This window comes from Physcomitrium patens, chromosome 2 (genome assembly GCF_059467195.1).
Source record: "Physcomitrium patens ecotype Gransden chromosome 2, ASM5946719v1, whole genome shotgun sequence".
NCBI classification, from domain to species: domain Eukaryota; kingdom Viridiplantae; phylum Streptophyta; class Bryopsida; order Funariales; family Funariaceae; genus Physcomitrium; species Physcomitrium patens.
The window spans coordinates 25989315-26132339 of record NC_143411.1 but is presented as its reverse complement, the minus strand read 5'-3'; the positions used below and the strand labels follow the sequence as shown (position 1 = coordinate 26132339).

The following is a 143025-nucleotide window of genomic DNA, read 5'->3' as shown; positions in this document are numbered from 1 at the left end:
CCAAGTGATTTTTTGGTAGCAAACATTATGAATTTACTTTTAAAATTTTATCCTTCACTCAGGGCACTTAAATCGCACAATCGTTCAATTGATAGCCTAACAACAAAAGATTAAACATAACGTTGTGATTCGGTTTAAAGACTTGCCTAACCAGTCAAAGGCGACTACGTGATAGTCAGAAGAAAGATCTGACATCACATTCCGGTACGAGTATGCCTGCACACATTAACAGGGCATTTTTGAATCGCAGTGACAGTCAGAGATTACCTACATAAAATCCGACCGAAGTTTTTGGGGTGTCTCCTTCACGGCAACATTCACGTATGATATCCGGGTAAGGAAGAGTCTCGATGGAACCTTTAGATCGTCATACCTGCGAAGGAAACCCATGAACAAGGAGAACGGTAGGATTCTTCCGGTCACCTTCCTCCACGTAAAACCATCTAGCAATTCATGCATTAAGACAACGTCATTAGGCCGAACATGCAAATGACTCGAGAGGTCACGACTCAGACATGCCAAAGCTTTCAGTTAACAATGCTCTATTTTCGAGAGGGGTAGGCTTGGACTCTAATCATTTGGCAATTTGTTAATCCTAATTCGAGTAAATCTTATTTTCGACGTACACAAACTAGTGCCATTCACTCACGCAAGACAGGGGTCCAGTCTAGCTCAATCAAGTTATGTAAAAACCGCTCTTGATCACCTCAAGCGCAGTCTCGCGTCACCTGTAAATACTTGTAAATGTGTTCATTCTATAGTTGAATACACACTCTTGCTAAAAGATAGATTTCAAACATGCGAGTATTTAACATTGTTCATCAGGAGAACCTGAAAGAATCATCTGATGTCTGAGAGGCTTCGCCCATAGCAAGTCCAAAAAGAGGGTCCTTGGCTTTCTCCAATCCCCCTTCCACTGGATATGCCTTCACCTGCCACCCCATCAACATTATTATAACCAAGTTGGCAACCCCCTGTGCTCACAATAAATATGCACAACTCCGTGCAGATCACAACAAATTGCTAATCTCTATGGAAGGGTATCATTTGAGGATATTGATACTAGTAACGAAATGACTCACCATTTTACCACGAGCAAACCATTCATCTGCGCGCCCAAGCTCATCGGAGTACTTTCCTGCCAGAATTGAAAATTGAATGACGTCTCGATTTAAACAATAATTGCGAGAGTTCCATCCCGGGTGCGAAATACACCTAATAGGCCTTGGATAAATGCATTGTCACATGCTGGCCATACCGTTAATTGTATTCCATTTTTCAAGCTGGAAACTTCAGCAAAAAAGCACAGCACATCAACACAGTCCTGGGCCAAGAACATGCAGAGAGAGATGCTCTTGTCGCGAGAAAACCTCACCACCAGCAAAAGAAAAGCCATCTCCTGCCGAAACAGGCGCATCTATCAGGTAATCCTGTCAACACAAGCTGCATTACAGAATGTCCTAGAGTGGTACTTGAATTTTCTTATGCATGTGCCCTACAAATAATCAGAAATACCACGCTGATAAAAAAATCAGTTTTCACAAGGAAGCATCCTGGACTGCTTCAACAATCAGTATGTCAAGTTTAGAAATGCTGAATTGATGAGAACGAGGCTAATTGGTCGATAGAATCATTGGAGCATGAGTTCGACGAAGGAAAACAATGAGGAAGAGATGCGACTCCACCAAGAAGTGGAATGGTTTTCCAAAGTTTTACAAGCTCACTCCGGCGGAAGATACGAAGAAGTGTCATGTAACTAATTAGCAAAGCAAGGTACAAGATAATTGCCTCGTCCTCATCGGCGTACATTGCTCGGGTCCTCTGGGAGCGCTTTATTGTCGTCAAATTTGGGTGAATCCGGCGAAAAGTCGTGGCGCGAAAATGTTTTTGAGACTCGATTATACAGAATCTTCGAGTGCCACGATGAGAGCGAGACGCCTGGTCTATAAAGTCGCGGACCTGAAGAATTGATGCAACTATTGTGCACCGAGCAGTCGCCATTGAAACCAAAAAGAAGGTGTCGGACCAAATTGAACAGACGAGCCAAGAGACCAAGAAGTTCGCTGAACTTTGATAGCAAGAATGTGCATCTGATTAACACATCCAGACGTTCAGAACAGACCGATAGCAATTTCAACCTAAAACAATACAAATTCCAGTCACGACTTCGAACAACATTTCAATTCTCTCTCTCTCTCGCTCTCTCTCGGAAGCACGTACCAGCGAACTCCAACCAACTTACAAGCCACCATTCGTGTGGTCGAAACCTGCCGCTACGACCAGTCCAACAAAGCTTTTCTCATCAACTTCACGAGAAGAATCATTTCAGCATCAAGTTAGAACTCCGCCATGGATTCTCCACGCCCTTTCCCTCCTGCCCACCACACACATGTCTGCAATCTCTAGGAGCAAAATCCAGAGACTTTTTGCCCTGTCGGTGTAAATTTCCGCCAAATAAAAGGCCAACTTCTGAGGAATGAAGAAGACAGGTTGCGAACATTGCAGCTACTATTCTGGAGCACACAACCACACCAGCAGGATCTGCTCAATCCACATTTCCCCTTAACGTCATTGTTTTACCATCCACCTCCGCTTCACTTAAAAATCCTTCGCAATTGCTGTTCCACTTGTTCCAGAACCCGCCGTGCAACACTTTCGAGCTCAGATGCGCTGACAATCCTCGATCCTTGTTCGAATGCGACGGTCCGAGGGCCTATTCAGTGGTGAATGCGCGGCTTCGATTGCAATATAAAAATGCTTGAACCCCCTGCCCCTTAAACGTGGTTCGGAAAAGTGAAATTGCGGGCCCCAACATAAATATTTACTCTCCTCGAGGATACAAAGGACCTCAAGAAAAGCTTCTAAAGACGACGACGACGAATGCCGAGGACATCGCAAGCTCTTCGTCCTTCACTCTGAGAGTCGCAGGAACTCAAGCAATTTCGTTTGTGATTAAATTAGGTTTTGCATCCCTTGGAAGAAATTATATCGGTTGTAACTGTAGTTTTTCATGCACTAGTTCATGATATGATTGTGAATACCAGATATAACAACTCTTTCAATACATTGTTATCTGATAAAGTGAACGCTAAGAATAATTCCAGCATTTACAAATATGACAGGCTTGTCTTTGTTAACTGTTATATTTTTCATAGGAAAACTTTTGACATTGAATTTATTAACCCCCCAAGTTTTCATTCCTATTCCAAAGCTTTCATCCAACCATACTATTATTTAAAAATGTGATATCTTGCAAGAACAATTACAAACACTTGAAGCTTAAAATTTCATTGAAAGGATTTCTGAATAATACACGAAGGTTCAAAGTGTGGATTATTGGCGGTTATAGGACCATGACAGGAGCATTACTGCCACGTCGGGGGGGGCAGGTGGTTCTAAAGCCGTGAACGGGCCTCCTCTTCGTGAGGGAGGGAGGGCTCTCGGGAAGGGGGGTCGAGGACAGAGCACCCTGCTGCTGCTGCTGCATCGGATAAGGCGTTCTGTCAATCGGACAAATTCGTCAAGCAGGCCCTGATGATGCTATGGTGAAATTTGCATAGATTCTGTGTTTCGGCCCTCGGGACGGTGTTATTTTGTCCCTGGGAGCATTCAGCAGTACGGCGCAGAGAGTCCAGCAATGGCTGCAAACGCTGCGACGACGTCTATGGCGTCGCTGTCTCTGCGCGGCTCCTCTTTCCGCGAATTTAATGGCTTGCATTCTGCACCCACTGTCCGCCCCGCTTTGTCATCCCCTGCCCAAGGTTGGTCGCTACTGGGCTGGTATATGCCAGTCGTTTCCCATAATTTTTGTTTGTTCTGGGCCACAGTCGATTTCTCCGCGAGGTTTATGAGTTTCCGGAGGATTTTAGATCGCGAAGCAGAAGGAATGGAGTTGATTGTATAGTTTTTCTGATTCTTGTTACATAGTCTTGTTCATGATGCTGTCGGGCGTTTCGCCACAGCTCTTGGACATGATAAGGACGAATCAGCTGTAATTTATTATTATTTATTTATTTATTATCTTTTCTAATTTATTTCCTCAGTTTAAGGCTTCTTAGTCATAATCTCAGTGAGAATGATGGTTTTAGGATTTCTTCGTAGTGTTTCTGTTTTAAAATACGTAGATGATTCACCCAACTGGGCAAATTTTTGTCTTATGGGTGATGTTAAATACGTTTGAATTTTTTTTGGGTGACCGTAATTTCGTGTAGTTGTGTCGTATGTCTCAGATTTTAGATGTGGCCATTGCAGATGCAATGAGGAGGTCATTGAGGATTGAAGCCGCCGAAGAATTGGCAGGAAAGGGAGGAGTGCGGATTAGATTGGTTCGCATTGGTCGTAAGAAACTTCCATACTACCGTATTATCATCGCCAACAGCCGCTCTCGCCGTGATGGAAAGTTTCTAGAGATGGTTGGCCACTATAACCCTATGCCGGGTACGATTCTCCTAAATGCCGTAGAAATTGAATTTTTGAGAATGTTATGATTCTCATAAACTCGATGAATTATTAATGTCCTTTATGATCTGATGTTCTCTGGTTTCATTGGCTTTATGCACCGTATGAGGGCGATCGACTGAATCATGGAATTCTTTCGAATCTTTCCAATGTCTCACTGTTGTGCTTGTGTTGCAGATAAGAATGGTACAAAGGACATTCAGGTGAATTTCGAAAGAATCAAGTAAGGCAATCTTTCGTTTATCTGCCATCCTTACTCTAAATCAATCATGAATGCCAACTATGGTCAACCACGACACCCACTTGATCTAAATAAGTTTTCATTTGTTTACAGTTGTAGAGATTTGTTCTCATGCATTTTCTAACGTGTGCAGGTACTGGCTGTCAGTCGGAGCTCAACCATCAGACACTGTTAGAAACATTCTTTACAAGCAAGGAGTTATGAGTCCCTTTTCTCCAGAGACTACTCCTGAAGCCTGAGCCCTCCATTTACTGACGGAAATTTTTAGTTAGAGACATTAGAACTGCGTCGTTTCAAGCGCTGTTATCGGCTGCCATTTGTCCCCAATGATGAGTAGTCCATTGATTTTGCCATCTGTGTACGTGTCAATTACAATTTCTGTTCTTTGACTTCCTAAGTTTCTTTTAAAATGAAATCCTCCAAGCATGGGAGGCATTCCTTTTTCTTGTTTCTTTTAACATATTGATGCACACGAACTTAACCACGATAATTTCGAATTCCCGCAATATAGACCAGTGTATGCCATCGTATTGTCTTCTATATTGCTGCGAATCTAAGAATTAATTTCGTTCCCAATACAAGCACTAACACTCGCGAACAGTCAGTTACATGTCAGTTCGTACTCACTAGACACACACATGAGAAGGGGAATGATCTACATATTCTTTGACGTAAAGTCGCTCTTCATTGGAATCCTCTATAAGTGTACATCTCGGTGTCTCTAGCAGACATACTTGAGCAGCCTAATGCAGCTCATGCTAACTGATTAAGAGATTGTGTGCAGTGTAATGATGTGTCATAATGATAAATGAAGTCCCTACCTTAATCGTAAAATTGGGACCCTTGAGCTGCCACTTCACAAATACAACACAGCCCGCCTAAATCTTGCGACCTTACGATCACGTCCAGCCTGCTTGTTCACTTCACAGCCATATTGAATTACTGTGAAAAATTGTCAACTGAAACGATGTCAATCATTTCGGTGCTCCTCAGAAAGCCCTCTGAAACGACGGTGGATGCTAACAGTGAGCTCCACCAGAAATTCTCCTTTTCCATCGCACAAAGAGCTTCACACTAACAAATGCCCATTGCCCAGTGAGTAGACTATGAGCCGCAGAATCCCGCTTCTATCGGTCAAAAGTCATCTGATACTTCAACTCGGCCACCGACAATATCATGTGGAGCGTCAAACATTTCCCAAGTTCTTGTAGCCAAACTGCAAAGACACATATGCTTAGGCTGGTCAAATTCGCAGCTTCGATGAAGCCAAGCAATCATAAGAACATACTCCCCACAGAAGCTCGACCATATCTTATCGTCCTCGCATGAAAACCATCTGTTGTACAAGTTAGATGGCATGCGGAGATACTCCCTCCATTCCAGGGACGATGTTTGAAGCTCACATACTGAGATAGAATCAAAGCTTACACCATCGTGATGCTCTGTCACAGTAAACAACCGACCTTGCCATGTCCCTAATGAACCACCATAGGTACGGGCATCTGGAAGCTGCTCTGGAGGATTCAATCGACTCCAAACGGCCTTCTGTAGGTCGTAGACCGTGATAATGTCAGGAGCAACGGATCTGATGTACAAACTGTTGTTAAAGTCAACACATGTGGTAAGATGAGGAGGCCTTCGGCAAGAAGGTTTCGCAAGGTTTGATGACCATGAGTCTGTTGTGGAATCATAAATCTGAGTGCCGAAATCAACGTCCCCTCGTATGATCTTGAAGGTGTGGGGTGTGACTGTCGTGTCCACCACCATGCCGTCCCAGGAAACCTCTTGCTCCAATGCCGGAAGCGTTGGGAGTAGATATTCCTTGGAAACATGCGTGTCCATAACATACAGCTGAAGCTCCCGGGCTGGAAATCGGTAGCGGTCTGAGCTGTAGAGCATGCCGTGGAGGGAAAAGGCAAGGACGGGAGGTTTTAATGGTGTTTTCCGCTCCACTATTCGCTTCCATATCCATTCTCCACGGGAGATGTTATAAGCCAGAAGTTTTGGTTTGGACCAACTGAATGGCATCAAGACGAAGTAAGGCCTAGGGATGAGATCCTTGAAGCCGCGACGCTCACAGGCTATAGAGTTCCAGCTTTTACAAACCTCTCGAAGCAAGAAGAATGACTGGAGTGGCAACTTCTCGTAGACCATCTCTAAAGGAATGTACTTCTGCAAATCGCCCCATAGATCTACATCCATCGCACAGTCGTTCTGCCTCTCCTTGCCCTTAAACTTGTTCAGTGACTTGTTCAAAGCCATAGTGTCAATAGCTGCGGCATGCGGAGGGTTCTGGAGGCCCTGAAGCAACATACCGATCGCGATTCTACAATCAGATTACAATTAGAACAAGTATACAAATGGAACAAAAATCAAAAATATTTATCCCTGGAACTCTGATTAGTAGTCTGAGTAGGTTACGAAAAATAGAAGTAGCAAGTCTTTGACACATAAATTGCAGATAGCGATAAAAGCCCAAGAAAACACTACACTAGGATCACAACCTAATTTAGCTCATGCCGGGTTCTGCAACAAGTTGAATGTCTTCAAGAAACATGAGGTCATTTTGAAAAAAAGACTAAGGAAAAAAACGGGGGATTCATAAAACCAGATTATTACGAGCACTACAAGGATTGGTAATTTCTACTCGACGTGAGCTTGTGTTGTATATTCTTCTCAAACTTTAGGTTTTAGCTATAAACCCAGCCCTGGAAGAAGGATCCAAGTATAATCTCCACTCCAAAACCATAGAGGTACTTCTACTACGTTAAGAATCTCGACACTGACGTCGAAAACGTTGCTAGAGTCTCCGCATCACATTATAGCTATCTGCTTCCGGCTGAAGGCCGAGAATCACTCTCCAAGTACTTGAGACTAATTGCAATTCCAATAATAACTACACGATACCTATGAAATGTCGCACTGGTCTCTCAATTCTCTAAATTCGACGCGCCATGTGCAAAATAACAACCTATAAACTCAAGTCGGTGGTGTAATCAACGGTGAAGACTACTCTACTGTATGCAAACCACCACCACCACCACCACCATTCGCGAGAAGAGAAGCGCGAGTGAAAACGAATTAAGTCTGACATGATCGAATTTCTGAAACTGTGACCGACGATCTACAACTGAAAACCCTGATTTTTGTTCACTTCTTATCAACATACCCAATTGTATTGAAAAATTCAAAAAAATCAAAAAATATGTATATATATATATATATATATATATATTCTCAGCCCTCCCAACAATTCACAAGTTCAGGATCTTCAACAGCCAAATGGTACGTGCCTTAGACATGATAAAATCAATGAGGAATTCAACAAACGGGCTATATCACCACAAACGGGGCTCTGCACTTCAACCTTCCTTCAGCGTAAACCATAAAAATTGACCACCCGTGTCCTCCTCGGATTCTAATACCCGGGCTCTACCCCAACATTGAAAGAGGCGCGGAACTAATTCGTGAAACTGACTAGAACCCAATTCGCCCTCCACCTCCACGCCCAACCGAGAATGAAATGCTCGCGAAATCCAACTCCCACTCGCTCATAAAAACTCTTCCGGAAGTGCAATACAAAACTCTCAATACAAAACCAACGCTCTCGTTTGTACCATTCTCTCCGACATTCGCAACATACCCGAATTAACCAAAAGTCTGCGATTCTGGGTTGTGTTGCGCGGACTGCGCTTGCAGCACTGAAATGGACGCGACAATCGATGCTGCAGACAATCGACTTGTTCTTTAAACCAAAACGCGGTAGAATTCGCAGCGGCAAAGAATCAGGAAGTCTGTAAACAATTTCGTCATGGTCGGCTCGACTCTTCTCTCCCAAACTATCATCCGTCAGGTCGATGAACGTAGGGGTTCTGTTCATTCGCTGTAGGAGGCCATTCAACGTGGCCTCGAGATTGAAAGTTGGGTTATGCTAAACTTAATTTTTGAATCTATAAAAGAATTGAATGCATTCAGATGATCTTTGCAGGATTACACCTTCCTTCTTACTCCAAGGGTTTTGGAGCTGGATCCGTAATTAGTAATTTGAATGTGTTTGTTGAAACATTATGTGTTTATTAGATTGGGAATATTATAATCTAAAATGGGTCTTGATACTTGGTGTACAACAGCATTCAAGGACGTGTGTATATCTAATTTGAAGTGATTGAATCTCATTACATGAGAATATCAAATTTTACTTTAATTATTTATGTTGTCAATCGTATCAATGAACACATGAGGGTTGAGGGTTGTGTGATTTAAATGAGAGATTTATTGACTTTCCACATGAACATAAGTCCCATAGAAGAATAGATACATAAAAATATATACAATGCCCACTCAAAAACGTTTTTGACCATGCTTTCTTTTGAGACAAAGTTATGGCCAAATCCTACGTACAAGTTTTCCCACTTGCACAAGACTACAACCTTCTTGCTATATTTTTCACTTTGTATAACTATGGCTATATGTAACATCATTAATTTCTATGCAAGACTCAAAAGTGCACTTACATAATAAATTAAAATAAATAAGAAAATAATTTTCTGTTCATTTAATTTTTTTCTACATATCATCTTGTCAAAATTTGTCTTTGTACTAGCTTATCTTGTAAATTATCTTGTATAAAAATCCTAATGAAAATTTGCATAAGATTTTAGATAGGTTTTATTTATTATTTTTTATATCAAATAAATCTTTTTAAAATTCTATCCCTGGTATAATAATATAATTTTTTATTATTATTATATATAATCAAATTTTTCAAAAAAATTCAAGACTTTATTTTATTAGTGGCTCTATTTAGAAACCTCATACTAACTAGATGTAAAACAAATTAGCAACATTCTTCAAAACAATATATATATATATATATATATATATATATCTATTGTCATACTATGTATTTTTTTAAATTAGCTTTTAAGATGCATTCTACCTTATTACTTTTTCTTGATAAAACAATCTACATTTGTGTGTATTGCTCCAATTCAATGTTAAATTTTAAAGTCAAATTCTTGCATTGATAATATCCATCAAGTTTTTATTTTTTATAGCATTTGATATACCAGTAAGATATATCAACACTTGATAATTTGTAATAGATTTGTCTGATTTATTAATAAGGAATGCAATTCTTTTTAATACACATATCATTGCCAAATCTTATCTTTTTATCACAAGACACCCACTAAAGCATTGATAGTCTTTATTATCTATTTTATTATTACACACAACATCTTTGCAATGGAAATAATTTTTTATGGGCTTATATTAATGCAAACCTTTCAAATTATATGTCCTATCATTTTTCTTTCTGTAAAGTCTATCTTTGGCATTTTAGCATTTAATGTGATTCTTGCCTTCTTAAGATTTTAAAAGTGTTAGACAAGTTTTATCCAACTTCTTAGAAAATTGGATCAATTTTATATTTTTAAATTTATCCATATATATTCTCACAAATAAATCAAATAAGGTTTCTAAAATCTTGATTATTGATCTTTAAAATGTCCTATATGTATTGCATAATCCTAAAGACATTATTGAGTAACAAAATCTATCCTATGATGTAACAGAGGTCTTGATTTGGTTCTTTGAAGCAATATTTAGTTCATAGTATCTGCCATATTCATTACTAGTTGTATATATTTCATAACCATATAATTCTTCTAATATTTAATCACAAAAAGAAATTCAATACCTTTCTTTTTATTTCATTTATATATATATAATATTTTTATACCTTCAATATTAAGTTCTATTTTTGTATGTTTTGGTTTTTTTTGGCACTTATGTAATAAAAAAAAAAAATTAAAAATCCTTCAAAGTACTTAATTGGTTTTTATAAAACTATACTTTGACAACTTGTTGAGGTCTCTTTTTATAATGTCTACATGCTTTGGATTCAATAAATACAGTTTTTGCCTTATTTGCCTTATTTGCCTTATTAGCAACTCAATCTTTTGCACATCCAAAGCCAATTCTTTTAAATATTTGCAACTAAAAGCCCAAATATAGATTTGCTTATACAACAACCTATTGTATTCTTCACATTGATTTATTATTAAACTATTTTCTAATTCAGTCTTGTCCATTTTATCTTTGATTTTATCCTCAGTTAATAGAACTTATTTACACAAAGAAATCATTTATTATTTCTTTTGCATCTTGAATATTAAGAATATCTATACTTTTGAGAACTAATTACACCATTTTTTTTATAAATTTAAATTTTTTACTATCACTTAAAATTTTTGTATAATTGTTTTTAGATTCTATGTCATTTTGGTTGTAGAAATCCAAACTACAGTCAAAATAATTATTATTTGATCCTTTACCAACATACAGGATTTTAAGTTTTGATAATTTGATTTTTTTTGTTTTGAAATATTTAAAAATAAATAAAACTTTACTTATATTTTAGCAAAATAAAACCTTCTATAATTAATTAAATAAGCGCTATTTTCTTTATTTACTACAAAAAAATGTATTAATGTTGTCATTTTTAAGACACACATTGTCACATCCTTGCAATTTCTATTGACTTCATGGTAATCTACTAATTACTTGGAACCACGGAATCTATGAGATTAATCTAAAAATCTACGATGAGGAAGGCGAAATCGGAAGAAGCGGCGAGGGGGCAGGAAGAGGCCTCGCATGGAGTTGAAGCGCAGGGGTTCCAGGGGTTTAGGTTATCGCAGGAAGGAAGCACGGAGTAGGGCCGTGGCGAAAGTGGTGGATGTGGAGCAGGCTCGCCAATCTTCGCGAGAGAGAGCAGAGAGTGAGGGTGAGTGAGGGTGAGTGAGGGAGAGAGAGAAAAGAGAATCCAGGTGAGGGAGGGTGTTGTGGCAGGTCTGTAGCGATGGGGATGGTACGCATCAGGCTCGCGCGCTTCGGCCGCAAGAACCTGCCATTCTATCGCATCTTCGTGGCTGATAGTCGCTCTCCTCGTGACGGAAAGCACCTTGAAGTTGTCGGGCATTACAATCCCTTGCCCGGTGAGAAATCTTCTTTGCGGTTGAATTCGCCTATTTCATTGCTGGGCGTTTTTTTTTTTTTTTTTTTTTTTTTTTTTTTTTTTTTTCCCACACTCTGTGTGACTATGTCTTTTGATTCTGATGGTTTGCATTGACTACGAGAAAACGAGAGCTCTGCTGTGCAATTCACTTTGTCTTTCGCGAGCCGAATTTAGAATATATGCTCACGTACGATGGATGAGATTTCCTGCTTCATAAGTTGGAGCCAAGGTGGTCATGGTTTAGGGTTTGAAGTTCGGCATAGTATGCTGAGGCTTACGGGGTCTATTCTCGTTCAGGGAAGGATGGTATGAAGCGTATTGGTGTAAATAGCGATAGAATCAAGTAAGTATCCCTTCTTTGCATCCCTTTTCGTCTTGGCATAATCATCTATATACATCGCAATGCTTATACGCTCCATGTAAGTTGTCAACAAATTGAAATACATGGTTGTTGACTTGGTGTTTTCCCTGCTGTTGGCAGATATTGGTTGTCAGTTGGGGCTCAACCATCAGATACAGTACGAAGACTCCTTAACAAAGCAGGGATTTTACCAGCTCCTCCTGTTCCGCACATGCCGAAGAAGGGTCCAAACCCTTGACTCAGAAAAAATGGTTAGTTATTGTTGGATTAGGATTTGGCAATAATAATCAAGTAGGGCCCCACTTCTTGGATCAAAAGATGAGTGACATACTTGGAAGACCTATACGGTATCGGCACAAGCCCCATTTGAAGATCTGTTTCGGTGATTAGAAATTTCTAATGTTATATGCATCTGATTCAATCATGAATGCAAGAGCTTTCGATCTTTGGAAAGGCGATTGATGGTGTCCAATGTACGAGCTCATGGAGTTCTCTGTCTGTTCTTTTTCCTTCGTCCACACGTGTAAAATTTGTCTTCTTTCACGTGGTTTGTTTTCTACTACCTCCTTATTCCTAAATATTATCTTGATTTTTTTTAAGATCCCGGTGGATTGTTCTTGCATTAAATTCTACTTACAGCTGATCCTAATATAGCTTAGACTGGAAGAGTCCATTACACAAGTTTGAGAATTTGAATCTTGTTAAAGTGATTTTTGCTGTTCGTCAGACTTTCTCAGCATCCAGGTGAGGCGCTTTATCGTGCAATGTGACAAGCTGCAAACTGGTATTGGATTTCATTGCAGTTCTGTTGAAATGGATTGTATTCGGGATCAATGTGTTGCTGTGCTAAATATGGCGTTCTGCAGTTGATTGGACATGCAAAAGTGGAGTTCAGGTGGACTAAATAGAGTGATCTGGAGTGGCATTAATCATAGAAGAATGAAGTAGAGTTGGAATAAACATAGTAAAGTGGAGTGGAGTTGAGACGAACTATGTAAGAAGTGGAGTGGCATTAACCATAGAACAATGAAGTTGAGTGGGAATAAACATTGTAAAGTGGAGTGGAGTTGATAGAACAATGAAGTAGAGTTGGAATAAACATAATAAAGTGGAGTGGAGTTGAGACGAACTATATAAGTGGAGTGGCATTAATCTTAGAACAATGAAGTAGAGTTGGAATAAACATTGTAAAGTGGAGTGCAGTTGAAACGAATTATATAAGGAGTATAAGGAGACAAGGGCTTCACTTTTCTCCGTCGTCGCTTGTCGCTTACCGTCGTTTGTAGCTCTTGGCGTAGGTGTGTGGGTGTTTACGCAATAGCAGCATGGCGGCGCCTAGGACATGTGTATTGTTGGCCTTCATTTTGCTCCTCTGTATGACTCTCCCAGGGGAGGGGTTGAGTGGCGAAAGGGAGAATGCCAAGGGAACAAGAAAGCATTTCGGGCCTTGGATTCCTCTGCCGCGTCCTCTGCCAGGGGCACTACCTCCCTTGGCAGACCTTCCTCCGCTGCCAGCATTTATACCACCGTTTCCTGATTCTACGAGTTCATCGACTTCCACTACGAGTGAACCGTAGACAAGAGATTTGACCTTTTTCAAATGCTGATTTTGAGGTTTTAGTCGTGCACTCATTTTTGAGTATGCGTAGTATGCATTTGAAAGGAAAGGAGAAAGTATATGCTAATCTTTTGGATTGGTGCATAGAAAATCTAATCAATCGTAGAGACGAACTGTACCTGCGAAAAGCTTTGCACTGTCGCTGCGAATAAAATTTAGTGAATACGTTTTCACTCATTCACACGGTTCCATTGTATTATCCAATTCGATCATTTGATGTGACTGCAATGGTCTTCCTTATTTGTGCTTCGTTCCAATGAGGTTGAGTACAGTAATTGATGTGTGAAGAATTGTATTGGGCGTCAGTTCTCACTGAGATAGCTTCCCCTGGTGTCGTTGAATGATTTGGCTGATTCAATCGGAACAATTACAGCACGTGTGACCAACTGGGACCAGGAACATCATCACCAACGATGATAAGGGTAGCAACTTCTGAACACCTCCGCATGTAATCAATCCCACTGCAGCAGTGTCAAGAAGTTCTGAGAAATATTCCGTCTACAAATTAGATGACCCACTGGAGCGAAAACGGGTGAATGAGATTTGATCTCTTTCATTTCTGGTTTGGCATACAAGCTCAGCTATCGATCGCATCAACATCAATCTATCACTATCCGTTTTGTGCAGAATGGAAAGAATTTGCTTGCATGTGTGGGTTGTAGACAGAAGAAATTGTTCAATTACTGGCAGGGATTGCGGACCCAATTTCTAGAATCACCTGGATTATGGAATGAGTTTGAGGTCTAACTTGTGCATCTGATTCGTCAGCAAGTCGTGTGTGTTGAATCATGGTGGCCTCGCATTGGCTCACTCTGTGGTGTTCTGTAATAAAATTGCATTGCAGGCTTTTGAGGACGAAGGTTTGTGAGCCCAGCTGAATAGCTCCAACTCCACCCAAGAGCTGCTGCATAGGAAGCAGCTGGGCACGAAACTGTGAATCATATTTTGGTTGTTACTTATTTTCATGTTCATTTATTTTTGCAATATTTTCTGATAAAAAAGGAATGGGGGTTAGCATAGTGTTTGATTATAAGATATAAGGTTATTCCTCATTTTCTTTTGAAGTCCACCAAATCCATGAATTTAAGCATCTTGATACATGAATACATGTTTGCAAATTATTTCAACTCTTTGACCAATTCAAAATTAAAAATGCAGTAAAGCTCTTATATATCTTACTATGTTTCCATTTCAATGTGTTTATTTTTGTGCTCCAACAAATGTTTTTGTTATTGTGGACAAGATCTTTATCAAATCACATGTAAAATTATTAAAATATGTTTTTATTTTTTACTTTTCTAGTGCTTGATTTCTTTTGATCTATGTCTTTTAATTATATAAATAAGAAAATTAAAATTTTGTCTTAGTATCAAATGTTGCTACTTGGACATACTTAAAATTTAATTCTTACAGGTACTACCAGACGTGAAGCAGCACCTAGTGAACCATCCTCACAATACAATTCAGTCCAGCACCAATGCAAAATATACAGTTCAATAACATTATATTGTAATGTAAATCCAGTCGGAAGCCTAGCTGAAATGAAGTATGGGTGAGACGAAATGTATGCGACTTTTGTAGCCCAATCATCAGTAAGACGACACAATGATTGCCAGCAAACAGAGGCTCAGGGGCACGTCATAAGAACTTCCATCATCTAAATTTACAAAACCCCAAAACCACACTGGTCACGTAGTGAAACAGACTCATTGTACGTGTTCTGATTAATCTGAAATTCCAGTGCCTTTCAAACAATTTGCATAGTATACGTTCATATCGAATGGCTAAAGTAGGAAGTCTACTGACAAAAATTCAAAAAGGCTCAAACTTGATTGCTGTGAGCTTCAAACGAAAGTGATATCATAAAAAAGTCAAGACTATAGAAGATGGTGACACCCTAAGGGTTAGAATTTGGTGCCTCAACCTTCATGCATGACAAAAACCGAGTTCAATGGTATGAGGAGCAATCCAAAACGCAGAACACTCAAAAACAAACTCGTCACAAAATACAAAATAAAAAGAAAGAAAGAAAGAAAGAAAGAAAGAAAGAAAGAAAGAAAGAAATAAAAAAGAAGAACGAAGCATCAACATACACAAAGACCAAGTCATCGAGTCAAGTAAAGTATAATCTGCAGCCACAATTTCCTCAGAAATTTGAGGCAGCAGCAAATATATTCCCTTGGCCTGAAAACTCCACTAGGAATGGTTTAGTTTGAGGTCTCTACAAAGCAATCTCATATGTACGCACTGTCTACGTAGTTGGATCTTCCTGTGGGATCAAAAGAGATCGCGATTGGTGAGAGCCAATCAAAGAATCAAACTCAGAATTGTGCATATTTTGTACACCACCGTTGGGACCTGGTCTGGTTTTTCTTTACATACCACTATCCGACAACCTTGTTCTCTACGGTTGCTGCAACTCGCCCTACAAACAAACATCCCAGCTTCCTAGAAGCAGAATCTCAAGCTCCATTGCTCAACAAATCAGTCAGTAAGCAATCCATCTCCTCCGAGCATCAAAAGCGTCACAACGAGATGCAGCCGAGATCCTACAGCATGATAGAATCCATGTTCAAAGCTTGTAAACTCTCCAAAGAAAGATGATCCAAACCCCTCGCTGGAGAGCTAGATTGAGAACAGGGTAGGGAGAGTACCTAATCCTCGGGTCAATGTAATTCTTAGGTGGTTAGGTTGAGCGTGGGGAAGCGAAGGGATCGATTCAAAGCCTTCACATGATTCACAACGCGTGAGATGGATTGGTTGGTGGAGATCATGGAGTACTGGCGGGGGACATGGCGAGGTCTGGCTCAGGAAAACTAAAAGTGGCGTCCATAGCCAACGCGGCCGAAGGTGTGAAGCAACTACTGGAGCCGTAAACGTTCCCAAGTCCAAAACCAAATCCATTGGGACTTGGGAAGCCGGTGGGGCTAGGGAGGCCGAAGGTATTGGAGAATCTGAGATTGGAGAACGTGGGCGACATGGGAGGAAGAGATGAAGTCGCAGTTGCGCTCGTATCTGGCTTTGAAGACGGACCATTACCTTCCACGATTTTTTCAGCAAGTTGTCGGATCACTGCGCTGCTAGGCGACTCCAGCCCGTTAAGAGCATTCACCCATCCTTGATCACTCGGTGACAGCTTGGGTAATGGAGAGAAGGATAATGGAGGCGGAATTGAAAATGGCGAGGCGCCATGGTTTGACAGAGGGGAGAAGTTAGCGAAAGGAAACGAGGGTTGATGAGTCGTAGCGGGGTTTGTTTGCGGCTGATAAGAAGCTTGAGCTTGACTTTGAGCGGGGGGGTGGATAAGAGCAGGATAAGTGCCGGTTGGCCGCAATGGTGGCGGGGCGATCCGTTGCAACCTGGAGATAGGAGGCTTCGGTCCAGAAGGAGGAGGATTCGCAGGTTGGGAGGTCCCTGTCAACTGCTGTACCAGAGAGCGGAAGTCGCTCGGTTCTGTCTTGTACACCTGCGGAGCTAGTCTGGGTTGTGCCAACGTCGGTCGCAAACCTTTCCTTATCTTGCTGGAAGATTTACTCACTGCCAACGACCCTCCGCTCTTGCTACCTTTCCCTATCTCTCCTGCTTCCCCTAAGTCCATGGATATGGGGGCTGCCATGAAACTCAACCTGCTTGCGAGGTTCTCTAAAGAACTCCTCGTGCTCCTACTCTTTCACAACGAACTTTTCATACTAGGGTTGCGCTGACGAATTGCGACGATTGCCATGTGTGCAGCACCCGACGAAGAGCTTTCGCGATGGCATGGACACGCAGCGAAAGCTACATACTTACCCACACATCACTATCCTCGAGCGCAACTAAGCAACACCTGAAACGCCACAACAGCACTGTTTCTTAAGTTGAGAGTCCTGAGACACTCCCACAATTCCTTGCTCCTCTCGGACCCAAACACTCCGTTCACTTCACATCTTGTACATAGACCCACTGACAATCCAGAGCGGCCACCACTTAAAATTACCACCAATTGGACAATTGGCTTCACAATACTGAATACCTCCAAGAGAAAGAGGATATTTCCAAGCTTGAATTTCCCACTCTCACTGGGGAATCGGGGTCTTAATACAGGCCCCTGCAAACCAGGACCCAAGATAGCTAATCTTGACCAACTTCTAAAGTAATCATGTATAAACCACAGCGCCAAACCTGGGGAAAGGAGGCAGCGAACAAACGACTACGCCTTGACCGAAGACTCGAATGACACAAACACTCCAACAATCAATCACCGGCAGCAACAGAAGCACTTATACCTTCCACACGCAGAACTCACTTACAAGAACAAACCCACCTTCCCCCACATGAACAATCAGAAATCACAACCCATCACCAGTAGCTCCAGGACTAGTACAAGCAAAAATCCTCCACCAGATTCAAAAAAACAAAACCAGGAAGAGTAAAAGAAAAGCCTCACACGACCAAATTAGAAAAATATCCAGCGGTAAATGAAAAAAAAAAACACAAACACAAACACAAACAAACAAAAACACCACCACCACCACCCCAGAAATAGGCACTGATGAACGACACCCAACCCACCAACCGATGCTCCTCCTCCTCCAGCCAGCCACACATACAGTGTGCTTTCTTGCATCCACTGCGTCCGCTCTAGAGGTTGGACCAACGACCAGATGATGATGCAGTAAAGAGAGCAAACCCCACCTGGAAACGCAAATTCTCTGGATCACGGCCCCCCTTCCTTCCTCCCTTGGTCGCATCTCCTCTGTCGTCTCCTCTACTACCACCATCCCCCTCCCTCCGTCGTCCTCCTCACCTGTGCTGTGCTCTCTCTCTCTGTCTGTCTGTTTCTGCAACACGGCAGAGATGGTCCCGATGCTTTCTGGATTGCGATCGGTCAAAGAACAGACGCAAAAGACGCGGACGACCTAGCTACGACAAAAGGACCCCCCGCGACCAGGCCCCAGGCCCCAGTCTCCCCCCCCCCCCGATGCGGATCGACTGATACCTGTCTCTGTACCATGGTATTATCTTCCGGGTGTCCACATACGGGTATGATGCAGGTATTAGAAAGCGGGCGCTCATCCAGCTGCGGAACCGGCGGGGCTAGGATGGTCCTTCCCGGCTCATCCCGCGTGGCGGGATGGTTGGTAGTGTGTGGATGAGGATGCCACGTCACGAGGGAGCTCAGAATCCAGGTAGCCTTCTTCTTTTTTTCTTTTAGCCCGCATTGTTCAAGCCGTCCTTCCTTGCTTGATTGCTCTCTCTCTCTCTCTCTCTCTCTCTCTCTCTCACGCTCTGCTCGCTTGCTCGCTGCTTCTTGTTGTTGTTGTTGTTGTTCTTCTTCTTTTTGGGTGGCCTGGGATCGTTGTCCTCTGCCACGTCGGATGCGTGACGTGCTATGGTCACCGTTGGCGATATGACAGCTGGCAGTCGGGGGGAGCATCGAAGGATTCGTCTGCAGAGGATTGTGCAGCTTTTGTTGTAACATGATCATCTTGTGATATCCTCAGAATTTTTATAACTTAAAACTGAGCAGGGCCTTTTTCTTTACTTTTTTCTTTTAAAAAAAAATCATTATTTTAATAGGAAAGAAAATTGAAGATCAAATATCCAAGAAATATAAATTCTTTGAAGACACTATATTATTTTTTAAATTATAAATAATCAACATTTCAATGGATATTTTTAGTATCTAGAATAGCATCATAAAAGTACTACAAAAACTTTAAAAGATCCTAAAACTTCATAAGGTAATCATGATACTAAAAAAAAATTATCACTTTTAATATGTCTTTAATGCTTTTCAACAAGTGGACTTCTTATAATGGGCACATAATATTTTTTATTTTTATTTATTTTTATTTTTTTCATAAATTATTACAACAAAGCTAAAATAGTTACCAAGTAGTGTGAGCACTGTTAAAGCATCACAAATGTTGACTTTTAAATGTTTACAACTTAATAGAATAATTGAGTTTATATAGAAGGGTTTTGAGCTTAAATTATTGATAGTGAGTAATATTAATAGCATTATGTGTTGATGTTATTATTACCATTCTAATTATGGAGATTGAATGTCTTGAAGAAGTCATACAAATATCATCAAAAGAAGATGATAGAACAATGTCATGTCATTATTTAGCTAGTTTTTAAATTAAACTAATATTATTATAAGATATTAAATATTCAAATAAATATATCTACAAAACTAACAGGAATAAAAAATACTATTTAAAATTCTATTATTAAGAAAAAGACAACAATAAAGCTTTTTTTAGTCACTCATTTTATATGATTAATATATTTATATAACCAACATGATACAAAAATCATTAAAACTTTGTACTACTATCAATAATTTGTATAAAAAATAATATTTAATACATATATTGGTTTAAAATTAAAAAAATAAATTATAATCAGATCATTATAACATATTTTTAAAATTAAAAATTAAAAATATTTATTATTATTATTATTAGTATTATTTTCTTAAATTTTAGTTTACAAATTATTTTGGTATGAAGCATACTATTTATGCAACATATAACTAAAAAAATCTATTTGGATTTAATTGAGAGTCAAAAGATTTTTTTCAAAAAAATTAATCATGTAAATAATTGATTAATATATTGTATATATAATCAAACCTTAAACCTTTGTTTCAATCTCTTGTTTCCAATCCCATGTCCTAGTTATCATCTCTTGTTCCCTATCATGTGTCTCAAATCCTCTCCCTCTTCCCTTCTTCGTTCTGCATTTGTTGTCTCTCATCCTTGTTCTTGTCCCTCATTCCCTATCCCTGTCAAGGACAAGAACTCGATGAAAGCTAAAGAGTAAGTGAGACTTTTCTCAAAAAGAAATAGGACAAAATAGAAATATGTATATTAAGAAAGAAACTGGAATGGCTATTGCCAAAATACAAGAAAACTAGAGACCCTTGAAACTAGACTAGAAGCAAGAAAGGAGTTGACAAGAGTGAAGAGGGCTTCACTCTTGCCTCTATATATACTATCTAACTAGAAGCCACATGGCGATGTTCTATAAGACCTCCAATATATGTTGACTTTCTAGGCCACATGCCTTTGCTTGCAAGGCAAGTTTTCTATGGATGGACCACATAGTTAGCTTGTTCTTTAAGCTTCCAACATGTGTGGCACATGGCTAACTTGTTGACCAAGTTTCTAACCTAAAAGTCAACTATAGACTCCTATAAAGTCAAAGCAGCGTCTATGAAGCTTCTAAGAAGCTTCTCTAGAAGATATTACACAATTAACCTACTTTTATCTACTTTTACATACTTTTATCTATTCATATAGGTAATTATATGTATGTCCGTGACATTACCCCCCCTTCTAGGGACGAGTTCCACGAGGAGCGGTGATTATATATTGAGAAAATCTAATATGCGACGAATTGTATTTGCTACATACTCTGATCTTTGTTCTCTTCGAAGATAGTTGATGGGTCCTCTTAGCCATCGATAGTGTCCCATTCCAGGGCGAGAAGACCACCCTGTTATTTGATCACTGTTGAGGCCTTCATAACTTCCTTCAAATAATACATTTGAAACACCATTAGGAGTCGTTCCTATCTCCAATAATATCACCAAACATCGAGAATCTCTTCCAAGGTCGTGATACCAAACGCGTTGTATCTCACCATCTATTCGAGGAAGAACATGTCGTTCTTGAGGGTCTTCATCTCGGTTGCGTCGTCTTGAAGGTTGTGACAATCGCAATGTCTCATCCGGTAAGTCAGCAAACGAAGGTTCTTGAGTTGAATCCGCTGGTTGTTGGCTCTCCATCTAATTAGCGTCACAAAATGCAAAGAAGTTACAAACAAGGATAGGAAATTGAATGTTATCTTGCCTCAATCTTGTCTCTTTTATAAGAGAGGTTTTCATCTTGGTTTTGATGGATGTCGTTGATGAAAAACTTTGACTTTAGCTGATGCATTTGTTAGATTCCTGGATGGCTCCCATGTGCGCTCACTAATATCATATCCGCACCAATGAACAAGATATTCCAGCTTATTTCGGCGCCGCCTTGAGTCTAATATCTCTTCCACCTCAAATTCTTCATTATTATCTACTTCTATAGGAGGCGGTGGCATTTGTCTTCTTCCTTGTATATCCACTGTCTTATATGGTTCAAGAAGAGACACGTGGAATACAGGATGGATCTTCATTGACTCCGGTAGATGTAACCGATATGCAACTGGGTTGATCTGTTCAGAAACAGAAAAGGGGCCAAGCCTACGATAGTCCAATTTGTCACAAGGTCGAGTGGTCTTGATATTGCGACGAAGTAGCCATACCTTATCACCCACGTTGAGTTGTGGTTGCTCTTTACGATATACATCTGCATTTATCTTTTGTCGTTCTTGAGCTTTCTTCAACTGCGCCTTCATTATTGCATGTAACTCTGACAACCGATTTGCCATATCTTCTGCTGTAGGATTATCAACTTTTGAAAAATCAAAAGTATCAAGTCATGGATGATAGCCATAATTGGCAAAGAAAGGTGTTTGTTGCGTGGAGGAATGTACCGTATTATTATAAGCAAACTCTGCCAATGGCAGAAGGTTTGTCCAATCATCTTGTTGGTAGTTGATGGTACACCTTAAATACTGTTCCAAGACTTGGTTTACGCGCTCTGTTTGTCCATCAGTTTGAGGATGGAAAGCTGAAGATAGCTTTATGTCCACTTTTAAAATCTTGAAAAGAGTCCTCCAGAATCTCGACACAAATTGAGTTCCCCTATCCGATATGATATCTTTAGGTAATCCATGATAGCGATAGATATTATCAATGAAAAGCTTAGCTGTTTCTTCACCTGTGATAGATTTTGTACATGGCATAAAATGTGCCATCTTGGTGAAACGATCTACTATCACAAATATAGAATCATAAGATCTTGAGTTTGGATGATCTGTGATGAAATCCATAGAAACAGAAGACCATGGTTGTTTTGGTATAGGTAATGGCTGAAGAAGTCCGTAAGGTCGATGTCGAGGAATTTTTGATCTTGAACAAATATCACATGATTGTACAAAGTCTTTGACTGACTTCCACATTTGTGGCCACCAAAAATCTCTTGATATGAGTTCCAGAGTCTTATTATATCCAAAGTGCCCTGCTGCTGGAAAGTCATGACGTGCTTGAAGAACACGTAAACGTGCTTCTCCTTTTGGAACATATAGGTGTCCTTCAAAATATAATAGATTATTCTTGAACTCGAACTTAGAAGAATCATGAGACTTGGAAGAATTATTCTCGATATCATGAACAAGAGGGTCTGAGGACATACTGGACTGGATTTGCTTGAGAAAAGTTGAAACAACAATCAATGTTGATTTCACTGCTCGGAGATGAAATTGCTCCGGTTTCAAGAGGACCGTTCTTTGTTGCTCAAAAGCTGCATCTCCTTCTTTTGGTGCAAAATAAGAACGTCTAGACAGGGCATCGGACAAACCTTGTTGTTTTCCTGGCCGATAAGTGATAATGAAGTCGAATCTTGACAAAGACATACTCCAACGAGCTTGACGACGATTCAACACGCGTGCTGACATGAAATACTCGAGGTTCTTGTGATCTGTATACACAGTGACTGGACTAGAAGCACCTTCTAAATAATGATGCCATTCTTGAAAGGAATCCACGATTGCAAGAAGTTCTTTATCGTGGATCTCATAATTGATCTCGGCTGCTGAGAATTTTCTTGAATGAAAAGCTATCGGATGAAGTTTGTCATCTGTTCCCATTTGTGATAAAACTGCACCCAAGGCAAAATCCGATGCGTCTGTTTCCATAAAAAATACCTTGGAAAAGTCAACACGATATAAGACTGGTGCAGAGACAAACGATGTCTTCAAGGCTTCAAATGCTGCTTCCGCTTCTTGATTCCATTGGAATTTATCTTTACTAGTCAAGCGTGTAAGTGGAGCTGCAACTCGTGAGAAATCTTTGATGAAGATCCGATAGTAATTGGCAAATCCCAAGAAACATTGGACATCTCTTACAGTCTTTGGAATCTTCCAATCCATGATTGTTTGGACTTTCTTAGAATCCATCATAAGACCATCATTTGAAATGATGTATCCTAAAAAGTCAACTTGAGTAGTGTGAAATACACACTTTTCCATCTTGGCGTACAATCCTGCATCTCTGAGTTTTTGTAATACTTGACGAACATGTATTTCATGTTCTTCAACATTCTTAGAATAAATCAGGATATCGTCTAGGTAGCAGACGACAAAATTGTCTAAGAATTCACGAAATACATCATTCATGAGATGTTAAAAAGCAGCTGGTGCATTCGTGAGTCCAAAAGGCATGACATTATATTCAAAATGCCCGTACCTGGTTCGAAACGCAGTCTTCCATTCATCTCCTTCTTTGATCCGTACTAGATTATATGCTCCTCTTAGATCTATTTTTGTATAGATCTTAGCTTGATTCAACTGGTCAAGGAGTCCTGATATCAAAGGTAATGGATACCTGTTCTTGATTGTGATCTTGTTGAGTCCTCGATAGTCAACACACATTCGTAAAGATCCATCTTTTTTCTTTACGAATAAAATTGGAGCTCCTGCTGGAGATTTTGAATGGCGTATGAAATTCTTTGCTAAATTCTCGTCAATATATGTCTTGAGTTCAGCCAACTCATCTTGCGATAAACTGTAAATTGGTCCAAATGGTGGCAGAGTTCCTTCCTTGAGATCGATTGAACAATCGTATGGGCGATGCTCAGGAAGAATATCTGCATTCTTTTTCTCAAAAACGTCTTGATAATCCTGATATTGACTTGGAATGCCACTTGAAGTCTTTACGCTTTCAGAAATAGGTGCAGCATAAATAGCAAAAGTTGATCCTTCTTTTGCTGCGTGTATAAATGCTTTTGCACCTATAAGTGCGGGTTTTACTATACTAGACTCATGGTTTTTTACTTGATTAATAGAACTGTTACTAATGCTCTGAGGAAAATCAAGTTTACGAGAAATCCAATCTATTCGAGGATTATACTTTTCTAACCATGATAAGCCTAAAATAACTGGATTAGAGGGAGATCTAATTATATTAAAAATTACGCAACTACTATGACCATTTATTACTACATCTACAGGAAGTGTTTCGTGAGTTACATCTCCAGAAGACAACGGACGACCATCTATGACTTCTACGTGTACAGGTTTAGTTTTTTGTATTAATGATATTCTATGACATCTAGCAAATTCTTCATCTAAAAAACAAGATGAGGCTCCTGAATCTACAAAGGCAGAGGCTTTGTAATTATTAGGTCCTAAACGCACATCTATTATAAAACAAGGAGATGGTTCTGAGGAGAGGATAGGACCTTCATTAGAAGTTGTACAAGATTCCAGCCGCACGGTCCCTATTGTAGCTGGACGTACTCGTTTTCCGACATATTGTCTTCTTTGACAGCCGTACTCCTCATTTTGTAGTTGCGTCGCTTCTTTGGACAATGTTGAGCAGTGTGCTTAGGTTCTCCACAATATAAGCACAATCCTTCTTGTCGACGATGAGACTTTTCTTGCTCAGTAAGAGGTTTGAAACGTACCGCATCAATTTGCATATCCTCTACTTCTGAAGGTATGTGTTGAGGAGACGTCGGTGTTGCCATTGAATTGTAGTAACGTTGAGGCCCACTTGTGCGACTCTCGGATCGAAATTCAAAAAGTCGATTGTCGCACTTCACAGCAAAGTCAATTGCTTGACTCAATGTTTGAGGATCAGGTAAATTAAGCATCAATTTCTTTACCTCATATTGTAATCCGTAGAGAAATTGACTCACAAGTGCGGCATCATCCCACTTGATATCAGTTGCAAGTTGTCGAAATTGCGAAGCATATAATATTACTGATCGATTGCCTTGTCGCAAAATACGGATCTTGTTGGTTGCAACACGAATTGCATCATGTTCTCCAAACATGGATCGAAACTCCACCAAAAAAGCCTCCAGATTATCCAATATTGGATCTCGTCGTTCAAGAAAAGATGAAAACCATGACAATGCTGAACCTGAAAGAAGTGTACCAATGAATCTAACTTGTGACCCTGGAGTTGGATAGCTCTGGGGTTGAAGTTCAATCACTAGTTGGACCTGATTGATGAATCCTCGAAACTTGGATCTGGTACCATCAAACTTCTCGGGCAAGGCAACTCTCGGTTCTCTAACACTCGAAGGGTGTTCCATTCTGGGAGAAGGGACATGGTTTGGTGCAGATGTTGAAGCAGCCCCAATCATCTCTATATCTTCACTTCCTACCATTCTTGTTGCTCCTTGTGGTGGTAAATTGAGTTGATGCATCGCAAGCATTAACTCCCTCAATTGTTCTTGCATCTGTGCCATTGCAATCTTCATTTCAACAAGCTCTGCCATAGTAGCACTTAGAAAAGAGAAGATGTCTAATAACGCTCAAAATAGAAGAGAGGAATTGATAACAAAGAAAATACTAAGAACAATATCAGTTTAAAAGAGGGTAATCCGCAACTTCTAATGCGCTTATGTCTTATCTAGAAAAAGGGGTAATCCACTCTTAATCAAGAAAAGACAAAGCTCTGATATTGTAAGTGTACTCTTGTCAATCTGTCAAGGACAAGAACTCGATGAAAGCTAAAGAGTAAGTGAGACTTTTCTCAAAAAGAAATAGGACAAAATAGAAATATGTATATTAAGAAAGAAACTGGAATGGCTATTGCCAAAATACAAGAAAACTAGAGACCCTTGAAACTAGACTAGAAGCAAGAAAGGAGTTGACAAGAGTGAAGAGGGCTTCACTCTTGCCTCTATATATACTATCTAACTAGAAGCCACGTGGCGATGTTCTATAAGACCTCCAATATATGTTGACTTTCTAGGCCACATGCCTTTGCTTGCAAGGCAAGTTTTCTATGGATGGACCACGTAGTTAGCTTGTTCTTTAAGCTTCCAACATGTGTGGCACATGGCTAACTTGTTGACCAAGTTTCTAACCTAAAAGTCAACTATAGACTCCTATAAAGTCAAAGCAGCGTCTATGAAGCTTCTAAGAAGCTTCTCTAGAAGATATTATACAATTAACTTACTTTTATCTACTTTTACATACTTTTATCTATTCATATAGGTAATTATATGTATGTCCGTGACAATCCCCCCCCTCCCTCCTTATTTCACAAAATTGTTTATTTCTTTTTATTTTTTAATAACCATAATGCTATGTAATTATTGAGTGCCTTTATTTTTTCTTTCTTTTCTAGGCATCTTCTTTGCAATCTCATGAAACATTTATTAAATTGGTATTATATAATTCCAAAAATATGGTATAATCTCAATTTTTTTTTGTTGGTTCATATTTATCTTCTTCATTGTAAGGTATTTTGTGTAGATAATAATAAAACATTACAAATTTTGAAGATTATTAGTAGTAAATAAGATTTATCAATTCACACCTGTGAAGTGATATGAATGATCAATAGAATTCAGCAACAAGCAAGTTGTCTCTAGGATTGGAGAGCACCAAACACAAAGAGCCTATCTTAAACTAGGGATGTGGCTTCCATGTTTCATGGCCTTGGCTTTTACGCAATCCTCCTCACTATCCAATCACCAAATTCAAACCACTTGTTCTAATAATAATATTGATAAAATTATAACTTATCATTGTATTAAAAGAAAAAGAAAGAAAGAAAAAAAAAAAATCCTTGCAATATCTCTACTTCCACCACCTCTCTATAAAAGAAACTCTACAAAAAAGCGCATTCCTAAGGTTGAGAGGTATAACCTCTATGTAGGCCTATGCCATGTAGGCTTGAGCACCAATTTAATGGGTGTCACAGGTTGGAAATGAGGGACAATGACATAGCACAAGGGAGGAGAACAAGGAATGAGGGACAAGGAATGAAGGGGAGGGGGGGGGGAGTTCCGATAGGGGACATGGAAAGAGGGAGGGGAATGGAGATATGAGATTGGGAATGGGAGCTGGGGATGGACAGAATCAATCATGAGATGGCAAAGGTGGTTGTGGCTTTAACAACATTGAGGTGTGACTTTAATATACATACAAATTTGGTGACTATAGGTGGAAGAGTTGGCTTGTTTTGTGAAGCAATGAGTAAAAATGAAGTGGACAAGTTAGAAAACACTTGGGCACTTCTTTTCTACTAAGTTTGAAGTGTGGCAAAAATGAGCCTTTCAAAAAAAGAAGGCACCCAACTCATACCTAACTTTATCCTCACCCAAATTCATCCGTCCACAGTACCAATTTGAGTTTTGCTTGGCCCACTGGCCGCTCGCTGCTCCTAAGCAGTGAACACACAGTAGGCTGGGCAAAACACAGATTGGTCTAAATATTAGAAAATTATAAATTGAGTCATTGGTTGGGATTTATAGTTGCATTGGAGGAAGTCTCGGTTTAGAATCCGGTGATCCGCATGGTAGGCACTTAGTTATGATACAAAAGATTTGGCTATCCCTGCTTCACCTTGGCTCTCTCCTTTGTTTTACGGAGGCATCTCTGAAGCTCTCTTCTCACTTAGAACTCACCCTCTCCTCTCCTCCATTGCCGAGGCCCAGAGACCATCCCAGATTTGTTTATACATATATGCTCTCTCGCACACTCCACAGCATCATCCCCAGAGAGTATTCATCGCATCGCACACTGCTCACTCGACTAATATAAATCTCATGTTCACCAAGTGGCATGTAGCAACGTGGTGGTGGTGGTGCTATTCAATGCCTTTCCCCCAACATACCATTTTCTCGATGGAATCATGCAAGGCACGGATTGTACGATCACAGCACACGTATCTACGCGGTGGAGAAAATAAAACTATCGACCCTCAAAGGATGTTCACGAAGTATCCAGTATACTTCTGCGGTGCAATATATAAATACATTTATATATGTATATTCGAACAGACATATGCACAGACTTATACTAAACTATGTGGAGTTGAGATTGAGCTTGCCAATAATTCGTGGATCCCATGTGGGCAGACCCGATTTCCGGCGCTGGAGGTGCTCGTCGTAGAGTAGTCGAAGGTTATCATCCTCGGCAACGATAGCTTGTACTTCCGGAACAGTAGTCTTGTTTCTGAAGAGCATCAGTAAGCCGCGTTTTGGGGGGGGGGGGGGAGCGCTGGCCACTGAAAACTTCAACAACCCGACACCTTTGAGGATTAATCCTCAAAAGGAGATGTGTAGAACCCACGTGCAGGATATGGTTTGCAGAACTCACGTGCAGGATAGTGCAGTCTCACAACGGAATCGGGTATATCACTGGGGCCATTTGAATGAGCGCACAACATCGTTCGGAATCATTTGCGTGTGGGCTAACTGTTGGGCTAATTAGTGCAGCTTGCTCAGTCAATAGGGAAATGCATGCACACACGAAAGCAAATATAGTACATGCATTATAATATATATCTTTACGTACAGTTGTTCTTCTTTATATCTACTATATCCAGAACTGAGATGGGTTGAACGCACACACCCGCAGATTTTTATGTGAAAATGTGACATCATCTGCCTATTCCTGCGCTCACCCTGGCGATATCAGCCCAAAGTCTGTTTCTAAGAAATACTTTTCATGGCTGAGTGTCATTCCACCGCCTCTTTACCTCCGTCTCGAAATTCCGTCCCAAGTTTTAAACACCCTGCAATCGAAACCCCACGCAATACTTCAGGCTCTGGTTGCTCCGAGTGAGACTTTGCAGGAGTGATGTAACCGTCTACTAATCTCCACAATATGTAGACAAAAACACACTACTAAGTTCTCAGATTGTTCAAGATTAAGGATTTCAAACTCTGCATACTTCCAACAAGCGGTGATTTGGGTAGTAGACTATTAACTCCGAGCTATTCGATAAGATATAAGATCATGCGAGAGACATCCTGCAGCTCATTTGTTTTTGAAGGCACATTTAATACCCTTGACAATAACACAGTTAGACGCAACGGAATATGGAATCATCTGAAATTGCACCAGGGAGTTGTGGTGAAGCAGGTAACTAATGAAGAAATAGTGAGGGATTGAGAATGATTCAATGAAGTCGCTACAAAATAGGTTGACAAATATTCAGAATGTCCAAGAAGCGTCAAGAACCGGCGTCCAATGCACCGATCTGACGTGTGATCTCAGACAAAAAGGACTATTGAAGAATTCGAAAACTACATGTCATGTTGTAATCGAAAAGTAAAATAAAAATTCAATGCTGAACCAGAAATTCTGATCAGCACCGTTTTTGAGATTGCGTGTCGTCACTTTCCCGAATATATATATATATATACATATATCCAACCACTCCGGATCTTTTCCACCAAAAACTCTGCATAGTACAACGTGAGAAGTTTGATAGATCAGGAAGAGTGAAAGGAGGTCTCACACATCTCATCTCTATCCACAGAGCAGTGAAAAAATGTGCGGCAAGGCAATAGGAGCCAAAAGCATATGGAAACAAAGCCGGACAGGAAGTTTCAAATGTGTCTTCAAAACTTCATGGAAGAGGAGGCACAGCCAACGAGTGACCGCCTACAATATCACGATTCTAGTCACCATTGGCAGCCACGAAAAATATCCTCGCAATCAATAGCAGAACAAGTCTCTCTATCCATGTATTGGCTTCCCAGCACTTCTAATCAGCGTCTCACCAACTGCATCGATTCCCAGCACTGAAGTGATGATGAAACAATAATTCTCTAAACCCTAAACCCTAAAACCTAATCAGCTAAATGAGAAATTCGTGTGGAACGTGATTGGCACATCAGTGGTTGTTTTCAACTTTCTTCGCTTTAAGGAAAGAGAGTTCACTGAGAATGTAACACTTGAAAAAGTAAAACTTTAACAAGAAAAGCTGGAGATAGACCCTCACAAAGCGTCGTGAGAGGGACAGAGAGTGGGTGGAAAAGAATGAGCTCGGATCTTCTTGCTTGAAATTTCTACTATTATGATTCAATGCTGTGGCTTCGCGATTCATAGGAATGATGCAGTCACACAAAAACACGAATTTTTTTATAGGATTTAGAAGTTGGCTGACACAAGCTGTATTGTATAACCTGGTAAACAGAGCAGCGAGGGTGCTAACAAAAGATTTCGTAAGATGTAATAAACGAGGGATTGAAGAGAAGCATTGAAAACTGAGAGAGATGAGATGCTTGTTGCAGTTTGATCGATCACGGATTTGCTTGTGATAACTACACATGTACAAAAATCAAGTACAATAAAACGAAATGTTGATGCACGGGCCAGTGCAGGAAGACTAGAGCTGCCGATGCTCAGAATTCCCACTTCTTATTGTACAGAGCTGAACGAATCAACAGTGTGGGTGGCTGTAACATTTGGAAGGCGGTGTAATAGAAGCATCGCAGCGGTGTAGCTTACAAGCTTGAGACGCGACGTCTGAAACAAAGCGGAAAAACTCCGACAACTTGCGAACATTGCTACAAACCACAGGTAAAGAGGTGGTTTGTTACTTCAGGTTTTCGGGCAAGTTATTGGTTTAGTCTAGCTTTTCACAATAGCCTTCATTGGAAACACACTTGCGATTAAGGAACCATTTGCCTAGCGCTGCAGTAGATCGGGTGTAATTTGATTTTGCAAAAGGGGTTATACTTGAACGTTTAAGTATACATGGCAACTGCCAAGCTGCATCCTGGATGAGATTCTAAAGAGATATGTGCTGCTTCACCGTCTCACCGCAGATCACGTTTACGTACTACATGAGCACTTGGATCTGGTCGACTCCCCGAGAACTTCGCGGTAATACCATGGCCTGTCTGTTGAGTGATAGTTAACCAACTCTACATGTATCATTCTCTAATCAAGGTTTTGGAGACAAGCTTCGAGCGCATTGAAGTAGTCTGGTTGGTGGGGTTAGCGGCCATCAGTGTTCAACAATTTTTACTGTCAAGAACTGCCAATAAGTTACTGACAGCCAACTACTACGTTGAGCTATGTTCTCACTCGTCTTCACTTAGACAGTCCTGGCTTCAAATGACTTGATAGCGTTATCACCGGTTTTAATACGCTTACAGAATAAAAGTCGATGGTACAAGAATGAAGTTACTCATCATTGCTCAATGGATCACGTCGCAGAGTACTTCGCATTATCCTCAGTTGCGAAGATTTACGACAGAACACCATTCTAAATATATCGTGACTTCACAGTGCAGGGATTTGGAACAATTCAGTGGGGAGAAAACTTACTCTTAAACTACGGTTAATTGCAGGAGGAAATGACAAATTGCGTGCCAATTGGAAAACAGTCAGCAAGGGCTTACATGTAGGTGGCTGCAACGTTGTCGTTACTCTCATATTTAGATAATCCAGAATCTTCACCCACTGATCTGAATGGCACATAAGCAGATCCTTTTGACGGCATTGAACAGTGCCTACAGGCAGACGTTGCCAACGGAAGCATGTTAATGAATGTATTTACGCATTACTACAGCATGCGAATGGGCTTATCCTGCCCTGAAAAAACATTTGAGGTCTTAGATCCAGAGCGTGGAGAATTCGAGTACCGGTATCCTGTCTTGCAGGAAAGGCCTGCGTACTCATTGCACAATGTGGATGCCCACAATGTCAACAACACAAACTATAATCATAGAGATAACATTCTCTACAACGCTGCACAATCACATACATGAACCGGGATGATGTTATGGTGTGTATCACGGGAGCACTGACACCAAATCACGTATTCAACAAACCGTGTGAAAGCCAGTGCATATCAAAAGACGGCGAATAGAAGCCCTCTTCATCGATAATCGATAATGACTTACAAATACGAGTATTTAATTTGAGACATTAGGCTGAAGCAACAGTCTCTGAGTGAGATTATGCTGAAGCCTTCTTCGATATGACTGCATTACAGATTGTGACGAACTCAGGACCCTTCAACGAAGCTCCTCCGACTAGGAAACCGTCGATGTCCTCCTTCTTGGCTAGCTCGGCACAGTTAGCTCCGTTCACGGAACCACCATAAATGATGCGAGTGGCTGAGGCAAGGTCAGGTGAAATCTTATCACCCAACCACGAGCGAATGGCAGCATGCACCTCCTGCGCCTGCTCTGGAGAGGCAACCTTGCCGGTACCAATAGCCCACACTGGTTCGTAAGCAATGACAACATTGGACCAGTCGGAAATCGCATCCGCGTATGCTTGCAGCTGCTCGAAGACAACGTCGGTGGTGCGGTTGGATTCGCGCTCCTCGAGCTTCTCCCCGACGCACGCAATTACGCCCAGACCCTTCGACAATGCGTAGGCGCTTTTCTTTCCAATGGTCTCATTGGATTCGCCGATGACGTGCCTACGCTCAGAGTGACCTTGGATAACCCACTTCACGCCAGCGTCGACCAACTGGTCAGCACTGATTTCACCAGTGAAAGCTCCTCCCTTACCGACCCAAGAGTTCTGAGCCGAGACCGCAATGCGGTCTGTCAAGGACCCGATAACCTGACCAATGTACAGGAAAGGAGGGGCCACCACAACTTCCACACTTTCCTCAAATTTCCCGTCATTCAACTCACCCACGAGCTTCTTGATCGACTCAGTGGTGCCATTGCACTTCCAGTTCCCGCCGACAAAGAACTTCCCTGTTCCAGTCATAATTATAACGCCCCTGTGACCGACCCTTCCCTCCTCCCTGCGGCATCACGATCACGTCATGTCACATCACCCTCCTCCCCAATCGCAAAAACAAAACCCACAATGCTCCCCAACAACATCTACACTCATAACCCAGTCACAACCCCAACAATCCCAAATCGAGTTCTCACAATAAAAATCCGCAATCGAAAACACCCCAAAATGCCAAGCACCCACGGGCTCGATCCATTCAATACTGACAAACCCAACGACCCCTAGAGGCAGGAATCACAAACACTGCATCACCCACAAATCTCAAGCTCCAAACCCCGACGAAACTGACAAGACGCCGGGTTAGTGAGGCAGAATGGAGACCCACCTTGAAGCCAAGCCGAAGATGTCAAAGAGAGAGGCGAGGGGGGCAATCGGTGGAGTGGAGGCGAACGATTGGCAGGCGAGAGGAGGCGCTCGAGGCGAGCAGACAAGGAAGAGGCAATGGAACAAGCGGGCGAATTGAGCAAGGGGAGGCAGTGCGAACCATAATAGCCAACACACACGCCCCAGGCCTCGTGCAGGGGGCGCTGCGGAATGCGGGTGAGCCCACGACAGGCCAGGTGGGGCGCAATACGAAGCCCGGCCACAGCTTGAAAGAAGGGGCACCCGTGCTGCCCTTGGCAAAGCCCCCGAAAAAAGCAAAAGCCGTGGGGGGGGGGGACACTTAAATATCTGGGCACGGCCCGGCCCGGCCCGTTGGGCCTTCATTCTGGATCCGGGTGGAGCCCGGCGCGGTGGCGCCTTTCCCGGTCTTATCTCCTTTGACTGCCCGTTGTAAGGCGTCGATTCTTTCTGGCCCTGCCCTGACACTTGGATTTATTTTTAGTCTGCCCGGAGCAGGAAAGGAAACTTTTTCTTTCTCGCTTTCATTCTTTCTTTTTTCATATATAAAAATTAACATCGAAATACTTCTTCTTATTCCGACTTCAGAGCAAGAGCAAGTTTCGGATACTAATTTGCTAAATTCATGGGTCCCACATTTTTCTCCTCTTATAGTGTTAATATAATTTATTGCAATTACACATGTTTCAGTAAAAAAAAGTCTTGAATCTATGTATTTGGCACAAAGTCAGATTTTAGTTGTAGGAATTTTTAACATTTTTTTGTATGATTTACATATTCTTTGCACACATAAAATATTTATTACATACATGTGTATATATATTGGTTGACAAAGGCTATATTTAACTAATTGGTAATGAATATACAAATATTGTTTTTACCAATTTGAAAGCTTAAGTGTATAATTTTTCGTTCTAAATTAGCCATTCAATTTAATCCTACGATTTGACAATTATATATTAACGTTACTTTTTAAATGACCACTTAAAAATTTATATGTAGATTTTTAAAGTAGTTTAAAGATTTTCAAAGAAGTAGATAATTGTGTTTTTGTAAGTAATAAACTTAACTATATCCCATATCTTAATATTGTTTAAGTATGAGTATATGACACAAGAAAATAAAGAACTACAAAAATTTACAAACTGGCCTCTAAATATATTAAGATCACCTTTAAATATTCTCAGGATAATAATGTAGGAAATATATATATATATATATATATATATATATTTAAAAAAAACATGAAAGGGCCACATTATATATTGACTTATCCATTAAAATATGATAACTAAACAAAAAGATAACAATTTTTTAAACACAATAATGTCAACATTTCAAAACATTTATTGAAGGATTTTTTTTTTTTTTTTTTTTTTTTTTTTTAAATACAAACTTCATATGAAATTGAGCTAAAAGATAAAAAAATTAAATTTACACTTTTTATAATGTAATACATGAAGAGGATTACAATTAACATGGTATAAATTTTGGTTCATTCTAAAGATTTATTCTAAAGATTTGAATATAAATCTTTATTAGTATGTTATCATTTTTCTTTTGACAAAAAATAATTTAAGATTACTCTTCTTCTTTTTTTTTTCTTTTTATTTATTTTATGCTAAAATTTTAACTTTTCATACAATGTTATGTATTTATTTATACATTAATTTATTTTTGAAATAACATTATATTACAGTACATAAAAAAATCAAATTTAGATTTGTTACTTGTAATAGAATAATGCTTTTAAATATTTAAAATATATAGGTAGGTTTATGAGGCCATGCTTCTTATCATACTCTAATTTATTCTTTAAGAAAGACAAATTTCTAAAAACTCACGTTTCTAAAAAGTATAAAATATATAATTCAATATTATAATATGGATGACATTATAATAAAGTATCATATCTAAATTATCTAGTCTATTGGAAATAGATTTAATTCAATTAACATTTTTTATACTCATAGCATTATCTTTTATTTATTTTTATTTTTATTTTTATTTTTTATATTTGATTTTTAAAATGATAATTAGGGGTAAAAAAACCAGAAGTTTTTATATTAATTTATTTAATTCAGAATACAATGATGTTAAGGTAATGTATGAGAATAACTATTTACTTTTTTAAAAAACCTATAATCAATATATAATTAAAAACGGATTTAAAAAATATTTGGCACAAAATTATTGATTTTTTTATAACTAATAAATGTTATTACTTTAAATTTTTGATTCTTTTATAAAAAATTTATATAGTGTTTTAATAAAATAAAAAAATGAATAAATATAAAATCCTATCATCATTATAATAATCAAAATCAAAATTAGAAGTAATTAATAAAATTTAAAAACTTCAATTCTAGGATTTAAGAAGAATTAAAAATCTTAATATTAGAAAAATATAAATTATATATGAAAAATTAATTATAGACTATAATATGTATATTATAAGAATTTATATGAAAAACTTAATTCAAACAATTCAATTATTATCAAATCTTCCTTAAAAATTCCTAATAATACTTAATCACTCAAAAAACACCTTGATTCTTACAATACCACAATATTAAACTAAAGTGATCAAATTTAAAAATAAGTAATTTACCTTGACAATATTCGATAATTTTAACTTTATTGAAATTTATTTTACTATAAAGTCTATATAAAAAATTTAAAAATTATTTTTTAAAAGAATTATAATATGAAAGTAATAAAAAGGATATATATATATATATATATATATATATATATATACATCATTTCTACTATTTATTATTTTGTTAAAAAAGATCTTGAAAATACAAAGAATTTATTTTACAATTATATATATATATATATATGCTAATTACCAATATTTGTTTCTTAAATAAAACAAACAGATGAAAAAAGGGAAAACATATCCAACCCTAAGGAGCAACATGTTGAGGCAAAATCTTTTATCCAAGTATTATTTGTGGATTATAATCTACAAGAGTCATTCATCCACAAGATACAAATTTAGAGGTGATCATGTCAAAGCATAGAAATTGCCACCCTCATCATTATTTTGGTATAACAACTTCTAGATTTGTATGTCCTAGACAAATATTACCCCTGAATTTTCATTCTTCTATTTATTTTCAGTTTGCCTTGTGAATAATAAGAACTAAAGACCCTAATCTACATGATAAGAGTAACATTTACCAAAAATTAAATTTAAAACTTAAATCTAGTTAATAGCAATAGATTAGTCATTATGGATTGACCTTTAATAACTGCAAGTTTTTTGCCATCTTCAGCCCCAACCCCAAATATACATTTTGGGCTCATTACATTGGACTTCCAATCTCACTAAGACGCTAAGGAATCAAGAATTCAGATAAACATTCAATTCAAAGGTTCATCTTTTAGTGGATACAAGCACAGGGACAGTCATCAGGTAATTTTGGGTTTGGAGGTTCAATTCGAACCGTGAGATTAGGCGTCAGGTTTTCGGCGAACTGCGGATTAGCTATCTTCAATGCAGTGCACTCGGACTCTTGAGCTTGTGACAACGATTTAAGTCGTATGCATGGATATGAACAAATTGGAAAGAGGATGCATAAACAGTGTTATTAATTAAAGAGGGCAATAAGATGAGATCGTTCCTGGTACAAGGTTGTGTTCATGTTTGAAATAGGATTCTGTAAGACTCAAGTTTCAAGGAGAACTGCCTTTTGGTGTTTGTGGTTACTTAATTGTGGGTGGCAATTCACTAGAAAGATTGAGTAGAATGGTTCAAATTGCAGCAGCGTTGGTTGCGTTTCTCCCTATTAGTTTGCTTGCTATCCACCTAGACCGTGCTTCCAGTGGGCTGGCTTTGCAACCCATTCCTTGGTTGGCGAAGTAATGGCTTTGAAAGATACAACGAATGTGACTGCTTAAGTACTGCACTTTTTTGGTACCCTTCAGATGCTTTCCAGATGATTTCCTGGTACTTTGAGCTTGGAGCAATGCAATCGTGGAGCTTCGAATACTTTTGCAACGGCTTGCAGAAGAGAAAACTTTAATCTTTTTGGCACGACGAGCTCAAAGAGTAGTTTAGGAGGAGGTACTAGAGTGTTTGATTCTGCTCTTCCGTTAATGCACTTTATTTTGGAATAACTGGCATGGTGAATTAGGATGTGTGGAAATTGTTCAATTGATTGAAATAAGAGGATTGCGAATCTGATGTTGGGGTGCGGAGAGTAAGTGATCTCAACACCAAGATTACCGAAGCTGCGGGTCCAGAAAAGTGAAAATCCTTCCACCGATTTTTCCAGGTTTTCTTCTTTCGAAACGGCAGAAAACTCATGATAAGGTAGATCCATTTTCAATGCATTTTGCATGCTAAGTTAGGCAAACACTTCAGTTGAAATTACAATGTTCTAGATCTCATTTTAAGCTCGAATTGAACTTATTGACCAGAAAACAACACATGCTTGCAGCACGCATCTAGTTCAAACAGAACCAGTAGTTTACTCGATGTGGGGCTGTATACGATTGATTGCATTCTATTTTTTTGACAATCTCTGGAGTCATGCACACATGAAGACATACACCCTGGTGTTTCTTTTTGAATAAATGTGCCAGGTGATAGATTTTTTTAGCTAGGACTGAACCCCTCCGAGGAGCACTAAAGCACGTCAATGTGGATCTTAACACCGAGCTCAAGGCTGATGCAGCAACAACTACGATACGGGTGGAATGAACTTGACGACGGGAAGGACAAACCTTTTTGGTGCAAACCTTTTTTGGGACAAACCTTCTTATGGAGGAATATGGAGACAAATTAGTAATTTTTATGTTTTATGTTTTATGTTTTATTATTATTTTCACCTTCTTAGCAGCAACTGGGGTTTCCTTCCTCCTAGCTCATTCTGATTTTAAAGAACCTAATCAGCGAGAGAGGACGCCTTTACTGAGCCACTGGTAATCCTATCATCGTCCTTCGTGGAGAATTTAACCACTTGTCTGGCTGTTGGTACTAGTTCTAAGTGTGGCCTTCTCAGTTAAGACACTTTGATTACAAACAAGATGCTGGTTGAATGCTTGGTTGGTCTAGATACGGAGGAGATCTCGCGCACTCTCTATGTATCTGTTGTATGTTAATGTTCCTCTGTGACGTGCGCATGTATTGGCCCGCGCTTGAGACCCCTTTATCTCGTAGTTTGTGGATTCCTTCGCAGTTGTCCCGTTGAACCATTTCGGCTCGCTGGTAGTGATAGAAATCTCCTTTCCGATTTTTGTAGAGGCAGCAGAGAAACTTTTTACCTTACTAGGTTGTTTTATATCATCATTACGAAGGCTGATGAGCAACTGTATTGAACTCAACAATGAAGTTTATGTGTCCTGGACTTAGATTCCGACGTGTAAGCGAGTCATCGTTTGCATTAAGAATACTAAAAATGGGTTTTGACGAGCCTTGGTTTTTTATATGAGTTCAACATCTTGAATTCAATTCCGTGTGTTTAGTAAACAGATGGACTTTTCACAAACTTTCTGTCGAAGTACCCCGTTTTTAGAGCCTGCCCTTGCAAGAGCTTCGCAGCAGTTTTCTTCACCCAAAGTACTGGATGAAATAGCAATGGTTTGCTATTAAATATTCTTTAAAATTTGTCCATTTATCATTGAAACTTGTCAAATCAGAAGATTTATGTTTTTGTGGGTTATGACATTCCAAGAATTTCTAACCGTTGTAGCTACAATTACGAAGCCATTTCAAAATCGTACGTCCATTGCATGTATTGCAAGTTAAATGTAATTCAATGATGAGTGCAAGAACCAGAGAGACAATCAAGGTTCTAGCAGAGAATCAATTCTGCTAGCTTCCTGCGTTGCCTTCTAAATCCCCTCGAGTTTTTCTCTTTACTCCTCTTTTCATTCTTTTCGCAAAATTTTGCATTGCACTTGTTTTCATTGATTTAAGTTTTAGTTGATGAAGTTCACTGACTTCACACAAAAAACAAGATTTCACGACCATAATGTGCTTCCATGATGTATTCATTTTTCTGCCATTAATCCTGACTACAGTCATGTAAAACTATTTCAAGGTTCAAATCTCTTCATCTAAATGCATCTTTGATATCTACACCGTAACATATCCAAAAATACGGTCATTCAGCTGGATGTTTATTAATGAATTTCAAACTTTACATATCACAAAAAAGCTGTTATTATAAATCAAACCACACAAATCACCTCATGTAGTCTCTTCATCAGCTTGCGCTCATAAAAACTAGAGGGGGCCGAAAGCTCTACTAATAAAATGGGCTAAGAATTTGTTCCGATACTGGTTGAGGTTTCACTGCAAGATCACATACCAGGGATAGGCCGTGTGCTACTCTGAAGAAAATCCCAAACACGCCAAGAGGATAATCGCCTCTTCCTCTACACACGACACAAGGTCCACGTTGCAAAAAGGAAAAAAGAAAAAGGCACTTGATCAGGATTCTCAAAACATGTTCCCGCTAAAGTTGGATGCAAAAGAGAGAACGCCTAGACTCGGACAGTACAACGAGGCCAAGAAATTAGGTCATCAAAACAGGAAGAAAGAGTTAGAGAAAATGTGAGAGAAACTAGTTGGAACGTAAAAGGAAATATTTCCTTGCAGACATGTTACACCTTGGGATGCTACTCAAGGGACAGCAATCAGCAGAAGCTGTGCATGCAGGAGGTGAGAGTCTGGGTTTTGTCTATATCGAGTGTGAATGTTCCACACACAAATATGGTGGCAAAATCCTACATACGGATTCAATGATGATCATCATCTCCTGCCTTGCCTAATGTCGATTCCGACGTAGAACCAAAGATAGAGTGATGCACCGTCCATCTTTACGCCATCGTCGGCAGACTCTAACGGTAACCTTCAACCTTTGCTCCTGCTGCTCCTCCCAACATTGCTTCTGTACAGAAACTGTCACTTAGAAGGTGGGAGTCTACTTGGCCTCCCCGCCTTGCTACCCCTTTTTCTGTTCTTTTTTCCCTCCCTTGCTAAAACCAACCAAGCTTGACGTCGCAGCTAATCAAACAACATGAGAATAATCATCAGTATTAGAACCTCCAAAACTAAGATACACCTGGCAGTCCAACTCCCGAGTAGGAATCATGCCCCAGAATGAACCACATTGGTCTGTTGCGTGACTTGTTTCACAGGCTCCGATTGGAAGGTGGTTTGGGAAAAAGTGGATGAGTCTGGGGTGTACCCGCTCCCGGGTAATTGTTGCAACGCAGCTACCAAACCAGTCGATGGCAGCGCGGGAGACGATACTGCGGGGAGGGAATTCCCGAACACAGCTGCAGCGGCTTCCAAGACTTCTGATGTGGGAGGGATTGCGCTGGGAGGAGGAAGAGACGTTTGCACTACGAATGGGAGGGATGGCGAAACTGTTGGGAGTTTGGAAGGAACCGGAGGCTTGGGAGGAATGGGGACCTTCGCAGCAGGCGGTAAGGACTTTTCCTCTCGCCTGACATACTTCACACCAGGTGCGACATCAGGCGCTCTTGACAGCGGCACCGACAAGCCGGGACCGAATACCACGCCTCGCAATACCACGTCTGAGTTTCCAACCCTGACGCTTAACAGATAGCCTGCGTCAAAAGTCCCGTCCAAAACACCTGTCACTTGTTGCCCAATCATGGAGACATCTACACTAGCTGGAGCGGCCTCCACGCCTTTCCTCTTCCTTTGCTTCCTCGGCTTGGCCAGTTCAGTTCCAGCTCCTCGTGCATTCTGGGGCGCCGCAGCGTCTTTTCCGCTGCTCGACGTCGGTGGTAGTTCTGATTTACGGGGTCGTCCCCTCCGTCGCTTCAAGGGTGGCGCAGCCGGAGAAACACCCGCTGCCTCACCTTCCATCGCGAGATACTCGAAACCAAATCCTTTGAAGGTTCCACTGGAGTAGTCAACAGGGAGAGAAAAAAGAAAAAAAAAATACCTCCGTGCTGGACTACACTACATGTTAGATCCTAGATATGAAACGTCCTCGTCACCATGGTGCTACCATAAATCCTCGACTGTACACATTCCTCAACTACAAAGAGCCGCTCGAATCCGAAAAACCTTAAGTCCCTCTCTGAGCGTACAATGCCTCTCCGTTTCTCGCGGTGCACTTGGTTCTCTCCCTATTTCGGGTTTTTAAAAATCTATAGAGTAGATTCTTTTTCTGTTTGCTTGCGTACCGTCGTCCTCTAACCCTACACAACCCAGACCCAGAGGTAGCGACTGTTTATAAAAAAAAAACAGCTATAAAAAGGTGACTACCGTTGCGCGGAAGTCACTTCAAATGTCGGAAATGCACAAGAGAAGCAACTGCTTGCACTGGTACCACGAAAAGAAAAACGCCGTCAATCAATCCAAAAACATACACACACACACGAGACGCAAGTGTGCATGTGTGTGTATATTCAACCAGACAAGTCACCGGTGATGCCTACTCCGACAGCCCAAGTTACTCGCAAGTCCACGAACACACACAAAACCCAGAGCGCCGCCGAGGATGCACTGCAAAACCCGAGCAAAAAGTCCAGACCAGCACCTGATTCTGAACCCAACGTAAAAACTACACCGACTTCTCGATGGGACAACCTCCTCCTGCACGCAACTGAGCACCGCCACGAAGTCGCGCAATCACCGAACACGCGACGCAAAACCAGGCATCCAGGACATGAGACACTGATGCACACAAACCCAAACCACGCACTAACTCACGCACTCACTCACTCACACAGCACCCTGCCTGTGTGCCTGCCTGCCCACCCCGTCCGCCCTTTCTTCCCAGCAGCAATCTAACGGCACTGTGCTTCCACGCCGAAACCTGGAGACGTACATAATAGATCCATGTAAGCGCAGGCTACTATACTCGGCGTGGTGGGGTGAGAGCCAGGCTCTGAATACCAGCGTCTCGAGGCTTGCACTCCAGAGCCCCGAAAATCTAGACAAGCACATGGAGGCGTTATCGAGGCACACACCCATGAGTGACCCACGACGACACACATCCATCCCCCCCCCAACCCGCGCGCCAACGAAACCCGCTGCCGCCGTCGTCGACGACGACCATGGTTCGTCGAGAGGGGGAAGCTACGTGGAAACTCTCTCCTTGTTTCCTCTGGATTTTCAACGTCCCTCGTTCTTCGATGCGGTTTATCCACATAGGCCCTGTTACTGTGAGTTCACGGTTTTGGGTTACGGTTGCCGTTTTACTTTCTGGGGTGGCTTTTTGTTAACTTCCCATGGCGGACTTTTCACATTTGTGGGTTTTTAATGATGTTTTTTTTATATTAAAATTTTTATATTAAATTATACATATAATTTTGTTATCATAATAGAGCTTGTTGAAATGAAGAATGCAATGGAATAAATTTAAGAGTAATTGAAGGAGTTAATGTTTGTCATATATCAAATCAATTTATCACCACACTGGATCTGCTTTAATATCTACACTAAATCATGTTACTTCTCCTATGATTGAACACCATTCAAGTGCTAGAGATTTAAGAGTTGCCTTAGTCGAAGTTTGTTGGGACAATATCAAAGTTTCGAGAATTTATCAATTTAGTACAACTAGTGATTAAACTTTAAAGTTAAAATTATCCAACTCTAAGATCACAAGTTAAGTTTATTGAAACATTAATTTCGTATTCTACTATATCATGGTTTTTATCTTTTATTAAATGATGTGATATAATATTAGATAATCTTGAGGATTTTTTGATAAAGTTTTAATCCATGTATGAAAAATTATCATGTACATATATACTTACTTAAATAATTACCATTATGATTAAATAGAGTTAAATAAAAGTAGATAAAAATAAATTAATTTTATTATATCTTCTAAAAAAACTTCCTAAAAGCTTCATAGACATGGTTTTAATTTTATACGTATTTATAGTTGATTTTTAGGTTAAAAACTTGGTAAATAAATTAACTATATGTCACACATGTAGATGACTTATGGAATAAGTTAACTATGTGATGCACATATAAAACTTGTCTTGTAAGTTAAAACATATGGCTTGCAAAGTCAATACATGTTAAATGTCCTATAAAATGTTATCACGTAGCTCTTAGTTAAATAGTATATATAAAGAGAAGACTAAAGCCTTCTTCACTTTTACCAACTCTTTACTTGCTGTAGTGTAGATTCAAGAGTCTTTAATTTTCTTATCTTTTAGCAATAGCCATTTGAGTTTCTTTTTAATATATATTTCATTGCTTCTATTTTATCATACATCTTTGAGAAAAGTCTCACTTCGTTATTTGCTTTCATGAGGTTTTTATCCTTGATAGATTGACAAGAATATACTTACAATATCAAAGCTTTGTTTTTTCTTCATTAAGACATGAATTATCTTTTGTTCTTGATATGACATAATTGTATTATAAGTTGCGGATTACCTTCTTCTAAACTAATATTGTCCTTATTATTTTCTTTGTTCTCAAGTCTTCTCTTCTATTTGTCTTGAGTGATATTAGGCATCTTTTCTTCTCCAAATATTTTCATGGTAGAACTTCTTGAAATGAAGAATGTAATGGTACAAATGTAAGAAGAATTGAGAAAGTTAATGCATGTAATGCATCAACTCAATTTACCACCAGAAGAAGCAATGAGAATGGTAGAGAGCAAAGATATAGACATGATTGGAGATGCTTCAATATCTGCATCAAATCATATCCCTTCTCCTATAGTAGAATATCGTTTTAGTATTAGAAAACTAAGGGTTGCATTGTTTGAGAAATTGGATGGAATAAGATCCAAGTTTTGAAGATTTATTAATTAAGTAAAACTTGTGATTGAACTCCAATCTCAAAGCTATCCAACTCTAGGATCATAAGCTAAAATTATTGATATACTTCTTTTAAGTTCAACATTATCATAGTTTTTATCTTTTTTTGAACAACAAGATCCAATATTGAAAAATCTAGAGGCTTTTTTGAAAAAGTTTTTTTATTTATATATAGAAAAAATGATACAATTTATATTGCAACCAATAAGATTCATATTTTGTAATAAGACAATCAATCAATAATGTTATATGCTTCCCAGTTTTGACAACTTGCAATTAATATCAAGTGAGATGATGTTGTACTTGTTAGACAATTTTTCTATGGATTATAATATGGTATAAAAAATTTGATGCTCAAACATTTAGTGAAGCAATTAATTTTGTTGTGAAGTCTAATAATTAATTTTTTGAATTTCAATCTGAGAGTCGCACTACTGAGGTTCAACATTATTACAATTTAATGATAAAACCAATGTCTCTTCAACACATATATTTAGAAGTAAAGAATATGCAAATTGATACAATATGTTTCAAACATCTTATTGAGCAAAACAAGACTTGTTGTTGTCAAAAAGGATTGTGCTTATATTGTGAAAAACCTAAGTATATTGCTCAATATTGTATAAAGAAGCAATACAACTACAAAATGAATAGTACAATTGTCAAAGAAGATAATATGTTAGAAAACGAGTTTCTCCAGTTATAATAGAGATCATGTAATTGAAATCTTGTACAACACCTAGTGAAGATCTTATTTTCTCTTCAAAATCCTCTCATTGTTTTATAATAAATGTTACTTTAGGACTTAAATATAACAAAGCCTTTGCCTTGTTAGATTTAAGAGCCTCAAGGTGTTTTTTAGATGAAAAATTTGCTAAAAGATATAACATATCTTTAATAAAGAAAATTAAATATGTTCATATAGAAGTTGTAGATGGTCATCTATTCTCTTCAAGAGATATTAATCATAAAATCCTTCCTATAAAAATAATAACTAATGGTCATAGTAATTTTGTAATATTTAATATCATTAGATCTCTCTTTAATCTAATCATTTTAAAATTATCATGGCCAGAAAAACATAACTCAAAATAGATTAGATTTCTTATAGTCTTGATTTTTTTTAAAGTATAACTAAGAATATAATTAATCAAGTAAAAATTCATAAATTTAGTGCAACTAAACATATATTTGTAAATGCAAGAGTTTTTTTGTATGTTACAAAAGAAGGATTATCTTGTGTCATTTATGCCATATTTGTTTCTAATCGTTGAAAGACTTTAAGTAGCATTTCAAGCCAATATCAAGATTTTCAAGATATATTTGAAAAAAAAAATATAAATATTCTTGCAAAACATTGTTCCTATGGCTGCTCAATTAATCTTCAAGAAGGAGCTCAATTGCCATTTGGACCAATTTACAATTTATCTTAAAATGAATTGGCTAAATTCAAGGAGTATATTAAAGACAATTTGGCCAAAGACTTTATATGCCATTCCAAATTTCCAGCACAAGCTCTAATTTTATTTGTGAAGGAAAAAGATAGATCATTATGGATGTGTGTTGATTATCAAAGACTCAATAAAATCACCATTAAGAATAAATGCCTGCTACTTTTGATATTTTAACGTTTTGATTAATTGAATTCAGCTAAGATCTATATAAAAATTAATCTACAAAGAACATACAATTTAATATGCATAAAAGAAGGAATTGAATAAAAGATTATATTTTGAATTAGGTATGGATATTTCAAATACAACGTCATGCCTGTTGGACTTATAAATACACTAGCATCTTTCTAATATCTAATAAATAATGTCTTTTGTGAGTTTTTTGATGATTTTATTATTTTTTATTTAGATGACATCTTAATTTAGTCTAAAAATTCAAAAGAGCATGAAGTTCATGTTTTTTATGTGTTACAAAAATTTAAAAATTTAGGATTATATGCTAAGTTAAAAAAGTATATATTCTATATTACTTAAATTGACTTCTTAAGATACATTATTTCTAATCAAAGACTAATAATGGATCCAAAGAAGATCCAAACTATGACGGATTTGAAGATTCCAAGAACAATAAGAGATGTGTATATTTTTTGGACTTTGTCAATTAGTATCAGATCTTTATCAAATATTTTTTTCAAGTGGTAGCTTCACTTATATGTTTGATTTATAAAAAAAAACTTAAGTGGAGTAAGAAAGCTAAAGCATCATTTGATGCTTTGAAAAAGTAATTTATTTTTGCACCAATTTTATATCATGTTGACTCTTCAAATCATATTTCATGGAAATAGATGCATCAAAATTTACTTTAAATGCAGTATTATTATAAATGAGAGTAGATGACAAACTTTATCTAATAGCTTTCCATTTCAAAAAAATTTCAGTAGCGAAGATTAATTATGAAATCCACAACAAAAAATTCCTTACAATAGTGGATTCATTTCAAGAATGGTATTATTATTTAGAAGGTGCCTTGAATCTAGTCACAATATATGTACATCATAAAACCTTGAGTATTTTATGTCGACATATATTTTGAATTATTGCCAAGCTCATTGGAATACATCTTTATGAAGATTTGATTTTAAAATCAGTTATTGATCTAAAAAACAATAAGATTTATTAGATGTCTTTTTTAGATGTTCTTATCTTATACCAAAAGAATGAGATGCATCTTTTGATGCATAAAGAATGATTCTCTTGGAATCGAAGCATTGTCACCTTCAAGCAATAAATCAACATTGACTATTGATTCAACTTTTATCAAACAAATTCAATCAAGTATGTCCTTTGATCCTCTTGTCCATGATATCAAGAATAATTTATCTAAGTTTCATGATACTTCTAAGGTTGAATTCAAAAACAACCTACTCTATTTCAAGGAATGATTATACACTCTAAAAGATGGGGCACAATTATGTGTTCTTCAAATTTGTCATGACTTTTCAATAGTCGGATATTTTGGATATAACAAGACTTTGAAACTAATATACAAAATTTTTTAGTGGCTTCAAATGTAAAAGGTAGTCAAATACTTTCTACAATCATGTGATATTTATTCAAGATCCAAAACTCTTCATTATTGATCTCATGGATTTTTTCAACCATTACCTATTCTAATACAATGATGGTCTTCTATTTTTATGGATTTTATGACTAATCTTTTAATCTCAAGTTTGTATGATTCTATATTTGTGGTAGTAGATTCTTTTACTAAGATGGCACACTTTGTACTATATACAAAATCTATCATATGTGAAGAAATTCCTAAGTTTTTTCTAAATAATATCAATTTCTATTACGAATTGTCTAAAGATATTATATCAGATAGGAAGATTCAATTTATATCAAGATTTAAAAAAATCTTTTTTAAGATTTTAAAGATGAATTTAAAGTTCTCTTTAATTTTTCATCTTCAAACTGATGGGCAAAAAAAAACAAGTAATTCAAGTTTTGGAACAATATTTGAGGTGTATCAACAACTATTATCAAGATGATTGGATAACTCTTTTACCATTGACATAGTTTGCATATAATAATTTAGTACATTCTTTTAGTCAACAAACACCTTTCTTTTCAAATTATGGTTATCATCCATGACTTGATATTTTTGACCTTTCAAAAGTTGATAATCCTATGACAAAAGATTTAGCAATTTTTTTGTTAGAGCTACATGTAATAATGAAAGTACAATTAAAAGGAGATTAAAAATGACAAAAGATTAATGTATATTCTTATTGCAAAGAACAACCATAATTCAACGTGGATAACAAGATATGGTTAATTTGTTGTAATATCACGACTACTTATATTTGTAATAAGTTGGACTATCATACGCTTAGACCTTTTTATATTTGAAAACAAGTCAATTTTGTTGCTTATTAATTATATCTATTGGAATCTATGAAAATATATTTCATGTATTTCATGAAAAAGGAAAAATGTATTTCATGTATCTCTTTTGAGTCATATAAGACACTGAATATCTTTAAAAGAAGATACATGCCACTTCTTTCTATAAAAGTGGATAATAATAATCAAGAGTTTAAAGTGGAAGAAGTCTTAGATTCAAGGAGGTACCAAAATAGGTTAGAATATCTTATTCATTGACAAAGATATGATATTAGTAAATGCAAATGAAAGCCAACAAAAAATCTTATAAATGTAGTAAAGAGAATTGAAGCTTTTCATTAACGACATCCATCAAAATCAAGATGAAGAATAGTAAATCTTTGGTATAAAAGAAATAAGATCCAAGGATCATAACATTCTATCTTTTATCCCTTTTTGTAGCTTCTATGTATTTGTAACTCTAAGGAGATGAAAAACCAATAACTAGCAAATTTAATTCAAGAGCTTTTATTTGCTAACTTATAAGACAAGACATTGTAATTGATACAACTTTTAAGACATTGTAGTTGATACAACTTTTAAGGCAATGTAATTGATACAACTTTTAAGACAATGTAATTGAAATAAAGATCCTCAAAAATGGCATGTCTTTCTCCAAATAGTTGGCAAGATACAACATATTTGGTATCATGACATTAGAACAGACTCTCAATATTTGGTGATTTTATTAGAAATAGAAACAATTCTTGATGGTATTCCAAATGTTTTATTTGAAAGAAGTTATGAAGATCTCAATAATGATCAAATAATGGGGTAGTCTTTTTGCCGTGATATAAGATACTATTGATGGCTGAAAAGACCTATCAATCATCTTCAAATAAAATAAAGATCAAAGTATGTGACAAATATAATTTGTTGCATCTTAGATTTCATTAATATGTCATGATTGTTCTTTATGGAACTTATTTGTAAAAGAAAAGATAATATTATAGATATAGTACCATGGACATATACATGTAAGCCAATAATTACTTATATAAATAATTAGAAGTAGATAAAAGTAGGTAAAAATAAGTTAATTTTATAATATCTTCTAAGAAAGCTTCCTAGAAGCTTCAAAGATGCTGCTTTGACTTTATAGGTATCCATTGTTGACTTTTAGGTTGAAAACTTGGTCAACAAGTTAACTATGTGCTACACATGTTGGTAGCTTAAAGAACAAGTTAACTATATAGAGAACATATAAAAAAAATTATCTTGTAAGTCAAGGCATATGTCCTACAAAGTCAATACATATTAGAGGTCTTATAGAATATTGCTATGTAGCCTCTAATTAGATAGTATATATAGAAAAAAGAGTGAAGCCCTCTTCACTCTTGTCAACTCCTTTCTTGCTTCTAGTCTAGTTTCAAGAGTCTCAAATTTTCTTGACTTTTGGCAATAAGCCATTCCAATTTCTTTTAAATATACGTACTTCTTTATTTTTATTTTGTCATTTTTTTCTTTGACCTGGCTTTCATTGGTTTATGCATTATTTTTCAGTTCATGTTCTTGACAGATTGTCAAGAGTATACTTACAGTATCAGAGCTTTGTCTTATCTTGAATAAGAGTAGATTACTCCTTCCTCATGATAAGACATAAGCATATTAAAAGTTATAGATTATTCTCTACTATACTGATATTGTTCTTAGTATTTTCTTTGTCCTCAAGTCCTTTCTTCTACTTATCTTGAGTGATATTAGATATTTTTTTTGAGTGTTATTATAGCAGAGCTTGTTGAAATAAACAATGCAATGGCACAAATTCAAGAGCAATTCAGAGAGTTGATGCTTGCAATGCATTAACTTAGCTTACCACTATAAAGATCAACAAAATAGTAGGAAGTGTAGATATAGAGATGATTAGAGTTGCATCAACATTTACACCAAATCATATCCTTCCTTCCATGGTAGAACATCCTTCAACTATTAGAGAACCAAAAGTTACCTTGCTCGAGAAGTTTAATGATATAAGATCCAAATTTTGACGATTTATCAATCAAATACAACTTGTGATTGAACTTCAACCTCAAAGCTATCCAACTTCAAGATTAAAAGTTAGATTCAATGGTACACTTCTTTCAAGTTTAGCACTTTCATAATTTTTGTCTTTTCTTGAATAATAAGTTCTAATATTGGATAATCTAGAGGTATTTTTGGCAAAATTTTGGTCAATATATGGAAAACATGATGCAACTTGTGTTGCAACCAACAAGATCCATATTTTGCGATAAAGTAATCGATCTATAATATTATATGCTTCAAAATTTTGACAACTTATAATTGATATCAAGTAAGATGATACTGCTTTTTTTAACCAATTTTTCTATGGATTACAATATAAAGTAAAAAAATTGATGCTCAAGTTATCTGATCCTCAAACATAGAGTCAAACAATTCATTATACTATGAAGTGCAACAATCGGCTTTTTGAATTTTGATCTAAGAGTTGCATAAGTAGGCCTCAACATTACTATAATTTGATGACAACATTAACATCTCTTCAACACATACATTCAAAAGTAGAGGATATGTAAATTAATGTGGTACATTTTAAACCTCTTATTGAGCAAAAAAAAACTTGTTGCTGTCAAGAAGGATTATGCTTATATTGTCGAGAATCTAAATACACTGCTTAATGTTGTCTAAAGAAGCAACAAAGCCACAAAATGAAGAGCACAATTGTCAAAGAAGACAATGTGTTGGAAAATGAATTTGTCCAGTTACAATATGAATCATGTAGTTGGAATCTTGTATAATTTCTAATGAAGGTCCTATCCTCTTCTTAGAACCGTCTCCTTATTTTATAATAGATGTGCATTTAGGACCTAATAATTATAAAGCCTCTGCCTTGATAAATTCAAGAGCCTCAACTTATTTTTTAGATGTAGAATTTGTTAAAAGTCATAAAATATTGTTAATACAAAAAACTAAATCTGTTCATGTAGAAGTCATAAATAATCATCTATTGTCTTTTGGAGATGTTATTCATAAAATACTTCCTATATATGTAGTAATAAATGGTTATAGTAGTTACATAAACTCTAATATAATTATATCTCTTTCTAATTTAGTCATTTTAGGTTTATTATGGTTAAAAAAAATATAATCCTTGTAAAGATTGGATTTCTCGCACTCTTTACTTCCCTAAAAGTATAATTAAGAGTGAAATTAATCTAGTAGAAAGTCATAAGTCTAGCACAATAAAACCTATGTTTGTAGGTGGGAGAGCTTTCTTGGATGCTGTAAAAGAAGGATCACCTTGTGTCATTTATGCCACACCTATTTCTAATGATGCAAAGACTTTAAGTAGAATTCCAAGCCAATATCAAGAGTTTCAAGATGTATTTGAGAAGAAGAATGTAAATACTCTTCTAGAACATCGTTCCTATGACTACTCAATTGACCTTCAAAAAAGAGCATAAGTACCATTTGGACCAATCTATAGTTTATCAGAAAATGAATTAATTGAATTCAAGGAATATATTGAAGAGAATCTGGCCAAGAACTTCATATGTCATTCCAAATTGCCATTAGGAGCTCTAATCTTATTTGTGAAGAAGAAAGATAGATCATTGCGGATGTGTATTGATTATTGAAGATTCAATAAGATCACCATTAAGAATAGGTACCTTGTACTTTTGATATCCTGACTTCTGGATCAACTGAATCAAGCTAAGATCTACATAAAAATAGATCTATGGACAGCATACAATTCAGTATGTATTAAAGAATGAGATGAATAGAAGACTATATTTCGAATTAGGTATGGATATTTTGAATATAACATCATGCCTTTTGGACTTACAAATGCACCAGCAACTTTTCAACATCTAATGCATGATGATTTTTGAGAATTTTTGGATGATTTTATTGTCAATTATTTGGACAACACCTTAATCTATTCTAAAAACACAGATGAATATGAACTTCATGTTTGTTGTGTGTTACAAAAATTAAAAGATGTGGGATTCTATGCCAAAAATAGAAAAGTGTATATTCTATACTACTCAAGTCAATTTTTTAAGATACATCATTTCAAATGATAGACTTGTAATGGATCCTAAAAAAATTCAAACTATTATGAATTAGAAGATTTCAAAAACTGAAAGAAATTTCCAATACATTTTAACTTTACGTGTTATTATTGGATCTTCATCAAAGACTTCTCTTGAGTTACAGCCTCATTTACACATTTGACTTACAAAGACAAACTTGAGTGGAATAAAGAAGCTCAAGCATCTTTTGAAGTTTTGAAGTCAATTTTTATTTCTGCAACAATCTTAAATAGAGTTGATATTTCTAAGATATTTTTTTATAGAAACAGATGCATTACACTTTTTTTTGGGTGCCATATTATTAAAAATGAAAATAAATGATACACTTCACCCAGTAGTTTTTTATTCCAAAGATTTTCAGCAGTCGAGATTAATTATGAAATCCATGACAAAGAGCTTTTTGCAATCGTGGATTCATTTTAAGAATGGTGTCATCATTTAGAAGGTGCTTCCAATCTAGTCACTATGTTTATGAACCACAAGAATCTTGAGTATTTCATATCAGCACGTATTTTGAATCATCGTCAAGTCCATTGAAGCATGTCTTTATCAAAATTTGATTACAAGATCACATATCAACTTGGAAAACAATAAAGTCTGTTAGACACTCTTTCCAGATATTCTTATCTAGTACCAAAAGAAGAAGATGCATCTTTTGATCAACAAAGAATGATTCTCTTGAAACCAAAGTATTTTCATCTTCAACTAATGAAATCAACAATGACTGTTGATTCCATTCTTGTAAAATAAATCCAATTAAATATGTCTTTTGATCCTCTTATGCATAATATCAAGAATCCTTCTTCTAAGTCCTAAGATACTTCTAAGTTTGAGTTCAAAAAAAACCTATTCTATTTTGAAGATAGATTATATGATCTAAAAAGAGAAGCACGATTACATGTTCTTCAAGCACATCACAACTTTCCAGTAGCAAGACATTTTGGATATAATAAAACTTTGGAGCTTACATCTAGAGATTTTTCGTGGCCACAAATGTGAAAGGGTGTAAAAGACTTTGTTCATTCATGCCACATTTTTTTAAGATCAAAAACTCCTTGTCATTGACCTTACGGACTTCTTCAACCATTTTCCATTCCATAAAATCTATGGATTTCATTATGGATCTTCTAATCTTAGGTTCTTATGATTCTATATTTGTGATAGTAGATTGTATTACCAAGATGGCACTTTTTATATTATGTACAAAATCTATTATAAGTGAAAAAATATCTAAACTCTTTCTTGACAACATCTATGACTATCATGGATTATCCAAGGATATCATATCAAATAAAAGAACTCAGGTTGTATCAAGATTTTGGTGGACTCTTTTCAAGATTCTAAAAGTAGATAGAAAATTATCTTTGACATTCCATCCTCAAATTTATGGACAAATAGAGCATATTAATCAACTTTTAGAGCAATATTTAAGATATACCATCAATTACCAACAAGATGATTGGACAATTCTTTTGCCAATGGCAGAGTTTGCTTATAATAACATGATACATTCTTCTATAAAAAAAAATACCTTTCTTTGCTAATTAGATTTAACATCGATGACTTGATACTTTTGACTTTTTAAAAGTTGATAATCTTACGACGGAAGATTTGGTAAATCGTTTGTCAAAGCTACATGTAATAACGAAGGCGCAATTAAAAGAAGCTCAAAAATAATAAAAGATCAATGCGGATGTCTATCAAATGGAACAACTACTATTCCATGTGGGTGATAAATTATGATTACTTCATCACAAAATCAAGACTACTCATTCTTGTGACAAGTTGGATTATTATAGGCTTGATCCATTTCTTTTTTCTGCTCAAATCAATCCAGTTGTATATCATTTATACCTATGAGAGTCAATACAAATCCATCTAGTATTCCATGTATCTCTTCTTGAAGCATATAAGACAATGGACATACCAAGAAGAAGACAAGTGTTACCTCCTCCTATAGAAGTGGATAATAATAAAAAATTTAAAATAGAAGAAATCTTAGAATCAAGGTGGTACTAAAATAAGTTGAAATATCTTATTTATTGGCATAAATAGAATATTAGTGAATGTACATATGAGCCAACAAAGAATTTTGTAAATACAACAAAGAAGGTGAGAGCATTTCATCAACAACATCTATTAAAATCAAGATGAAGACCTTCCCTATAAAAAAAATAAGATCTAGCTAAGATAACATTCTACTTTCAATTCTTGTTTGTAGCTTCTTTGTATTTGTAATGTTGAGGAGATGGAGAACCAAGAACCAACAAATTTGATTGAAGAGCCTTCTTTTATTGACATATTGGACAAGATATTGCAGTTGTTACAACCTTCAAGATAACACAATCGAGATGAAGATCCTCAAGAACAACATGTTTTTTCTTGAATAGATGGTGAGATATAACGCTATTGGTATCACGACCCTAGAAGAGACTCTCAATTTTTGGTAATTTTATTAGAGGTAGGAACAACTCTTGATGGTGATGCAAATGTTTTATTTGAAGGAAGTTTTTAAGGCCTCAACAATGATCAAATAACAAGGTGGTCTTCCACCTTGGTATGAGACACTATTGATGGTTGAAAGACCCTATCAACCATCTTTGAAGAGAATAAAGATCTCAGTGTGTGGCAAATATAATTCATCACATCATAGATTTTTTTAACATATGATGATTGCACTTCTTGGAACTCGTCCCTAGAAGGAAGGATAATTTCATAGACATACACATGTAAGCCAATAATTACTTGTATAAATAACTAGAAATAAATAGAAGTAGGTAAAAGTAAGTTAATTCTATAATATCTTTTAAGAAAGCTTCTTATAAGCTTCATAGATATTGCTTCGACTTTATAAGTGTCCATTGTTGATTTTTAGATCGAAAACTTGATCAACAAGTTAATCATGTGCCACACATTTTGGTAGCTTGAAGAATAAGCTAATTATGTGGTGAACATATAGAAAAACTTACTTTGTAAATCAAGGCATGTGTCCTACAAAGTCAACACATATTAGAGGTCTTATAGAACATCGCCATGTAGCCCCTAGTTATATAGTATATATAAAGATAAGAGTGAAGTCTTCTTTATTCTTGTCAATTCGTTTCTTGTTTCTAATTTAGTTTCAAGAATCTCAAATTTTCTTGTCTTTTCGCAATAAGCCATTCCAGTTTCTTTTTAATATATGTACTTCTTTATTTCTATTTTGTCTCTTTTTCTTTGACATGGATTTTATTAGTTTATGCATCATCTTTTAGTTCATGTCCTTGACATATAGATACATATTCTAATAAATATCCATATGATTAAGTAAAAATAGGTAAAAGTAGATAGAAATAAATTAATTTCACATTACCTTCTAAAAAAGCTTTCTAAAAGCTTCATAGATGCTACTTTGACTTTACATATATTTGCAGTTCATTAATAGGTAAGAAACTTGATCAACAAGGCAACCATATATTGGTAGTTTATAGAACAAGCTAACTATGTAGTATATATTTAGAAAACTTGTATTGCAAGTTAAGATATGTATCTTGCAAAGTCAATACGTTTTGAAGGTCCTATAAGACATTGCCACATGGCTCCTAATTAAGGATATATATGAAGACAAGAGTAAAGCCTTCTTCATTCTTATTAACACTTTTTAAATTTTTAGTCTTGTTTCAAGACTTTTTAGTCTTCTTATTTTTGACAATAGCCATTTTAGTTCAATATTATATCATCTTTGAGTGACTTTCTAGTTTTTTTTAGTGACACAAGAGTATATTGAGGATTTCATTCTTTGAGATTCATGTCTTTGTGTCTTGGACATATATATTTATCTTAATAATTCTCTACATAATAAGAATATGTAGAAGTAAGTCAAAGTAGATAAATATGATAATATCTTTTGGACAGCTTCCTAAAAGCTTTAAAGCCACTACTTTGTCTTTATACATGTCTACATGTGATTGATAGATTGAAAACTTAGTTAATAAGGAGGCCACGTGTCGACATGTTGACCACTTGTAATATAATTTGGACATATGGTACACACTTAGGAAACTTGCCTTGCAAATTAGATATGTGTCTTACAAGTTAGACGTATATTAGAGGTCCTATAGCATGTCGCTACATATTTCTTAGTTAAGTAGTATACATAGAGGTAAGAGTGAAGCCTTTTTCACTCTTGTCAATTTCTTTCTTACTTTTTAGTCTAATTTCAAGAGTCTTATGTTTTCTAGTCTTTGACAATAGCCATTCCAATTCTTCTTTGAATATACATACTTTCTTCTATTTTGTCACTTTCTTTTTGACACAGATTCTATGACTTTATGCATCTTCTCTCAGTTAGTGTCCTTGACATATTAACAAAAGTGTACATACAATATCAGAGCTTTGTCTTTTCTTGATTAAAAGTGGATTATTAATTTCTCTTGATAAGACATATGCATATTAAAAGTTGCAGATTACTCTCTTTTAAATTGATATAGTTTCAAGAATTTTTTTTCTTGATTCTTGAGTATTTTATTTTGTGAGAATAGACACATTTCTTTTTATTTTGCTAAGATGGTAGAGCTTGCTAAAATGAATAGTGCAATGGCTCAAATGCAAGAGCAAATGAGAGAATCAATGCTTGCAATGCACCAATTTAGTCTACCACCAAAAAGAGCATCAAGATTATGAAGCAATGAAGATATAGAGATGATTGGAGTTGCTTCAACATCTACACCAAGCCATACTACTACTCCTTTAATAGAGCATTGTTCAAGTTTCAAGGAACCAAAAATTGAATTGCTTGAGAAGTTTGATGGCACAAGATCTAAGTTTTGAAGATTCATCAATCAAGTACAACTCATGATTGAACTACAACCTTAAAGTTATTCAACTCAAGGATCATAAGTCAGGTTTATTGGAATACTACTTTCAAGCTATGCTTTATCATAGTTTTTATCATTTCTTGAATGATGTAATCTAATATTGGATAATTTAAAAGTATTCTTAAAAGAATTTTAATCTATATATAGTGAATATGATGTAATCCATGTTGTAACCAACAAAATTTGAGTCTTACAATAAGGCAATCGATCAATGACATTATATGCTTCATAATTTTGACAATTAGTGACAGATATCAAGTAGGGTGATGCTGCACTTATTAGCCAATTTTTCTACAAATTACAATATAAAGTAAAGAAATTGATGCTCAATTTACTTGATCCTCAGACATTGAGTCAAGTAATTGACTTTGCTGTGATATGTGACAATTGACTTTTTGAGTTTTGATCTGAGAATCGCACAAGAAAACCTCAACGTTATTATAATTCAATGACAATATCAATGAGTTCTCAATCTAAGCATTTGAAAGTAAAAGACATGCAAATTGATGCAGTATGTTTTAAACCTCTTACCAAACAAGAAAAGACTTATCTTCATCAAGAACAATTATGTTTATATTATGGAGAAGTTAAGCACATTGCTCAATATTGTCCAAAGAAACAACATAACTATAAAATGAAGAATACTACCATGAAAGATAAAAACATGTTGGAAACGAATTTATCCAACTATAATAGGGACCATGCAGCTAAAATCTTGTACAATTCCTAATGAAGGTCCTATTCTCTCCTCAAAACCCTCTCTTTGTTTTATAATAGATTTGCGTTTAGGATCTAATAACCACAAAGCCTCTGCCTTGATAAATTCATGAGCCTCTGCTTGTTTTTTAGATGAAGAATTTGTTAAAAGTCATAATATATAATTAGTACAAAAAACTAAACATGTACATGTAGAAGTCATAGATGGTCATTTGTTATCTTTGGGAGATGTTATTCATGAAATACTTTCTACAGATGTAGTAATAAATGGTCATAATAGTCATATAATTTTTAATATAATTAGATCTTCTTTTGATTCAATCATTTTAAGTTTATCGTGGCTAGAAAATTATAATCTTGTGATAGATTGGATTTTTTGTAAACTGGACTTTTCTTAGAACATCATTAAGAATTTTTTTAATCCACTAAAAAGCCATAAGTATAGTATAGCCAAACTTGTACTTATAGGTACAAAAGAAATATCATCTTTTGTTATTACGCTACACCCATTTTAATTGATGGAAAGATTTCAAGTGAAATTCCAAGTCAATATCAAGATTTTTAAGATGTTTTTGAAAAGAATACATTCTTTTGGAGTATTGTCCATATGATTATTCAATTGATCTTAAAAAAAGAACTTAGCTGCCATTTGGTCCAATCTATAGTTTATCACAAAATGAGTTGGCTAAACTCAAGAAGTACATTAATGAGAACTTGGCCAAGAATTGCATATGTGATTCAAAATCTCCTATAGGAGCTCCTATCTTATTTGTGAAGAAAAAAGATGGATCATTGCAAATGTGTGTGGATTATTGAGGACTCAACAAGATTATCATTAAGAATAGATATCTTCTACCTTTGATATTTGGACTTCTTGATCAATTAAATCAAGCTAAGATCTATACAAAACTAGATCTACAAGGAGCATATAATCTGGTCTGCATTAAAGAAGGAGATGAATAGAAGACTACATTTCGAACAAGGTATGGATACTTTGAATATAACATCATGCCTTTTGGACTCACGAATGCACCAAATGCTTTTCAACATCTTATGCATGATATTTTTGTGAGTTTTAGATGATTTTGTTGTCTGTTATTTACATGACATTTTTATCTATTCTAAGGATGTAAAAGAATATGAAGTTCATATTTGTTGTGTGTTACAAAAACTTAGAGATGCAAGATTGTACACCAAAATGGAAAAGTGTATATTCCACACTACTCAAGTTGACTTCTTAGGATACATCAGTTCAAACAATGGTCTAATGATGGATCCTAAAAAATTCACACAATCATAGATTGGAAGATTCCAAAAATAATAAAAGATATACAATGCTTTTTGAAATTTGCCAATTACTATTGGATCTTCATTAAGAACTTTTCTCAAGTTGTAGCGCCACTTATATGCTTAACTTGCAAAAACAAGCTGAAGTGGAATAAAGAAGCAAAAGCATCATTTGAAATTTTGAAGAAAGCTTTTACTTTTGCATCAATCTTACATTGCGTCAACTTCTCTAAAGTAATTTTTATGGAGACAAATGCAATTGACTTTGCCTTGGGTGTAGTCATATCTCAAATAGGAGTAGATGACAAACTTCATCCAATAGGTTTTCATTCAAGAAATTTTTAGCAACCGAGATTAATTATGAGATCTACGATAAGGAACTTCTTGTAATTATGGATTCTTTTGAAGAATGGCATTATTATTTAAAAGGTACTTCAAGTCTAGTCACTATGTATACGGATCATAAGAACCTCAAATATTTCATGTCACCACCTATTTTAAATCGTTGCCAAACTTGTTGGAGTATGTCTTTGTCAAGATTTGAGTTGAATATCACTTATCAATGAGAAAAAAAATAAAGTTTGTCTAATGCCTTTTCTAAACGTTCTTATCTTATACCAAAAGAAAGAGAAATAGCTTTTGACTAATAAAAAATAATTTTACTGAAGCCAAAATAATTTCATCTCTGAGCAATGAAATCAACATTGATTGTTGATTTGACTTTTTTCAAGCAGATCCAAGCAAGTATGTCCTTAGACCTTCTTGTTCATAATATTAAAAATAATTCTTCTAAGTCTCAAGATACTTCAAAATTTGAGTTTAAGAAGAACCTAATCTATTTTGAAGGATGTTTATATGTTCCAAAAGAAGAAGCATGATTACGTGCTATTGAAGCTCTTCACAATTTCCATAAGGCAGGATATTTTGGATATAATAAGACTTTAGAACTTATATCTAAAAATTTTTAGTGGCTTCAAATATAAAAGGCTGTTAAACAATTTGTGTAGACATGTGATGTTTGTTCATAATAAAAAACTCCTTGTCATCGACCTTATGGACTTCTTTAACCATTATCTATACCAGAACAAATATGATCTTCTGTCTCTATGGATTTTATCACGGATCTTCCTATGATTCCATATTTGTGATTGTAGATCTTTTCACTAAGATGGCATATTTTGTATCATATATAAAATCTATCATAAGTGAAGGAATCGCTAAACTCTTCTTTGACAACATCTATTGCTATCATGGATTACTAAAGGATATTATACCAAACAAAAGAATACAATTTTTATCGAGATTCTAGAGAATTCTTTTTAAAATATTGAAGGTGGATATAAAACTATCTTCCACTTTTTACTCTCAAATTGATGGACAAAGAGAATGGACAAATCAAGTTTTAGAGTAGTATTTGAGGGATACCATCAACTATTAACAAGATGATTAGACAATTCTTTTGCTATTCGTAGAGTTTGTTCATAGTAATTTGGTACATTCTTCTATTCAACAAATATCTTTCTTTCCAAATAAGGTTATAATCTAAGATTTGATACTTTTGACTTTTCAAAAGTTAATAATCTTGCGGTAGAAGATGTAACAAATTGATTGTTAGAACTATATGCAATAATAAAGGTATAATTAAAAGAAGCTTAGGAACAACAAATAGTCAACGCAGATGTCTATTGTAAGGAACAACATCAATTTTGTGTGGCGGATAAGATATGGTTACTTTGTTGTAATATTAAAACTATTTGTCCTTGTGACAAGCTGGATTATTATAAGTTTGGACCATTTCCCATTTGTGAACACATCAATCTAATTGCTTATTGATTATACCTACCAGAGTCTATGAAAATCCATCTTATGTTCCATGTGTCGTTATTTGAGACATACAAGATAATGGATATACAAAGAAAGAGACAAATGCCACCACTTCCTATAAAAGTGGACAATAATGAAGAATTTGAGATGGAAGAAGTCTTAGATTCAAAGAAACACCAAAATAGGTTAGAATATCTAGTACATTGGCGTGGATATGACATTAATGAATGTACATAGGAGCCATCTAGGAATCTAATAAATGCATAAGCCAAAATTAAAGCTTTTCATCAACGACATCCATCAAAATCAAGATCAAGAATCAAGAAATTCTTTGCTGTAAAGTAAAGCAAGCCCAATAGAGATTTCATTCTAACTTATATTATTGTTTCTTTGGACTTTTTAGTGCTTAGGAGATGGAGAACCAACAAACAGTAGATTCAATTCAAGAGCTATCATTTGTTAAGCTACCAAATGAGACATTGCTACTATCACAACCTTCGAGACATCAAAATCAAGATAAAGATCTTCAAGAATGACATGTTCTTCCTCGAATAGATGGTGAGATACAACGCATTTGATACCATGACCTTAGAAGGAACTTCTAATGTTTAATGATACTTTTGGAGATAGGAACCACTCATGATGGTATTACTAATGTTTTGCTTGAAAGAAATTATGAAGGCCTCAATAATGATCAAATATTAGGGTGGTCTTTTTGCCTTGGTATGAGACATTATTAATGATTGAAGGGACCTATCAACTACCTTTGAAGGGAAGAAAGATCAAAATATGTGGCAAATATAATTCAATGCATCTTGGATTTCATCTACATATAATCATCGTTCTTCATGGAATTCCTTACTAAAAAAGGGATAATAATACGGACATACATATTTATTCTCATAATTATTTAGATAATAAGAATAGGTAGTGATAAGTAAAAGTAAATAAATATGATAATAATTTGTAGAAAGCTTCCTAGAAGCTTCATAGATGTTGCTTTGCCTTTATACATGTCTATAGGTGATTGGTAGGTTGAAAACTTAGCCAACAAGGAAGCCACGTATTGACAAGTTAACCACTTATAGTACAAGTTGGACATATGGCGCACACCTATGAAACTTGCCTTTCAAATTAGACATGTGTCCTCTAAGTTGGACATGTATTAGAGATCATATAGCATGCTGCCATGTATTCCCTAGTTAAGCAGTATATATAGAAACAAGAGTGAAGCCTTGTTTGATATATCATATATATTATTCATAATCATATAAAATATTCAAAGAGTTTTTTTTTTTTTTAATTTTTTTTTTTTTTTTTCCCATGTATTTAATGGATTGAGGAAGATTTTTAGATATTTTGAAGATATCTTCTTACATTTATATATTACAATTTATTATTTTAAAAAAATTGTGATATAGAAAATATTATGATTGATTTAAAATAAATTACAAAAATATATATAAACTTGTTACACTGATAAATATTAAAATTAGTGTTTTATATAACTTTATATGTTCTTATTTGTGAACATGAATATAGATTATTTTTAATCATATAAATTAGCATTGCTTGCATTTCTTTTATTTTTTAGTATGGTAATTTTGTACAAGTATAGTGCACAAATTGCAATATATACGAATTTTTTGGATAATATAAATATGTATATATATATGTATATATATATATATATATATATATATATAAATTTACATGTCCCCTATATATATATATATTCATATTTTTTCTACAATACATTGTCTTTATAATTTCTTTTCATTTTTTCAATATGAAATTATTTATTTATTTAGATGTAAAATATGAATTAGAATGTAATGCTTTAAATTACAAAACTTTGTTTTTTGTAAGATTTTATAGAAACAGATAACAAAAAGTATAATATCCTTGACTACATCAAGTTTTTTTGACTGTTGTAGAAAAAATTAAAGATAATTTTAAATAAAGTATTGATCATGAATAATAAAATAAATATCCATCGTTAAATTAAGTTAAGTATTTTTTCTATCTATACTAATTACATTAAATAAAAATAAAATAAAACTAATTTTTTGGTACCAAACTACATTTTAAAATCATGAAAGCTCATTCTCATTCTTTAATGAAGAAATTTAGAGAAAACAAAAATAATATTGTTAGTATACATACAGATTGAGATTAGTAAATGTGTAAGAAGAAATAATTCAAGGTCAATGAGAGAAATAAATGTTTAAATAGTGTCATAATCATAGGTGCCCATACACTCATGTGTACCTCATTTTTACAATAAGTGCAACATCAGATAATAATTAAAAAAATAGTAATACAATTAATTGATGATAATGTCAATTTTTTTGTTTCTGAACATGATAAAAATATGTGTAAAAAAAAATTAAAAAAGGTGCCAAATGTTGAAAACAGTACTTGTAACATGATCTACTAATGCATAAAATATATTGAAACACATGTACTTTGAATACAACATACAAGACATTTTATAAATCCATGAAAATAGGATTGTATTACTAAATCAATACCGACAATGTAAAGTTATGGAGGCAAAGATGTAAAGTTATTTTTACATGCACTTTGTTTGTAAAGCTTTAATGGTCACTACATAATACACTAGAGTGGATAAAAATAGGAAAAGACAACAAACAAACTAAAAGACAAGACAATGGAAATAATTTTTGGTAAGAAACAATAATTGGAATTAAATTAAAAATGTATATTTTTTATTTATAAAAATAACACATATTATGAAAATATATTATAAATTGTATAAAAACAAGAAACATGGTACAAATGATTGGTTTTTTGACACAATGTACACTACTTAAGTCAATCCATTGCAATTACAATCCTTACCAACTTGTCCATTTTCCTTCTTAGATTTCTAATACACTCTCTCTACCATGTAGTAGTGTATGAAATTGTAATACATACTAGTGTTGGTAAACAGCACAATGTAGTACGCACATGCAAATAGAAACATTGATTAACCACCAAACTCCACAATGGTGCTTAAGAAGCGGAAGAAAGACTGTGGAGAAATGAATGAATGAATGAATGGGGGAGAAGGGGGGGGGAGGGAGGGTGACGTGGGTTCTTCCCCAGGCAGGCAGTCAGGCAGGCAACGGTAGTGTCAGGAGAGAGAGACACCCCCCCCCACCGCTGCCCTCGCTCCCCACCCGGTCCGGCCCGTCGCAGACTTCCCCAGAGGAGGAGGGAAGAGCCCCGAAATTCTGTATTATCGCCGGTCACCACACCCACCCACCCACCCAGTCAGTCAGTCAGTCAGTCAGTCAGTGTGTGCGCGACTCACTCACTCACTCACTCACTCACTAGTAACGATGATCCCTTTGCTCTGCTTTGCTTTTCACAGGGAGGGAGGGAGGGACAGATCAGAAGCGCCGTCATCCGGGGAATCAGAGCCCGAGCTAGCCATGAGCACTGAGATACAAATATAAAAAGAAACAAAAAAGAAAGAAATGAGAGGGGGGGTACTCCTCCTCCTCTCTGTCTCATCGTCTTCTACTACTATTGTGCCAGCAGCAGCAGCATGGCACAGTAGTGGTGGTCGTCGTAGTGGTGGTAGAAGTCGTGCTGCCCGTTTGGTGCCACTCGATCATGCAGTAGAAGAAGAAGTAGACGGAAGAAAAAGAAGACAGAATAGCCCAGAATAGCAAAGGGGGGCGAGGAGGGAGGGGGATTCCACCTGGCACAAGGCTTCTGGCAGAAACATCCCCCGGCTGCGCTGCATGACTGGGAACGAGGGAGGGGAAAGAGGAAAGGGGTGGAAGGACCCCCCCCCCCGCAGCCGCACTTTCTTCCAGCTCACCTCCACAGATTAATCCCCCAAGTCTTTTTCTAGTGTCCCTTTACAGCTTTACGGGAGGTAATAGGGTAACAGAGGCGGGTGAGGGGGTAGGGGTAGGGGAGCAGTACTGTAGTCCAGGAGGAGGAGGATGCTGATGATGCCCTATCTGAGTGTGTGAGTGAGTGTGTGCGCGTGTTGTTTGGATGCTTTTCGGAGCCTGGGATGTTGTGGTAACGGGGATGATGATTGAGACCCCAGAATTAAAGTAACCACGTTCAGGGCATCTCGGGCTTTGCTGGGCTGTCTCTTCTCCACTTGGCAGAAATCCCCCTTTTCGCGCCCACCCGCCCATTCGTCCTTCATTCTGCTTTCGGAAGTGTGGTGTGCTGTTGCCGGGCTTCGTTGTTTTTGTACAGTCAGATCGCGTCGACGTCGCTGCATTTTGTGGGTTGTGGGTTTTTCTTTTCTTTTCATTTATTTCCTAGTTCTCAGTTGGGATACATGAATTCTTTCAGTTTTTCGCAGGAGCTCATGAGCTACCATACTTCCATGACGCGGCGGTTGATGAATTTTTTGGGGCTTGTGGTTTCTAATTTGATTTGATGTCGTGAAGACGAATTGAGGGTTATGGCGACCTCGCAGCTCCGTTGTTGGCATGTGCCATGTTCTGCCGGCAGCTCGGTGTGTGGCTTAACTTCGTGCTTGGGGCGTTGGACTGTTGGGAAGGGTGATGAATTTGCGGTTTGGGTTTGAATCTTACATGATACTGTAATGTTAACCGGGCTTGTGTGCTATTTAGGACAGTTGAGTTCTGTTGTCTGATTAATAACGGTGGAGGTTTCGGATTATTCGCAGAAACCGTTGTTGCTGCGAGCTCAACAGTCTGCGTCTTGGCTCGGGAGTTCGACGAGTGGTTTGATACGTCTGGTGTGTGTCTGTGCTTAAAACGCAGGAACTTACAAAATGGGGGTGTTCTTTGGGTTTTTATTGCACTAGTCTGCTTTCAATTTGTTAGTCTATCTCCGTATGCGGATGATGTAGAAAAAGAACAGTATCGTTTTAGGAGCTACTGCTGCTGCTGCCACTGCAACATTATTGGATTTTCCTTTCTGTAAGGTGGCGCGGGTCTCTCCAATTACTGGCCGAATTCTAATAATTGGAGTGGGTTAGCAATTTAAGTTGCTACAGAGCATTGCTTCTCAAATGGGAATAATTTTGCCTATTGCCTCGGTTCGTGTTGCAGAATGCGTTGACATTAAGACTAAATTCATTCCCAATTGGGTCGAGAATATTCCTGGGCTCAGTTGCAAGGGTCAGTCTTGGAACGAAGGCGTCAGCTTCATTAACTACACGTGCAATAGTAACATCTACTTATACTGCTCAACGCTTTGTAGTGCCGGTGCTCAGTTGCACACCTCTCCTCATCGGCAGGTACGAACTCATGGCAAGAACCGCGTGTAAAGCGCCTCAGCCACTTGGTCTCGACTTAGTGCACTTGTACATGTAGATTGTGGTTCAATTTGATGCATGTGCATTGATATTCTTATGGTTATTTGCCACATCATAATGGGGTTTTGAGGCTTCAAAAGCAAGGACTAGATGAATGTTGTGCTACTTTTTCCCTGCTTTTCTTAGTAGAAACTTATATGCAATAATGAAATTTAACAAGAAAGTATGCTTTGATTGACTACATGACCTTCTTTAACTGCAATGTTGGGTTCGGATTGATAGGATATGTAGCGGTGTCCAAACATTGCCGCCCGTGCTACGACTATACGTGGCATCTGTCGGGTTGTGGGTGTTTGCTTTGTTGGGTCTGGTTCCTTTTGTTCGTCTATTCTGGACATTGATTACGAAGGTACAATCACAACTGCTCGACATTTGATTCGTGATGATGGAGGTTTTGGATTTTCAAACTATTAGGCCTTCAGCATTGAACCTGCATTTATGCAAAATGTTGCATCGAGGTTACATACGAAAAGCCAAATGCTGTGTATTAGGTTTGTGATATCTACAGCGACCTGGAATGCAGAAAGATGATAATTGGGAAACAAGTCAAACGCGGACAGTCTTGACGACATACATCCGGCCAATAGTATTGTGGACAGGAATCATCATGATGTGCAGGTTTGTGTTTCCTCTTCTCATAGTCATACCCTCTTTTGCCAATTCTCATTCTCTGCGTATTTTAAGGATGGTCCTAAAATGGTCCACGATTTGAGTGCAGCTATTTTCACCACAGGCAAGATTGTGACATGTAGCATTCTTCCTCCAAACATCGTACATAAACCTGGAAAGATCATGGTCCTTGAGACTAGTTCGAAGTCGTTAAGTGTAATACTTGGTAATGAATGTGAATGGCAAATAGTATAGATCGCAGATGAGAGAATGTGTGATGAGTTTTGAGGCCATCGTATTACTGCATAGTATATGGGGATCAATCTCTTAACATTTCTCTGCATGTGTGTTGTTTTACAGGGCACTAGATTCAGTTGAGCTGGCATCAGAGGCGAGCACTGTAATTAAGCTGCGATTCATCCACTTCATGCGATCGCTAGCGACAGTAACGGTATTCGCTTTATGTGCGGGCAGGCAAGTACTCTGAAATTCGTAGTTTTGTAGGTTATTTTTCTCTGATATGTGGTTCATATACTTCGTCGCATCTTCATATTTTGTTAGGACTAAATTTCCTACAGTTTGATACAGCATGTACAGAAGTATCTAATGAAGCGCACCAGTCTCAAAGACTCCCGCAGTGTATGTGCACATCAACAATTCTTACCTCCACTTCTGCGAGTGCTGTTTTTTCATCTTCATAGAATTTTCTACTCCTAGATTATTACATTCGACATTTAGCTACCTGTGTGCATTTTGGAATTATGGGGTCTGCTTTGTCTGACATGAACAGGTTACCTTACCAATGCAGATGAGTTTAACTTTCGTCGGCAATGCTGTTTCCACATCAGTGTGGGTGGCAGCCGTTTGTCTATTTTTGGAGCTTCTTGGGTTTTCCACCCACAAATGGCTTGCAGCTGGAGGCGTGGGAACAGTTCTGTTAACCCTTGCTGGTCGAGAGGTAATTCAGTTGATATACCACTCTTCTGCCACTCTAAACTCTCGTGAAATTTGTTATTTCATGATTTTAATTTTGAACTTTTAGGATTGATTAAAAAGTTTATTTGTTTATTTGATTATTAATAAATTGTGAAAAATGAGTATGGTGAGTAAGCATGTCTGTCACATCAGTCATTCTATGATTACAATGTGCAACAGATTTCACATTGTCCCTGATTCACAAATGGATTGCTGTTGTAATCCAGATTTTCACGAATTTTTTATCCAGCATGATGATTCATGTAACAAAGCCCTTTGTGGAGAGTGAGTGGATTCAGACGAAAATTGAAGGTCAAGAAGTCGTAGGGACCGTCGAGGTATTTCTTCACAGAAAACGTACCCAGTGATCCTTTTTTCCTGTACTATTTCTTCTTTCTTAACATGGTAGAATTAGAGTTCGATGTCTGTTCCGACGTATTAAAATGTCTAGAATGTGCTTGCTACAACGCCATAGTTGGTTGTGCTTCCTTGTGTCATCTGCTAGGTTGTTATGTTTTCTAATTCTTTCATTTGATTTGCTTGCATTGATGTTATCGAATATACCTCCAGTTTATGTACTTGTGATACATCGTCTGCTCACCAACTGTGTGCAATGCAGCGTGTTGGGTGGTGGTCACCAACTGTTATTCGAGGATCCGAACGTGAGGCAGTACTTGTTCCGAACCACAAATTCAGTGTTAGCGTTGTTAGAAATTTCACACAAAAAACACACTGGCGTATCAAGACACACATAGGGATCAATCATCGCGACGTGCAGAAGATCAGTGTAAGCCTAGCATATTAGCTTCTGCTCTTATCAAGTGTAGAAAAACTACCTTAACAGTATAATGCTTTAGCAGCGGTATAGTGAACTGAAGTGATGGAAAAAACATAGGAACAATGAGATGTTAATGCTTTTAGACACCTGTGTAACTGAAAATGCAAGAGATTATTATCGCCCTGTCAATTTGAAGCCATTCATAAACAACAGATTTTGAATACAAAGATTGATTACAGTGGACTCCACCTCTGTGCAGAACATTGTCGCAGACATGAGGAAAGTGTTGGCAAACCATCCCGAAATAGAGCAGAAGCGGCTGCATCGGCGAGTCTTTTTTGATCACATTAATTCCCAAAATTTGGCCCTGATGGTCAGCTTCCTTCATTTTATTTTGGGCTGTGAGATTCTGACAAAAAGGATGTTGCTGAAAAATGTATTTGTGCATCCTAGATCTATCAAGTCTTTTTAAGTTAATTTTGCAGTATTTTAACAGATACTGAAATTCGAAGTTTGGACTAAGTGTTGTTATTCTGGGCCTGCAGATTATAGTATCATGCTTTGTTAAGACTTCCCGATTTGAAGAGTATCTCCGTGTCAAGGTAAAGTTCACATGCTACTTGATGGCAGAGTCTGTATAGGTGTAGGTCTCAATTTCGCATCAAATTTGCTTGCTGAGCTGTTGCCGATCGAGCATTTATCTTGCACTATTTTAAAAAAAAATTGAATTTTCAGATGTTCCCCCTTTTTATGAAAACGAAACTATTTGTGTGAAAGTATAGTGATGTGGATTTATGGTGCCAATCCTGGGAATTTCGATCTTCTTTTGTCAGTACGAACACACTGCCAGTGCCACTGTCCACGAATCCGTGTCCAAATGCATTCATAGCAACTCTGATGCACATTGCCTTGAGAGAAAAGACCACGTTCTGTCAAATTAATGTGGTTGGTTTTGTGCAGGAAGTAATACTTCTAGACCTCTTGAAAGTGGTAGCTCATCACGGTGGACGCCTTGCTACACCTTTGCGATCAATGCAACGCACTGTAGATGATAGCGAATCACGCCCTGTAAGTTCTGATGGATCCCAAGCTCGACCAATTCTCTTGAATACCGTGTTAACTAAAAGTGGAGATGCTGACCAAAAAGTAACTTCCAACAACCCAATGTTTGATCAGAAATCATACGTGAGAAAACAATCATTCAAGGAATCAGCTCAAACCGTAGAGGCACAAGCGGTGGTATCAGTCGCTTCTGATACTAAAGACCAAAGTGATCCATTGTCAAAATGGAAAGCACGGAAGAGCATTTCTAGACATGTAAGTTTTAATAAAGGTGTCCCAGCGACCTCTACTTTGCAGAACCCTCCAGCCAAGTCACCCGACGATGAACCTGGGTAGCAGAGACCATTCATCAGATTCTTTTAGGAATATGGAGGTGGTAAATTGCCAGTCTCTTGTAACTGGTCAGGCCGAAGGGTCGGACACTGTCATTCCTTCGATGATATCATGAAATGATTCCGAAAGTAGCTCAAATTAGATTTATACCAGTGTATTTTGGAACCGGAAGTTAACTAGACATTGTACAGGGGTCTGAAATTGTATTAGCTATTGCTGAATATCCTTCGGTCTGTGCTCTGGTGAGCGTAAATACTGGCTGACATAGATTCATCAAGGGTTAGTAGATACCTTTTCTATGTGAGCTGAGCAACAAAATGATACAATTAATTTGTGTCATGTACAGAACATGTGGAGAGATCCTTGGTCATGCGAAACAGGAAGGGGTTCTACTTATGTAAAAATATTTGAAATTTCTTTTTGTTACTCTAAAGATTAACTCGTGTCCTCGGATCGCATCATCGTGCAGAGCTATGTGTGTACACTTAATTTTGATTGATTGGTGCTTGCAGTTTTGTTTTTCGCCAGTTCTTTGATTCACTGCAAAATGTGTAGCTTGTTTCTAACGAAATGCTACAGCTTTAGAAGAGAACTTCAGGCAAGCTAAGAGGACAACCGAAAAATTAGAGGGACTAGTTGTGCACACGCATTCTGTTTTTATGGAGTTGAGTGGAAACAGGTGCTGCATCTAGTAGATCGATGCTGTACGTAAATCAGAAGTTATAAATTGGGTATCCAGAACTCACCAATCAGTCGGGGTCTATCATGTTCAATAGCTCATAAGCTGGCCTATTGAAAACCCAAGGTTGAGAGTAACTACACGTAATTCATGCTCATCAGAAATATTCGGGGTGTACACCATCTCGATACTACTGATTGCTGTATTGAATCAATACCACCTAATAAGTAGAAGTTAAATTTCCCATTAGTTCCCGGCATCCACATTTATTAGAAGTCTGGCTGCTGGAACAAGAATCTACTTTCACTAACAGCCCAATCTACTGGCCTGTTCTCTGTGCATGTAGCTAGCGTTTGATATTGTGCAGGTTTGTCACTGTTAAGCGCAGCAGTCCGCATTGTACTTCAACTGAGTGCAGTGGAACAGTCTGGATCTTGTCATTGGCCCTCCGCCCGTCGTTGTCCTTGGTCTAGCTACACTTTGGTGAATCAACTGGAGGAGCTCCTTTCTAGAATGGTGACTCTGCAGTTCAGTCCTGTAGTAACAGCAAATGCTGCAGCTTGAGGAAAATGACACAGGCCTGCTGTCTGACTGTCAGGAATAGTTCGGAGTTCAAGGAGTCAAATGAATCTTTGACACATATCCCTGTGCCAAGCCGCCGAACTGCATTTTAGGAATGAGGACGTCCACTTCAGACCGTATATTCCAAATGACAGACTTGGCGAGAGACATTCCCCACGGTTTTGGTGAAACTCCCCTCGGTGCTGGAGTTAAGCGCACGCGCCTGTAATCTCTTCAATTGACATCCCCATCTTAAGTATGAGTGACGAACACGTTTTTGGTAAGAGTGTAATTACTGGTTGCGCCACTGACGGTCATCTCATATGTATTCAATGTGACCAGATCGGGGCTCCGTCACCAAGTACATAGCACCGGTGGGAAATGAACCATGAGGACCTCAACATGCAGAATTGTGTAGCTCCTTTGCTAGCGAGAGGATGGACTTGTTCGCACTCGTGATCATTTCCAAGTAGTACCATTCAAAAACTCTAATTGAGAGAAGCTGAGTGGGATGTTAGCTCCAAGTCATGTCAAGTGATTAAGGACAGACTATTACGAATCGTGAGCGACGAGAAGTCGATTGTACAAGTGGCAGAAAAATCTTCTCATCTGTCTGAATTCTTTCTTTATGTATTTAGAAATCGTGCATTACAAACCCATCTATCCTTGCTTCTCGTTACGATGCGCATTGTGAGATCTGCGATGGGTGGGAACTTTTGTAATCAGCATCAAATATATTGCGTAAATGCACATGTGCGGATGTTTGAAAACTTGCCAGCAACTAGCAGAAATCAACCCAATATCCAGATTTCAGGAATTCGCCAGAAGTTTAGAGCGTCAAAGCTGTCTCCAGATCTTGGATTAAATAAGTTTGAGGTTCTCAAATTGGCCTCAGAAATGGATGACACTCTTCAGGCTGCTGATCAATACCTATTTTCAGTGTCGCCTGCAACGAGTCTATTAAATATGAACTTCACGCTACTTCAAGAATGTCGACTACGCTTCAGATGTTCAAAGTTCTCTGGTGCCGACGTGATTCCTCCACCTCCTACGTTAAATAAAGTGTAATTTTTTAAACATTTATACGGTTTTCTTATTGAAAAATAAAAATAAAACCAACTACAGTATACAAGTGTGCTAATACGCTGAAAACTATGCACAGCTGCTCAGATCAACAACTCTAGAAAGTAGCAGCAGAGGCTGTTGACTATACAGAATGACTTTGAGTTCTACGACCACTGACTTCAACGGGAAGACCACTTTCCTTCCAGGCAACGTAGCCTCCTCCCATATCAGTAACACCATTGAAGTTCTGCAACCAAAGATCCAGTGTGAATAACAGTTGCATCCAACTCACCCAGCTGTTCACATACTCTCATATAACCACTTGGCAAGCTACAGCAAAGGTGTTCTCTGATTGCACTTCGAATCAAGAAGCAGGACTAACTTAAATGATCTAACACCCAATCTTTCACGAAGAACTGTTGAAGTATTTTTAACATGTATGTGCATCTAGAAAGGTTGGGTTTGAGCCACGCACTGCAGCTTGAAGTTCAGCTGCAGCCATCATCGATCGGCGGCCACTCTGACAACCCTGCAATTCCAATATCCATGCGTCTATCAAAATTTCTGACAAGATATGCTCACTTAGCAATTATGACATGTAACGACGATATTCTCTTTTCTGAGAAAATAAGTTGATGACAGCAAAATCTCACAGGAAATGCAGAAATGGCCAACACAATCAAGTTGTCATGCCAAGAATCTTTGTGGCTGACTAGACAAGAGTGATCAATTTTTCTATCTTGAAGCAATTCCCAACACCAGATCATTCTATTCAAAACGTGAAAATAATTGCCAACTCCACCGTGAGGACAAGGATCGTTGCTTGATTCCAATAAGTAATATGATTCAAACAATGGTACTCACCACAATTATCTCGGCGTCTTTGCCAAACTCTGCCTCCACCTCCTCCAAAAATCGGTGATTTTTTTTCATGCCTGTTACCCAAAATAACAAAAAGGACATTCATTAGCACACGTTGCCCAAATAGATCCTATATCTCAAGCTGGAAGGCAATTATAATTAGGAATTATTTGTTGCACAACCAATAACGCTGCTGCACAATTTTTTTTTGTCATTCTAGGTTTTGGAACATTAAAGGAAAGCTAAACGTCGTCAATCGTAATTGACATCTTGTCTCTTCCACCGCAGTCCCTTCAAAGAAACATTCACGGTGATCCCCATCAAAACATGACACTGAACTAGTTTCCATAAAAGTCATATTTTTGGATAATATTCCGTTAGGTCTGGAGAAGGATTACTTACCAGGCCCACATTTTACAAGATATGGAATATTAATAGCACCCTCAACATGTCCAGCGAGGTATTCTTCTTGAGTCCTGAACACGCCAAATACTGTAAGAATTAACTTCATTACATCACCAACAAATCCGGAATGACTGACTGATATCAGAAGAAAAATAAAATAAAATAATACCATGCTTCCTAACAGAAATATTTACAAAAAAGGAAAAGAAAAAAGAATATTGATTTCAATTTTTTAAATCTACTCAAACCGAAGAAGCTAACCTGACATCCAAGCAGCGGTGACCTGCATTCATCATCTCATGGGCAACTTGCACAGGAACACTTCGTAGTGAGTGCTCAGCTTGCATTCTAGACGCCTTTATCCTACATCACATGACAAAGCATCATACAACTCCTTCAGCCATTTTCAAATCTTATGACGTCGTCAACTATCAGTTGGGACCTTAAAAATCCAGTTTCAGGCTGGCATACGATACCTCATCAAACTGATAGTCGACAAATTGAATGACTTCAGTTAGATTAAAGCAAAGCTCTCTCTCTTCTTAGAACTGGGAAACAAAATTGCACTAAAGCCCACCAGAACTTCCATTCTGATACATGTGCATCAAATTCAATGAGGGTTTCAAACAAGTCAAAAAAATAGTAACACACATCTGAGGTAGAAGCGCAATCACGGGTCATGCTGGTGGGCTCTAACATGTGGACACCCTCAGAGCATCATGATCATGAATATTAAAGTAACAGCGACGGTGAACGAGAAGATTGCCTGTGGATAAGCATTGACATCGGACACATGGAATTCCGATAAAGAACCGTGACCAACAGAATGATAAAACATGCAGCAAATGCACGTTTAAATCCTGATGGCCAGCCCCCAGTTTTCATCACCCTGTTAAAAACCCAAAGAGAAATCACGCCCTCGTAGTTGGAAACCCGCTCCGGATCCAAAATATTCGTCTCATACAGTGTTGAACGTTAGCTATAGCCATGATTGTACGTCTCCGAACGCAAAGGAATACACTCTCCCACAAATTATTGAAGTTCTTCTACTTAAAAACAGGTACTGGAGCGTAAATTAAACATGGTGCCCTTTGAAACCAGTTCTGCAATTCTGGGTCCTTTCAATCAAACATAAAATCTAGCCCCTGGATCATGGAAATCTACACAGAAGCCTTGAGGTGGTTTCATCGAAGTGCTTCATCGACAACGCTAACATCGGCCTTGCAGATCATTGGAAAACGTGTGCAGCGTATAACGCTGCATGGAAAGCATCGGGGCAGATGTCATCCTTGAGACTCACCTTGAAATTCTATCGAAGTAATAGCATGTCGGCTGCGCCAACTGTTTCGACGCAGGCTCGTGGGAATGTCTTCGAAACAGCGTGGCACGCTGTGCAACTTTGGGGGATACACAATATCCAGACGAAGAAGCTAACGACTCGTTTTGGAGCGAAGCCGCCGGAGCTGCTGGAGCCCGAAGGCTGGCGATCAAGAGCGACATATTTCTCAATTGAAATGGTCTCTTTCAAAGAAAATCCAAGCGGGAAAAATCTACGAAACAAAGTAGCATCACGACAGCTTCAGATTCCAAGCTACGGAGAACTCCATTTAGCAGCGCATCGACACCTCAGCTCAAAATCTAGAAACCTCCAAGACACTACTACTCCCTCCACATGCACAATTCATAACGGACCTCCCACTTACTCAATCAGCCACTTGCAACACAATCACGATCTCATAAATTCTCGATCCTGCTGCATCCCAGATTACCAAAGACTAATCTTCCGTCAGGTTCAATCTCCAAGCTTCAAAAAAACTGCCTAAAAATTGAGCTCCTGCTGAAGGACTTGCAAGCGGTATAAACTCATATAAACACTCCACAAGCTCTCAAAACGCCGTTTCACAAGCTACTACTGGTCAATAAGGAAAGCTGGCGAAATTCTGCAGTTGCTTAGTAGAAAAACACAAGACAAAGACAAGAGGCCGAGATGACGACCAAATGGTGCGTCGTATATGAGGGAGTCGCAGTGACAGTCACCTAGAAAGCGAGAGTTTCGACACCGCGCGGCGCCGAGTGGTCCCAACACATGGTACCAGTCTACCACGTCAGCCAAAGGAAAGGAAGGAAGGCTGAGTGTGCACCGATTATCTGGAATTGTGTGCAACGTAGGATGGTGAGGATGCACAGTCAGCCTTGGGGCAAATCTATGGCTGCTGCTGTCGATGTAATCTCCTCCTTCTTCATGCGGGGCTGTGCTGTGGTCCATTCATGGTCCAGGCAGGTGTCTTCTTTGTTAGCCAAAGCTCCTCATGTCAAGGTGGGTGGGGTCCTCCACTCTGTATGTGGCTTTGAAGGGCTTCTTCACAGACCCACCTCCCTTGACTTTGCTGTGTTACAGTGAGTGAGTGAGATATGTGGTAGATCTCGCCAATTCCTTCACTCGTCAGTAAAGGCACAGTCACCCCCAGTCAGTCCTGGCTCTCATTTATTGCTGGTCCTTTGAGGGGTTCATTACCTGCTTTCTAGTTTGAAATAGATAGATAGGGGAATGTTAAATAGACCCAGACTTTTATCAAATTGATCCGCCCATCCTAATCATTATGATGACATCTAGATTCATTTCTCCACTATTGGATCCAAAATCAATGAAAATCAACCACATTCATCATGATTACCATGTCTTTATCATAAATAGATCAACTTAGTAATAATTTAGACCTATTTAACATTTCAATATATATATATATATATATATATAAAGATGATTTCTAGAAATATAACCTTTAAAACCCAACTTTCTTAAGCAAAGAAAAGACATTGAAAGAATTTATTTTAGCAATTCAGCTTACAATTTGGTACTGTTTCAGTCCTTAAGTTTAGAACATAGAGTGTAATTTTTTAATATTTGGGATCAATGCTCACGATATGTTTCAACAAATCATTCATTCATTCAAGTGGGAGGTACATCAGAAACTATCCATTGGTCTGATGCCAGACGTGTAAGTCTTCGAATAGTCAGCAAGGATAGCATGGAATCAAAATTTATTGTTGGATGGGTGGAAGACACTCACATAGATGCCCACTATCACCAGTCCAATCCCCACCCCTGTTAATGACTCAGCAAACTCAATCAAAAGTCCAAGCTGATGACATGGACACATTTGGGCGGTAGGAACATGAAATCTTCACAGAAGCAGAGTCAGTGGGGGTGGCACATATTTACACATATTTTCAAATTTTAAATTAATTAGTTTAGAAACTAATTCCTCTTTCAAAACATAGTACTAAGTAGTAATTGAGACTTTTGGTTTTAGAAATACAAACTGTTACATAATGTACTTTTAAGTATGTAGAAGTAAGATACCTTAGTGAGGTGGCAGATATTTCTGTAACATTTGTGAGGTCGTTTGTTACCACTATCGACATGTAAGAGAATCTTTGAGCAGTTGATACGTACATTTTGAAAACTCTTTCAATTTTTTATTTTATTTTATGAGCTTTCAGGTAATGCTCAACATAATCCTTGAAGTTACAAGTTAATTGCGAGATCACTTGCCAAAAATAATGCTTCAAACATAACAATAATAGTCATAATAAACCTTCAAGATCTTGGCGAGTTTGGTGAATCCTTATGAGCCACAATTATCGTTTGGCAACGAAGGACATAAAAGATCCTTAAATCATGCATGAGGATAACCACAATATTGATGATGTGGCTTTGGCGCCATGAGGTGGACCAAGGAAGAGGACAAAAACTTTTCCACCCACATTGTCGACCAATGGATTGCAACTTCAGTACCATGAGCTCAGCACTTTAAAAAAGTATTTATAAAGGCTGGCGTGAGCAGAATCCTGATGTCGATTGTAAGATCTACTTCGGCCGTCGTATGGGAGGAGTGATTCCTGGGGTCCATTGAATTTTGCTTGCATCGATTGACCAGTTTGGCTGTGAGCTCAGAGTCTGTGTTCACAGTATTCACACGAAGAGGTCAGTGAAAGTTGCGTGAGAAATGCAATCCATGATCATTCTTTTAACTTTAGCATAAAGAATACACAATTTCATGCATATCATAATGCGAGTTTTATACACCGTTGGCATGACAATCGATATCTATGACGTAACAATTCACTGAAGACTTTTCACTAGCCACACAAATAATGGTACTTATACTTCAATATGCCATCAGCTCGTGCAAAACTGCCAGTGGTTCAGAGGACACGAACTATTTGCAAATAGCATGACCTTCAAATCCAGGAAGTTCGAAGACATAACAGACAATAAAATACCTTAAGGTGTTCATCGATATGCTTAGCAGTGACAGAAATAATATATTGTCCTTTCCAGTACCTAACAGCAATATCACATGTCAGCGATCCAACTCTAATAAACATCGAATATGAAGCACACCAAAATCTGACCTCAAAGCAGACGAGGGAGGACTTCAGTGAATTCGAGAAGTACAATCAAAACCATTTGGAAGCTGAATATTGGCATACTGGCAAGCGATGCAGGTGGTTTGACTAAATGACTTTCAAGTGATAATTCACCAAAATCATAATGCAGTTTTCCAAATTTGTCTAAATTAAAAACTCACTTGATCAAGTTCAAAGTCTGCAAGGTGGTGACGACGTCTTCATATCGTATGGAAGTCATAGCAGTGAGGTCCTGCGGCTCCAAACTACAAGCTCAAAAGCTAGAAATAATCAAAAAAGAATTACATCTTGAAAGCCATCCAACTCCTTGCACTTCAGCAATCAATTGGATGTTAAGTCGGACATCTTCAGCTTCAAGATTTAACTTTACCTTAATGGAGACATTGTGGTGATCACGGAGAATTTCTAATAGTACACGAGTCCAATAACTCCTAAAACTCACCTGAGAAGATTCAAAACATAAGATAAGTACCAACCCTATCTACTCAATACGCACCTTGGGCAACAAGTCAGATCATGAACTTTGGAGGGCTACGATCATATGTAAATATGCGGCATCTATTCTCTCTGCCAAACAATTTACTATATGGCTTGACAGGCTTTTACAATTTGAAGAGAACACAAGGCTACGTTATTTCCAAGACATCATCATGAATCAAAAAGCGTGAAAGGCGCATTTAAAACATTTGACCATTAGAGGTTACTGAAGCTTCACGCACGCAAGAATTTTACTACAATTAAGTAGGATTACTGTTCAAATGCACTGAACCTGGCCAAGATCTGACAGTGGACGCTCTGGAGTTCCAACTTTGCCTTCTTTTTTAGATAATTCGTAAGCTGCAGCAATACATCTTTCAAGTGTTTAGAAGTTAAAAAAGCGACAGATCCTAAAATGCTTGGAGTGTTTAGAAAGCTGGACTCCAATTATGAAGCATCAATAAACATAAAGGTAACATCAGTTGCACAAGGTCAACACAGAACCTTACCGAAAGAAATTAGAAAACGCCCGTACCCTTTACGTTGAAAAGGAGGTAAAGTCAATATGCATGCTAAATTATAATCTTCTGCAGAGTATTTTTCCTGTTGAACAAGTTTTAGATCATTAGAAACCATCGAAGTATCCGGTGACTTCTGGGAAAACTTCTAGTTCACCTTCAAACATTAAAAGGACGGCATGGTGCACATATCGTCAAAACTTTCAGGCAAAATGGGGGTACCAAGGATCCATGTTCATTCTGAGATGGAAAAGGTTAAATATCCCTCACATAATCAGACAACTTTCCAAGAGAAGCGTCAAGTGAAATCATCCACTATACCTTGGAAAAATAACCAACCAGATGACTTCCAAATGCATCGTTCTCCGTCAATATATAGAATAGGAATGAATCCACATCGTAATATAGTGTTTTATGGTCTAGAAATAGCTTGGCCAGCAGACACAAATTCTGCACTCATAAAAAGTAAAATTCAACACATTATGCAGAATTGACAGTAAAATATAACCACATGACAAGTGAACATCGTTCACATTTGGAAATCAACGTACCACTTAACTATGAGAGTTTCAACACGGTACAAGAACTTAGACTGCGGACGATCACTACAACTCGGCCCCGTAGGATCGTGACCACTAAAAATTGCCACGCCTGGACAGAATAAATCATGTTTACCACCTGGCCTCCGTTGCATTTTATATGTCTTCTTCTGTCGAAGGCACACTGATCTAAAATCGAAGACGAGCTTGGGAAGGTAGTTACAAAGAGAACATTCAACACGTGGAGACAAAACATGATTACCTGACAATACATCTTGCTCTTTCTTCCATCGACTTCAAACATAGAGAGCTGCTGAGCCTTTCCATGCGGAGACATATCAGTCCCAGTAGTTGTAGGTATATCCTCCACAACAGTCCCCTCAGCATTTGCGAGTTTCTCCTGGAAGGGTGCAGTCATTTTATAAATATCATCTCCTGGAGGTTGTTTCAGCTCGCATTTTATCTGCACAGAGTACACAAAATTTGGACGTCAATGCCAAATTCACGCCTAGCTTTGTGAGCAGTATTTTCATCATGATAACTCTAAATATTCTAGCACTTTTCAAGTTCCACAAAGTTTAGGCGGATGACAGGATGAAATAGGTTCTATTAAAGAATAAATATAACAAAAATATGGTGAATACATGACACCAACCCAAAAAGAGGCTACTGTACCTTGTGCCTTTCAACACTCTTTTTCTTCTTCATGTATTTCAGACAGAACTCACAGATGTAAAGCTTGTGTTCGTGAGCGTATTCTTCAGGATAGGGCGAATAATACCTGCAAACGCATACCATTAGTACAAATCGCGCAACCTGAGCAAATAACGAAGCCCTCCTAAGTCACAATGTTCAATGGTTAAGATAAATACACCTCCCATCAATACAAAACACTTCTTGTGCAAAATCGGCACAAGCCCATGATCATAAAGCTTTCTTGGTTGCCAACACAATTCTAAATTCACATGCAATGCTCTAATACATTTGTAGTTCTACGCCTTATTATTATTATCATTGTTATCATATGTGAGCCATAACAGATTTCAAAGTAACGTATCCAGTTAAAGCAAAACCAGGGCTACTAAGGCAAACTTGCAAATACATACCAGGTATCAATCTCATACTTGCCCAACTCCACTACCTGTCAAATCATGAACTTAGGATCCAAAAACCACACACCTCCAGATCCTAAGGAAAATTCGAGGAAAAGCAATCAGCAAAAGCTTCTAATAAAGACTTTCCAATGAAACATGTAACTTACACAAAACCTGAAAAATACATTACAGTGTGTGAAGTCATAGATTTACAGGAAAGTATAAAACCGCACAGTTTGATCAACATTTCAACGCTTGCAAAGCTACAAAACGAAAACAATGAGCTAGATGGAAAACCAAAAAATGCCACAAAAAAAAAAAAAAAAAAAAAAAAAAAAAATTCAAAGAATAGTCTGGATATTCGTTCAACTTCAAATTCGTCTTTCCCATGCTTGTCGAGGAACTAGCTGTGAGCTCATATAAAACCAACTCTTTTACTATAAATAGTTTACCTGGATATTTTTTACTTTTGTCTTCTCCTCATGTTCTTTCTCTAAAGATTGATCAAGTGGTGCCAACTCGTCCATAGGCTGAAAGACAATTTACTTGCATAAACTCAGTCAAGGAGGTTGCAAATGAGCCTTTCCTAAACTTGAAACACTTACGAGAACATCCTAATGATAAAAAATACCGTCCGACGTCTATAACTTAGACACTGAATCCATGTTCAATCATTGAGACTAAAGTCCCGGAAATGCTTGGTCTCTTCTGCAAAATGTCATATACCTTGGGAACATTATGAATTTCATCATAACGCCTTTTCAAGTTACGAGTCAGCTTGCGATCTGCAGTCCCTGGAGTGTCTCTTTGTGTATCTACGGCTCCAGGGCCAACTAGACCAGGCAATGCTGGCATGACCAAGGGTGACAGTTTCTCGGCCATTGCCGATTTCAAAGGAGGTACAATGTCCGGTCTCCATTTCTCAACACGAGTGCTAGGTAACCATTCATCTAACCTCTTGTTATCTGCAGCAGCAAAAATAGAAATTACACTGTTACAAATACGAAACGATGATATGTAAACCTTGTTCTACGAGAAAGCCTAAAAACAAGACATTATGTGTGACGATGAACATTGTGTGTACGTTGTTTACGAAACAACACGTAGAGAATATAAGTGATTAAGTACTCACACTCAAGATAGTGAACATAATATTCAAACCCTGCTTTTGCCTCTCGTCGATCCACGACTTCAGCCGAATCTGCGGCCACGAAACGAAAAAGTTAACATGGTTTCCTTGAAGTGCAAACCTCTACTAAATGCCTTAAAAATAACTTGGACATGTCTCAATACATAAAGACTGAAGCTCTCAAACACGAACTTGATTAGTAAGAGGCAAAATAAGTGGTGGCGAAAGCAAAAAGTACATACGATACAGATTGTCCCAGGTTGACAAACATGCCACCCGTGCGCCAATAGCGAAACTAGTCTTCTCAGAATCTACCTCAGCAGCTGTTTCTTCCCCTTTCTCAGATTGACCTGATTTCTCCTGAAATTATGAAACAACCGGATTAACTGTTGATTAGGTCACAATCTTAGCAAAGACATAACTGGCGCTGACTAATCCCAGCTTAGGAGTGAAGGTCGTTAGTTAAAACAAAAGTAAATCGACAAGTCTGAACAAAATCATGATATTTGATTGACCACAATGGCTATATTCAACGACACCCGACCCTGCAGCTTAAGATACTCAGGGCACTCAAATGTACAACTCCAGTATCTCAAACTCAAATCAAATATATTTATTTTATTTTAAACGTGATGTTCACATAAGTTTCTGCTAGTCGTGATTAATGACCAGCGAGAGCCATCAAGAGAGCGAGGAAGAGGGACAGCCACGAGCCAAGGAATCAAGACAAGCACACCAAACAATTTAAATACAAAAGACGTCATCAACAACTCATGTTTACTCTCTCTCTCTCATACTTGATCATGTCTTTAGCAAACACTTCAACACACGGTGAGCAGGACCTTTACAACCACTTCACCAATGGAAAAGTACGCGGCATTGCACGATCAAGTTAATAACCAATGTAGGTATACTACAAAAGAATAGACTCCTAATCATGCAGTACATCGTATGAGACAACTCATATCACAAATCAACAATCTAGACCTCATATTTGCTTCTCAAAAGAGTCGTTAAACCGAATTTACTACAACACAGTTGCAAGATCGAAGCAATTGACATTTCCAAGATTAAATAAAATAAGCAATTAACAGGAGATCTTCAACCTAGCAAAATGTGAGAAAAAACTATGTAAAAACTTTCACATTCCAATTAATCTCCAACCACTCAAAAAGCACATATAACACAACATTTCCTCAGATTGAAACATTTGTGAAAGCGAGTACCTGAGACTCAACGAGCTCGACATACGATGGACCAGCTACAACGACAATACCACCTGCCTGCTCAATCCCGTTCGATTTGGCACCGCCATCGCCTTCGTCGGGTTTGCCGCCCTCCGCCATGGCGTAGTAAATTCCTTCAATTCCACAAACTTCAGTCCTCTGCTCAAATCAATTTCATGACAACGTGCAAAGAATCAAAGCTCAGACTTCCAACAAAATCTCTGCGAAACCCTAGGACCTATAGCCGTAGATGACGATCAGCTTGAATGTAGATAGTGAAAATTCTGTTCTGCTGAACCGCGATTATAGGAGGCACGGGTATGTAGATCTAGCAAATTGGGTAGATTCTGTAGACCTGGTGAAGTTTATTTAGCTCTAGAGTTATTGGATGACCGTGGTAGGGGATGTGACCTTGAAGTCTTATCAAATAACAAGAATAAAATTAACATTGACAACAATTTGACTTAATTTTTTTAAAAAATAAATAATCAAAGTTGAAATGCCAAGGATATCTTGGGAACAAAATTTCTGACCATGAAAAATATATCTAATTACTCTCATGCCTTTGATCCCATTTAATTATAACATTTTTAGTTTGCATTGCATAATTTGATTCATAGAACCAAACATAACTATCATTTCTTATATTTTCTAAAAAAAATATTAAATTATCTTTGAATAAATTTACAATAAATATATAGTGGATTAAAGATATATTTTCCTTGTATTTGAAAATTAAACCATCTATTCTTATTATTTCATTCTTATTTGAATTTATGATTGGCATTTGATCCCACAAAAAAGTCATAAAACTTACATGATAGATTTGATGGTTACAATAATAATAAGAATTGGATTAATAAATGAACAATCATAATTCAATATTTATATCATTATACAAAATAAATAATAAATTTAAAGAATTCTATAAGTATTACTATATTTTTTAATTTAATTTATTTTTTATTGATGAATTGATTGATTTAATTTAATTTGATAATTATTGGCTATAATTCATGAAGATTTTTTATCCTAAAATTATGCTATGAATCAATTTTTAGTTTTTATTACATGGTTTTTAATACTGATATAATTATACATATATGAGAATGAATAATATGTCATATTTTTAAATATAAATATTTCAAAAAATAATTTAGATAAAATTATATATAAATATTCTAAGAATAATCATGATTTTTTAATTATATATATATATATATATATATATATATACATAAAAAATATTAAAATGATCCATTTATTTACTAAATTGATCCACTTTATTGTAGGAAACAAGGAAGGTAGAGATGAAAATTGGGAATGAAGGGAAGAGAATGGACGGAGAAGAAAGTCCAAATGAAGAAAGCTAAGAATGGAAGAGGCGGGATTGTAAATGAGAGGAGTTAAGATGATGATCATGATTATAACCATGGTTTTTAGAGATTATCTATTTTTTCTAATCATAGTGATGAGAAGATGTATCAATTTAGTAAAATAATGGATTATTTTAATATTTTCTTATATAAAAGTAAAATGCTACTATATATTTTTCTTAAATATTTATATATTTTTTTTCATTATTATTTGTTGTCAAGGACATAAATTGAAAGAAGATGCATAAACTTGGAATTTTGTATAAAAAAAAAGTGAAAAAATTAAAAATAAAGAAGTATGTATATTAAAAAGAAATTGGAATGAATATTGCTAAAAGATAAAGAAACTAGAGACTTTTGAAACTAAACTAGAAACAAAAAATGAATTGACAAGAGTGAAGAAGGCTTCACTCTTGCCTCTATATATACTATCTATCTAGGATCTATAAGGCGACGTTCTATAGGACCTCCACAAATGTGTTGACTTTGTATGACATGTATCTTGATTTGCAAGGTAAGTTTTCTATATGACCGCCACATAATTAGCTTGTTCCATAAGCTATCAATATATATAAGACATGGATAGCTTGTTGACCAAGTTTCTAACATATCAATCAACTACAAATATATGTAAAGTCAAAAAAACGTCTAAAAAGCTTTTAGGAAGCTTTTTTAGAATATATTATGAAATTAATCCACTTTTATACAATTCTACCTATTCATATTATTTAGATAATACTTATGATAGATATATATCCATGATATTATCTCTCCTTCTAGGGGACGAATTCCACAAGGAATTGTGATCATTTGTTGAGAAAGTCTAAGATGCAACAAATTGTATTTGCCACGTACTTTGATCTTTGATCTCTTTAAAGATAGTTGATAGGTCCTCTCAACTCTTAGTAATGTCCAATTCGAAGACAAAGAGACCACCTTGTGATTTGATCATTGTTAAAACCTTCATAATTTCCTTCAAATAAAACATTTGTAACACTATCAAGGTCATGCCTACCTCCAATAAAATCACCAAACATCAAGAATCTTTTTCCAAGTCGTGATACCAAACTTGTTGTATTTCACCATCTATTTTATAAAAAAACATGTTATTCTTGTAGGTCTTCATGCCTATTATGTCATCTTAAAGGTTGTGATAATTACAATGTCTTATCGGATAAGTCATCAAATGATGGCTTTTGAGTTAAAACCATTGGCTATTGGTTCTCTATCTACTTAATGCCAAAATTATACAGAAACTACCATTAAGAATAGTATTAAGAGCTATATATAAGACAAGGATTCAAGACCAAGAAATGGAATTAGCTCCATATTAGAATAATAATTGGATACAAGACAATAAGGTCATGTTTAAACTACAAGAAGTGAATTGTCAAGACTGAGGATCCTCTCTGCCTTGACTCATATATATACTAGGTCCTAGAAAGCTTCTTGAGAAGTCTTCATGAAGCTTGAAAACAAATCAAGTCTAAGATCTTTTTTCAGTGTCGGGGTAGAGAGAATTTGCCCCAAAAAAGCATTGGACTCTTGACAGCTATTAATTGTTCAATCAAGTCTTGAAATAAGGGAGACCAAGTATATATATATATATATATATATATATATATATATATATATATAATACTTTTAGATACTATTACACCAAATGTGTAAGTCTTAAGTTTCCAAAAATATCCAAAATATGATAAAACCTCTAAATCCTTTAATATCCTTATGTGATATTATTCTTGAACTTCAAAAACTCATATCTTTCAATCAGACCATTTAAACACACTCAAATTTTATATGAAGTACTAATATACTTTTAACAACTATTAAAACAAATTTCAACTACAAATTCATTGCAGATCTTAAGATATCACCAAAATTCTAATAGTAGCTTCAAATCTTAGGTTTTATACATCTGTGTGTAATTTTCTTCATATTTTATAAACTAAGGATCTAAATGCCACAAAATTTTTATATATAGCTTTTTAACACAATAATCTACCTTCTTTAGAAGGTTTGAGTCCAAAATTCGTCCAGAAACTCAAGATATGGCTCTAATTATTACTATGAAGAAAATCACTTACTTGTTCCCTTTGATTTGAATGAGCTGACTTCTACCATCTATAACTTCTTCATCCAAACTCTAAATTCATCAAATATTATATAAAAAGTGTTGTCAAAAAATTATTCTCTCCAATCTTAGTTTTCAATCTTTTGTTGCTCTCCATAAACGTATGTTATGCCCCAAAGAATGACAGTAGATATGAAATTGACACTTTAACTTTGAGCATTAATAACTCCTTCATTAAAACTCCAAATCATACAAAATTTTCACCCAATCCGTATCCAAATCCTTAAAATTACTTATCCTAGCTTCGAAAGCTCAAATGACTTTGAAAAAAAAATCCTAATCCCTATTAAGGCCTCAGGTAGCCTCCTTGAAGCCCATTTGGCATGGCCTTCAATCAATAGGAATGAAGATCTCCATTCCTTACCATTTGGCATGGCCTTCATTCAACCATGCCTTACTTTTATCCCTCCTAATAAGCCTCCTACTAGTTAAGATTTTCTTCTTTAGGCTCTAATCTCCTCTTAAGGCTTCATATTAAATATTTAGGTCCTATAATTTTTTTAAATACTATAATCAAAATAGATAAAACTCAAAATAAAGTTTTTTTATATCCACTCTTTTTAAATTAATCTATTAATCATTCTAACATAAACCAAGATTTATAAATATATTATATGTCTTAACTAATTTTTACATATTATAAGCAATTACATTAAGACATAGGCAACTTCTTAAACTAAAGCCTCCTAGAAGCTTCTAAGATCTCCTATGACTTTCTAGAACTTTCTTTGAATCTATTGGAACCTTCTGGAACCTTTTGGAACCTTCTAGGATCTATAAGAATCATCTTAGAACTTTTTAGAACCTCCTAAAATCTTCTCAAACCTTCTTTAGTTGTATGTCCATGACATCACTTCCTCCTCTAACTTTGAGGTCTCCGAGAAGAAATGTTGCTGCAAATTAGTATATGTGCAAGAAATTGAAGATTTGTTACATGGTGTCCCCTATATATTTCAATTGTTTTTTATGAGGCAAATAGTTCATAGGCCCTTGTAGCCATCAATAGTGTCCCAAGCTTTTTACTTCTAACTTAGCATGAACTTTAGTATCTTCATTATGGAATTGTCTTACAAACACTCTTTCTAGGAGTCATTCTGAGGCGAGTTCAAACTACTGTTTTTTATTTTGTTACTTTTGGTCTACATGGATGTTATTAATGAAACTTTTGAGCCTTGATTTGTACATTTATAAGGTTGCCAACTAGTTCCTACATACAATCATTGATATCATATCCATGCCAATGGACCAGATATTCAAGCCTTCCATATCTTATCCTTGAATCTAATACCTCTTCTATTCTAAATTGAACATGATCATTGATTTCAACCATAAGAGGTAGTGGTTGTCTTTGACTTGGTATGTTTGATTCTTTATACCTTTCCCAAAGTGAAATATAAAAGATTGGATGAATCTTTATGGATGAAGGTAATTTTAAGTGATAAGTTATGTTATTAATTTATTTCTGAATAACAAATGGTCTCAAACTTTGGTAGTCCAACTTATCACATGACTTATTGGTTTTTATATTGTGTACAAGAAACCACACTTTGTCACCAACTTGGAATGGAAGATGTTCCTTCTTTAATTCATCTGCCATTAGCTTATAACATTGTTGAGCCCTTTGTAGGTGAGTCTTTATAGTTGCTTGAAGTTTGGCCATCTTCATAGTAAACTCATGTGCTATTGGAATTGCCGACTTTGAAGGCTCTATAATATCCAACTTTGGATAATGATTTTAGTTTAAGTAGAATAATTTTTATTACAAAGATGCATGGAATTGTTATTATAAGCAAACTTTGTCAACAACAAGTAAGAAGTTTAGTCATCTTATTAATAGTTGATGGTACACTTCAAATATTGCTCAAAAATTTATTTGACCCACTCTCAATGCAAAGTTTGAAGCATCAATCTCTATAAAGTAGTACTTGTTGAAATATGGATGTATCAAAATTGGAGTTTTTGTGAAAGCATCTTTTAAGCTTTGAATTTTTTTTTTTTGCTTTGAGGCTCTAATCTAGCTTATCCTTGTAAGTCAATCGCATAAGCCGAATAGTGATTTTGGAATAAATCCTAACAAAAATCCTATAGAAGTTTACAAATTCAAAAAAACATTGGACATCACATACAAATTTTGGCTTTGTTTAATTGATGATTGCTTGCACCTTCTTTGGATCCATAAAAAGGCCTTTGTTAGAAATAATATATCCAAAAAATTCAACTTGAGATGCATGAAATACACACTTCTCTAATTTTTTATATAGCCCAACACTTCATAGCTTTTCAAATACAAGGAAGAAATATTTTTTATGGTCTTCCAGATTCTTGAAAAAGATTAGAATATCATCCAAATAGATCACATCAAAGTCATCAAGATACTTACAAAATATGTCATTCATTAAGTATTGGAATATAATTGGTCTATTAATAAGTCCAAAAGGCATGACATTGTATTCAAAATGTCCATACTTGATGCGAAATATTGTCTTCCTTTCATCTCCCTACTTAATGTGTACTAAGTTACATGCACCTCATAGATCAATCTTTGTAAAGATCTTTGCTTGACTAAGTTGATCAAAAAGTCATGATATCAATAGCAATGGATATTGATTCTTTACCGTGATTTTATTGAGACTGCAATAATCAACACACATCCGTAAAGATCCATCTTTTTTCTTTACAAATAATATCAGAGTATCAATTAGCAACTTGGAATGTCGAATAAAATTCTTATTGAGATTTTCATCAATATACTCTTTTAAAGTTGCAATTTCATTTTGAGATAAATTGTTGATGGATCCAAATAGTGGTTGAGCACCTTCTTAAAGGTCAATTGCTTAATTGTAAGGGCAATGCTTTGGTAGGATGTGTGCATTTTAGTTTTCAAATATATCTACAAAATCCTTATATACCTCTGGAATTGTTGTTGTAGCAACTATAAGTTCCAATCATGGATTTGTGTAGACAATAAATGTAGTGCCTTATTTGACTGCCTTCAGAAATGCTCTAGCTCTAATAAATAAATATTATTTAAGTTTTGGTTTGTTAGGTATTAGAAGCTTTTTTATAGATTTGGAGGTTCTATAATCTACTACAAGAAATTCTATCTTTTGGAATACCTAATCTATGTATAGATTGTATTTTTTAAGCCATGAGAGTCCTAAAATGATTGGACTTGATAATAATCTAATGACGTTAAATACTACTTGGCTACTATGGTTGTTTACGTTTATTTCTAATGGAATCATCTCATGACTAATATCTCCAAAGGATAAAGGTCGATCATCTATTACTTCTATATATACAACTTTGGATTTTTTGACCATGTAGATTTTGTATGATCTAAAAAATTCTTCTTCAATAAAACATGCAAAGGCTTTCAAGTCAAGTAATGCATGACACTCTAATTTTGTGACTCCTAACTATAAAAGTATAGTAAAAGAACGAGAAGGACTAAGAGAGAGTATAAGACTTTTTTTGGTTTGTGATAGTAAAGAATCTAGTTGCATGGTCCTTATTATAGCTAAGCACTCTCATTTTCCTACAAAGCTTTTAATGATGTAGTTGCACTCCTCATTCAATATATACGTTGGCATTTCTCTGAGCAATTATCAACCTTGTGGCTATATTTTTTACAATATAAGCATAGGCCAAGTTCCCTTCGATGCTTTTTTTCTTGTTTAGAAAGATATTTGAAGCAAACTGCATCAATCTATAAATCTTTTACTTTCAAATACTCATTAGAATTAGATGGTGAAGAGGCTGCAAAATAATTGATATATACATGTGGCATAATTGAAGAACATTTATCTTATTATCATTGAAATAAATGGTTATTGCACTTCATAACTTGACTAATGGTTTCATTGAATGTTTGAAAATCTAGTATAGATAACAATAAGTCCTTGATATTGTCTCTTAATCTCCAATGAAATTGGCTCATCAACGCATCTTTTTTCCAATTTATATCACATACTAATTATCAAAAAATTTAGGCATACGTTGATATTGAACGTATTCTTTGTTGAAGGCTTCAAATTTTAGTTATTAAAGAATGAACCTTATCATGTTCACTAAATGCTTCTACAATTGCTATCAAAAATGCTTCAAAATTGTGCAATATAGAAAAATTCTTTTCAAATAGTGGAATAAATCAAGATAAAGCTTGAGTTAAAAACAAGGTTCCAACTAAAGCAACACAAGATGCTTCAGTGGAATATCGTTGAGATTGAAGCAAGGTAATTAATTGTACTTAGTTTACAAAGCCATAAAATTTTGAGAGGTGCCATCAAACTTTTTCAAAAGGCTAATCTTTGGTTCTTTTGTTATTATTGTTGTTATATCATTGCCTTGAGTCGATACATCTCTCATGTTTATTGAAGTAGATATAATCATTTGAGAATTTGGAACCTTAATTGCCATTTGATGTGATGGTTGAGGCACTCCGACTCTTTGATCATTATGTATGATCATATGTAGTTCTTCATTCTACTTCAACAAAGTCTCTATTTTAATCTTCAATAAAATAAGAGCATTAATAATAAAATCTAACTTAATCTCTTTGAAGTGTGTCATATTGACTTTTCTATCTTTTATCATAAAAAATCAGAAAAACACACGTATTTAAAGGAAAAAAAACTTGATCTAAAAAATAAAAAATAAAAAATAAAAAACCAAAAGAATATTAAAAAAAGAACAATATTACTCTAGAAGAAGGTAATCCGCAACCTCTAGAATGCTACAGTACTTCTAAGAAGAAGGATAATCTATTCTCTACTAAGAAAGATTATTCTTTTAATATTATTTTATGGCAGTCTCGACGAACTATTAAGAACTGTATATAAGACAAGAATTGAAGATCAAGAAATAGAATTAGCTTAACATTAGAATAATAATTGAATATAAGGCAAGAAGGTCATGGCTAGACTATAAGAAGTAAGTTGTTGAGGTGTAGAATCTCCTCAACCTCAATTTCTATATATATTAGATCTTACGAAGCTTCTTGAAAAGTTTCCATGAAGCTTGGAAATAAAACAAGCCTAAGATCCTTCTTTAACAACTTCCTAAATCATCTAAAGCCTCCTAAAATCTTTCAAGATTTCCTAAGATCTTCTAGAATTTTTTTAGAATCTATTAAAACTTACTAGAATCTTTTTAGAATCTATTGGAACCTTCTAGGATCTACAAAAATCTTCTGAGAACCTTCTAGAATCTCTTAGAACCTTCTCAAATCTTCTTCAATTGTATATCTATGATAGATAGAAGATAGAATTTAATCTTTTCTGGTCCTTATTTCTTTTATGACAAAGACTTACTATTCTTTATGTTGATTTTGATAGATGTTGTTGATAAAAAATCTCCACCACCTTTGTTCCATTCATAAGTTTTTTTATATGTTCTCATGTGCATTTACTAATGTCATATTTGTGCCAATGGACAAGACATTTTAATTTATTTTGGCACCGCTTTGAATCTAGAACTTCTTCTATTTTAATTTTTTTATTATTTTTCACTTCTATAGAAGGAGGTGGGATTTGTCTTCTTTTTGGTATGTTCATAGTCTTGTATGGTTGAAGAAGAGACATGTGGAATATAGGATAGATCTTTATTGATTCTAGTAGATGTAATTGATAAACAATTGAATTGATTTGTCTACAAATAGGAAAAAATCCAAATCTATGATAATTCAACTTATTATAAGAACAAGTAGTGTTGATGTTACGATGAAGTAATCATATCTTGTGATCTATATTGAATTATGATTGTCCTTTTTGATAGGCATCCATATTGATCTTTTGTCATTTTTGAGCTTTCTTTAATTCTATCTTCATTATTATATGTAGCTTTGACAAATAATTTGCCAAATATTTTACAATAGGATTATGAATTTTTGAAAAGTCAAAAGTATCAAGTAATAGATGATAACCATAATTAGTAAAAAAAGGTGTTTGTTGCATAGGAGAATGCATCATATTATTATAAGCAAACTCTGCCAATGATAAGAAGGTTGTCTAATTATCTTATAGATAATTGATAGTACATCTTAAATATTGGTCCAACACTTAGTTTACAGACTCTGTATGTCTATCAATTTAAGGATGAAAGGTCGAAGAAAGCTTTATATCCACGTTTAGAATTTTAAAAAGAATTCTTTAAAATCTTGATATAAATTGAGTCCCTCTATCTAATATAATATCTTTTGAAAATCCATGATATTGATAGATATTGTCAAAAAAAAGCTTGATAATTTCTTCACTTAAAACAGATTTTATATAAGATATAAAATATGTTATTTTAGTAAAATAATCTACTATCACAAATATAAAATTACACAAACTTGAGATTACAATATTTGTAATAAAATCCATAAAAACAAAAGACCAAGGTTATTTTGGAATAGGTAATGGCTGAAGAAGTCTATAATGTTGATGACAAGGAGTTTTTGACCTTAAACAAATGTCATATAATTGAACAAAGTCTTTTACAACCTTCTACATTTGTGGCGACCAAAAATCTCTAGATATAAGCTCCAAAGTCTTATTGTATCCAAAATGTCATATTGTTAGAAAGTCGTGATGTGATTAAAGAACACGTTGTCGTATTACGTGTTGTCTTGTTTGAGAATACACTGGGTATTTGGGTGTGGAAAGTATAGTTGTTTTTGCAAATAACAAAAAAAACCTAATAGATTTTATCCATGTATGAAGAATATAATTGAAATATCAATTTCTAAGTATTTAAAAACACTCCTCATAGTCATTTTAACCATACAATATTCCAATTGCTTTATTTCTTTTATAATTAAGTTGTTTTTGTTTTTTTTAACAAGCCCTAATCCTAGCCAGTGAGCTTTGACAAGCTCTAACTTTTGATCCAACCATCCACTTAGTGTGAAATTTTGCACCCAAATACCAGTATAAGCCTTCTATATGCTCAGAAAATTTCAGCCCAACCCAACTTACAGATTGCAAGAAAATGCCCAAAAACCGCATTGATGACACTCGGCCGCAACCTTGAAATTTGATGTAGAAACTCCAGAAGTGATTTCTCCTTTGTCAACCGTTAACTCCAGCTCAAAATTGAATAGCCGCTTGATCTCCAAATCTTCTATTACCAAGCCAAAAATTACGTCGATCCAACCAGTAGATCTTCAGATATCACAGAAACCCTATCCAACCATAGACTGCCAACTTTCGACAACCTTTTGTACTAAAATCCAGATATCTCCTGATTGCATCATTAGATTAACACAAATTTTTGTATACACTTAGCACACCCAACTATCTAGACAATACCAAATTTTGATCCATAGATGCTACACGACTTGCACAAATCGATTGAGAATGCAAACCATCAATATTTTATATAAAATCCGAAACACCAAAATAAACACTGACTTTGAGCAGCGATTGCTCTCCCCTCACAAACCCTAATGAAACCAAACTAGTGACCTTGAAAAAAGAGCTTGAAGCTAGCTCTTCGATCCAAAAAACCCGATCTGAAAAAAACCCCCTTATTTCCTAACCTTCCTCCCCTTTAACCCTAATTCTCCTCTCTTTCAAACCCTAGCCTCTGAATTTCTTCAATCTTCCGTCTTGGATCCGGAATTGGCTCCTTCCGTCTTGGATCCAGAATTGGCTCTCCGTCAGAGCTTTCTCCTTCGTTTTTACCTTTAAGAGATCCTTTTACTGAAAACAACGTTCCCTGAAACAGCATAGAGAATAGGACAGCCTGAAACAAAATCGAAACTCCGTAATCGGGACTACATTGAGTCGCCCGACCAATTCAGGTCTCATATTGGCTAAGAGTCCAGTAGTAAGACCCGGATGTTCCCGTAATTGGATCAAATTAGTCCTTTGCGTCAGATTCGCTGAGGCCCTTAGTAAGACCTGGATTTTCTCGTAATTAGACTGCATTGGGTTGCCTGACCAATTCAGGTCTCATATTGGGTAAGAGGACCCAGATTGGATTCTTAAAATTGGATCCAATTGGCTCTTCAAACCAGGCTCACCCGTCGTGTGAATTGGTCCTTTCCTTTCTTGCTGACTCCCGTTATTGGAATCGAACGGAGCATTTCAGTATGCCCCGGCTGACTGTAACGGGGTGACTGAACCTAGCCTCTCAGTATTTGTACTGGAATTGGTCGTTGCTCCCAATATTCGAGGTAACTGAACATTAATAAAAGTCCTCTTTCTTTATATTTTCACAGTATACTCGTGTTACAATACGACAACGTAAATATTCTTCTTCTTCTAGAACATATAGGTATCCTTCAAAATAAATTAGGTTGTTCTTGAACTCAAACTTTGAAGTATCATGAGACTTAGAAGAATAATTCTTGATATCATGAACAAGAAGATCAAAGGACATGCTCGATTGGATTTTCTTAAGAAAGTTGAATCAACAATTAATATTGATTTAACTATTCAAAGATGAAATTTTTTTGGCTTCAATAATATTGTCTTTTATTGATTAAAAGCTGAATCTCCTTCTTTTGGTATAAGATAAGAATGTCTACAAAAGACATTGGACAAATCTTATTATTTTCTTAGTAAATAAGTAATATTAAACTCAAATCTTAATAAAGACATGCTCCAACAAGCTTGGCAATGATTCAAAATGCATGTTGATATGAAATACTCAAGATTTTTGTAACGTGTATATATGGTGACTGGATTAAAAGTGCCTTCTAAAAAATGATGCCATTCTTCAAAAAAATCCATGATTACAAGAAATCCTTTATTGAGGATCTCATACTTAACCTTGACTTTTGAAAATTTCTTAAAATAGAAAATTATTAAGTATAATTTGTCATCTTTTTCTAATTATGATAAAACAACATCTATAATAAAATTTGGTGTATCTATTTCTATAAAAAAAAAACACATTTGAAAACTCGACAAGATACAAGATTGGTGTAAAAATAAATGCCAACTTTAAAGCTTCAAAAGATGCTTCAATTTCTTTGTTCTAATGAATTTTGTCTTTGCATGTAAGACATATGTGAGGAATCACTATTTGAAAAAAAAAATTAATAAAGATTCGATAATAATTAACAAAGCTCAAAAAATATTACATATCTCTTATTATTCTTAAAATCTTCCAATCTATAATAATTCGAACCTTCTTCAGATCCATCATAAGTCCTTTGTTGGAAATGATATATCTTAAGAAGTCAACTTGAATAGTATAGAATACACATTTTTTCAACTTGGCATATAATCTTGCATCTCTAAGTTTTTATAACACACAACAAATATGAACATCATGCTGTTTTGTATTTTTATAATAGATTAAAATATCATTTAAAAATAGATAAAAAAATCATCTAAAAACTTACAAAAAATATCATTCATAAGATGTTGAAATATAATTGATACATTCGTGAGTCCAAAAGGCATGACATTATATTCAAAGTATCTATACCTTGTTCAAAATGTAATCTTCTATTCATCTCCTTCTTTAATATGAATCAAGTTGTATGCTTCTTGTAGGTCTATTTTTGTATAGATCTCAGCTTGATTTAGTTGATCAAGAAGTCCACATATTAAAACTAAAAGGCACCTATTCTCGATCGTAATCTTGTTGAATCTTTAATAATCTACATACATTTGCAGTGATCCATCTTTTTTCTTCACAAATAAAGCAACTGTTCTAGCATGGAATTTTAAACAGCATATGAAATTTTTGGCCAAGTTCTCATCAATGTACTTCTTGAGTTTAGTCAACTCATTTTGTAATAAACTATAGATTGGACTAAATGGTAGCTGACTTCCCTCTTTAAGGTTGATTGAACTATCATATAAGCGATGATGTGAGAAAATATGTACATTATTCTTTTCAAAAATATCTTTAAAATCTTGATATTAACTTAGAATACTAGTTGAAGACTTTTTATCATTAAAAATGGATATAGCATGAATAATAAGAGGCAATCTTTCTTTTGTAACATACAAGAAAGCTTTTGTATCTGCAAATATAGATTTAACTATACTAGATTCATGGCTTTTCACAAAACTCTTAATAATTTTCTAAAAAAATTAAGTTTATAAAATATCTAATCTATTAGAGGATTATACTTTTTTAGCCACAATAAATTTAAAATGATTGGATTACACGGAGATCTAATTATATTAAAAATTATGCAATCATTATGACCATTTATTGCTATATCTATAGAAAGTGTTTCATGAATAATATCTCCAAAAGATAATAGATAGCCATTTGTGACTTCTACATATAGAGGATTAGTTTTTTGTACTAATGGTATTCTATGTCTATTGATAACGTCTTCATCTAAGAAATCAACTGAGACTACTAAATCTATTAAGGCAAAGGCTTTGCGATTATTAGATCCTAAATACACATCTATTGTAAAATAAAGAGAAGATTCTAAGAAGAGGATAGGACCTTTATTTATAGAAGATTCTAGCCACATAGTCCCTATTAAAGCTAGATAAAAAAAATTCCAATATTTTTTCATCTTTGATAGTTATATTCCTCATTTGTAATTGCATTGTTTCTTTGGACAATGTTGAATAGTGTACTTAGCTTCTCCACAATATAAACATAGTCCTTCTAAGCAATGACAAGTCTTTTCTTGTTCAGTAAGACGTTTAAAATGAATCGCATCAATTTGCATGTCTTCTACTTTTAAATGTTTAAATTGAAAAGTCATTGGTATTGTCATCGAATTATATAATGTGGAGGTTCTCTTACACAATTCTCAAATTAAAACTCAAAAATTTAATTGTCACACTTCACATCAAAGTCAATTTCTTGATTCAATACCTGAAGATTAGGTAAGTTGAGCATCAATTTCTTTATTTCATATTATAATCTGTAAAGAAATTGGTTGATAAAGGCAACATTATTTCACTTGACATCAATCACTAGTTATCAAAATTATGAAGCATATGATATCATTGATCAATTTCTTTGCCATAAGATATAGATCTTATTAGTTGAAATAAAAATTTCATTATGTTTTCCACACTTAGACCAAAGCTCTGCCAAAAAAGCCTCCAGATTGTCCAATATTGGATCTCATCATTCAAGAAAAGTTAAAAACTATGATAATGCCAAACCTAAAAGAAATGTATCAATAAATCTAATTTATCATCGTGACATTAAATAGCTTTGAGGTTGAAGTTGAATCGCAAGTTATACTTGATTGATAAATCCTCAAAACTTAAATCTTGAGCCATCAAACTTCTCAAGTAAAGCAACTCTAGATTTTCTAACACTAGAAGAATGTTCTAATATAAGAGAAAGGATGTGATTTTGTATAGATATTGAAGTGGCTCCAATTATGTCTGTATCTTCACTTCTTGTCATTTTTGTTGCTTTTGGTGGTGATAAACTAAGTTGATGTATTCCAAGCATCAACTCTCTTAATACTTCTTGTATTTGTACTATTGCACTCTTCATTTCAAGAGGCTTTGTAATGACAATACTTAGAAAAAAAATATCTAATATCACTCAAGATAAGCTAAAGAGAGGACTTAAGAACAAAGAAAATACCAAGAATAATATTAGTTTAAAATATCATAATCTACAACTTCTATTATGTTTATGTTTTATCAAAAAAAGAGGTAATCCAATCTTAATGAAGAGAAGACAAAGCTATAATATTATAAGTGCATTCTTATCAATTTGTTAAGAATATGAACTAAAAGAAGATGCATAAACCTTAAAAATCTATATCAAAAAAAAAGTGACAAAAAAAAAAAAAAAAAAGATGTATTTTAAAAGAAAATTGGAATAGCTATTGCCAAAAGATAAAGGAACTAGAGACTCTTGAAACTAAACTAGAAACAAGAAATGAATTGACAAGAGTGAAGAAGGCTTCACTCTTACCTCTATATATACTATCTATCTACGATCTATATAGCAATGTTCTATAGGACCTCCAAAAATGTGTTAACTTTGTATCACACATATCTTGACTTGCAAGGTAAGTTTCTTATATGATATTTGTTTTCTTAGTAATATATATATATATATATATATATATATATATATATATATATATTTATATTTTGTTTAATATAATTATATTTGTATATGAGTGCATAGAATGTATATAATATAACCAACTCAATGATTTAAAAATTAACCTAAATGATTATAATAAAATATAAATATATATATATATATATATATATATGATGTTATTAATATCATTATAATTATTTCTACTTTCATTATTACTTATCATTATTTATTTTTAAATTCTTCTTATTTTATATTATTTTTTTAATTTATAAATTTATATATGATAAATTTTAATATTATTTTCTATTAAAATAAAAAACATAAAAATATATTAAAAAGATAAAAATTTGCAGCATTTATTTATTTATTTTTAATATTATTCAAATTTTAAATTTAAAGCTTTGGATTTAAGATTTTATTTATTTATTCAATTTATATATTTATTTAATTTATTTATTGATTATTTTTTATCAAAAAAAAATTACTATATTTAATATTATGATATTAAATTAATAATTAAAAAATCTAGCACAAAATTACTAAAGATTATTGACTTCAAAGATTTAATCAATAAATATAGGTTGTATTATATTGTGCATATATATATATATATATATATATATATATATATAAACGTATTAAATTTATTTGACAATATTCAATCAACATCTTCTAAATTAAATCAAGTGTTCTTTGAGATTTTAAGTCCATGTCACTAATATACATCCATGTGTATATATAAAAATATTCATTCCATTGAGATATCACAAAATCCTATCATTATATTGCATCTCATTCTAATTGCTCTATTAATGTTACAACCACCCCTCAATATATTACAATCAATTTTCATCTATAAACAATCGACCCTTTATAAAATATTTTATACATCAATCAAACTACAATTAAATTTAAAATTTCTCCAATTTGACTTAATCATAATCAATAATTTGGTCTACAAATACAATAATATCCAATAAAAGTGGAATTTGTAGTAACTAATCCATAATGCAAATAAATCACACTACAATTATATAAAATAAAATATCCCTCAAGGAGGCTTCAACAGCAAATGATCCTCATAATATCTATATATTGAAATCACTCAAGGAAACATTGCTCAAGGAAATAAGTGGTGGCTCTCTTTCACCGCATGTTCCCTTATTTGTTTTCATCAAAAGACTTCACGTTATCTCGAGTTTACATGCCCTTAACAAAACTAAGATATTCATGACTTTTATTTTTTAAGATGTTAATTTATTCTTTTTAGATATTAATGTATTGTGTTAATATATTTTATATGCCATATCTAGATTTAGATTATTCTTCTATATTTTTTTCTTAAATGATGAGTGAATGGAAGATCAAGTGGTGGTCACTATGCATTATAGGTGGATATAAAGTTTTATACGAAAATATTGAGATGTTGCATCTAATTGGCTAGTTAGCTGGATATTTCCATGTGGTGATGTAGCAAAGCAATGAGGCAAATAGTTGCAATGTATTTTTAGATGGTTTAGAGCTAAGTTGAAGAAAGATCCATCACAGTTCTTTACCATGAATACTTCATGATCTTGAAGCTAGTCCCATTGGAAGTAGAAAATATTTGTAGTTGAATTTGAAGAATTAATATTCTTTGAATGTGGATTTATTAAATAAAAATTTGTTGAATTTTAGACAAGAGTGATACTTATCTACATATTGATTCTTGTTGAATTTCATAGTGCAAAAATATCATAAAGAATTGCCACTGCAAATTGCACCCTTGCTTGCTTCATAAATGCTATTGGCATGTATATTTTTGAATTTAAAAAAATTCAATTGCAGTGTGAGTTGCTACTATTTGAAAGATAAATTACAAAATAATGTAACCTATGTGTTTTTTTTTTGAATTGATGTAGTTTAAATTGAATTGATTTAAATTGCTTCAAATTAATATCTTTTGAATTGATGTAGTCAAGAGCATGAATAACGGAAATATGCATGGCATGCTGATGTAACATGAGGCAAACTATTTGAATAGATTTAATTTTAGTTATAACAAGTTATATACATTGGTATTATTAAAGTGTTGGCATGGCAAGAATATTGATTTTTTTGATGGAATATTTTGAATTAATATATTGAATTACAAGCACATGTCAAGGATAAGAAGTCAATGAAAGAAAATAAACAAACGAGATTGTTTTAAAGAAATATAATAAAATAAAAATAGAAAAGTATGTATATTAAAAACGAAATTACAATGGCTATTGCTAAAAGACAAGAAAACTAGAGATTCTTGAAACTAGATTAGAAGCAAGAAAAAATTTGACAAGAATAAAGAAGTCTTCACTTTTACTTCTATATATATTATCTATCTAGGATCTATGTGGCAACATTCTATAGAACCTCCAAAAATATATTGACTTTGCATGACATGTATCTTAACTTGCAAGACAAGTTTTCTATATGGATGCCACATAGTTAACTTATTCTATAAGCTATCAATACATATGGCACATAGTTAGCTTGTTGACCAAGTTTTTAACCTATTAATCAACTACAATCACATGTAAAGTCAAAACAGCATCTAAAAAGCTTCTAAGAAGCTATTCTAAAAGATATGAGTTTCCATCTATCACCTTTGTCAATGATCAATCTATATCAAGGAAGCACTCGAGGTGGAGTCTACAGTGGCACTAAACACTTTGTTGTTAATGCCATAAACTAGTTGTCACGGACATACATATAATTACCTATATGAATAGATAAAAGTATGTAAAAGTAGGTTAATTGTGTAATATCTTCTAGAGAAGCTTCTTAGAAGCTTCATAGACGCTGCTTTGACTTTATAGGAGTCTATAGTTGACTTTTAGGTTAGAAACTTGGTCAACAAGTTAGCCATGTGCCACGCATGTTGGAAGCTTAAAGAACAAGCTAACTACGTGGTCCATCCATAGAAAACTTGCCTTGCAAGCAAAGGCATGTGGCCTAGAAAGTCAACATATATTGGAGGTCTTATAGAACATCGCCACGTGGCTTCTAGTTAGATAGTATATATAGAGGCAAGAGTGAAGCCCTCTTCACTCTTGTCAACTCCTTTCTTGCTTCTAGTCTAGTTTCAAGGGTCTCTAGTTTTCTTGTATTTTGGCAATAGCCATTCCAGTTTCTTTCTTAATATACATATTTCTATTTTGTCCTATTTCTTTTTGAGAAAAGTCTCACTTACTCTTTAGCTTTCATCGAGTTCTTGTCCCTAACAGATTGACAAGAGTACACTTACAATATCAGAGCTTTGTCTTTTCTTGATTAAGAGTGGATTACCCCTTTTTCTTGATAAGACATAAGCGCATTAGAAGTTGCGGATTACCCTCTTTTAAACTGATATTGTTCTTAGTATTTTCTTTGTTATGAATTCCTCTCTTCTATTTGTTTTGAGCGTTGTTAGACATCTTCTCTTTTCTAAGTGCTACTATGGCAGAGCTTGTTGAAATGAAGAGTGCAATGGCACAGATGCAAGAACAATTGAGGGAGTTAATGCTTGCGATGCATCAACTCAATTTACCACCACAAGGAGCAACAAGAATGGTAGGAAGTGAAGATATAGAGATGATTGAGGCTGCTTCAACATCTGCACCAAACCATGTCCCTTCTCCCAGAATGGAACACCCTTCGAGTGTTAGAGAACCGAGAGTTGCCTTGTCCGAGAAGTTTGATGGTACCAGATCCAAGTTTCGAGGATTCATCAATCAGGTCCAACTAGTGATTGAACTTCAACCCCAGAGCTATCCAACTCCAGGGTCACAAGTAAGATTCATTGGTACACTTCTTTCAGGTTCAGCATTGTCATGGTTTTCATCTTTTCTTGAACGACGAGATCCAATATTGGATAATCTGGAGGCTTTTTTGGCGGAGTTTCGATCCATGTTTGGAGAACATGATGCAATTCGTGTTGCAACCAACAAGATCCGTATTTTGCGACAAGGCAATCGATCAGTAACATTATATGCTTCGCAATTTTGACAACTTGCAACTGATATCAAGTGGGATGATGCCGCACTTGTGAGTCAATTTCTCTACGGATTACAATATGAGGTAAAGAAATTGATGCTTAATTTACCTGATCCTCAAACATTGAGTCAAGCAATTGACTTTGCTGTGAAGTGCGACAATCGACTTTTTGAATTTCGATCCGAGAGTCGCACAAGTAGGCCTCAACGTTACTACAATTCAATGGCAACACCGACGTCTCCTCAACACATACCTTCGGAAGTAGAGGATATGCAAATTGATGCGGTACGTTTCAAACCTCTTACTGAGCAAGAAAAGTCTCGTCGTCGACAAGAAGGATTGTGCTTATATTGTGGAGAACCTAAGCACACTGCTCAACATTGTCCAAAGAAGCGACGCAACTACAAAATGAGGAGTACGGCTGTCAAAGAAGACAGTATGTCAGAAAACGAGTACGTCCAGCTACAATAGGGACCGTGCGGCTGGAATCTTGTACAACTTCTAATAAAGGTCCTATCCTCTCCTCAAAACCATCTCCTTGTTTTATAATAGATGTGCGTTTAGGACCTAATAATTACAAAGCCTCTGCCTTGGTAGATTCAGGAGCCTCATCTTGTTTTTTAGATGAAGAATTTGCTAGATGTCATAGAATATCATTAATACAAAAAACTAAACCTGTACACGTAGAAGTCATAGATGGTCGTCCGTTGTCTTCTGGAGATGTAACTCACGAAACACTTCCTGTAGATGTAGTAATAAATGGTCATAGTAGTTGCGTAATTTTTAATATAATTAGATCTCCCTCTAATCCAGTAATTTTAGGCTTATCATGGTTAGAAAAGTATAATCCTCGAATAGATTGGATTTCTCGTAAACTTGATTTTTCTCAGAGCATTAGTAACAGTTCTATTAACCAAGTAAAAAACCATGAGTCTAGTATAATAAAACTCGCACCTATAGGTGCAAAAGCATTTATACACGCAGCAAAAGAAGGATCAACTTTTGCTATTTATGCTGCACCTATTTCTGAAAGCGTAAAGACTTCAAGTGGCATTCCAAGTCAATATCAAGATTATCAAGACGTTTTTGAGAAAAAGAATGCAGATATTCTTCCTGAGCATCGCCCATACGATTGTTCAATCGATCTCAAGGAAGGAACTCAGCCACCATTTGGACCAATTTACAGTTTATCGCAAGATGAGTTGGCTGAACTCAAGACATATATTGACGAGAATTTAGCGAAGAATTTCATACGCCATTCAAAATCTCCAGCAGGAGCTCCAATTTTATTCGTAAAGAAAAAAGATGGATCTTTACGAATGTGTGTTGACTATCGAGGACTCAACAAGATCACAATCAAGAACAGGTATCCATTACCTTTGATATCAGGACTCCTTGACCAGTTGAATCAAGCTAAGATCTATACAAAAATAGATCTAAGAGGAGCATATAATCTAGTACGGATCAAAGAAGGAGATGAATGGAAGACTGCGTTTCAAACCAGGTACGGGCATTTTGAATATAATGTCATGCCTTTTGGACTCACGAATGCACCAGCTGCTTTTCAACATCTCATGAATGATGTATTTCGTGAATTCTTAGACAATTTTGTCGTCTGCTACCTAGACGATATCCTGATTTATTCTAAGAATGTTGAAGAACATGAAATACATGTTCGTCAAGTATTACAAAAACTCAGAGATGCAGGATTGTACGCCAAGATGGAAAAGTGCGTATTTCACACTACTCAAGTTGACTTTTTAGGATACATCATTTCAAATGATGGTCTTATGATGGATTCTAAGAAAGTCCAAACAATCATGGATTGGAAGATTCCAAAGACTGTGAGAGATGTCCAATGTTTCTTGGGATTTGCCAATTACTATCGGATCTTCATCAAAGACTTCTCACGAGTTGCAGCTCCACTTACACGCTTGACTAGTAAAGATAAATTCCAATGGAATCAAGAAGCGGAAGCAGCATTTGAAGCCTTGAAGACATCGTTTGTCTCTGCACCAGTCTTATATCGTGTTGACTTTTCCAAGGCATTTTTTATGGAAACAGATGCATCGGATTTTGCCTTGGGTGCAGTTTTATCACAAATGGGAACAGATGACAAACTTCATCCGATAGCTTTTCATTCAAGAAAATTCTCAGCAGCCGAGATCAATTATGAGATCCACGATAAAGAACTTCTTGCAATCGTGGATTCTTTTCAAGAATGGCGTCATTATCTAGAAGGTGCTTCTAGTCCAGTCACTGTGTATACAGATCACAAGAACCTCGAGTATTTCATGTCAGCACGCGTGTTGAATCGTCGTCAAGCTCGTTGGAGTATGTCTTTGTCAAGATTCGACTTCATTATCACTTATCGGCCAGGAAAACAACAAGGTTTGTCCGATGCCCTATCTAGACGTTCTTATTTTGCACCAAAAGAAGGAGATGCAGCTTTTGAGCAACAAAGAACGGTCCTCTTGAAACCGGAGCAATTTCATCTCCGAGTAGTGAAATCAACATTGACTGTTGTTTCAACTTTTCTCAAGCAAATCCAGTCCAGTATGTCCTCAGACCCTCTTGTTCATGATATCGAGAATAATTCTTCCAAGTCTCATGATTCTTCTAAGTTCGAGTTCAAGAATAATCTATTATATTTTGAAGGACACCTATATGTTCCAGAAGGAGAAGCACGTTTACGTGTTCTTCAAGCACGTCATGACTTTCCAGTAGCAGGGCACTTTAGATATAATAAGACTCTGGAACTCATATCAAGAGATTTTTGGTGGCCACAAATGTGGAAGTCAGTCAAAGACTTTGTACAATCATGTGATATTTGTTCAAGATCAAAAATTCCTCGACATCGACCTTACGGACTTCTTCAGCCATTACCTATACCAGAACAACCATGGTCTTCTGTTTCTATGGATTTCATCACAGATCTTCCAAACTCAAGATCTTATGATTCTATATTTGTGATAGTAGATCGTTTCACCAAGATGGCACATTTTATGCCATGTACAAAATCTATCACAGGTGAAGAAACAGCTAAGCTTTTCATTGATAATATCTATCGCTATCATGGATTACCTAAAGATATCATATCGGATAGGGGAACTCAATTTGTGTCGAGATTCTAGAGGACTCTTTTCAAGATTTTAAAAGTGGACATAAAGCTATCTTCAGCTTTCCATCCTCAAACTGATGGACAAACAGAGCGCGTAAACCAAGTCTTGGAACAGTATTTAAGGTATACCATCAACTACCAACAAGATGATTGGACAAACCTTCTGCCATTGGCAGAGTTTGCTTATAATAATACGGTACATTCCTCCACGCAACAAACACCTTTCTTTGCCAATTATGGCTATCATCCACGACTTGATACTTTTGATTTTTCAAAAGTTGATAATCCTGCAGCAGAAGATATGGCAAATCGGTTGTCAGAGTTACATGCAATAATGAAGGCGCAGTTGAAGAAAGCTCAAGAACGACAAAAGATAAATGCAGATGTATATCGTAAAGAGCAACCACAACTCAACGTGGGTGATAAGGTATGGCTACTTCGTCGCAATATCAAGACCACTCGACCTTGTGACAAATTGGACTATCGTAGGCTTGGCCCCTTTTCTGTTTCTGAACAGATCAACCCAGTTGCATATCGGTTACATCTACCGGAGTCAATGAAGATCCATCCTGTATTCCACGTGTCTCTTCTTGAACCATATAAGACAGTGGATATACAAGGAAGAAGACAAATGCCACCGCCTCCTATAGAAGTAGATAATAATGAAGAATTTGAGGTGGAAGAGATATTAGACTCAAGGCGGCGCCGAAATAAGCTGGAATATCTTGTTCATTAGTGCAGATATGATATTAGTGAGCGCACATGGGAGCCATCCAGGAATCTAGCAAATGCATCAGCTAAAGTCAAAGTTTTTCATCAACGACATCCATCAAAACCAAGATGAAAACCTCTCTTATAAAAGAGACAAGATTGAGGCAAGATAACATTCAATTTCCTATCCTTGTTTGTAATTTCTTTGCATTTTGTGACGCTAATTAGATGGAGAGCCAACAACCAGCGGATTCAACTCAAGAACCTTCGTTTGCTGACTTACCGGATGAGACATTGCGATTGTCACAACCTTCAAGACGACGCAACCGAGATGAAGACCCTCAAGAACGACATGTTCTTCCTCGAATAGATGGTGAGATACAACGCGTTTGGTATCACGACCTTGGAAGAGATTCTCGATGTTTGGTGATATTATTGGAGATAGGAACGACTCCTGATGGTGTTTCAAATGTATTATTTGAAGGAAGTTATGAAGGCCTCAACAGTGATCAAATAACAGGGTGGTCTTCTCGCCCTGGAATGGGACACTATCGATGGCTAAGAGGACCCATCAACTATCTTCGAAGAGAACAAAGATCAGAGTATGTAGCAAATACAATTCGCCGCATATTAGATTTTCTCAATATATAATCACCGCTCCTCGTGGAACTCGTCCCTAGAAGGGGGGGTAATGTCACGGACATACATATAATTACCTATATGAATAGATAAAAGTATGTAAAAGTAGGTTAATTGTGTAATATCTTCTAGAGAAGCTTCTTAGAAGCTTCATAGACGCTGCTTTGACTTTATAGGAGTCTATAGTTGACTTTTAGGTTAGAAACTTGGTCAACAAGTTAGCCATGTGCCACGCATGTTGGAAGCTTAAAGAACAAGCTAACTACGTGGTCCATCCATAGAAAACTTGCCTTGCAAGCAAAGGCATGTGGCCTAGAAAGTCAACATATATTGGAGGTCTTATAGAACATCGCCACGTGGCTTCTAGTTAGATAGTATATATAGAGGCAAGAGTGAAGCCCTCTTCACTCTTGTCAACTCCTTTCTTGCTTCTAGTCTAGTTTCAAGGGTCTCTAGTTTTCTTGTATTTTGGCAATAGCCATTCCAGTTTCTTTCTTAATATACATATTTCTATTTTGTCCTATTTCTTTTTGAGAAAAGTCTCACTTACTCTTTAGCTTTCATCGAGTTCTTGTCCCTGACACTAGTAGGAGTTGAATTCTACAACATGATTTGAATTTCGTTCATGCATTGAGTTTCAATGATTGATGTCAGAAGGTTTTGATGCCATGGTCACCTTTGTTATGATCAATATTTGGTCTTCTCTTCTTAAGTTGTATGATTTAATATTATTACATTGCAATTGTAGCAATTGTGGTAGCTAGGATGGAAAATCAAGTTTCTACTTCATATATGTATTCAACCACTTTGGATCTTTTCCACCAAAAACTATATATAGTACGATGTGAGAAGTTTGATAGATTAGGAAGAATGAAAGGATGTCTTATATATTTCATTTCTATCTATAGAATAGTAAAAATAAATGTACAACAAGGCAATACGAGCCAATAGCATATAAAAATAAAATTGAATGGTAAGATATTTATACTCCAATGTCTCATCTTTGGCTTGTTGAACGACTTGGTCTAACCTAATGCTCTTTTTGTAGACAACTTAGAGGTTGAATTTATAACAAGAATTGCTGTATACAAATTAAATTATAGGAATTTCATTTCTTTTTCTTATACGAATTTTTTTATATTCAACTTCATATGTAAAAATACATATATATATATATATATATCTATTTATATGTATAAATAAAAAATAATAATGATAAATTATTTGATAAATATTATTAAATAAATAAATAATTAATTAATTAATATTAGATTTATTGATTTTGATTTGAAAAAGGTATCATTTTGGAAAAATAGAACTTTTTATTGTAGCAAGTTGTTGTAAAATTATATGTAATTATAAATAATACAGATGCATAGATTTAGAATATTTTTGTTAAAGCATTGTGGCATTATAATTTGATTAATTTAATTGTATGCGCTCATTTTTATTTTACAAGTATTATATAATTTTAGTTGAGTAACAATGTTTTAATAGAATTTATAGAAGTACAATTTAGACACATACAAGCTTACTCCAATTGTTTAGTAGAACCTATGCTATTATAAATGGTTCAATTTTAACAATGAATTAAAGAGCAATTATTCAACAAAATCATTAGAAATATGAGAAAGTACAAAGAGAAGCTAAAATAGTTATAAGTGTTGAAGCCATATATAATCTAAGAGGGATGAATGTTTTGTATCCTCATTGTAATGCATTGCATTGGTTTAATGAATATTTAGTCCGATGTCATGTAATAATATAACTATACAACAAAAAATAAAAATATGGATGTTATTATAGAAGAACCTAGTAAAAAGATGTAGTAATAAAATAAAAATAAAAGATAAAAAGATAGTAAATAATTTAGTCTTATATTACCTTTTTATAGAATGAACTTTTATTTATTTTATAGTGGCATAAAACGAGCCAAATCAAAGTAAATAAGATAAAAGAAAATGATATTGACATGTGTAAGACAAAGTTGAAAGTAGATTATAGCAAAATTTATTTCAAGAAGCCAAGAATTGATACTTGGAGAGGATCGGTTGTCAACTTGGATTGAAATCAGACCCTGACATACAAAATTGTGCACCTATGATGACTCTAGGATTCGTTGGTAGATCAAAGAGTAGGATTTGATAATAAACTTAAAGAGAAATTTTTGGACATTGGTTTTATATCATTGAGTTTTTAAAAGATTTTCAAAGTTAGTAATGTCTTGAATTGGTTTAGATTTTAAAAAATAAAAATATGTTTATAAATTTGAGGATTTCTTGAGTTTTGTGATATAAGTATGGATGAATTTTGGATAGTATGTTGATATACTAGTTATAAATATGTGTACAAATTTTGAAATCAATTAAATAATTAGATCAAAGTGTATAAAGGTTTTTGTGGGTTGAGATCTCAAAAATTAGGATTTGAGGGTTAGTAAAAGTTTTTGAGATCTTTAGTAATTTATATATTGGATTGAAGTGAAATTTTTTTATATGAATAATAGAATCAATTTCTAATATTTTGGTAAAATTTGAGAGAAATTTGTATAGTTTAAGAAAGAGTTATTGGTGCTGAAAGTTTAGTATTCAAGTTGAAAAAGGAGGCTACTCAATACTCCATTGGATTATCTTGCATTTCTCTCAATTGGTAAATACAATTGATTTTATCTTTCTTATGCTTGTTTCTAAATAAGATATTAAGAAGTATGAAAGTTTTGAATTGATATTAATAATTCAATGATTAATTGTTAAAGTTTCAATTTGCTATAGAATTTGGTTAAGGATTTATCTACGATTTAATTAGGACTTAGGACTTGGTCTAAGATTTGGTTAAAATTAGAATATGCTTAAAATTTGGTTTAAAACTTGACTATGAATTGTTTAGGATTTGTTTGAAGTTTGTCTAGGATTTAGAATTTTATTAGGATTTGATATAGGATTTAATTAAGGTTCAATTAGGATTTCAATTAAAATTTAATATAGGATTTGATTAAGGATTAATTAAGATTTTAATTAGGATTTAACTTAAGATTTGATTCAAGTTCAATTAAAGTTTTATTTATAATTTCTATTTTAAGTATTTTAAAAGGATTCTTTAGTATTTATTAAGATTTTTATTTATGGTATTTTAAAGATTTTTATTATTTTTTAAAATTCTATTTTTAGTATTTTTAAGATTTTATATTATTTCTTTAAAGATTTCTATTTATAGTATTTTTAAAAGATTTCTTGTTATTTTTTTTTGGAATTAGTTTGCAATTTCTTTGTATTTCTTTAATAATTTCTTTTAAATTTATTTTAGATTGGACAAAGTTCAATTAGGATTATTTAGATCTACTTAAGGTTATTTAAGATTTTATTAAACTTGATAGGATTATTTTTGTATTTCTACTTACCTTCTATAGCTAGGCACTTGATGCATTTTTAAGTAAGAACATATGTAATATGATATTGATTACGAAGGAAATTGTCATTATTTAGATAATGTTGTTGTGAAAGAAAAATTTCTCTACCATCTCTACTTTCTTTGCCTTTACTTTTGAAATACTTATTCAACGACCAAGATACAAGAACAAAGGAGTTCTGAGAAAATATCTATTAGTACAATGTTACACATACGTTTACTCTCTTAGGTAGAAATATTGATTAATTTATGCTTCAAAGAAATGCTCCATATAATTTTAGAATAAATAGAAAGTTGTTCTATTTAGTAGGAGTGTTGTTTCTAGAAGAAGATAAAAATTCAACTTATATAAAACTCTATATCCATGATGTATTATTTATACAAGATAAAAAAAAAATAAGACATAATTATGATTTATTGAATAAAATATATAAAAAATCAAAGGAGTTTTGAAGGAAAATAATCCATTTATTGGATTATATAAACAAAAACATGAAATAATATCTCAAGCATAGAATGAAGGAGTAATAGAGGTAGATCTTATTGTTTCTTTGTACTACATGAAAGAGAGCAATAGACGCTAATATAATCTTTCCACCACTTTTAAAGAAATTGATATTATATTGTTTGGAGATTAATCAAAGCATAATGCACTTTGTGTTATTATTATTTGCCTACATAATAATGAATTATTAGAGAAGATTCGTGAGGCTCACTTAGCTTATTTGTCTCTTTATTATATTTTGTTTTTTTTTTTTGCATTGAATCCTTAGATGGTATATTGATCTAAAGATGCAAAATGTAGTGATGGATATTGTTGAAGAAAGAAAAGGTGTTAGATGAGAAGATTGGAGAAGTAATAGCCTTACACAAATGAATTATTTTCTTTATCAACTTTTTTTAAGGCCTATCAAATATTCCTTAATTTTGCATAGAAGAAAGCTATTGCAAGAATTTATGGTTGACAGATGGGTAGCAATTGAGCAATCATGTTTGCAATATTTATGTTATAATCAAAGAAATTTATATGTTGATTTACACTAAAGATTAATAGATACTGTTTTAACTTATCAAAATATTGGGCATGAAGAAAGACAATATGAATTAAATAATTTAGGACATAGGATCTTACTTCCATCATCACATATTGAAAGTGTAAGACATGTGATAGAAATACTTTAAGATTTTATGACAATTACAAGGTTTTATTAATATCTTGATATTTTTACAATAGTGATAGCAAATCAAAGATGGTTCAAAATTCAAAATCTATTTCTTCAAGGACAACGAGCAAGTGACTAACCAAATTTGGTTATCTATATACTTAAGTTCAAAAGATATGTAATTATGGAAGATTTAAAGAAAGGAATTGTCTTTGATCATGTTGTTGCATATATTTACATGATTAAATTTCAAAAGAGAGGTCTACCTCATATGTACATCTTAATTTTTTAGATAGAAAAAGTAAAGTTAGATGCATTGGAGATGTGGTTTATATAATTACTACAAAATTCTCAGATAAGGATAATGACCAAGAGCTATTTGAAGTTATTCTACAATGCATGATATATAGTTCATATAGAATGTAAAATCTTCAAGCACCTTATATAGAAGATGATTGTAATACAAAGAAGTATGCAAAGATATTTATAAAAGAAACAATAATGGATGTTGTGAGTCATCAAATTGACTCACTAATTATTTTAGGACAAAAGAATGCATGTAGAATGCCAAAATTACAATTGTTAGGTGAAGATGTACTTAGAAGATGTTAAATGAAGGAGAATAGTATTAATAGAGAAGAAATGAAATCTCAGTAAGTCTTTGAAGCAATTACCTTAATTGCTTTAGTATTTTTTATTTATTATTCAATATTGAGGAATATTTATTAAGGTCAATATTTATATTGGCCTTCTATCTAGATATATTATTTATAAAAAAAAAAACTATAAATGTTAGTTAATAGATAGAAGAAGCATGAGAAAGAACCTCATATCATTTTTAGTTATTTATTATCACGAACATATGCATGTAAGCTAGTAATTATCTATATAAATAAATAGAAGTAAATAGAAGTAAGTAAAAATAAGTTAATTCTATAATATCTTCTATGGAAGCTTCCTAGAAGCTTTATAGACACTGCTTTGACTTTATAGGTGTCTTCAATTAACTTTTTGGGTTAGAAACGTTGTCAACAAGTTGGCCATGTGCCACACATGTTGTTAGCTTGAAGACCAAGCTAACTATGTGGCCTACATATAGAAAAACTTCTCTTGTAAGTCAAGGCATGTATCCTACAAAGTCAACATACATTGGAGGTCCTATAGAATATTGCCATGTAGACCCTAATTAGATAGTATATATAGAAACAAGAGTGAAGCCCTCTTTACTCTTGTCAATTCCTTTCTTGCTTTTAGTCCAATTTCAAGAGTCTCAAGTTTTCTTGTCTTTTGGTAATAAGCCATTCCAATTTTTTTTTTAATATACGTACTTCCTTATTTCTATTTTGTTATTTTTTTTTTTGATATGAATTTCATTGGTTTATGCATCATCTTTTATTTCATGTCCTTGACAGATTGACAAGAATACACTTACAGTATCAGAGCTTTGTCTTATCTTGATTAAGAGTGGATTACTTCTTTCTCATGATAAGACATAGGTATATTAGAAGTTGCGGATTACCCTCTTCTAAATTGATATTATTCTTAATATTTTTTTTGTCTTCAAATCTTTTCTTTTACTTGTCTTAAGGAGTATTAGATATTTTTTTGAGTGTTATAATGGCAGAGCTTGTTGAAATGAAGAATGCAATGGCACAAATGGAAGAAAAATTAAAAGAATTGATGCTTGTAATGCATCAACTTAGCTTACTACCACAAGAATCAACAGGAATGGCAAGAAGTGAGGATATAGAGATGATTAGAGCTATTTTAACATCTACATTAAATCATGTTCCTCCACCCATGGTGGAACATCCTTCAAGTATTAGAGAACCAAAAATTGTCATGTCCGAGAAGTTTGATGGTACAAGATTCAAATTTAGAGGATTTATCAATCAAGTATAATTTGTGATTGAACTTCAACTTTAAAGCTATCCAACTCCAGGATCACAAGTTAGATTCATTGATACACTTCTTTTAGGTTCAATATTATCATGGTTTTCATCTTTTCTTAAACGACGAGATCCAATATTAGATAATTTAGTGGCATTTTTTGTAGAATTTTGGTCCATGTATGGAAAACATGATGCAACTCGTGTTATAACCAACAAGATCCTTATTTTGCAACAAGATAATTGATCTATAATATTATATGCTTCACAATTTTGACAACTTGTAACTCCTATCAAGTAGAATGATATTACACTTATGACCCAATTTTTCTAGGGATTACAATATGAAGTAAAGAAATTGATGCTCAACTTACCTAATCTTCAAACATTAAGTCAAGCAATTGACTTTGCTATGAAATATGACAATCAACTTTTTGAATTTTGATCTGAGAGTCGTACAAATGGGCCTCAACATTAGTTTAATTTGATGGCAACACCAACAACTCCTCCAAACATACATTCAGAAATAGAGGATATGCAAATTGATGTGGTATGTTTTAAATCTCTTATCCAACAAGAAAGGACTTCTCGCTGCCAAAGAAGGATTGTGCTTATATTATAAAGAACCTAACCACATACTGCTCAACATTGTCCAAAGAAATCATAAAATGAAAAGCACATTTGTCAAAGAAGATAATGTATCAAAAAAAAAAATTATCCAGCTATTATAAGGATTATTGTCATATTACGTGTCGTTTAGCTCAAGAATGCATTGGGCACTTAATTGTCGAAGGTGAGATTTTGTTTCATAAGTAGCCAAGAAATCCTAATAGGTTTCACCCATGCGAGAAGAATATAATCTGAATTTTAATTCAAAAGTGCTTAAAACACTCTTCTTAGTAGTCATAACAATACATAAATCCCAATTACCTTGTTACTTTCATATTTAAGCAATTTAGATTTTTCTTATAAATCTCAATCCTAATCAGTAAGCTTTAATAAGTTGTAACATTCAATCTGACTATCCACTTGATGTAGAATTTTGCATACAATTGTTAATGCAAGTCTTCTAAATGCTGAAGAATTTTTAGCCCAATCCAACTTACAGATTGTGAGAAAACCTCCAAAAATTGCACCAATATCACTCGGCCGCCAAGTTGTAGATTACCTTCTTCTAAACTGATATTGCTTTTAGTATTTTCTTTGTCCTTAAGTCCTTTCTTTATTTATCTAAAGTAATATTAGACATCTTTTCTTTTCTAAATGTTAACATGGCACAACTTGCTGAAACAAAGAGTGGAATGGCACAAATGCAAGAGCAATTTAGAGAGTTAATGCTTGCGATGCATCAACTCAATTTACCATGACAAGGAACAAGAAGATTACCAAGAAGTGAAGATATAGAAAGAATTAGAGGTGCTTCAACATCTGTACCAAATCATATTCCTTCTCCTATAGTAGAACATCCTTATAGTGTTAGAGAACCAAGAATTGCCCTACTCAAGAAGTTTAATACTACCAGATCAAAGTTTAGAAGATTTATCAATCAAGTACAACTTATGATTGAACTTCAACTCCAAAGCTATCCAACTCTAAGATTGCATATTAGATTCATTGGTAAGCTTCTTTCAAGTTCAGTTTTATCATGATTTTCATCTTTTCTTGAACAAAGAGATCCTATATTAGGTAATCTAGAGGCTTTGTTGACAGAGTTTTAATCCATGTATGGAGAACATGATGCAATTTTTGTTGCAACCAACAAGATCCATATTTTGCAACAAAGCAATCAATCAGTAACATTATATGCTTCACAGTTTTGACAACTTGCAATTGATATCAAGTGAAATAATGTTGCACTTGTTAACCAATTTCTCTATAGATTATAATGTGAGGTAAAAGAATTAATGCTCAACTTATCTGATCCTTAAACATTGAGTCAAGCAATTGACTTTGCTGTGAAGTACAATAATCATCTTTTTTGAATTTTGATCTAAGAATCATACAAGTGGACCTCAACGTTACTATAATTCAATGGCAACACCAACATCATACATTCGGAAGTAGAGGATATGCAAATTGATGCAATAGGTTTCAAACCTCTTATTGAGTAAGAAAATACTTATCATTGTTAAGAAGGATTATACTTATAATGTGGAGAACCTAAGCACATAACTCAACATTGCCCAAAGAAGCAATGCAATTACAAAATGAGAAGTACAGCTATGAAAGAGGAAAGTATGTTAGAAAACGAGTTTGTCCAACTACAATAAGAATCGTGCGGCTTGAACCTTATATAATACCAACTGAAGGTCCTATTTTCTCCTCAGAATCCTCTCTTTGTCTTATAATAAATGTTATTTTAGGACCTAAACATCACAAAGCCTCTACCTTGTTAAATTCAAGAGCCTCAGTATGTTTCTTAGATGAAGAATATATTAAAAGACATAGCATACTTTTAATGAAGAAACTAAATCTAATCATGTAGAAGTCATAAATGGTCGTTTATTGACTTCAAGAGATGTTATTCATGAAACCTTTCCTATGGAAGTAACAATTAATGGTCATAGTAGCATTGTAATATTTAATATCATTAGATTTTCCTCTAATCTAATCATTTTAGATTTATCATGGCTAGAAAAATATACCTCTAAAATGATCACCTTGTGTCATTTATGTCACACCTATTTCTACTAATGGAAAGACTTCAAGTGGCATTCCAAGCCAATATTAAGATTTTGAAAAGAAAAATGGAGATACTTTTTCGAAACATTGTTTCTATGACTGCTCAATTGACCTTCAAGAAGAAGCACAATTGCTATTTGGACCAATCTAGAGTTTATCACAAAATGAGTTAGCCAAAATCAAGTAGTATATTGAAGATAATTTGGCCAAGAACTTTATATGATATTTCAAATCTCCAACAGGAGCTCCAATTTTATTTGTCAAGAAAAAAGATGGATCATTGCAGATGTGTGTTGATTATTGAAGACTCAATAAAATCACCATCAAAAATAGGTACCTACTAACTTTGATATCTAGACTCGTTGATCAATTGAATTAAGCTAAAATCTATACAAAAATAGATCTATGATGAGCATCAAAGAAGGAGATGAATAAAAGATTGTATTTCGAATAAATTATGGACATTTCAAATACAACGTCATGCCTTTTGGACTTACAAATGCACCAGCAGCATTCCAACATCTAATGAATGATGTCTTTTGTGAATTTTTAGATGATTTTGTTGTTTGTTACCTAGACGGTATTTTAATCTATTCTAAGAATATAAAAGAATATGAACTTCATGTTCGTCATGTCTTACAAAAACTAAGAGATGCGAGACTCTATGCCAAAATAAAAAAAAAGTGTGTATTTCATACTATTGAAGTTGACTTCTTAAGATATATCATTTCAAATGATGGACTTATGATAGATCCTAAGAAAGTTCAAGCTATTATGGATTGAAAGATCCTAAAAATGGTAAAAGATATCCAATACTTTTTGGGATTTGCCAACTACTATCAGATTTTTATCAAAGACTTCTTTCAAGTTGTAGCTCCACTTGCACCTTTGACTTCTAAAGACAAAATTCAATAAAATCAACAAGCAAAAGTAGCATTTGAAGCTTTGAAGACAACCTTTTTTTTGCACCAATTTTGTATTACATTGATTTTTCTAATCCATATTTTATGGAAATAGATGAATCAAACTTTACTTTAAGTGTTGTATTGTCACAAATAGGAACAAATGATGAACTTCACCCAATAACTTTTTATTCCAAAAAAATTTTAGCAATCAAAATCAACTACAAGATCTATGACAAAGAACTTCTTGCAATCATGGATTCATTTCAAGAATGGTGCCATTATCTAGAAGATTCTCCTAGTTCAATCACTGTATATGTAAATCACAAGAACCTTGAATATTTCATGTCAACATATATTTTGAATGCTCGCCAAGTTTGTTGCAGTATGCCTTTATCAAGATTTGAATCTAAGATCACTTATCGACCAAAAAAACAATAAGGTTTGTTACATGCACTCTCTAGACAATCTTAAATTGCAGCAAAGGAAGGAGATACTACTTTTGATCAACAATGGACAATTCTCTTAAAGCCAAAGTACTAAGTGTTGATTCAACTTTCATTAAGCAAGTTCAATCTAGTATGTCTTTTAATTCTCTTATCTGTGATATTAAAAGAAACCCTTCAAAGTCTCATGATACTTCTAAGTTTGAATTCAAGAACAATGTATTATATTTCAAGAGACGCCTCTATGTTCTAGAAGGTGAAGCTCAATTACATATTATTTAAGCTTGCCATGACTTTCCAATACCAAGATATTTTCAATTCAATAAAACTTGGGAAGTAATATCCAAAGATTTTTAGTGGCCCCAAATGTGAAATACAGTCAAAGATTTGTACAATCTTGTGATGTTTGCTCAAGATTAAAAACTCCTCGTCATCAATCTTACGAACTTCTTCAACCATTACCCATTCGAAAACAACCATGGTCTTCTGTTTCTATGGATTTTATCACGGATCTTCTAATCTCAAGTACTTATGACTATATTTGTGATAGTAGATCGTTTTACTAAAATGATACATTTTGTACTATGTATAAAATCTATCACACGTGAAGAAACAGCTAAGCTCTTTCTTGACAACATCTATTGCTATCATAGATTATCCAAAGATATTATATTAAATAAGAGAACTCAATTTATATCAAGATTTTGGCGGACTCTTTTCAAGATTTTAAAAGTAGATATAAAACTATCTTCGACATTCTATCCTCAAACTGATGGACAAACAGAGTATGTTAATGAAGTTTTGGAGCTATATTTAAGATGTACCATCAACTACCAACAGGATGATTGAACAACTCTTTTGCTATTGGCAGAGTTTGTTTATAATAACATAATACAATCTTCTACAAAACAAACACCTTTCTTTGTCAATTATGGTTATCATCTACGACTTGATACTTTTGACTTTTCAAAAGCTGATAATCTTATGGCAAAAGATTTGGCAATTTATTTGTTAGAACTACACGCAACAATGAAGGTGTAATTTAAAGAAGCTAAAGAACAACAAAAGATCAATATAGATATCTATCGAAAAGAGCAACCACCATTTCATATAGGTAACAAAGTATGATTATTTCATCGCAATGTGAAGACCACTCGTCTTTGTGATAAGTTAGACTATCAAAGGCTTGGACCTTTTTCTATTTTTACACAAATCAATCCAGTTGCATATCGTTTACACCTACCAAGGTGTCACAGATACAAAAATACCGGCTCGAGATCTAACACGAAGTTCAAGAAAAATTGGCAAGAACTAGATTAATCAGATGAATATAAGAACAACACCAGAGAGGTGAGCTAGAGCTCCAAGAGATGTGTTGTCGAGACTGAAGAACTCTTCAGCCTCGATTCCAATATATACTCCTATTTAGGAAGCTTTTCAAGCAACTTCTATCAACTAGGAAGCTTCTCAAGTGACTTCCACCAACTAGGAAGCTTTTCAAGCAACTTCCACCAATTAAGAAGCTTCTCAAGCAACTTCTACCAACTAGGAAGCTTCTCAAGCGACTTCCACCAATTAGGAAGCTTTTCAAGCGACTTCTACCAACTAAGAAGCTTCTCAAGCAACTTCCACCAACTAAGAAGCTTCTCAAGCAACTTCTACCAACTACGAAGCTTCTCAAGCAACTTCCACTAACTAGGAAGCTTCTAGAAGGTTCCACAGACTTGCTTCTAGAAGGTTCTAGAAACTTGTCTCTAGAAGGTTCTAAGGACTATGTCCCTAACATCACCCCCTCCTTTAGCTTCGAGGTCTCTGAGAAGCAATATTATTGTTAATCAGTACCGATGCAAGAAAATGAAGATCAGTCACATAACGTTTGCTATGAACTCCAACTATTGTTCACGAGGCAAGTGGTTCATCGGCCCTTGAAGCCAATGGTAGAGGCCCACGCCTTCGACTTCTAACCAAGCATGAACTTTCATGTCTTCATTGTGAAATTGTCTTGTAAACACGCCTTCTGGCTAACCATCGTAAGCATGCTCGAATTCAAATACAATTACCAGTGATCAGTTATTCAGTATCCTCAGTCGTCGTCGTGGTATAGGCAGTTCGTCATCTTGGGGTTGCCTTCGTGAGCTAGTCGATTGAGATAATCTGACTGGCATAGTATCTATCTCTTGGCTATCCATATCGGAAGGCTATTGAAAAAATTCTACTTTATCAACTACGAGTTTTGGTGGTGCTCTCCCCCTTTCTTATATTCTTGGATGAGCAAGCTTCAGAAGGAAGCTATCGTCGAACCGGCTTAGGTTTATGAGGATGTTGTTGATGTAACTCCTGTACCTTTTGTGGCGCATTGGCAAGATTTTCAGCTGGTTCCCACGTTCGCTCATTAATATCGTAGCCGCACCAATGAACAAGTTACTCCAACTTGTCCCACCTTTGTCGTGAATCCAACACCTTTTTGACCTCATATTCCTCGTGATTCTCGATCTCAATACTAAATGGTGGACATTACTTTCTTTCAGGAAAGGATGACTCTCGATAAGGCTCCAACAGAGAAACATGAAAGACTGGATGTACCTTCATAGAAGCCGGTAATTCCAGACGGTACGCCACTGGATTGATTTGCTTCTGGATGATAAATGGTCCCAATCTTCGATAGTCCAATTTATCACATGGTCGCTTGGTCTTGATATTTCGTCGAAGAAGCCATGCTTTATCTCCAATTTTGAAAGTAGGTGCTTGATTCCGAAATCTATCTGTAGTCGCCTTGTAGGATTCTTGAGCAGATTGTAATTGAAGCTTCAACGTAGTTTGAAGCTGTAATAGTTGCTTCGCAAATCCTTCAGTTGCTGGATTGTTATTTATTGACGGACTCAAAAAATCAAGCTTCGGATGATACCCATAGTTAGTAAAGAATGGTGTGTATTGAGTCGACGCATGGAGGGTGTTGTTATAAGCAAACTCGACTAGCGGCAGATATGCGATCTAATCGTCTTGCTGATAGTTGATGCTGCATCGTAAGTATTATTCCAAGACTTGGTTCACCCGTTCCATTTGGCCGTCAGTTTGAGGATGAAAAGTCAAAGAAAGCTTGATATCCACCTTCAGTATCTCAAAAAGAGATCTCCAAAACTTTGATATGAACTGGGTTCCTTGATCTGATACGATATCATCTGGTAGTCCATGATATCGATACACATTATCGAAAAAGAGCCTTGTTGTGACTTCACTAGATGATGTCTTCTTGCAAGGAACAAAGTGCGCCATCTTTGTAAGCCGATCCACCACGACAAAGATGCCGTCAAATGAGTTTGATGATGGCAGGTCCGTGATGAAGTCCATGGAAACTGAAGACCATGGTCGACGTAGAATCAGTAATGGTTGTAGAAGTCCATAAGGGCGATGTCGAGGATTCTTAGATCTTGAACAAATATCGCAAGAGAGGACAAAATCTTTCACATCCTTCCACATTTGGGGCCACCAAAAATCTCGAGAAATAAGCTCCAAGGTCTTGTTGAATCCAAAATGTCCCACAGTTGGAAAATCGTGGCGAGACTGAAGAACTCGAAGTCATGCTAGTCCTTTAGGAATATACAACCGCTCCTCAAAGTATAAAAGATCTCCCTCTACCTTGAACTTGTCGTCATTGGTACGTTGCTTGATATCAATGGCTACTGGATCTTCAATGGTTACGGCACGTACCTGATTCAGGAAGTCAGCATCAATTGGCACAATAGTAGCGCAAAGTCAAAATTGCTCTGGCTTCAACATTGTCGTACATTGTTGATCAAATGCTGCGTATCTAGCCTTTGGTACAAGATATAATCTCCTCGATAAGGCATCGAATAGTCCTTGCTGCTTTCCAGGTCGATAAGTGATAACAAAATCGAATCTAGATAGCAACATAGTCCACCAAGCTTGACGTCGATTTAGAACTCGAGCCGACATGAAATACTCCAAATTCTTGTGATCAGTGTATATGGTCACTGGATGTGCAGCTCTTTCAAGAAAGTGACGCCATTTTGGGAAAGAATCCACTATAGCAAGAAGTTCCTTATCATGGATCTCATAATTGATTTCAACAGCAAAGAACTTTTGAGAATAAAATGCAAGCGGATGGAGCTTCTTGTCTTCTTTCATTTGTGAAAGTACAGCTCCCAAAGAAAAATCCGAAGCATCATTTTCTAAATAGAAGGCCTTTGTAAAGTCTGGATGTACTAAGATTGGAGCCATAATAAATGCGATCTTCAGGTCTTGAAATGCCTTCTCTGCTAGAGGTCCCCATTCCAGCTTATCCTTGCATGTCAATCGAGTGAGAAGAACAGCAACTTGAGAGTAATTCTTGATGAGGATTCGATAGAAGTTAGCAAAGCCAAGGAAGCATTGTACGTCTCTAACCGTCTTCGGAACCTCCCAGGACACGATTGCTTCCACCTTCTTGGGGTCCATCTTCAAGTCTTCCGTAGTCGCAATGAACCCCAAAAACTCCATTTCCATTTGGTGAAATAAATACTTCTCCAACTTGGCATATAGTCCTCACTTGCGTAGTTTTTTCAAGACCAAACAAACGTGCTTTTCATGCTCTTCCTCGTTTTTGGAAAATATCAGAATATCATCCAAGTAGATGACAACAAAATCATCAAGGTGCTCCCGAAAAATGTGGTTCATCATATGTTGGAAGACTGTTGGAGCATTGGTAACACCAAAGGGCATGACATTATATTCAAAATGGCCATATCTTGTACGGAACGTTGTCTTCCACTCATCTCCTTCTTTGATTCGTATGACGTTATAAGCTCCCTTTAGATCAGTTTTTGTAAAGATCCTTGTACATCCAAGTTGTTCTAAGAGACCAGAAATCAAGGGTAATGGATAACAATTCTTCTTTGTTATCTTGTTGAGGCCTCGATAGTCCGCGCACATCCGCAACGAGCCATCTTTTTTCTTCACAAATAAGATGGGTGCCTCAGTTGACGATTTTGAATGACGGATGAAGTTCTTGGCTAGATTCTCATCGATGTACTTTTGCAACTCTGCCAACTCTGTCTGCGATAGATTGTAGATTGGGCCAAAAGGCGGTTGTGCTCCTTCCTACAAGTCTATGGCGAAATCATATGGTCGGTGTTCCAGTAGCATGTCGGCATTCTTCTTTTGAAACACGTCTTTAAAATCCTTATATTGCTCCGGTATACTTGCTGTCGAGATCTTCTCTCCGGTAGTTGGAGCCGCATAAATGACAAATGGTGTGCCTTCCTTGGACGATCTTATAAACACTCTTGCTCCAATAAATAAGGATTTTTCTATTCGGGGTTTTCTACTAGGCTTGCTCTTGGATGATTTTGTGGGAAAGGTCATCTTCCGCAACCTCCAATCTATGGATGGGTTATGCTTTTCCAACCAGGAAAGACCAAGAATAATAGGATTTGATGGGGTTCTAATAATATTGAAAATAATATGGCTACTATGGCCCTTAAACGTCACTTCTATAGGTTCTGATTCATGGATGATACTACTAGACAATAAAGATCGTCCATCTATGACCTCAACGTGAACAGGTTTGGATTTCTGTACTAAAGGGATCTTATGTCGCTTCGCAAATTCTTCGTCTAAGAAACAAGCAGATGTTCCTAAATCTAATAATGCTAAGGTTCTCAGTTTTTGAGGGCCAATAAACAAAGGGATTGTAAAACAAAAGGCAAGTTGAGCGGAAAGAAAGGAACCTGATTGTTGTTGCGATATTTCACTGTCCAGCGGCACGGTTCCTATTGTGACTGGGCATTCTCGTTTTCCTGAACAAATGCGCCCTTGGTCCTGACAATGCGTCGATTTTGCTTCTTGAGGCAGTTTCCAACTTTGTGGCCTTCTTCACCGCAATATAAGCATAGACCTTCCTCCATACGCCGCTTTTTATCTTCTAGAGTAAGGGATTTGACACGTACCGCATCAATTTGCATGTCTTCTACCTCTGAATGTGAATTCACGCTGCTTGCCGACATAGTTGGGGCATAACGAATCATATGTTGTCTTGAGCGTTGGTCTTGGTGACATTGGAATAGGCGGTTATCGTACTTCACAGCTTGGCTAATAGCTTCATTGAGCATTCGCAGATCAAGAAGAGTTAGCAGCAAATCCTTCACATCGTTCCTTAAATCCCAATAGAATTGACTCATCAATGCTTCTTCGTCTCAATTGATGTTGCATGCTAGTTGCCTGAAATCTGATGCATAGACTGATGTAGAGCGCATCCCTTGTCGTAGTGACCGGATCTTTGTTGTAGCCCATCAAACCTTGTCGTGTTTGCCAAATGCTTCCACAAATGCCTCCAAGAAGGTTTCAAAGTTGTTTAGTATGGACGATCGTTTCTTAAACAAAGGAGCAAACCATGATAGAGCTTGCCTTGTAAGTAAGGTTCCAACAAGCCCAACACGTGACTCCTCCGTTGGATAGCGTTCGGGCTGTAAAACTGTTATCAACCTGATTTGATTGACAAATCCTCGAAACTTGGAACGCGTACCATCGAACTTGTCTGGAAGGCTAACTCGGAGCCCCTTAAGTTGTAGAACTAACGGTGCTTGTCGAACATGAGGCAAAGTTGCTTCTCCAAGTGTAGAAGTTTGAGGCTGGTGCAACCTAGATTGTGCCATCCCAGATGCTCCATCATTATGAAGCCTTACCACGACTCCTTCAATTTCTGCAGTTCTTTGCAATAACGTATCAAAGACATTCATGATAGCATCTAACTTGGACTCTGAACTTTCCGTCATACTAATGTCTTGGCCCCCGGCCATTCTAAGAGAAGGACAGAAATGACTATACAAGAAGACAATATTGGTTTAGAAGAGGGTACTCCGCAACCTCTAAAACACCTTAAGAGCTTCAAGAAAAGGGGTAATCCACTCTCTCCAAGAAGAATAAGACTCCAATATTGTAACAAAAGAAGTATCAGTTTAGAGGAGGATAATTTGCAACCTCTAAAATGCTAGTATACCTTCAAGCAGAGGGATAATCCACACTCTAATGAGGAAGAAACTAGCTCTGATATCTAAGGTGATTTCAGTCTCAACAAATTGTCATAGACACAGAAATACAGGCTCGAGATCTAAGAAGAAGTTCAAGAAGAATTGACAAGAACTAGATTAATCAGATGAATACAAGAACAACACCAGAGAGGTGAGCTAGAGCTCCAAGACATGTGTTGTTGAGACTGAAGAACTCTTCAGCCTCGATTCCAATATATACTCCTATTTAGGAAGCTTTTCAAGCAACTTCTACCAACTAGGAAGCTTCTCAAGTGACTTCCACCAACTAGAAAGCTTCTCAAGCAACTTCCACCAACTAAGAAGCTTCTCAAGCAACTTCTACTAACTAGGAAGCTTCTCAAGCAACTTCCACCTACTAGGAAGCTTCTCAAGCGACTTCCACCAACTAGGAAGCTTCTCAAGTGACTTCCACCAACTAGGAAGCTTCTCAAGCAACTTCCTCCAACTAAGAAGCTTCTCAAGTAACTTCTACTAACTAAAAAGCTTCTCAAGCAACTTCCACCAACTAGAAAGCTTGTAGAAGGTTCTAGACACTTGCTTCTAGAAGGTTCTAGAAACTTGTCTCTAGAAGGTTTTAAGGACTATGTCCCTAACTTAAAGTCAATGAAAATCTATCCAATATTCTATGTATCTCTTCTTGAACCATACAAGATAATAGACATACCAAGAAGAAGACAAACTCCACCTCTTTTTATAGAAGACAACAACGATGAAGACTTTGAAGTGGAAGAAGTCCTAGATTCAAGGCGGTGCCAAAATAAATTGGAATATCTTGTCTATTGGCGTGGATATGATATTAGTGAATGCACATGAGAGCTAGTAAAGAATCTTACAAATACAGCAAATGCAGTGGATGCTTTTCATTGATGATATCCATCAAAATCAAGTTAAAGCTTTCTTATAAAAGAAATAAGATCTAAGCAAGATAACATTCTACTTTCAATCTTTATTTGTAGCTTCTTTGTAGTTGTGATGCTGAGGATATAGAGAACCAACAACCAGTAGATTCGACTAAAGAGCCTTTGTTTACTGACTTATCCGATGAGATATTACGATTGTCACAACCTTCAAGACAATAAAATCGAGATGAAGATCCTCAAGAATGACATATTTTTCTTTGAATAGATGGCAAGATAGAATGAGTTTGGTATCACGACCTTAGAAGAAACTCCCAATGTTTGGTAATTTTATTAGAGGTAAGAACAACTCTTGATGGTGTTCCAAATATTTTATTTGAATGAAGTTATGAAGGTCTCAACCAACGATCAGATAACTGGGTGGTCTTTTCGCCGTGATATGGGATACTATTGATGGTTGAGAGGCCCTATCAGCCATCTTTGAAGAGAACAAAGTTTTGAGTATGTGGTGAATACAATTTGTCGCATCATAGATTTTCTCAACATATGATGACTGCTCCTCATGGAACTCCTCTTTAGAAAGGGGGATAATGTCACAAATATATGCATGTAAGCTAGTAATTACCTATATAAATAGGTAGAAGTAAATAGAAGTAGGTAAAAGCAAATTAATTCTATAATATCTTCTATAGAAGCTTCCAAAAAGCTTTATAGATACTACTTTGACTTTACAAGTGTCTTTAATTGATTTTTTGGATTAAAAATGTAGTCAACAAGTTGGCCATGTACCACATATGTTATTAGCTTGAAGACCGAGCTAACTATGTGGCCCACACGTAGAAAAACTTGCCTTGTAAGTCAAGGCATGTGTCCTATAAAGTCAACACATATTGGAGGTCTTATAGAACATCATCACATAGTACCTAATTAGATAGTATATATAGAGACAAGAGTGAAGCTCTCTTCACTCTTGTCAACTCTTTTCTTACTTCTTATCTAGTTTCAAGAGTCTCAAGTTTTCTTGTCTTTTGGAAATAAGCCATCCTAGTTTATTTTTAATATATGTACTTCCTTATTTTTATTTTTTTACTTTTTTTTTGACACGAATTTCATTGGTTTATGTATCATCTTTTAGTTCATGTCCTTGATACTTACATAGAAAGTAGAATTTATAGTAGATTTAAATTTATTTTATTATTATAAAAATTATCAAGATAGGAATTTATATTCTTAAACTGATATTAGTATTTTAGAACTATTATAGGAATTTTATAATTTATTTAAAATTTATTTAGATTTTTTTAGGAATTTTTAGAGAAATTTCCAAGACTTTGATAAAAATGAGTTTTATCACCTTAGGAGCCATTATGAAGAAATGAAGCGAGATTTGAAGGCCATGTAAGGTTTACAGGCTATTAAGGTGTTTTTAAATACCATGGTGAAGTCAAAAATATAATATATATATATATTGGTAAAAAATAAGAGGACCAACAGCTAGTCTAGTCTTTCTAAGAAGGGAGGTATACAAATCCCATATGAATTGTAGCACCTTAGATATAGATAGGAAGGTAAGACTAAGGCCTCAAGGCCTCTTGAGACAACCAAGATACAATACTTGTGAGCCTTGGTGAGGTTCGAACTCTTGATCTCTTAAGTAAATTATCCTTGAAGTAAAATTATTTATTTAACTTTTCATTCATTTACTCATTATTTTTCAAACCTTCATAACTTATTCATAGTAATTTAGATTTATATGTTTCTTACACCATTAGAAATATAAAAAAATATTATTTATAAAAATATAATTTTTACTTTTATTTTTTATTTTTTATTAGGTAAAAAATCAATGAATAAATTCTAACTAGTTTTGTAGTATACAATTGCTTGATTACATTTGATTCACTTATTTTTGTATTTTGCTTCTTTTATTATTTTTGTATTCTTGTTCTTGCTACTTTTACTTCATACCATCTATTATTAATAACTTTTAATTGAAGCCATCTTGTTATTGGACTAAGAAGTAAATTTTACACTAATAGATGCCAATAGATATCTTCAATATCGACAAAGAAATGATAGAAGAATGTTTGCAATTAAAGAAATATTTATTGATAACAAAGATGTTATTCTATTTTATCTAAAATTAACTCAAAAGTACAATTATCTTATTAATATTGAGATATGTACATCTATTTGTGTTGTCAAGTATATCTACAAATACATCTATAACAGCCATGATCGCATTATAATGCACTTTGAATTTAATAAGACAAGATTAAACAATATTTGGATGCAAGACACATTATAGCTCTAGAAGTTACTTGGATATTATTTGGCATGTGAATCCATGAAAAAATGCCAAATGTTGTTTGTTTGGCCATTCATCTACCAGGAATACATCAAGTTCTATATGATCCAAATAAGAAGGCAGCTGTAATTTTAGAATATATTGAATGACAAAAGATAATATCAACTTTATTTTTTGAAACATGTGCAATAATTCTAATGGCAAGAAAATGTACATACCAAAAGTTTTTACAACATTTTGTTTGGCATAAGACTAGAAAGATGTAGACATTAAGAAAACATAGATTTGTTATTGAAAGATTATATTTTACAAATCTTGTAATAGGAGAAAGATACTATTTGAGGCTTTTGTTAATTCATGTTAAAGGTCTACAATCATTTGAGTATTTAAAGACTATTAATTGAATTTTCCATCCAACATTTAAAAGTATATGTGTAGCTTTAGGATTGCTTGAAGATGATGGAAAGTGGCAACAATGTTTAGAAGAGGAATTAAGAATATAAAATAGATCTCAATTGATGACATTATTTGTTATTTTTTTATTATAAAAAAATCCGCTAAATCTATTAAACCTATAGAAAAGATTTTAGAAAAACATCTTAGATGATGTCAATACTTGTTTGTAAAGAGAATATGGAATTAGCAATCTAATAGAAGATCAGATTAAGGATTTTGAACTTTTCTTGCGAGATAAGATTTTGCAAGACTTTGATAGAATACTTACATAGTTTCTTCAAATATCATTATCAAGAAATAATTGTAATGCAATACTTAATGAAAATCAATTTATTGCTGAAGAAAGAACATAGAAAATTTAATAATTAGAAGCAAATTTATACCAATATATTCCACAATTGAATCTTGAACAAAGAAAGGCATATGATGACATTGTGGCCTCTATAATGGAAGAACATGGATGCATGTTTTTTTCTAAACAAATCTACAAGAAGTGGTAAGTTTTTTTATTTACAACACTTTGGCAACTAAAGTTTGATTGATACAAAAGATTGTCGTATGTGTTGTATTATCAAAAATTGCCACATTGCTACTTGAGGAAAGAAGAACTGTCCATTCTACATTAAAGATTCTATTAGATTGTAATAAAGACTCTTTTTATTCAATTACTAAGAATTTTAGCCATGTTAAGTTTATTTGCCAAATTTTGCTTATTATTTAGGATAAACTTCTAATACAACATCATTATTATCTTGAGATAGTTGATTGTCCCTTTAGAGACATTCAAAATATTAATTGCTTATTTGGAGGAGCTACAATAATTTTTGGTAGAGATTTTTTCTAAATATTATTACTCATTGTGAAAGGAATTCGAGATGAAATTGTAGCAGCATCTTTTTGACATTCAACACTTTGGCCTCAAATAAAAATCTATACATTAAAAAAAAACATGAAGTTGAATTCATGAGTATTTTAAGAAAATATTGAGTTTGTTGATTGGCTTCTTCAAGTATAGAAAGCACACATGTATTACATATATAGATTATAATGCATTTGAATTCTTTATGGTTACATTATTATTAACTAATATTTCTATTTGCTACATGCTAGATTGAAAATAGTACAAACTTATTGCCTAATAATATTATTACACTTCTTGATTACATGATTGTTAATCAAAAATTAATATCTTTAGTGAATGTTATTTATTCAAGACTACCAAAAGATGGTATAGTAAATGATGCCTCCTTTAGAGATAGAATCATTTTATTCACATAAAATAATGATATAGAAGATATTAATGAAAAGATTATGGCCATATTTCCTAGAGAAGAACAAGAATATCAAAGCATTGATGAAATTATTGTTGAAGATAGTGTCGACAATAGTAATGTTTATCTAGTCAAATTCATCAAGTCACTTAATCCATCTAGAATGCCCAGACTGAGGCTTTTTCTTAAGATTGAGACTTTGATGATACTACTAAGAAATATTGCTCCTTGCCAAGGACTTTGCAATGGAATTTGATTGGTAGTTATACAACTAATGGATCAAGTTCTTAAAGCAAGAATTCTTAGAAGAAATTTTGTTAAAAACTTGGTGTTTATTCTATGAATTCCATTAACTTTTACAACAAAAGATCTTCCATTTATTCTAAAGCAATTTCTAATCCGTCTTGCATTTGAAATAAAATAAAATAAAATAAAATAAAAAAATCCAAGAACAATCAATGAAGCATGTGAGTTGGATCTACAACAATCTATTTTTTTTTCCATGGTCAACTGTATATAGCATTCTCTCAATGTACTTCCTTCTATTCTATTAAGATTTTTCTTCTTAGAAATGACAATTTAAATTCCACCCTAAAAATTATATTTCCAAAAGTTTTAATCAGATAAATATTATTAATTTATTTTTTATATTTTATATTTTAATTTATTATTTTATTAATTTCAGTACATCTTTAAATGTCTTAATATACTTTTATGATTTTTTAATGTAATTTAATATTTTTTTATTTTTACAAGTAGTTTTTTAAACTAAATTAATATTTTTTTGTATATTATCTTTGGCAATGGCATGGATTTACTTATCCTACTTTATACTTAAAAGCTGCATTGTATATTTTATTTCTTTTTATTTTTATTGTATTGTATTTGAATTTGTAAAAAGAAAATGGCTCACATTTGAGTCACACTTTTTGTGACAACAATATGGGTTCATTTACTCTCTTATATAAAACAACTCAAGGATATAAACCTAAGGAGACAAAAATTATCTCTAATTGATTGCATATTTCATTGTTTTCATCAAAAGTGTAGCAAAAACTCAACTTTTGATCAATCAAAGATCCAAATACATATGTTGATGCTAAAGATTGTTAAGAGTAGAACTATGAGATAGCTAGGTGTGGAGCTTGAAAGTACCACAACTTGGAATGGCATGGAATGTGGAGTTTCACATCATATGAAAATGCAAACAAAAGGTTAATTTACACTGTGTAGTTTAAAATGTTTTTTGTGCCCAAGAACACAGGTTTCCACTAGTATGTATGTATGTATGAGTGTCAGCACACGATGGGACAATAGGAAACACCTCGGAACCTCCGCCGTCACAGTGGTTCAATTCAAAGCATCATGCACAGCGACAAGGCCACCGACGAGCCCTAGAAGGCCACCGACGAGCCCTAGAAGGCCACCAGGCACGCAAGCACGGACGCATTCACAACGGACAGGGACGGACGCGGTGATGGGACACCGGGGCAAGGAGCGGGTGAGTCCTCCCCACCCCGATGGGAAAAAGACGGGGTCACATGCGTCATTCATTCGACGACGACCCCGTGGTGCGTCGCCATGGCAGCACCCATGATACGCGCCTGCTGCTCTGCTGCCAATGCCCGGCCCACTCTTCCATTCTGCTCCCCCACGCCGCCTCTGCGACCATCTAATCTGCTTTCGCATTCTGGAATTAGCGTGAATTCAAGGAGGTCCTCCGTTTCAGTAGTGCGGCGAGGAGTAGGGTGGAGGGGAGTTTTACGAGGGGTTGCGGTGTCGGGTTTAGGGTCTTGGGCGTTGTCTGGGGTGGGGAGGAGGACGGTGAGCATGGCGAGTAGCTTGGGGAAGTTGAAGAGGGAGGAGCTTCAGGTGTATGACGATGCCGAGCAGCTGAATGCCAGCTTGGCTGCGCATGTCGCGGATGTAGCCAAGGCCGCGATCGAGGCTCGTGGGTTGTTCTCTGTGGTCTTGTCTGGGGGTTCGCTCATCAAATCGTTGGGGTGAGTGGATCTGGTTTTTGGGTTTTTGTCTCGGTGTGGTGTTGGGGTAGAATTTGAGGCTGTGTTTGCTCTCTCTGGGGATACTGTCTTCGAAGGGGTTGATTGGTAATGTTCGCATGGTATGAATGGTTAAGGACTTTACGTCATCAGGTTTTACTTTACTAGTGTGATTGTGGACTTTTACAATTATAAGTAGCGGCGATCGTGTGGCGTGCTTTTTTGGGGTCGTGCTGAAGTTGCACAGTGGTGTGAGTTTTATACTAGAAGGAATATGCTCGTGAAATTGTATTCATTTGTGATTCTTTTAAATGTTAGATGGATGTGACAATCATTTGCTGTTAAAGCAAGGGATTGGGACTGTATGTGCCCGATATGTTTTTTGGGGGGCATTCTGTACCATTTGTTTTTCCATTTGACGAACGTCAGACCTTAAGACTGGGAGCTGATGTGCTTATTCGCTTTTTCAGGAAGCTGTGTGAATCACCGTATCTGGAGTCAATAGACTGGGCTAGGTGGCATGTTTTCTGGGCAGATGAGCGCGTGGTGAAGAAGGATCATCCTGACAGCAACTACAAGCTCGCGTGGGACGGACTTTTATCTAAGGTGACAACCAACTTCCTGCGAGAATTCACTATCACTTAGTACGAATGTCTTTTTTTCGTGAAATTATATCGTACGGATAAAAAGAATGCCGACTTTGTATCAATCTGTGATGTTTTGAATTTTAAGTTTTCTGAAATATCCTAGTATGCATATTAGAAGCATGTACAATTAAACTCTTACATTTGGAACAGTGAGACTTGAGAATCTTTCAGTCTTATCAGAAAGTTGAACGTAGGGAGTAGAAGAGGATGTTTTTTTTTCTTGCCCATTTGTTAATAGCGTAGGCATTTATACTTTTCTCATGCAGAATTTCTGTACAAGTCACTGTGAAGAATCTTCTCAAGAATTCAGACTAATTGAATTCTCTGGAGTGATATTGTACTGGCAGCGTAATTGGGGGCATCGTGACAAATAGTTTCTACTTTGCAGGTGCCGATTCCGCCGGGTCAACTGTACGCAATCAACGACGCATTGTCGACTGAAGCCGCTGCAGAAGATTATGAAACATGCATCAAGCAGCTGACGAAGACCGGGGTGGTTGGCACAGCCGATGGCTATCCACGGTTCGACCTCCTGCTTTTGGGTATGGGACCAGACGGCCACTGCTGCTCTCTTTTCCCACATCACCCACTCGTCCAGGTGAAGGACAAGTGGATCGCCCCCATCACCGACTCTCCAAAGCCGCCCCCCGAGAGGATTACCTTCACAATGCCAGTTGTCCAGGCTGCTGCAAATATCACCTTCGTGGCTAACGGCGAAGGAAAGGCCGAAATGCTTGCCAAAATTTTCGGAGAGGAGTTACCGTTGGGTGACCTTCCATCCCAAAGCGCACGCCCCCTGAATGGGAAGCTTATTTGGTTTGTTGACAAACCTGCTGCGTCAAAGTTGTAGCATATATAGCTCTTGTTGCTCATACTTATGTAATTCTCATCCGCCATAGGGTTTTTATGAATGGACTCTAGGTGGCTTTTCTCATGATCTGTAGCCTAGCATCTTATGAATGACTGGATACGATCAAAACACTTCTGTAATAAAAACACGTACATTCTACCTTTTGTACTTGCTGAGGAGTCATGTAGACATACTTTTGCTGATGTCGCTTGAATTTTACTCCTCAGAACGTTGAGTGTGTAATTTTACAATCGGATGCATTGGTGGTTTCAGGGTACACCTCATAATGTGGAATTTTTGGTATAGGGACATTTTTGCTTTTTGATGTTTTTGTTTAAGAATTGTTTGGTTTTTGCTTGAGAAAACTGTGGTGCTATTATTTTTCCTTGTAAGTGGAAAGAATGATTAAAAACAATTTACCAATCTTTTTTAATCTTTTTGGGTACTGTGAGTCTATGTGAAATTTCTTGGAAGGGATTGCAGGTAAATGTCTTCATTGTAAATACCGGAGCTTAGGAAGTCATTGAATCATAGAATGGGGACCAGTTCATCAAAGAATTGGTGACACTTCTGATTAACACCCTCGTTCGCATGGTACCTATCCATCTTGCTTGCTTATCAAACTATTGTGGCACCCTTGATGTGCAATAATAAGAAGAATTTAGGTATAAATAACACACAGTATTAAAATTGTGCAATAATAAGAAGAATTTAGGTATAAATAACACACAGTACTAAAATTGCTCAACAGTGGAATTCTTGAAGAAAGTAATATTTAAAAGTTTATGCTAATTTTTCTTAAATTTATATTTAAAACATATATAATTAAAAAAATATTTTATTTTTAAAATAAAACTCTAGTTATGCATAACAACACATGATTTAATTTAACTATAATTGAGATGGTATATGGAAAATTATGTGCAATTATGCAAGTTTTACATAATATGAAGTTTTATGTTATTTTGATTTTTTTTAATTTAAATTTTTGCATGAAGTATATATATATATATATATATATATATATGTATATAAATTTTTAGTTTTAAAACTTTGCAGTACAAAAACTAAATTGACGTACAAAGATGAGAAATGATTAATTTCGTCTTTTAGAAATGATTTATTTTATTTATTTTTCAATACAAGTAATTGTATATATGGTCATGGACAAACATCAAATACATCAAATACCCTTTAGAATATCTAAAAATGTATTATAGAATTAAATACCACTAGAAGGTCTCAAGTTCTAATCTAAATGGTGGTGTCACTTTTAATATTTTTTAAGGCATTAATTTACATAGTTACACTATATATTTTAAAATAATTGCATCTTTTTTTGGCTATTATTCTCTTTAATCTACCCTTGGGCTACTTTTATTACCTTGGGAGCAATGTAAGAAAATTTATCAATTTTTTAAAACTTCTTCAAAATTTTCATTTGGATGAACACCCATTCTAAATATTCACCTTTTTGAGACCAAATATAGATATCAATATTCAATAGCAAAGTAACAACCACCAATATTAAAAACTTGTTAGCCACTGAAATAGATGGTAGAAAACAACTGTTTTATATTTCAAATATATTTGCAATATAAAATGCATTAGATTAGAATTAACTAGCACTCTCATTCACATATTCATGTGAGCCACTTCATTTTAAAACACATATCTTAAAAAGTCTTTTCAATTTGGGAAGAAGACAAGAGACCACCCCCTTCGCTGGAAGACCCCCTTCACTGGAAGACCCACCTCACTGGAAGACCCACCTCACTGGAAGACCCCGCCATTGGAAGACCTCCCCTCACTGGAAGTCCCTCCTCCCTGGAAGTCCCCACCTCACTGGAAGACCCTCTCTATTGGAAGCCTGTCTTCATTGTCTGCAATGCCTTCATTCATGGCAGAGCTCTGGCTCAACTAGGAATGAGGCAGAATTGCAAGTAAATTTCGGTTTAGAGAGGTTTTTATCTTTATTGTTTTTATTTATTTATTTGTTTTGTGTGTTGTGAAGGATTAGGGTTCAGAAGCCATGGCGATTGTGTGGTGTTCTCCTTCACCTCACAAGAGTAAACCTAAGAGCAAAGTGGAAGAACATGGCAAGGAGGAGGAAGAGGATGAGAATGTGCAGCAATTGGAGGATTGCGCTCGCTTCTACAAACGTCTCGAGGTTGTTTTGTCGCCTGATTCATCTCATTCTTGATCTGTTTGACCATACGCGTATCATTGATCCCTGTCCATCTTCACCTGGACTTGCTGCTTTTTGACAATTAGCTCCTGTGAGTTTTGGTGTAGCATTACGACCTTGGAGTGTTTTTGCAATTCGCCAAATGCTTACATGGGATGTTGTGTCTCTTGGTGCTCTGCGTAAATTCTGTCAGTAATGCTTGATGAAGCGAGTGATGAAGTGTGCGGTAGAATTTGCTGGTCACGTTCCAGGGTTTAGGGTTTAAGGTCTAGGGCAAGTTGTCTGGATATTGTGAGAATGGCACTTGGTGTTTCATCTCCTCTGAAATAATTGTTCTGGAGGCATGTTGATGTTTGAAATGCACATGCCTTCGTATTTTGGATTTTTTATTTTTTATTTTTTTTATAAACACATCCAAACTCATTTTACTGGAGTACTTTTGTAACATGTTTATACAGTCTCTTGCGATCGAGTCAGTGATTCAGTTGTAGAATTCTTGCTCTCCAGCTATTGGGCTTCCCTTATGTAATTGGTAAATCCAGTAAAATGTACTTGGTATGCCGTCTGCAGGATTGCTTGGTGAAGACAGATAGGAACTGGAGGGCTTGCCAAAATGGTGGGTACTTTCCCATCCTGCATCCAACTAGTGGCTCTAAGGGCCCCGCAATCATATTGTGAAAATGGAAATAGGGAACTAAAAAAGAATTCATATTTGTTGCAAGGTCTCTGTGGCTTTCAGGGCTGTATCCTTTCACGAGAGTATATGTCAATTTGGCTTCAAGCCCTATTAGCTCATGGTGTTGGAATTGTGGAGATGCAGAGGTCAAGGCTTTAAGGGAATGTAACGATGCCAAAGCTAAGAAGTCTACATCTTCGAGCACAACTGCGCAGGCTAAGTCAACTTGATAGGTGTCACAGATTATCAGACAGCCATTGGTTTTCAACTTCGAAGATTCAAAAAACCACCTCCATTTGCTGTATTTTTTAACAGCAAAAGCAGGGAGAGAGAGAGAGAGAGAGAGAGAGAGAGAGAGAGAGAGCGAGAGAGTGGGAGAGGCTGAGTTTTAAAGATCGCCGACTGCTTTTTGCAATTAGCAGACATCGAAAGTGGAGAGTAGTAATTTCCTTTTGAAGATCACTCGATATACCTGTCAGGATGCATTTGCTTCTTCAATCCCAGTCGAATCAGTCATCCCTTCGAGTAAAGAATTTAATTTGTCAGATCAGGCTTTCCGCGTTGGCAATTAATACAAGGCTTCCCGTATGTTATGTCTAAAGGCCTACTCTCTTAGTGCCTGCAGCTTAAGGTGAAGGACCAGATAAAGATGGAACCACAATTGTAATGCTTGGATATTGTCTATTTTTGGATCAGCAATGCAAGTTTATGCACCACATGCATGTAAGTCGGTTTCACAACTTCCAGTAAGCGATGCCGCCCACCTAATTGCCACACTTTTTAAGTGGTAACCTTCCTGCAATCTCGTGGTGGTAGCGAGGAGCCACCAGATTGACGTTTTTGAAATTTTGGTGATTAAGCAAGAATCTTGCAATCTGCCTCTGAGATGGAACTCTGGAACAGCCTGAATTGCGTATATCTTAGATTCTGAAAATAGATGAATAAACATGACATTATTATCTAAATCATCTTCGAGAAAATCTACTGGAATACTCGCAATGCGCTAAGTTTCGAGCAGGAGTGTCAATAAGTGAAAGAATGCCGTGTCTCAGACGGTGTTTTTTTTCCTTTTTTCAACTGTATTGAATCCCATATTAACTTCTAAAAATCATCCAAATCACAACATCTATAATTACATAAGTGTTGTAATCTGTAATTCTCTTAATCTCCTTCTGACTATGAAAGTCAGATCAGCAAAGAATAAAACTAGCAGGAAAAAATTAAGTGAGAGATCCAGGAAATTCTCGTGGTGCCACTTGGGAGCAAAGAATTCGGCAACTGCAGAGGAAGTGCAACATTTTCTGAACCCGCTGATGCACAAGTGGAGATCAATTCTGCAAGCAGTGAAGTGCTTGAATGTGACACTGCTGCATTGAACCATATCCAGTCATATCTATCCTGGACTAGGTTAAAATTGCCTTCACGAGGAAGTGATTGTCGCCCTCGTAGGCTACGGTGGTTAATGTAGGAACTAGGATTGTGGAGCGGGAGGACCAGTGTTTAATTCAATGATTTGAGTGGCAGTTATCGTCGCTAAATCCTTAGACGGAGTCAAACTTTGATTGACGTGAAATCGTCGATTTTGAGCCCAAAAGTGCGGGCTTCGAGTTAACTTTGCATTGCGAGTAGATTGTCGCTGTTTCTGTGGCTATGGCGGATGAGGACCCAGCTGACGACACCGACGAGTTGCCGCCTTTGCCTACGCTCCCCTCCGGCCGATTCCTTCGTGACGATGACGGTCCTTTCCCTGACGACGGTGATGAATCCCCGCCCGCTTCGCCCCCAAAGCAGAAAGAGCGCGGTCGCTTGCGAATTCAAAACGTCGGAGGTTCGCTTACCTTCCTCCTGCAGGTGGGATCCCACGCCCTTTCTCCGTTGCTCCCAGCATCTCCCTCTCCGCACGTCTTTATTCCTGATCGTGGTATGGGCGTTTCCGTCTCCCTGGCATTTGATGGAGTTTGTTGCAAAATAGGGTTTAGAAATGCAATATTCGAGAAGTGTGTGCATTGAAGTCCATGGCGTGGGAATTTAGAGGTAATCACCGCAGCTATCTCATTGTTGAGATTTTGAATAGTGCAGGAGTACCCAATAGTTTTGAAGCTTAGCATTGTGGTCGTGGTTCTATAGATTTTAAAACTGTTTCGAATTCGTTCATCAGGTTTTTTGAGCTTGTCACTGCAGAATTGTAACTCACACTGCAATACCGTGAGTTTACGGCATTTCGACTGTCAGAATTACATATTATACAGCTCTTGTCGCCCTGGTCTGAGGTTTAGAAAACATTACCGTCTGCTATCTATTTTGGATGTGAACACCCATCACTACAACCATTTTAGTGAAGGTTTACATAGAGATTGATGAATAGGCTTAGACCATCCCTTCGACAATGGAGTTTTTATCACATGGTTCTGGGCCCGTCAATGCGTATGCTAATTGATCAAGCAATGCTTGTGATCAGATAGCGCTCTTAGCTTGGGGAATCCGGCAATTGCGTAGTGTTCTAGCACGTCGACGACAGGACAATGCGCTTGGCACTGGAAGGCGAGTGAACGTCATGCCGTATCGGCCCGTGGAGCCGCCTTTATTCGCGCACTTAAGTCCAATGGCTGTGAAGAAGCTCGTGGAACTTGACCCCGTCCCCCACCACCTCATCGACGTTCGTCACCCCGATGCGACCCGCATGGAGCCCAAGCTCTTTGAAAGTGTAATCAACATTCCCGGTAAACTTCATCAAAGTCTTTTTGCGCTTGTATTTCATGTGGGAGGAGGAATAAGGATAGGATATGTGTGAGAAAATGTGACAAAGGCTAACGGTGGGTTACTTCGAGCAGAAACGGATCTGAGAGCTTGTTTACAGCTCTCAGCAATTGAGTGGAGAGCGAAATTTCCCTCTGCAAAGAAACCAGGCCGGGAAGATTTGATAGTATTTCTGTCAAATCGTGGCAAGCGTGCTCAGCGCGTTGCCGCAGCTGCTGCTGATCTGGGTTATAACGGGTAAGTTTGAGTCCTCAAACACTGAGTCTTTCTCATGAAAGAAATTTCTTCTATTCTAGAATGTCCAGGATTTTGTCTCGTTCTCTCCGCAGTACCTAGTGGTGTAATCTCAGGTTTGTGGTATTGGTGATTGATGTAGGTGCTGTGTTTTGAAGGGCGGTACTCATGCATTACGTGCAAGTTTTTCCGCCGATGCTGGAGGTTTACATTACATGAGCAGGTATTTGATTGACGGGTTTCAAGTATAATGAGAAGAAAAGGTGGTTGAATATCAACTGCTCCCCTTTTTATTGTCTATATACCTCTACTTCTATCCCTCATTCATATCTTCTGTTCGTGCTGTAGGGATGCTGTTGCTCTGTTGCTCCAGAATAAAGAAGCCATGACAGATGAGAAGAATGTGAGAGCGAACACTCCGTGGTTGATTGACCTGCGCAGGCACGATGAACGAGCTCTATATGGGCACATTAAGGGGTCTTTGCATATTCGAGGTATGAACAGACCTCTCCATGGGGGTTCAGTGAAGACTAGAGCGCATTGTGGATGCTCTTTAGTCTGATGATCCGTGTAATCAAGTGGCACAAATGGTTTTTTCTTACTTCATTGGGTACATGATGGTTGTGTGAACGAATGTTTGAACTGTAATCGTGTGGCTGTGTAGTGGAGGAGTGGCCGAAGGCATTGGCGAAAGATCTTGCTGCATACGAGAAGCAATATCATAAACCCAAGTTTGGCACTGATGACATTATCATCCTCCACTGTAAGTTTTTAACCTCACCTTGGATCGTTTCTCTACCCTTTTTCCGTATCTTTTTTATTCTATTTCATTCTATTCTGCAAGTTTTTCATTTCATGCCACTCCCTCATTTAAGACTGTTGTTGTCACGTACCTTCTGCACTTTTTATTAGTCTTAGAGAGGTCTCCTCAGCCTATGCAGAGTTATCTTCGAGTCAATGCTCAAAATCGTTTGTGGTAAGGGACCTCGTAGTGAAACAGGTTTCGAATGTTGGTATTAAATTTTACTTCAATGTGTGAACTTCGAATTGTACAGGCAGATCGAGCAGGCGTGCTTCCTGGGCAGCTTACCTAGCTCAAGATGCTGGTTTTAAACGGTACCACTGAGATAATGACTCCCTTTTCATGTTTCGTTTTCTTTCGATATTTGCATGTTTTCTTCATTTAATGTTTATTGCCATTAATTACTGCCAGAAACTCCATAACATCTCAAGTTGGGTGCCACGGAGTCATCTGTGTAAAGTCTGCTTTATCTCATACTTCTGAAGCACCAGTGTTGGAACTTCTAGAAATCAGAGAATGGAGTCGGGTACTGGACCATGACCTCTGAATGATGTCTATATGGATTTCTTCACTATTAAGTCCTCGCATCAATGTAATCTTACAGGTGTTTTGTTTACAAGGAGGGCGCTTATGGCTGGCGCTTGGATCCAACAGTCCTTCCCTATGACAGTTATGAACTGGTGAGCTCGTGAAGCCCCTTACATTCTTGCTTTACTCAAATTGGGATAGGTTTTTCAAGGGATAGTCCCAAATGATCCTCTCGAACGTCCTCATTTTGTACTGCTGTTTGAAAGCTTAAATTAACCTTACTAGCTACTTCCTATGCATTGCTAATTTACAAGTTGTATGACTGGCAGGGTGATGTGCCACCAGAGCCCGTCCAATTTGACTTGGAGAGAGTAAATTTTGAAGATGCGCAGTCGGAGCTGAAGCACTTGGGACTACTTTAACGTAGGTTTTAGAATCTAGTAATGCACCGAGAACAGTTTATTGTGATGAGATGAGCCTGTACTGAGGGGTTTTGTGTTTTGGACTTGATTAGAATGAGGGTTAAGTACAGCTGAAAAGAATTTCAAGAACAAAAGCGAATACAGGGGGTGTTCAAAGAATGTGTGTTTTTCCTCCTGCATGTTCTCAGGCCTTTGTTCAAAGAACCAAACTGAAGTTCAAATCCCATTCCCACCTCTTGAATGCTACAGTCCATCTGGCCATGTGTTGTGCAAAAATGTGAACAACATGAATTGCCTTACTCCATGTCTCTATATTATAAACTAATATATTTCCTATGGAGTAGTTGTAACTTCCCCGAATATAAAATATTACAATTTAAAGAAATGTTGGATAGTTACATTACTGGACCACTTCATTTCTGGGTCACAATGTAACCTCATCATGCCAAAAGAAATTCATCTTTATCATTCCTTTCCTCTTTCCATGCACACATACTTTGCACAAGTATGTATTGTAACTACCATCATAATTACATTACTTGTTAAGTGCACACATGAAAAATATGGTAACCATGATGAATGTGGTTGACTTTTATTGGTTCTAAACCCAATAGTAGAGAAATGAATCTAGATTTTTTTAATTTTTTTTCCTGATGGTTAGGATGAGAGTCAATTTAGTAAGAGCATGGATCTATTTAACATTCCTATAACAATATAAATGTATATATATATATATATATATATATATATATGATTTTGTTTTGTTTTGTTTTGTTTTTTTTTCATACATACACAGATACCCATATTATTGCAATTATCAAATGAATGGAAAAATTGTCAGGAGAATTGGAATGCATCATCAAACTTGCGCTCTTCAACAAAATCCAAGCAGAAAGTCCAATTGTGTGCACAGAGGTGCAACTTGCACAAGCGAGCAAGTGGGTGCAGGTGTGCTATGGTTGTGTGTTGTGTTTTTGTTGAAGCTTCCCAAATGTGAAAGCACATCCGTCAAAAATTGTTTTTCTCACTCACGTGAACCATCTGAGATTGCATGACATTGTTGCCCTCTCCTTCAGTTTACCTGATCTTGTGGGGTTTAGATCAAGGTTGTGCATGGAATGTCTTTGGTTCGATGTTTGTGCTGTTTCAAAGAATCTAAACATGTGAATTCAGACTTGTGGAGTGTTGGTGGGAAAAAACCCAATGTTTATTGCTGAAGGATCTATGATTATATGAACAAATTAAATAATTAATTAGTGATAATTAAATTATTTGCATTTCAAAAAGTGGATTGTGAACCATGCTCACCATGATTGAGGCATACACAAGTACCCCTTTGACTTGGTTTTCAATGCCACGTGGCATGTTTCTAAGGACGACACGCAGCAATTTAGGCTCATGTATTCTACAAGTTTATTTTTTTAAAAGCTGTTCATTAGCTCTTTACAACCTTTGAGGATCCTTTGTGTCCAGCCAGGTGTCCAAATGGAATGCTCTTGAAAATGGTGCCAATATAGATTCATTCCCAACCAACCCCATGATCCATATTAATAAAGTAAAATAAATTTTATGATGTTTAAAATATTCATATAGTTTTCAATCGATTTATTTTTTGGGGTTTTCAATTTAACAAACACAAGGCCATGCAGAAATGTTTTTAGATACACATCTCTATTAGGTTTACCTCAAGTAACCATATATTATTTATTATTAAAATTTAGGGTACAAAATTAACTGTGCATGATTCCATGTGAGTGGAAACAATGTGTTAGTTATTTAGAAGTTATGCTTCATGGTCAATATTGAATCCATATAGAAGGGCTATTTTGAAGGATTTGTCATTATTGATATGTGAAACCAGTACACATAAAAGTTTCAAACATTGTGTTGCTTTACAGTTTGAATCCAAGTTCAAGGAATAGAGAAATTAAAATTTTATTCATTTTTTTTGTTTATTTATGTATTTTTACTGAATAAGTTTCTTCAAGCAACCCCTCAAATTTGTGTGCACCATTGAATTACAAGAATTGCCAATTATTTTATAATTTTAAATGGTAGGTACCATTTTAGAAGGAGAAATAAAAAAAAAGGACAGAAATAATAAAAGTTGCAGAAGGAGAATGATCAGAAAGACATGTAGCAAGAAAAAGCAACTTAAAAAAAAAGGAAATCACATACAAATAAATACAAAAGAAAAGAAAAGAAATAAATAAATTTAATTGTCTTGCCTTCTGGAGATATTATTATGTGCAAAGAGACAATAAAACATACCATGTCATTTTTCTTTTGTAATTTTAGACAAGGAATATCATTTATTAAATATTCCACAGAATATATATATATATATATATATATATATATATATAT

General features: G+C 35.7%; 12 protein-coding genes and 3 long non-coding RNA genes across 29 annotated transcripts in view; 8 read left to right on the top strand and 7 right to left on the bottom strand.

The window, feature by feature from the left end:
• LOC112278891 (uncharacterized) overlaps positions 1-2737 on the bottom strand; it is a 5452-nt gene extending 2715 nt beyond the window's left edge. Inside the window, exons 1-7 of one of the 2 annotated variants that reach the window (XM_024512761.3) lie at positions 2221-2737; positions 1789-2090; positions 1376-1430; positions 1083-1138; positions 832-932; positions 374-443; positions 147-216 (exon numbers count right to left, since the gene is read on the bottom strand). In XM_024512761.3, coding sequence (XP_024368529.1) covers positions 147-216; positions 374-443; positions 832-932; positions 1083-1138; positions 1376-1430; positions 1789-2001 — 565 coding nt within the window. In that variant the 5' untranslated portion in view covers positions 2002-2090; positions 2221-2737. The remainder of the gene's footprint in view (positions 1-146; positions 217-373; positions 444-831; positions 933-1082; positions 1139-1375; positions 1431-1788; positions 2091-2220) is intronic. The other variant, XM_090248432.1, reaches the window with a different exon arrangement.
• A 727-nt stretch (positions 2738-3464) lies between these two features.
• On the top strand, positions 3465-5143 carry LOC112278998 (uncharacterized). Of its 2 annotated transcripts, none has more exons than XM_024513009.3 (4): positions 3465-3761; positions 4252-4437; positions 4636-4681; positions 4833-5143. In XM_024513009.3, exons 1-4 carry the CDS (start codon positions 3638-3640, stop codon positions 4936-4938), a joined length of 462 nt encoding a protein of 153 aa, XP_024368777.1. In that variant the 5' UTR covers positions 3465-3637; the 3' UTR covers positions 4939-5143. The 2 variants fall into 2 exon arrangements, with proteins under 2 accessions (XP_024368777.1, XP_024368778.1); XM_024513010.3 differs by having other exon boundaries at positions 4230-4437.
• A 98-nt stretch (positions 5144-5241) lies between these two features.
• On the bottom strand, positions 5242-8579 carry LOC112276794 (F-box/kelch-repeat protein At5g15710). The gene is made up of 2 exons (XM_024508498.3): positions 8343-8579; positions 5242-7000 (listed from the first exon to the last, which is right to left on the bottom strand). Exons 1-2 carry the CDS (start codon positions 8577-8579, stop codon positions 5834-5836), a joined length of 1404 nt encoding a protein of 467 aa, XP_024364266.1. The 3' UTR covers positions 5242-5833.
• Positions 8580-11403: 2824 nt separating this feature from the next.
• LOC112294625 (small ribosomal subunit protein bS16m/bS16c) lies at positions 11404-13876 on the top strand. The gene is made up of 3 exons (XM_024545304.3): positions 11404-11700; positions 12018-12063; positions 12202-13876. The coding sequence occupies exons 1-3, from the start codon at positions 11565-11567 to the stop codon at positions 12317-12319; spliced, it is 300 nt and encodes a 99-aa protein (XP_024401072.1). The 5' UTR covers positions 11404-11564; the 3' UTR covers positions 12320-13876.
• Positions 13877-15812: 1936 nt separating this feature from the next.
• LOC112278727 (uncharacterized) lies at positions 15813-18505 on the bottom strand. 4 transcript variants are annotated; one of them, XR_002968785.3, is made up of 3 exons: positions 18374-18505; positions 16354-17525; positions 15813-16248 (listed from the first exon to the last, which is right to left on the bottom strand). XR_002968785.3 is itself a non-coding variant. In XM_024512400.3 (2 exons), exon 2 carries the CDS (start codon positions 17313-17315, stop codon positions 16470-16472), a length of 846 nt encoding a protein of 281 aa, XP_024368168.1. In that variant the 5' UTR covers positions 17316-17525; positions 18374-18505; the 3' UTR covers positions 15813-16469. The 4 variants fall into 4 exon arrangements, 2 of the variants coding, with proteins under 2 accessions (XP_024368168.1, XP_024368169.1); XR_016501863.1 differs by lacking the exon at positions 18374-18505 and adding an exon at positions 18251-18367; XM_024512400.3 differs by having other exon boundaries at positions 15813-17525.
• A 296-nt stretch (positions 18506-18801) lies between these two features.
• LOC141045004 (uncharacterized) lies at positions 18802-19653 on the top strand. Its single transcript, XR_012216864.2, has 2 exons — positions 18802-18867; positions 19096-19653. It is a non-coding gene; the product is annotated as an uncharacterized LOC141045004 (long non-coding RNA).
• An 11604-nt stretch (positions 19654-31257) lies between these two features.
• On the bottom strand, positions 31258-33765 carry LOC112278222 (triosephosphate isomerase, chloroplastic). 4 transcript variants are annotated; one of them, XR_016501866.1, is made up of 4 exons: positions 33642-33765; positions 32458-33320; positions 31954-32064; positions 31258-31576 (listed from the first exon to the last, which is right to left on the bottom strand). XR_016501866.1 is itself a non-coding variant. In XM_024511403.3 (2 exons), the coding sequence occupies exon 2, from the start codon at positions 33281-33283 to the stop codon at positions 32513-32515; it is 771 nt and encodes a 256-aa protein (XP_024367171.2). In that variant the 5' UTR covers positions 33284-33320; positions 33642-33765; the 3' UTR covers positions 32404-32512. The 4 variants fall into 4 exon arrangements, 1 of the variants encoding a protein (XP_024367171.2); XR_016501864.1 differs by having other exon boundaries at positions 31258-32064; XR_016501865.1 differs by lacking the exons at positions 31258-31576; positions 31954-32064 and adding an exon at positions 32078-32302.
• A 6478-nt stretch (positions 33766-40243) lies between these two features.
• LOC112278993 (uncharacterized) lies at positions 40244-42601 on the bottom strand. Its single transcript, XM_024512998.3, has one exon. The coding sequence runs from the start codon at positions 41514-41516 to the stop codon at positions 40767-40769; it is 750 nt and encodes a 249-aa protein (XP_024368766.1). The 5' UTR covers positions 41517-42601; the 3' UTR covers positions 40244-40766.
• Positions 42602-65080: 22479 nt separating this feature from the next.
• Positions 65081-70603, top strand: LOC112274789 (mechanosensitive ion channel protein 2, chloroplastic). 5 transcript variants are annotated; one of them, XM_024504572.3, is made up of 14 exons: positions 65081-65585; positions 65760-65831; positions 66148-66335; positions 66636-66762; positions 66937-67031; positions 67383-67496; positions 67601-67661; positions 67831-67980; positions 68225-68335; positions 68617-68784; positions 69035-69148; positions 69321-69377; positions 69736-69843; positions 69952-70603. In XM_024504572.3, the coding sequence occupies exons 1-14, from the start codon at positions 65532-65534 to the stop codon at positions 70171-70173; spliced, it is 1641 nt and encodes a 546-aa protein (XP_024360340.1). In that variant the 5' UTR covers positions 65081-65531; the 3' UTR covers positions 70174-70603. The 5 variants fall into 5 exon arrangements, with proteins under 5 accessions (XP_024360340.1, XP_024360326.1, XP_090104554.1 ...); XM_024504558.3 differs by having other exon boundaries at positions 69736-70603; XM_090248428.1 differs by lacking the exon at positions 65760-65831 and having other exon boundaries at positions 65327-65585.
• Positions 70604-72238: 1635 nt separating this feature from the next.
• Positions 72239-75713, bottom strand: LOC112274815 (thiosulfate sulfurtransferase 16, chloroplastic). Of its 2 annotated transcripts, XM_090248430.1 has the most exons (8): positions 75445-75713; positions 75042-75291; positions 74508-74630; positions 74003-74104; positions 73739-73812; positions 73340-73410; positions 72951-73004; positions 72239-72722 (listed from the first exon to the last, which is right to left on the bottom strand). In XM_090248430.1, exons 2-8 carry the CDS (start codon positions 75239-75241, stop codon positions 72618-72620), a joined length of 729 nt encoding a protein of 242 aa, XP_090104556.1. In that variant the 5' UTR covers positions 75242-75291; positions 75445-75713; the 3' UTR covers positions 72239-72617. The 2 variants fall into 2 exon arrangements, with proteins under 2 accessions (XP_090104556.1, XP_024360386.1); XM_024504618.3 differs by lacking the exon at positions 74508-74630.
• Positions 75714-77199: 1486 nt separating this feature from the next.
• On the bottom strand, positions 77200-83483 carry LOC112294074 (histone acetyltransferase of the MYST family 1). 2 transcript variants are annotated; one of them, XR_002973219.3, is made up of 15 exons: positions 83159-83400; positions 82175-82292; positions 81936-82004; positions 81530-81768; positions 81256-81333; positions 80816-80850; positions 80385-80490; positions 79972-80172; positions 79492-79620; positions 79162-79255; positions 78945-79012; positions 78546-78617; positions 78337-78420; positions 78029-78089; positions 77200-77702 (listed from the first exon to the last, which is right to left on the bottom strand). XR_002973219.3 is itself a non-coding variant. In XM_024544214.3 (15 exons), exons 1-15 carry the CDS (start codon positions 83276-83278, stop codon positions 77613-77615), a joined length of 1551 nt encoding a protein of 516 aa, XP_024399982.1. In that variant the 5' UTR covers positions 83279-83483; the 3' UTR covers positions 77200-77612. The 2 variants fall into 2 exon arrangements, 1 of the variants encoding a protein (XP_024399982.1); XM_024544214.3 differs by having other exon boundaries at positions 78337-78407; positions 83159-83483.
• Positions 83484-104324: 20841 nt separating this feature from the next.
• LOC149989810 (uncharacterized) lies at positions 104325-107612 on the top strand. Its single transcript, XR_016501862.1, has 2 exons — positions 104325-106206; positions 106521-107612. It is a non-coding gene; the product is annotated as an uncharacterized LOC149989810 (long non-coding RNA).
• Positions 107613-131119: 23507 nt separating this feature from the next.
• LOC112292866 (putative 6-phosphogluconolactonase 1) lies at positions 131120-133219 on the top strand. Its single transcript, XM_024541782.3, has 3 exons — positions 131120-131557; positions 132025-132160; positions 132590-133219. The coding sequence occupies exons 1-3, from the start codon at positions 131136-131138 to the stop codon at positions 133049-133051; spliced, it is 1020 nt and encodes a 339-aa protein (XP_024397550.1). The 5' UTR covers positions 131120-131135; the 3' UTR covers positions 133052-133219.
• A 1708-nt stretch (positions 133220-134927) lies between these two features.
• Positions 134928-136570, top strand: LOC141044992 (uncharacterized). Its single transcript, XR_012216842.2, has 3 exons — positions 134928-135221; positions 135810-135855; positions 136060-136570. It is a non-coding gene; the product is annotated as an uncharacterized LOC141044992 (long non-coding RNA).
• Positions 136571-137245: 675 nt separating this feature from the next.
• LOC112279190 (uncharacterized) lies at positions 137246-140884 on the top strand. The gene is made up of 9 exons (XM_024513385.3): positions 137246-137766; positions 138374-138635; positions 138747-138909; positions 139049-139129; positions 139255-139400; positions 139571-139669; positions 139962-140022; positions 140313-140388; positions 140566-140884. Exons 1-9 carry the CDS (start codon positions 137566-137568, stop codon positions 140656-140658), a joined length of 1182 nt encoding a protein of 393 aa, XP_024369153.1. The 5' UTR covers positions 137246-137565; the 3' UTR covers positions 140659-140884.
• Positions 140885-143025: the final 2141 nt, after the last annotated feature.

Excerpts from the sequence above, each read along its gene's own strand:
- LOC112278998 (XM_024513009.3), top strand. The coding sequence starts at position 3,638 with ATGGCTGCAAACGCTGCGACGACGTCTATGGCGTCGCTGTCTCTGCGC. Across the intron at positions 4,438-4,635 it reads CCACTATAACCCTATGCCGG|ATAAGAATGGTACAAAGGAC; the intron begins GTACGATTCTCC and ends CTTGTGTTGCAG. Across the intron at positions 4,682-4,832 it reads GTGAATTTCGAAAGAATCAA|GTACTGGCTGTCAGTCGGAG; the intron begins GTAAGGCAATCT and ends TAACGTGTGCAG.
- LOC112276794 (XM_024508498.3), bottom strand. The coding sequence starts at position 8,579 with ATGAACAGAACCCCTACGTTCATCGACCTGACGGATGATAGTTTGGGA. Across the intron at positions 7,001-8,342 it reads CAGACTTTTGGTTAATTCGG|GGCCTCCAGAACCCTCCGCA; the intron begins GTATGTTGCGAA and ends ATGTTGCTTCAG.
- LOC112294625 (XM_024545304.3), top strand. The coding sequence starts at position 11,565 with ATGGGGATGGTACGCATCAGGCTCGCGCGCTTCGGCCGCAAGAACCTG. Across the intron at positions 11,701-12,017 it reads GCATTACAATCCCTTGCCCG|GGAAGGATGGTATGAAGCGT; the intron begins GTGAGAAATCTT and ends ATTCTCGTTCAG. Across the intron at positions 12,064-12,201 it reads GTAAATAGCGATAGAATCAA|ATATTGGTTGTCAGTTGGGG; the intron begins GTAAGTATCCCT and ends TGCTGTTGGCAG.
- LOC112278727 (XM_024512400.3), bottom strand. The coding sequence starts at position 17,315 with ATGGCAGCCCCCATATCCATGGACTTAGGGGAAGCAGGAGAGATAGGG.
- LOC112278222 (XM_024511403.3), bottom strand. The coding sequence starts at position 33,283 with ATGACTGGAACAGGGAAGTTCTTTGTCGGCGGGAACTGGAAGTGCAAT.
- LOC112278993 (XM_024512998.3), bottom strand. The coding sequence starts at position 41,516 with ATGGAAGGTGAGGCAGCGGGTGTTTCTCCGGCTGCGCCACCCTTGAAG.
- LOC112274789 (XM_024504558.3), top strand. The coding sequence starts at position 65,532 with ATGGCGACCTCGCAGCTCCGTTGTTGGCATGTGCCATGTTCTGCCGGC. Across the intron at positions 66,336-66,635 it reads ACACCTCTCCTCATCGGCAG|GATATGTAGCGGTGTCCAAA; the intron begins GTACGAACTCAT and ends TCGGATTGATAG. Across the intron at positions 67,662-67,830 it reads GTCTCAAAGACTCCCGCAGT|ATGAGTTTAACTTTCGTCGG; the intron begins GTATGTGCACAT and ends TTACCAATGCAG.
- LOC112274815 (XM_090248430.1), bottom strand. The coding sequence starts at position 75,241 with ATGTCGCTCTTGATCGCCAGCCTTCGGGCTCCAGCAGCTCCGGCGGCT. Across the intron at positions 73,813-74,002 it reads CACCGCTGCTTGGATGTCAG|GACTCAAGAAGAATACCTCG; the intron begins GTTAGCTTCTTC and ends TGGCGTGTTCAG. Across the intron at positions 73,005-73,339 it reads AAGACGCCGAGATAATTGTG|GGTTGTCAGAGTGGCCGCCG; the intron begins GTGAGTACCATT and ends TTGGAATTGCAG.
- LOC112294074 (XM_024544214.3), bottom strand. The coding sequence starts at position 83,278 with ATGGCGGAGGGCGGCAAACCCGACGAAGGCGATGGCGGTGCCAAATCG. Across the intron at positions 78,618-78,944 it reads CACTGTCAGATCTTGGCCAG|GTGAGTTTTAGGAGTTATTG; the intron begins GTTCAGTGCATT and ends GAATCTTCTCAG. Across the intron at positions 78,090-78,336 it reads CAGACTTTGAACTTGATCAA|GTACTGGAAAGGACAATATA; the intron begins GTGAGTTTTTAA and ends TATTGCTGTTAG.
- LOC112292866 (XM_024541782.3), top strand. The coding sequence starts at position 131,136 with ATGGCAGCACCCATGATACGCGCCTGCTGCTCTGCTGCCAATGCCCGG. Across the intron at positions 131,558-132,024 it reads TCGCTCATCAAATCGTTGGG|GAAGCTGTGTGAATCACCGT; the intron begins GTGAGTGGATCT and ends TCGCTTTTTCAG. Across the intron at positions 132,161-132,589 it reads GGGACGGACTTTTATCTAAG|GTGCCGATTCCGCCGGGTCA; the intron begins GTGACAACCAAC and ends TCTACTTTGCAG.
- LOC112279190 (XM_024513385.3), top strand. The coding sequence starts at position 137,566 with ATGGCGGATGAGGACCCAGCTGACGACACCGACGAGTTGCCGCCTTTG. Across the intron at positions 139,130-139,254 it reads GGTTTACATTACATGAGCAG|GGATGCTGTTGCTCTGTTGC; the intron begins GTATTTGATTGA and ends TTCGTGCTGTAG. Across the intron at positions 139,401-139,570 it reads GGGGTCTTTGCATATTCGAG|TGGAGGAGTGGCCGAAGGCA; the intron begins GTATGAACAGAC and ends GTGGCTGTGTAG.